Source organism: Beta vulgaris, chromosome 2 (assembly GCF_026745355.1).
Source record: "Beta vulgaris subsp. vulgaris cultivar EL10 chromosome 2, EL10.2, whole genome shotgun sequence".
Taxonomy (NCBI): domain Eukaryota; kingdom Viridiplantae; phylum Streptophyta; class Magnoliopsida; order Caryophyllales; family Amaranthaceae; genus Beta; species Beta vulgaris.
Genome location: NC_079203.1, coordinates 5,881,724 through 6,025,902, shown reverse-complemented (window position 1 = coordinate 6,025,902; position 144,179 = coordinate 5,881,724). Strand labels below are relative to the sequence as shown.

Here is a 144,179-nt window from a genome sequence, read left to right as displayed (position 1 = left end):
AGTGGTTTCGTGGAAAGTTATTTCAAACTTTAATTTTTGAAATGATGTTTTGCTCACCCAAATTATGGAATTCATGCGCTGATTATGGAATGATTTATGAAGAATCTTGTTAGGAATCTATGCAGGAGTTAACTACGATATATATATGGTTTAAATGTTTTTGTGTATGATCCACATAAGGGGGAGAGACTCATTGAGGTAATGTATGTTAGAGTTGACGTCAGAAGATCGTATTAGTTCTATAGAAGTAATATTACAAACTGCGTTCAAATATTTGTATATAATTCTTTATTTATGGCTTAGATGTATCTTGATTTCAAATGTCTCGTAAGATCTTGATTACAATTTCATAAGATAAAGTTGAATCTGAAAATATGTTTTAAGCCACTAAAAAGATGTTCTGGTTGGACAGTGTGTACTCAGTTTTCCTGATTTTGTTCTTGGAACCTGTCCTGGTGGGGGCAGGGTTCATTGTTAGTGATCCTGCAGGTTCGGATGTGGAAAGCTCGGAATGGAGTAAAAGGAAGAATCAGTTATCAAGGTTATAATTAGATATAATGGCTCATAATTTGTATTTAGGATTGTATATCCTTATTTGTGAGTAAATTATTATATTATTTTGGAAGTCGAGCAAGGTATTATGTAATATGTTATTTGGTTTTTGAGAGTGATTGTTGTGGGCCCTGACCCACAGGTCCAGGATCGCTTTAAGGTTTATGTTTCCGCTGCGAGTAATTATTAATCCGAGGTTTATTAAGCGTTGATTGTAATTAGTGAATCGTAAGGATGTTTAGCTAGCAGCTCGTAAGTGCAGGCTGTTACACATATTCTTAAATCTAAAATCATTATGAACCCATAGTTTCAAACCTAAAATTATTTCACTCATTTTTTCAAGTTCATACGTATTGGAGTTTTTTTTTTTTTTTTTAGATAAGACCAAATAAAAATAATATTTTATAGAAAAAGACCTAATAGAAAAAGTTGCACGAAAAGACCAAATAATTATAAACATTTATGACTTAAGAGTTAAGACAATATTAAACTTTCCTACAAAAATTTCAAATTTTTGGAGTTGAATTCTTATTTCCCTTCTTTTTTGTCATTTCTTCAGCAATGCCTACCATATCAAATTCACTCTTTTAGAATCTCTTCTTTCTATGGAATTCCAGAAGAAAATGATAGCAAATGAAGTGAAAAATAAAAAGCCAACCCGAAAAGTTGGATTATTTTGTTGGAAAGTTGTAATATATAGAGTTTTAACTAAAAGAGGTTCACAATTATTTGATCTTTTATGTAAAAAGAAAAATTTATTAGATCTTTTCCTACAAGAGACCATTTATTTGGTCTTATCTAACAAAAATCCTACTTCCTCCATCTTTGAAATGGTTGCAAGATTTTAACTTTTGCATTATTCATGTATCAACTTAGACTGAAACTTTGACAAGTATATACAACAAAATTAAGTATGTAAAATGTTGTTGGAATTTGTTAATATGTATATTTACAAAGAGTGCATCATGGGTGTAACATGTTACACCATAATTTATTGTGTAATAAAACCTAACACGTAGGTAATGGCATAGATTCTGTTAGAAAACAGGGTGTTGTAGTTTGATTAATGCGAAACAAAATCATTGAGATAATAAAGGTGAGAAAAACAATAAAGAGGAACAAACAAAGAAGATAAGGATACGAGGTTCAATCAAATTTGACCTATGTCCACAGATGGGGGATTAGAGCTTCTTCACTATAATGGAGAAAAACCAAAGAGAATAATATAAGGAGTCCTAAAAATACTAGAGGCTAAAAGTGTTTCTAAAGTTGTATGTTAAACAATAAGCACCAGGAAGCCCTTTTATAACATAAGGAACCCCGTACAAAATCCTAAAAGATAACTCGAAAAACGGAAAAATCGAAAACCGTGTAGCCGCTAAGCCGCCCAATCGGGTCAGGCGACATCCACCCGATTGGGCGGTCAATTTCTCCAATCCTGCTGACGTCTCGGGCTCGATCAGGCAACGTCCGCCCCGATTGTAATTCGCGATGGGCGCTCGATCAGGCGGGCCTGCAAAACTAGATTCCGACGAATTTCAAGGCACAAAACTTAACATTTATCAACAAAAATGACATGACAATACAAATCTACAAATGTGATTTTCTCCTAAAAGTACATTCATACAAATTTTTGTCCATCCAATCTAAGAAGCCTTCAAGACATATTAAGATGAAAAACGTGTTAATTGACACCCATCAGTCCATGGTCCACTGCAACATTATCTCACCTTCCTTGTTTTACCTAGGGCTGGCAATGAGTTGAGACAGCTCGCGAGCTACTCGAACTCGGCTCGGTCAAAGCTCGGTCAAAGCTCGACTCGAGTGAGCTCGACTCGAGCTCGAACTCGACTCGATAGGTTAACGAGTCGAGTCGAGCCACTCAATACTCGACTCGAAAAACTCGTGAGATACTCGATAATTTTTTTTTTATGTATATATATACTTTTAATTTTTTTTAAGAAAATTTAGCTTTTTTTTTCTATAAAAATACTTGTAATTTTCTTTTAAAAAAAATTTAAAAAAAGTATATAAAATGACTAAAAGTAAAGTAAAGAATTTCTTCTAAAAAAATAGAACTATATCAAAGGATAAGATTTAAAGAAACCCAAAAGATTTAATCTTAACCATTCATTGTGAAGACTAAAGATAGAGTGAGTGTGAGATAGTAAAAACTAAAAACTAAAAACCCTAGAAACTAGCAAGGAGGCACGCAGTCACGAACTCACGCACAGCAGCAGTTCATCTCTCAAGGTAAAGAATTTCGCCTCTTGCGCGACTTGCCCTCTTCAATCCTCCTTCTCTCTCCAATCTCCAATTCAACATCGAAATTCATCTCCTGAACACCAGTACACCACCATCTCCATCGACATCCGAGTCGCGAAGAGCATCTCCATCGACATCCGAGTCGCGAAGACCACGATAAGTCGACGACGGCGAACACGGCACATTCTAAGGTAACTCCAATCTAAAATCCCGATCTTTTTGTATTGTTTTGTTTTGGATATTACGAATTATGGAAATTTGAAACTAATTACACTAGAATGTTAGAACTTTAGAAGCTAATTACACTAGTTCAGTTCTTAAGTTCAGTTTCTAGGTTCATTTTGCGATTTCGAGTTCGAGCTTGAACCGAGTTCGAGCTTTAAACGAGTTCGAGTTCGAGTTCGAGTTTTGATTTCGAGTTCGAGTTCGAGCTTGAAATTTTAAAACTCGCGAGTTTTCGAGTCGAGTCGAGTTAGGATATGAGTTTTCGAGTTCGAGTCGAGTTTAGTCAAACTCGAGCTCGACTCGCATCATTGCCAGCCCTAGTTTTACCCGATGCAAAAGGAAAAGCAATATCATCACTCCTATTCTTTAACTATAAAGCACTAAGGCTTTGTTCTTTTGGAGCGAATTAATGAAAATTTAGTTCATTTCAAATTAGTTTAGTTTAGAATAATTCAGTTCAGTTAGTCTCCTCTCATATTTTCAATTCAATTCAGTTTAGTTTATATAAATTAAGTTTAGTTCAGACAAATTAAGTTCGATTAAGTCTAGAAGAACAACGTCTAATACTACTATATGAAAGTTTTATGTGGCTATAGTGCCTCCTTGTGGTACCATAAATTGTTGTAGTAATAGTCTAATAGAGCCAACAATCTAACAAGGTTCCTAGTCGTATTTGTAACAAATTCACTTGTAAGCGAAAATTATACAAATGATTTTGTATCCACTTGTAAGCAAAATGATATTCCCTTCGTTTTTTAGAGTATGTTTACTCCTTTCACTTTTGATCACTTTTCTAAGAGTTGTATTGTGGGGGTAGGAGTCTAGGAGATCACGACAAATTAAAAGGAAAAGTGAAGCACTGCAATCTTTTAAGGATTAAGAGAGTAATAACTAGTAAAATAATTGAAGTGCATTGATAAAAAATATTAATGTTTAAAGTAGTATTAGCCTATTAGCAAATGTTTGGGTAGTCCTATCTATACAAATATATTAAAAGGCGTGCGTGATAATATATACACGCTACGAGGCACCTATGTTACTCTACGTGGCGTACATAAGTGTAATACTCCGTATTTTTGGAGTTAATTTTTTATAAATAAATTAAATTATAAAAAAAATTCTTTATAAATAAGAAAATATAAAGAATATAATTAAAAGGTATTTTAGTAATATTTACAAGAAAATAATAATAGAATAATAATAATACAGTTTGAGTACACTTACAACTTTAACGTAATTCTATTATCGTTCGGTTTTTTTTTTTAATTTCGAAATAAATAAATTAAACTGAGTTCACTTGACTTAGGGTGGCCATACTATAAATAGGAGAGAATAAGAAAAAAAAAATAAAAATAAATTCTAAAACCCTTTTTCTTTCTCAGTCGTCCTCTCTCCTTCTCTCTCAGCCGTTTTTCCTCTCTCTCTCTCTCAAATTCTCTCTCCTCTCTCTCTCATTCTCCCTCGTCAACCTCCCCGGAATCTCGTCGCCTGCTCGAGTGTGCGCGAGAAGGCGGTACGACAAGCAACGAGGGTGTGCGTGGCGAGTTCGAGTGCGAGCGAGCGGTGTGTGGTCGTGGTTCGAGTGCGAGCAAGCGGTGTGTGGTTGTGGTTCGAGTGTTGTGCGAGCGACGAACTGTGGGACGAGGATTACGGTGTGTGTTGTGCGCGATGTGGAGTTGTGCAAGGACTTCGACGAGGAGGGGGTAGTGTGCGTGTCGTGTGTGTGTGGTGTCCAAACAATCGGTTTGTGCGACGAGAGGTGCGCGAGCAAGGGTGCGAAGACGAGGGTGTTTGTGCGAGCGAACAAAGTGGTGCACGCTGTGATTGTGCGAGCGGTTCGTGGCGCGAGTGTGGGGTGCGAGTGGCACGAGCACGTCGAGGCTCGTGGTGCGTGCGGGAGTGGTGCGCGAGTGTGGTGGTGTGTGGTAAATCGTTACCGGAAGTCGGTCGCCAGAGCTCGATTGCCGGCGAGATTAAGTGGTATAAAACCTAATATGTATAATACGATATTATATTCGTTTTAATATTATATATTCTGTTTTTATATTAATTTAAGTTGTAAGTTAATTAATTTGTAGTTTGAATAAATTAGTAATTAATTAAGTTGTATAATTAGTTGAAGTTATTAATCTGATTTAAGTTGTAAATCTGATTTAAGGTTTTGTAATTAAGTAAGGTGTGAAGTAAAGAAAGTAGTTTTTTGATTTTTAGATTGAAAGTTATAATGACCTTGCTATTCAAACCTGATTTTAGGAGTATTGGACATAAGACTTGAATGGAGTTGGAAAAAGTGTTATACTATCGATTTAACTAAAATCAGTTTGGCTCACTAACATTTACTCTTAAAAGACGCTAAGCTCAATAGAGTAGGAAAAAAAAGGAAGTTAATAAACAATGAGATTAGCTATCGTTTATACTTCGAATTACTAAGTCACTATAGTAGTCACGTATTATTTGATAATAGTATAGAGAACGTAGCACTGAAGTACTTCCTCACTCGTTTAGGTCCCAATTTCTTAAATGGAACGTTTGACTAAGACAGCGAAAATTCTCCTTATAAGGTACGTACGCGTACCAGTTTAGTTGCAAGTACTAGTATCATGTTAGGTTGTGATTTAATCTGATCTATCGGAACCTAGAATCATGATAGGGAACGATTTTGATTGCTGAGATTGTTTGGTAATATGTTTATGATTGGAAATCGATATGTGGCATTGTAATGCGTAATTTTATTGTATTATGAACATGAGCATCGGATTTATATTATTTGATTCATGGTGTAACAAGAGTGTTACAACAGAAAAGATTTGAGTACCGTATCTCATAAAACATGTTAAATGTATCTATGTTATTGTGGTATGAATAGACAATACTAAGAATGGACTATGGCAATAAATTTGTTGTTGGACTCGCTACAAATGATGAACAATGGAGGGAGTGTGAGACTTGTTCTACACTCCTACGCAGGCCTACTGTAACGACAGTAGTGTCCTTATAAATTTTGATAACTCAAGTAGGCGGAAGGTTCCGTACGATCTTGGGGGTATGCATACTAAGGTGATGGATGTGAGACGGTATGAAACCGTATTTGCATTTCATCTAATAGACCAAGTTGTCCATTAAGGATTAAGTAGCCCGTATGATTCTAGTAAGATGACGGTGCCCATTCGCTGCCAACTAAATAAAAAGTAAAGGATAAAATGCTATTGTAGTATCATGTCTAGGAATGTTCATTATTGCTTTGTTTATGTTTGTATGCATTCAATGGTTTACTATGTACTCAGCATAGCTGATTCTGTGTTATTGTGTGTTTGTTGACCTGCGATGAACCATTGATGCTACATGGGGAGCAGACTAGATGCACTGGTGCTGCTGCATGTTACTAAGCATCCGGGGGTAATCCTTAGTCTTTGGACTTTATAGCGTTTTTTAATTAAGTATTATAAGAATATTATGATTTACTTAATTAGTTGTGGTTTGAATAAAAGGGGTCGTTGATGATTCCCGAGTTGTAGTTAAATTTTTATTCCGCTGCATTTCAGTTTTCGAGACAACGTTTTGAGTTAATATTCCTTTTTAATAAGCCTTGCGTTTCATTGCGGCGGTAACACTCCCAAAGTCGATGCGACGTAGTCGTAGACGTGTATGGATTTTGGGGGTGTTACAATAAGCTATGTCAATTTACAAAAGTAAAATTACCTTGTAACAAGATTTGAACTCGTGACCTCTTGCTATTATACATGACACAATTACCATCTCAACCAATTTATAATCATGCTTTAAGTGTCCAAATTGTTATATTTGTACCTTTTAAAAGTTGAGTTTTCCTTAATACTCCATCCATCCCGAAATATAGTTCTCATTTCCATTTTGGGTGTCCCAAAATATAGTTTCCATTTCCATATTTAGTTCCACATTTTTTCGTAATTTGTCTAGAAAAATCATGTTCCATCATTTATTTGCTCCTTGAATTTTGTTTTTTCCTTTGTTTATTCAACCAAAATGTTACAATTAATGCTCTTTCACCAATTATTCTCCACTCTCTCTCCTAAAATCATCTTTTTCCATACAATATTTATTTAAAGGGAAATTCCCACTAGTAACCCTGTATTATGGAACATTTGCAATGGTAAACTGTTTTTCTTTTGAGTTTTAAAGATAATCCTAAACCTAGTAATATTATACAACTGTGACATTAATGATGGTTAAACCGATACTTGGACCGTTAAAGCTATTTACTATCCTAACCCAAGTTAACCCCAAACCACTACCTAACCCACTAAATCCCCATCCACCACCACTCATCCATCGAAAACACTATACTCTTGTCACTATCTCCCTTCCGATGACTTTCTCTTTCTCCTCGTGACTTCTCTTCTCATCTCTCTTTCTATTTCGCTGCTGCCTCCCCAAATCTTCACCGTCACTCTGTTCTCTCCCCCTTCACGTTGATGTTGCTGCTGCCTCCCCAGATCTTCACTGTCACTCTGTTCTCTCCCCCTTCACATTGGTGCTGCTACCGTTGTTGTGTTGCTCTTGTTGTGACCGTGGCTTGTCGGTGTTGGTGCTATCCCCCTCTATCTCTTGCTCGAGTTTTCCTTCCTCATCTGCCTGCTTTGCTCCGCCCCTAATTATTTCTTCCTTTATCTTTTTGATATGGTGGTTTTGAGTAGTTGAATGGTGTTTTTTGTGGGTGGAGTGGGCTTTGGATTGATGGATGGTGGTTTCAAGGCATCTAGGTTGGGATTTCAATGAGTCTTTGGTTTCAGGAGGTGGGACAATGGTGGTGGAGTGGGGTTCATGTGGAGGGGTGGGACAATGGTGGTTGGTGAGATGTCAGTGGACTTGATGGTGGTTGGGGGTTGGAATTAACCTGGGTTAGATAAACTGATAATGCTAACCGTTGAATTAACGGTCTAACCATCATTAATGTCACGGTTGTGTAGTATTATCAAGTATAAGGTTATTTTTGAAACTCAAAAGAAAAACGATTTACCTTTGCAAATGTTCCATAGTATAGGGTTACCAGTAGGAATTTCCATAAACAAAAAATCTTTACTTTTGCATAAATTACCGTGAAAAAGGGAAATGAGAACTATATTTTGGGACGGATGGAGAATATTTTAATGGAAATGGAAAAAAATTCATATCAAGTTCAGAAAACAATACCAACCCGGAGCAACGCCTAGCCTCAAATACTAGTTAAATGATATATATGGTGGTAAGAATTTTTTTTTGGTAGAACTATTGAAGAAAAAGGGTGGTCATGATTTATGTTGGGAGTGCTATAAGATGGTTTTGGTAGCTTCAAAACCTTCTGGTAGTGCACTGGTTAACACCAAGTGTTCTGGTAGAACTATAAAGGTTTTGAGTAGTATTAGATTGTGTTTTGGTGGTACTTCCTGTGGTACATGATTTAAGATAAAACCTTCTGGTGGTATTACCAAATGTTCTGGTGGTACTTCCTTTAGTGCATGAATCGAAATGAAGATGCCAACATGCGTTTGTTGAAAGAGTTTGTAGAATCTACTTGTAGGCTGGTGAAACACTGTAACTCAAGATTCAAAGAGATCTCCTTTTGTGACTAAGTCAATGGTGTCCTCAGTTATCTACCAACTGTGGGATGTTTGATAACCGTCAAAATTGTATAAGTTAAGACTGCATTTAAGGTTATAGGAGGTGCAGGAGACTTCAATTCTGCAACAGGAAAAGGTTTGAAATCTTAGAGGAGTTCGGTTCATTGACAAGCACAAAGGAGGTTTTATACTAAAACTAATTGGCAATAATAGGAGTAGTTACTCTAACTTATAATGTGTTACTTTCTCTCTTCTTTATCCAATGTGTGACAACTCATGTTGAAAATCATGATCTAACACTTTAGATCATTAGCATTGTAATATTCAATCCAGAAAATAAGAAACAAATAATGTGTTTTATTGATTTTGTTGTGGAGAGAATTATATCATCTCATAAGAGAGATAACAGAGAACGTATTGTGTCGGACTCGTCCGACACAACACTCTCATCGGACGAGCAACGCAACGCAACGCGCGCGACTTATTAAAGACAGAAAAAATAAAAAATAAAACAAAAAAAACACTTTCATCCCCTTCATCCGCTTCATCCGCCATTGTTCAAGAACAAAAACATATCCAACAGATCCATTTCTCACTACAAATCTAGTTCCACTACTGAAATCTAGTTTGTTACAAATTGAACAAGAATGTCAACCGAAGATTCGAATTCACAAATCGCAAGTTCGTTACAAATTGATCTGAGCAATGAGAATACTCACAGAGATCTCACATTACAAATTGAACTAAACAATGAAAACCGTAACACAGATATCACATCAGAAAAAAAAGAAAGAAATTACATGAAGAATCAGCTGAATACAAGACAAAGCAACAGGTGTATGTCTAAAATAATTTTCAATTGCATTTACTCATTTTCAGTTAGAATTTTGATTGTATCAGTTAGTATGTATAAAATTAGCATTTACATTACAACAAAAGTCTATTTTTCACTCATTAACTTCTTTTTCAGTTAGACTTATTTAGTTTTCAGTTAGACTTATTAAGTTTTCAGTTAGACTTATTAAGTGTTCAGTTAGAGTACTTTAGTTTTCAGTTAATATAGTTTTCAGTTAGACTTATTTAGTTTTCAGTTAGACTTATTAAGTGTTCAGTTAGAGTACTTTAATTTTCAGTTAATATATACTTTTCAGTTAGACTTATTTAGTTTCAGTTGACTTATTAAGTGTTCAGTTAGAGTATTTAATTTTCAGTTAAATACTTTCAGTTAGACTTATTTAGTTTTCGTTAGACTTATTTAGTTTTCAGTTAGACTTATTAAGTGTTCAGTTAGAGTAATTTAGTTTTCAGTTGACTTATTAACTCTTCAGTTAGACTATTTACACTTCAGTTAGACTTATTTACTCTTCGTTAGACTTATTTACTCTTCAGTTAGACTGATTCAGTTAGACTTATTAGTTTCAGTTAGATATTTAGTTTTCAGTTAGACTTATTAACTCTTCAGTTAGACTTATTTACACTTATTTACTCTTCAGTTAGACTTATTTTCTCTTCAGACTAATTTAGTTTTCAGTTAGACTTATTTAGTTTTCAGTTAGACTTATTAACTCTTCACTTAGACTTATTTGCTCTTCAGTTAGACTTATTTGCTCTTCAGTTGAAGATTCAGTTAGACTAATTTAGTTTTCAGTTAGACTGATTCAGTTTCAGTTGACTTATTTAGTTTTCAGTTAGACTTATTTTCTTTTCAGTTGGTCCTTAATTTATTTCATTTAGTATAATTATTCTTTCATTTGATACTATTAAACATTTCAGCTACACTTGTTTAGTTTTCAGTTAGTGCTTTTGTTCTTTAAGTTAGTGTCCTTTATTTTTGTCAATGAACTCAACAGCTGAACATGAATATCTCAAGTACATCAATGACGAAAATATCAGTAGCAGTTTAATAGGGAGACATGTTACAGATCACAAAGATGGTTACAACTTGTATCAAGCACACTCAAGAGCATTAGGATTTAGTATTAGGAAACAAACTCTAAGGAGGAGGAGAATTGATAATTCAATATACGAATTCTACTTGGTTTGCTCAAAGGAAGGAGGCTCAAAATCAACAAACAAAATAACAGAACCAAAAGAAAAAGACACACAACAAGAAAAAGCTGTTCAGATACCAGATGTTGAGCAGCCAACCAAGAAAGAAAGGAAAGAGTAGTCAATGAAACAAGAACAGCATGCAAAGCCATGGTCAGATTTAAGCAAGAAAAACCTGGTCAAGACTTTGTTGTAGTAGCTCATGAGTTGCAGCACAACCATGAGTTGGTAATACAACAAGAAATACATCATCTGAAATCAGAAAGGAAGATAACTGAACAAAAAGGACAACTAATACAAACAATGGTTGAATCTGGATAAAGCCAATGCATGCATACAACTTTTTGTGTCATGAGGCTGGATCAGAAGAAGTAGTGGGCCACACAAAAAGGGACCATCTAAACTATATCACACAGTACAGAACAAGATTGGTTGAAGGAAAGGATATGCAGAGTGTGTTGGACTTACTTCAGCAAAGAGCGGATGATGATCCTGCATTCTTCTACAGGCTGAAATTTGGGGAACATAACAACATTGTCAGCTACTTTTGGCGAGATTCAATGATGTTGGAGGACTTCAAAGCATATGGAGATGTTATGATATTTGACACAACATATAGGACAAACAAATATGGACTGATATGTGCACCATTTGTTGGCATAAATTGCCATTGGAAAACAACAATGTTTGCATGTGCTTTCATAACTAATGAAAAGGAAGAGAGCTTTGAATGGCTACTAGAAACATTCAAGAGAGCAATGTGCCAACAAGAGCCAAAGACAATTTTCACTGATCAAGATAAGGCAATGGGCAATGCAATTGAAAAGGTATTTTTCAGTTAGAATTATTTAGTTTTCAGTTAGAATTATTTAGTCTTCAGTTTGAGTTATTTATAATCAGTTAGACTTATTATAATTCAGTTAGACCTATTTAGTTTTCATTTAGACTCATTAATTTTTCAGTTAGCCTTATTTACTTTTTAGTTAGACTAATTTACTTCTCAGTTAGACTAATTTACTTTTCAGTTAGACTCATTGAGTTTTCAGTTAGACTTATTTAGTTTTCAGTTAGACTCTTTAGTTGTCAGTTAGACTCATTGATTTTCAGTTAGACTTATTTAGTTTTCAGTTAGACTCATTTAGTTGTCAGTTAGACTCATTAGTTTCAGTTAGACTTATTTAGTTTTCAGTTAGACTCATTTATTTCCACTATTTCAGTTAGACTTCTTTCTTTTTCAGTTAGACTTATTGATTATTCAGGTAGACTTATTAATTTTCAGTTAGACTTATTTAGTTGTCAGTTACACTTATTTACTTTTCAGTTAGACAAATTTACTTTTCAGTTAGACTTATTTAGTTTTCAGTTAGACTCATTTAGTTTTCATTTGGGCTTATATTACTTCTTTTTGTCTAATGAAATTTTCAGTTAGCATTTACACTGTTTTCAGTTAGACTTCTTAAATTTTCAGTTGGTCTTCATATTATTTTTTACCTTTTAATTAGATTCACAAGCATTCAAATGAAAGTGATTTCTAGCATAATATGTACTATCTTAAACAGGTTTTCCCAAATACAAGACATAGGCTTTGCCTTTGGCATATAGAGAAGAACTTTGTAAGCCACTTCGGATCCCTCAAGACCAATGAAGACTTCAAGAACATGTTCAAGAACTGTTTGATGGGGTGTCAAAATGAATCAGGCTTTGAAGAATTGTGGGCGAAAATGATGGAATTGTATGGACACGAGAAAAAGAATGGTTCGAGCAAGTATATGATCAGAGACACAAGTGGTGCACCGCATTAAATAGGGATATGTTTTCAGCTGGAATCTTATCATCACAAAGAAGTGAAGTCACAAATAAGGCAATATCATTCAATGCAAAAGCAACAACAAACCTGTTTGAATTCTATCATATATTTGAGCAAACAGTGAAAAGATGGAGAAGCAATGAAACTAGTGACAACTTCCGGAACAGAACTGAACGTCCCAAAGCCGTCAAATCCAAATCAAAGCTTCTGAAACATGCAGCTGATGTATACACACTAGCACGTATAATGACTTTGAAACAGAGTATGAGTGGGCAATGGCATCATTTTTACGAGCATTTGCAACAGAAAACTCACAGCTGAAGTTGTTTGAAGTCTCACCAGAAGAAGATTTCACAATTCACATACAGTAGCATACGATGAGGCACAACAGAATTAGTGTGCTCATGTCAATGCTTCACAGAGACGGGGATGCTTTGCTTTCACATAATAAGGGTCATGCACATGTTCAGCATATTTCAAATACCACAACAATATATCCTTAAGAGATGGACAAGACTTGCAAAGTCAGCAGTATGGGAGAATGTTCAAGGTTAGTGAAATAAATCAATATGATAACTGACAAATGAAAGCAACTAACTGAAAAACTGAAGACTCCAACTGAAACAATTAACTGATCACCTGAAAGATTTAATTAGTGAACTGAAAAAAAAAAGGCTCCAGCTGAAACATTAGTATAACTAACTGATCCATTAATGTTACTACCAGAACATTAATTGGGGGTTTTGTTTTGTGTGGGAGGGGGAATATTAGTGTGGGGGTTTTGGGGGGTGTGGGGTTTAACACTTAACTAACTGAAACAATTAACACACCACCTGAAAGAATTTATAAGCTATCTGAAAATTTAGTTAGTCAAATGAACTAATTGACTAAGAAACATTTATTAAAGCAGACAAGGACCAAAGCCAAAATGCACAGTTGTGGACACCATGGAGACATGCAATAACCAAGAATTTCTACAACCTAGTGTCAATATGTCAATCAAATGAGGATGCAAGAACATTATGTGACAAGTCGTTGAAGGAATTATACAAATCAGTGAAAGAAGTTTTCAAGACTGATCAACAAAAACAACAAGAAATCGAAGATGAAGAACTACGAAGACAAACAGTTGAAAATCCTGAGGTGATAAAGACAAAAGGAAGACCCCAAAGGGAAACAAGAGAGTAAAAGGACATTTTGAGAAGCGTAAAATGAAGACAAGGCATCCGAACGAATATGGAACAAAAACCCCAAATGTACCTCAAGTTGAATAGTGTTCAAATAATATTAGTTTTCAATTGTATTCCATCAGTAATTGTATTGAAATTTACACTTGTTTATTCTAAGCTACTCGAAATTCAGTAATATTAGTATTTATTGTCCTTCAGTTAGACGTGTTTATTTTTAGCTAGTGTTTCTAGTGCTTCATTAGACGTGTTTACTTTTCAGCTTATATTAATTGAGTTTCAGTTAGACTTGTGTATTTTTCAGCTAGTGTTAATTCTGCTTCAGTTAGACTTATTTATTTCTCAGCTATCTTTATACTGCTTCAGTTAGACTTGTGTTTTTTCAGCTAGTCTTAATTATGCTTCAGTTAGACTATTTATTTTTCAGCTTGTATTAATTGTGCTTCATTAGACTTGTGTATTTTCTGCTTCAGTTAGACTTATTTGATTTTCAGCTTCTATTAATTACGCTTCAGTTAGACTTGTGTATTTTCAGCTAGTGTTAATTTCCTTCAGTCAGATTATTTATTTTTCAGCTAGTATTAATTGTGCTTCAGCTAGACTTCTTTATTTTTCAGCTAGTGTTTATAGAGCTTCAGTTAGACTTGTTTATTTTTCAGTTAGACTTATAACTCTTCAGTTAGACTTGTTTGTTTTTCAGCTACTATTTACAGTGTTTCAGTTAGACTTAAAATTTATATTTACAAATATATGTCATACACTTATTATTATGAGTTAGATTTTTCATTTTTCAGTTGGTATTTGTATTTTTCCAATTAATTTTCAAACAACTTCATTTACACAAATGTATTCCATTCAAAGTAAGTGTAAATGTACAATTCATTAAAGAACACAGATATAAAATGTAAAATGAGTTCTGTGCTATTTCTACTGTACATTGCAAAATTTAATGGTGTGCTATTTCTACTGTACATTATAATAATAATAAAAAAAAGTTTGGCACCTAGAATAATGAAATTTCAACAGTTGCTCTATTTTCACTTTGTCTCCAAAATTATTATTCAACACATCTTCTACTTTCGCCTCATGATCCCTCCTTCGCCGTAAAATGTGTGCTTCTTTTCTATTCGTCTTCTTTGATCGATTAAATGCTAATTTATCTAGAACAGCCTCTTTATCCTTCCTTATCTTCTGTCTTGCCATCAGTTCAGGTTTCTTTGCAGACCAAACATAACAGTCATGCTTCACTTTCTCTCTCAGTTTGTTTAAAGGATGGTCCACAAGACGAAGAGCAAGCCTACACCGCTCAAGGTTTTTGGTGGCTGCCTAAAAAATAAAAAAATCAAAACTATTAAAAAAGTTTCAAAAATGTAACAATTACAAAATAAAACTAACTGAAAATAAACAACAACATCAACTAGTCTTTATAGTGCTTCATTGTTTTTCAGGTAGTCCTTATAATGCTTTCAGCTAGTAATGATTGTGTTTCAGTTAGACTTGATTGTTTTTCAGCTAGTATTTTTTGTGTTTCAGTTAGACTTGTTTATTTCTAAGCTAGTCTTTACAGTGCTTCAGTTAGACTTCATTATTTCTCAGCTAGTCTTTATAGTGCTTCAGTTAGACATCTTTGTTTTTCAGCTAGTCTTTCAAGTCCTTCACTAACTGGCTATCATACCTTTTTCTATTAAAAAACTTTCAAAAACAGAAATGTAACAAGCAAAATACTCCTAAAAAATAAGTAATCATACCCTTTTCAGGTCAACAAGTGCACATGGTTAGTATTTGACCGTCATACAGCTCCATGGTTTTGATTGCATAGACACCACAATCAAAATTGTTGTCCTTGCTTCTCCAAGGGAAGTAAAGAGTTGATGTTTGCCAATGGTGGAGACGATCAAAATCACGACATCTCATAGTCTCTTGCATAAAAGAATCAAAAGCACGACACTGCATTTGAAGATCAAAAAATAAACAACAATTAAAAAAAAGTAATAAAATGGAACAAAAAAAAAAAACAAATGCTCATAAAAAGGTACTACAAAGTATGTAAGACCGTTAAATTCCTCATGCTTATATCTATCAATGTCCTTCATGTCTGTACGATTGTCAATATTTTCAATCCTTTTTGCTTTCTTGTTCAGCACCAAGACAGTATAATGATCATCCTTGTGAACAGGAACAAAAATCTGGAAGATAAACATAAGATGCAAAAGCAATAAGTCTACCTGACAGAGAACAAAACAAATGAAATACTAAAAACACTAGCTGAACTAAAAACATACACTAACTGAAAACATAAACTAGGACTAACTGACAAGTAACATACACTAACTGAAAGAGAAAATTACACTAACTAAACAAACAAATACTAAAGAAAACATAAAATAATACTAAGTGAAATCAAAACAAATAAAAAATGGTTAACAATAATACAACTAACCAGTTCAGCTTCTCGAATATCATTCCTGGAAATGATTTCACCCATGAAGAAATAGCTTCCTTACATTTCTTGTTGAATAAATCATCATCTTTTGTAATAAGCTTTTTCTTGTTTTCTTCCCATTCCTTCAACTTCTGATCATACTGACTAGTGCCCTCCAGCTTCTTCAAAATAATCTCATTTTCAGCAATCTCACTCTCAAACTGAACCTTTTTTACCTTCTCAGCACACAACCAATTGATATAGTTCTACAACAAAAGAAAATAGATATTATGACAAACTGAAACACAGAAGATAACAACTGAAAAATAATTTAGTTTTCAGTTAGACTTTTTAAAATGTCAGTTAGATTTATTTACTTTTCAGTTAGACTTATTTAGTTTTCAGTTAGACTCATTAAGTTTTCAGTTAGACTCATTAAGTTTTCAGTTAGACTCATTAAGTTCTCAGTGAGACTCATTAAGTTTTCAGTTAGACTTATTTACTTCTCAGTTAGACATATTTACTTTTCAGTTAGACTCATTTAGTTTTCAGTTAGACTTATTAGTTTTCAGTTAGACTCATTAAGTTTTCAGTTAGACTCATTAAGTTTTCAGTTAGAGTAATTTACTTCTCAGTTAGAGTAATTTACTTTTCAGTTAGACTCATTTAGTTTTCAGTTAGACTTCTTTATTTTTCAGTTACACTTATTTATTATTCAGCTAGACTTATTAAGTTTTCAGTTAGACTTATTAGTTGTCAGTTACACTTATTTACTTTTTTTAGACTGAAAACATAATATGACCAACTGAAAAACATAACATGACAAACTGAAAAACAGAAGATGACCAATGACAAAATATATGACCAAATGAAAACAAACATATAAAACTAAGCAATAACAACACTTACAAAAGGCATAATATTAAACCAGAATCTCCTTGTTGCAGAAGGTGATTCCTCTTCTTGCCTATTGAACATGAAGGGCATCCGTCAATAACTCCACTTGTCAGCCAACCTTGACGAGGCATGCTAATTAAGTCGAATTTGTACAGCTGAACCGCATAGTTGCTATGAGGATTATCAAAATCCACAATGAGATCACTTGTTAGTTCACTTTGCATAATGTCATTTTTCATCTTCACTTCCTCAGAATCTGTATCCAATGACATATATGCAACATCTTCATACTCATTGTAAAATAGATAATCAACCAGCAACCTCTGGTCAGGAGACAGATCACTCAAATATCTATTATAATGCTGCAAACTTCGACATAATATTATGCCATGGTTGTTGACAGGAACAGCATGCAATCCAGGCGTAGAAGATGAAACAACACCAGCTTCCTTCTCATCCTCTTCTTTTTTAGCCTTGTCAGATGATGATTCAACTCCATGATCAGCAATCCTATCAATCAGGTCCTCCAAACCTTCATCGTCATAATCATCACCTGGTTCCTTAACTCTCACAACTTTCCCAACTTTCTCTGAAGAAGGGTCATAGTCCCACCCCTTCAATAATTCAGGTGTTGAAGGGATTTCTGACTTTGATTGTTTCTGAGGTTTGTAGGATTTGTATGATGATTGATCAGAATAAGAGCCATCACCCTGCATTCAATTAAAATATAAAAAAATGACAGATATACTAACTGAAAGATAAACATACACTAACTGAAAATAAAACAGATACTAACTGACAAGAAACATAAACCAAATGAAAAATAAACTATTACTAACTGACAAGAAAGATACACTAACTGAAACATAAAATAATACTAACTGACAAGAAACAAACACTAACTGACATGAAACTTACACTAACTCAAACATAAACTAATACTAACTGACAACAAACATACACTAACTGAAATAAAAGATATACTAAATGACAAGAAACATACACTAACTGAAACAGAAAAATAAACAAATTAAAAAGAAACTAAAACTATACTTACTCGAGGATATTTTACATTTACTGGAGTGATGATTGGAATTGAACTTCCAACACCCTCACCACTCTCTGCACTGTCTGCAAGATCCTCAACAACAGGACTAGGAGTTAATAGTTGGAATGAAGGGCCATCGAAATCAGCAATGTTTTTCCTTTTAGCAGAAGAATCAACTCTCCAAGACTTTCTGCTATATACATTCTCAACAGCTTCAACAACAGGAGGAGGAGGAGGAGGAGTTGGAGTACGAAGATCAACAATATCAATACCAGCAGCGGTGCGAGTAGGGACGTGTGTAGAAATTTTACACTTATCCTTATCAGCATTCCTCCTCTTCATATCATCTTCCTTTGGTTGTTCTTTCTCAACATCTTAATTCAAAAACAAAAAACAATAAAAAATAAATATAAAAAGTTACATTTGATATTTATATGATATTCAGTTGGTATTAATACTATTTCAGTTAGAGTATCAAAATTTTCAGTTGGTCTGAATATTCTTTCAGTTTGACTTGTTTATTGTTCAGGTAGTCTTTATAGTCCTTCAGTTAGACTTGTTTATTTTTTCAGCTAGTCTTTATAATACTTCAGTTAGACTTATTTACTCTTCCGTTAGACTTATTTACTCTTCAGTTACACTGATTAAGTTAGACTTATTAAGTGTTCAGTTAGAGTAATTTAGTTTTCAGTTAGACTTATTAACTCTTCAGTTAGACTTATTTACACTTCAGTTAGACTTATTTTCTCTTCAGTTAGACTTATTTACTCTTCAGTTAGACTAATTTAGTTTTCAGTTAGACTTATTTAGTTTTCAGTTAGACTTATTAACTCTTCAGTTAGACGTATTTGCTCTTCAGTTAGACTTATTTGCTCTTCAGTTAGACTGATTCAGTTAGACTAATTTAGTTTTCAGTTGATATACTTTTCAGTTAGACTTATTTAGTTTTCAGTTAGACTTATTTTCTTTTCAGTTGGTCCTTAATTTATTTCATTTAGTATAATTATTCTTTTATTTGATACTATTACAATCATTTTCAGCTACACTTTATAATACTTCATCAGTTATTGTTCAGGTAATCTTTATAGTGCTTACTTCCTATTTATTTTTCAGTTCGTTTTCATATTGTTACAAACTAAAACAGTATTTCAGTTGCTATTTATAAGATATTATTTCCTTTAGAGCATCACATTTTTCAGTTGGTCTTTGAATTCTTTCAATTAGGAATAATTAAGAAACTTACTTCCTCCTTTCTCTCCTTCTGCATGAACCCCAGCATCCAACTCCTTATTTCCTCCTTCCTCTTTATCTCCTTGAAGACCACAATCATCATCAGCATTGCCAGTCTTCTTATTATCATCTTCCTTCGGTTCTTTCTCATTATCTTCATTCAAAAACAAAAACAATAAAAAAATAAAAATAAATACACAATAACTGAAAAACACAAAATCAGAAATGAATAAATTCATTGACAAACTAAAACTATTTTTCCACCAGATTAAATAAAAACAAATACCAAAAGTTTCATTTGGTATTTATATGATATTCAGCTAGTATTAATATTATTTCAGTTAGAATATCAGACTTTTCAGTTGGTCTTTTTATTCTTTCAGTTAGCTATTTAACTTTTTATTTTAAGCAAACTAAAACAATACAATAAGAAGAACTTACTTCCACCTTCCTCTCCATCTCCATGAAGACCAGCATCCTTATCTCCTACTTTGTCTTCATCTCCTTGAAGACCAGGATCACCATTATCTCCTCCTTTGTCTTCATCTCCATGAAGACCAGCATCCTTATCTCCTCCTTTGTCTTCATCTCCTTGAAGACCAGGATCACCATTATCATCAGCATCATCATCCTTTGTCTCATTATAATTCTGGTGATCCTTATCATCACCATCATCATCATCATCATCATCATCTTCTTTATGCTGATCATCATCAGCATTCATCTTCTTCTCATCCTCCTCTCCTTCTTTTTCATCATCTTCATTCAAAACATAAAAAAACAACTAAATACACATAAACTGAAACAATGTTTCCAACAGATGAAAAAAAAAATAAACTGAAAAAATCCAGCAATCAAATGAAAACTTAAGTGAATTGAAAAAATTCATTTAGTATTCATCTCATTTTCAGCTGGTGTTCATATTATTTCAGTTAGACTGTCAAAGTTTTCAGTTGGTCTTTTTATTCTTTCAGTTAGAGTCTCAAAGTTAGCTATTTCACTTCTTCAGTTAAACATTTCTTTCACTTAGAGTCTAAAATTTTTATTCCAACCAGATTACAAAACTACAACATGAAAATAATATAATGAAAGGAACTTACTTCCTTCTTTCAAATCAACTCCATGAACACCAGAATCCAAATCAGGAACATTTTCAATTCTTCCAAACTCCAATTCAACAGGCCGCTTCACCAATAGTGAAATTGTAGGATCAACTTTGTTTGCACTGTCTTTCGCTTCCAAATGACGCTTGCATATGTCTCAATTTGACTCAGAAAATCTGGGTTAAATACTTCACTATCATCCAGAGAAATACTGTCTTGAGACAGCTTCTCGCCTTCCTCCCGAATATTCTGGGCAATCTCCAAATTCACTTGACAGAATGCAAGCGCATTCCTTTCAACTTGTGCATGTTCTTCACATATTCCTTCAATTAAAAGAGCAAAATAGAATAAACAAACAAATCAATATGATGATGACACAGAAACAACATAAACAAAATATAAGGACCATCTGAAAGAATCAAACTATCAAATGAAAACTTAAATGAAATATAAATAAACTTATTTAGTTTTCAGTTACACTAATTTAGTTTCCAGATAGACTTATTTAGTTTTCAGTTAGACTTATTTACTTTTCAGTTAGACTTATGTACTCTTCAGTTAGACTTATGTACTCTTCAGTTAGACTTTTTTAGTTTTCAGTTAGACTTATGTACTCTTCAGTTAGACTTCTTTAATTTTCAGTTAGACTTATTTACTTCTCAGCTAGACTTATTTACTTCTAAGTTAGACTTATTAAGTTTTCAGTTAGACTAATATAATTTTCAGTTAGACTTATTAACTCTTCAGTTACATAGTTTCAGTTAGACTTCTTTATTTCTAAGTTACACTTCTTTACTTTTAAGTTAGACTTATTTGCTCTTCAGCTAGAACTGACATTATTTCAGTTAGAGGTCAACAGTCTTCACTTAGAGTTCAAGAGTAAAAAAAATAAAAACATAAGATAAATGAAACTCACAGGAACATCAAGAGCATCTATTTCCTCATCAGTCATCAAACTATGAGGAAGATCCATGATAAGCTGCCTAGTTGAAGGTGATGGACCCTCAACCACCTTAATTATAGGAGAACCAGACTTCCTACTAGCAACACTAACACTGGGAGTTTTAAACTCAACCTTCTGTTTTTCACGCTTCACCGGCAGAATAAAATCCATGTTGATCTCAAACTGCTTCACAACATCATCAAATCCTTCTCTTCCTGCCAATAACTGATAAATGGCTTAATGACATTTGAATAATCCAGATTACGACACTTGAAGTTGTGAATAACAGCAAGAGTCAAAGCGCTAACGCATCCCCGAAGCTTGAATGATACTTTCTTCTGTCCAAGCTCAATCTTCTTAATCATAATAGACTGATGACAGTCCAAAACAGCAGCACAAAGACTTCTCAATATATATCCACACCAGTCATAACTTGAAATTGCAGATGCATCTTCTAAACTCTTGGCACATTTCAGCACAGGCCCAAATCAGCTATAGGACATAGAAGCTTGGACAACGAAAAGATAACAAATAACTTCTTGAAATCATCACCGAAATTCATATTTCTTAAACAAATCATCCCAATTTTTTCTACCAATATATACCTTCTTGGGATCAGAAATACCAAGAAACCTATGCCAATCCTTCCTGGCACTTCCAGCCTCTATCTGACTACCTTTCCTCCTAAAGGCGTCATCATCTATAACCTCTACTGCTCTATCTGACACAGGTAACCCCAAAACATCACTAATGGTAAACTTATTAAAAATCATTTACCATTCTTTGTTGAAAACATCATTCCAGATGCATTGTAATTTAACAACACCTCCAAATTCAGATTAGGACAAAACTTCTTTATCCTAATATCTAAGAGACTCCCAAACCCAATATCCCTAATGTCTCTTTTTTGCTCATCACTCAAATTACTAACCACTTCATTTAAATGGGAATAGTCTGACAATACTTGTAGATTAATTGACTTTATTTCTTGCTCAGTGAAATTCCTAACAAAAGTGAACAAAGAAAACTTTAAAACATAAAAAAAAAGCACAATCATATAATATAAAAGGAGAATAATGAAAAAAACATACGATCTATCAAATGTGTCTTTCTGTTGATCGGGATTAGATCTTGAAAATGAAAACTTGATTGGTGATAAATCAGATTTACCTTTCTTCTTAGACAAGGATTTATCACATCTGAAAGAAAGAAAGTTTAATCAAACAATAAAACTAACTGAAAAAAAAACAGCATCAACTGAAAAAATACAAAGATCAACTGAAAGAATACCAACATCAACTAAAAGCAGACCACCATCAACTGAAACAATAGCCTAGATTATTTTTAAGGTAGTCTATATAGTGCTTCAGTTAGACTTCTTTGTGTTTCAGATAGTCTATATAGTGCTTCAGTTAGACTTGTTTGCATTTCAGCTTATATAGATTGTGCTTCAGTTAGACTAGTTTATTTTTCAGTTAGTCTTTACAGTCCTTCAAAGTAACTTCTTTATTTTTCAGCTAGTATTTGTTGTGCTTCAAGTAGCCTTGTTTATTTTTCAGCTAGTTTTCATAGTGCTTCAGTTAGACTTGTTTGTTTTTCAGATAGTCTATATAGTGCTTCAGTTAGACTTGTTTATTTTTCAGCTAGTCTATATAGTGCTTCAGTTAGACTTGTTTGTTTTTCAGATAGTCTATATAGTGCTTCAGTTAGACTTGTTTGTTTCTCAGCTAGTCTCTACAGTCATTCAAAGTAACTTCATTATTGTGCTTCACTTAAACTTGTTGGTTTATCAGCTAGTCCTTATTATTTCATTTAGTATAATTATTCTTTCATTTCATTCTATTCCAATTACACTTAAAATTTTCATTGAAAATTTACATTGCTTCAGTTAGACTTGTTTCTTTTATCAGCTAGTCAATATAGTGCTTCAGATAGACTTGTTCGTTTTTCAGCTAGTATATAAAGTGCTTCAGATAGACTTGTTCGTTTTTCAGCTAGTATATAAAGTGCTTCAGATAGACTTGTTCGTTTTTCAGCTAGTCTATATAGTGCTTCAGATAGACTTGTTTGTTTTTCAGATAGACTTCTCCCTTTGTCAGCTAGTCTATATAGTGCTTCAGATAGACTTATTTAGTTTTCAGTTTGGCTTATTTAGTTTTCAGTTAGACTTATTTAGATTTCAGTTAGACTTATTTAGTTTTCAGTTAGACTTATTAAGTGTTCAGTTAGAGTAATTTAGTTTTCAGTTGGACTTATTAACTCTTCAGTTAGACTAATTTACGCTTCAGTTAGACTTATTTACTCTTCCGTTAGACTTATTTACTCTTCAGTTAGACTGATTCAGTTAGACTTATTAAGTGTTCAGTTAGAGTAATTTAGTTTTCAGTTAGACTTATTAACTCTTCAGTTAGACTTATTTACACTTCAGTTAGACTGATTTAGTTAGACTAATTTAGTTTTCAGTTAGACTTATTTAGTTTTCAGTTAGACTTATTTAGTTTTCAGTTAGACTTATTTGCTCTTCAGTTAGACTTATTTGCTCTTCAGTTAGACAGATTCAGTTAGACTTATTTAGTTTTCAGCTAGACTTATTTTCTTTTCAGTTGGTCTTCTTACTACTTCATTTAGTATAATGACTCTTTATTTCATTGTTTTCCAATTAGACTAAAAATATTCAGTTAAAATTTACATTGTTTCAGTTACACTACTTCATTTTTCAGTTACACTACTTCATTTTTCAGTTACACTACTTCATTTCTCAGTTACATCTTTATTTTTTTTTAAAAAGTAAACAAAAACAAATTAAAAAACAACAAAAGAAAGGTAGAAATGTCTAAATGAAACTAAACAAAATCAACTGAAAGAATATAAGAAGCAACTAAAACAATACTAGAATCAACTGAAACAATACAAGAATCAACTGAAGGAATATAAATATCAACTGAAAACAACATCAACTAAGAGAATACAAGTAGCAACTGAAAGAATATTATAATCAACTGAAAGAATATATAAATATCAACTGAAAAACAACAACAACTGAAAACATGTGTATAAAACAACAAAAACTGAAACACAAACCCTAAATAAATACTCTGATAAACTGAAAACATTCAAAAATAGAAAAAAAAAAAATCTAAACTACTCTAAGAACTTGAAATCTACCTTGGATCATAATCACCATCTTTCTCTTTCTTCTTCCCAGCAGTAGACAGTGCCAAAATTTTTCCTGAAGATGCGAGACTCTTCGGCTTCTTCGACTTCGGGCTACATTACAATTACAACAACAAAAACACTCAAATTTTGAAAAAACAAAAAAATTTGCAGCAAAAACAAACGAAATTATACCTAGAATCATCATCTCTAATCCTCTTCACCATATTTGCGATGCAAACGTAATGAATTACGAACAAAAAAACACGCTAAGTTTCAACAGCAGAGAAGCAGAGAAGCAGAAAAATTCTAGAAATAATCAGTAAATAATATATCGGTTTCTTTGAAATGAAGAAGAATCAGTTTTAAAACTAGCGAGAATCAAGTAGAAATCCAAAAAACAGTTTCAAAATCGAAAAAAGATAATGACCTAATTACCATTATATGTTTTTTCTAAAAATAAACAAAACTGCTGATCAACAAAACAAATATGAAAAAAAAAGAAAGCCCGCGCGTTTTTGATGGCTAAGCCCGTCCGACGGAAGCTATTGGGTCAGACGGTCTGACCCAATTATTATGAAATCTTGAACTTATTATTACAATCATCAACTATTTATACAGAAAATAAACACCAGAAGAAACAAAAAGCAATAACTAATTCAAGTTGAGCTATAACTAACTCCAGCTGAACTGAATTAGTTTGTTATAACATAAAGGAAAAAATGTTTTTAATAAGTCAACCTTTACATGGTCTTCCCATTTTAAGTCTACCTTTTGATTATCTCTGATTGAGTTAGGCTTGTATATCTGTTTTCATTTATTGAGTTTTTAACCTGTTTGTGCCTTATTTAGTAGGTTACTTATGATACATGCTACATTTCCACAAGTTGGGTGCAGTTCATACATTTCCACATGTTGGGTGCAGTTCAAACATTTCCGCAGGTTGGATGCAGGTCAGGTCAAGTCCATCTAGGTTTGGTCACATCCGAGTCATCGTACAATCGGTTTCCAATCAAGTAAAGGTCAGCACATTTTCAAGTTGTTCTATGTCGGATTAAGGTTCCCATGGACGGGCTTTAAACGGGTTTGTACAGGTCAATTTGGTTTCTATATACTTGGGAGGATCAAGTTCGGCCCAGGTTGAGTTTGGTTGGGAACTTGAGTTCTTATATATACAAAAAATACCATACTCAATTATATTCATCGTATTTCATCTTGTTATTCTTGTATTGTTGATTTTCTTTTGGTTCTTCTTGTGAACAGCAAAACGACAATATTGACATTAAAGTCGCACATCGATGTAAGTTTGAGAGGGTAGAAGTATATTGTCTTATAAAATAAAGTTTTGACGTGAGAACTTCTTATAGCTGCAATCATGAATGTTGGACATTGGACCTTTGGACTAAGAAATGTCTAGGCTGATGAAATCTGATTTTGATTTGCACCTTACATGTGTGCAAGCATTGATATCAAGCAAGGGTTAAGGATTTGAAGTTTTTAACATTATTATTTGGGCCTAATCTTGTTACCACCGTGCACGCATGCAGTGTAGTGTCTAGCCTAATCTAACTTTCTTTTTTGTTTTTAAAATTTTTTTAAAAAATTATCATCATTGAAGATTCAGGTTCAATTCGGATCAGTTCATAACACAAAGTGGACTAAATCGGGTATTTATCGGGTCTGCCCGGATTCTAGCCAAACTAGCTTCGGTTCGAGTCTGCGTCTTAGATTATTGTGTTCAACCGATCACGATTTTGAATTTGAGCATGTATAGTCGTGACATAATATGATCTTATCGGGTATCGATTAGGTCTAATTGATCTCAGGTATGGTGCTTACTCTCTTGCATCGAACCCGTCGATATCATGTTGACTCGTGGGTTGTGGGTCAGGTCTATTTTTGACACCTTTACCACAGATCAGGATATTCTGCTACCGTGATGTTCCGATGGGGATGTTGTTGGACTTTTTCGATTCTGTCGCATCTGGGGATATCATGATTCATGACCGTCTAACAATGTTAAAAGTATGCCCTCAAATAACGGATCCATATAATATAGTAATTGATTTCTTGTTAAGAAAAAATGTGTTTTTTTTATGATATCCAATCAATTTTGTAACACCCTCATGATTGCTTTAAAGGAATTTAGTAGTCCAAGAATGAGCGACCTCTTATAAAGTTTCTCAAGTGCACATGAATAAAGACAAAATATATCGGAAGAACTTGTATTGGTTATTAAAGACAGTGATAAGCTTGACTGTATTTTGTCAATGTATGCACGTAGCAAACGAATTGCCTAAATGACACGTGGCAAGAATTTTCTTGCTTTATAATACATTAGCTCAAAAGTTTAACATCAAAAGCTAAAAACTCAATTATATAGACCTTGTCCTAAATCTTCGAGTTAATTATTTTTCAACTAATATTAATCCTACTAACAAAAATATCATCCTCCTCATAAATAAATGTACTACCTCCGTTTAATATTATTTACAATGTTTAGACATTATTTTCTACTCACACTTATATCAAATCATTGCAAATAATATGAAACGGAGATAGTTGATGTATAAAGCATAGTACATACTCTATTATGTTATACTTACAATATATTCGTTATCACAAAGTCTTAAAAAAGACGGTATCACGTTAGTCTTAACATGAGACCTGACCAGCCCAAGAGATATATTTTTAGAAAACGGACCGCGTCTCACAAATTCTCACGATAATATTTTGGAGAATTAGTTAATATTTTTGGCGAATTAGTTAAGTATTTTAGCACAATAGTTTAGAGCTGGTAATTTTTATGTAGACTTTCATTGTTTTTTAGTTAACATATTCATTACATTAGTACTTAGTGTTGTTCTATAATTAGTTAAGAAATTGAACGTTATTTTGGTTTCTAATATAAACGAAGAAACAACTTTTTTACAAATCTAAAATATCATATACAAAAGACAACCTGAAAAAATAACTTAAAACAACCTAGCATTTGGAGTAATTATTGTGCCAATTTCAGTTTGGTTCTTGGAACTTACCTTTTTAATCTTCTCAAAATGACTTTTCTTTCTTGCACTTCCTCTCTTTGTTTTTGAACCATACGAGTATAAAATAACCAATGTAGTTGTAGTTGATGAGCATCGAACTTCTACGATTGGTTTTATAGTTAAGACTTTGTTTATAATTGCAGTAGTATTTCCGTAGACTTCTTGGAGTGTCTTTCTTGCATCTTTATTATCTTGACTTTTGAGAATGAGATTGTAGAACTAATTTTCTCGCGGTTTCATATCGCCATGGGGTTAAATTGATTTATCTGTTCATTTCTATTTTCTACACTTTTCTCTTTACATATCTAATCCACCTTTTGTACATATACTTATGTAGTATTTTTGTGATTGAACGCATGTGCACGATTCTCAAGGCATGAAAATACAACAATCCTAGCAACATAACTATTACTTCAACGAATAAATTAATAACTAATAACATTTAGGTATCAGTTATGTTTTTCAAATGCAAAAGTTAAGTTTTCGGTACCAAAAGTGATATGATATGTTTCTTTAAAGTTTTTGCAAGTGCAAGTTATCATCTAACAATGGATTGTATATATTAACCTTTGTGATGAATATGTGTCAAACTCTTCTTTCACTTCAAACATGATAAACATCCTATTAGGTGAAAAAACAAAGTAAGTGTTTGTTGATATTGTCATTGCAAATTCGTGCTCGATCAAATATTTTACTTACATCCAAATTAAACATCCAATGCAGGTTGTATGCAGAGAATGGAGGAGGAAAACAATACATGTTTTAGGGCATCTCGATGGATTAGAAAGAAAGAAAGAAAGAATGTTTATGTGTGATACTGAAGTTAGGGCCAATAAAATGCATTATAATCTGGAATATATGATATAAGTAATATACTCTAGCGCTTAACTAATATACTCCAACGCTTAACTAGTATACTTTAGCGCTTAACTAATTCATCCAGAAGCAATTTAAGGCTAGTATAACTAATAAGTGGAAGCGCTTAACTAATTCTACTGCTGGTTTGATGCACGTGTGTGATGTCAGCATGACATCAGCAGTCTCACGTTAACACTTACCTGAGACGGTCTCTCCAAAAACGGACTCATTCGTTATTAGGGTGTTTCACAATGATAATACTGGCATGTATCCACATTTTTCTGTTTAAATTGTGATTGTACAAAGAAAGCAAGCCTTATTTTATCATACAATTACATGGGCCATGTTTAATGCTCTCTCCCTTCTGTTCTTGTGCCATTTATAAATCTATTAGCTTGGAATAGGAGTATGTTATGTTACATAAAAACAAATAAGAGAAAGTCCTTAGAAAAAATGTGAAAGATGAGCTGCTGCTGCATCTTTTCTAGTAAATGTTATTCTTTCATAGGTGGTGAAAAATGTAATACTTCAGCGAGCCTACACAAACTTCTCTCATGACTATATCCTTAAAATGTACAACCTTGTACATACCATATTGGAAAAAATCGCAAAAATATTGGACAAAAAATATCAGAAAAAGAATGCAAAATGAAAAATGTGTAAAGAATGCAATGCAAATCTATTACTGCACGGAGGCAAACTCTTTTCAATCTGAGTATCTGGAAGAACTCAATTCTGCTTTTCTCTTCCCTTGGACCTTGCTATATGAGGGAACACTGTCTGAATATTGTGAGCCCTCAAATCTTGCCTTGTTAAAATTCCAATTACAGGATATATCTGGAAGAAGAAGAAAAGAAGTTGATTAGTTGTAGGATATTCTGGTGTTTTTCAGTTAGAAAGTTCATAGTTTCGAAACTCGTAGGAATAGATCACCCCTAAGAGGTATTATTCCCTAAAGAATATTGCATTTGCATCAGTCAGGTACTTTAAGAAAATTAACTTGTAACTTACCCCAGCTCCTTGATATTTGGGCACAATGAGCAGATGACGAAGTGCAACCTGCCTGAACAATACCATTGCCTTTGCTGCAGACATGTCCTCTACCACGGTATAAGGAGTTTTGTTTGTGAAAGGATGTAGATCAACATACATCTCCATTTCACGCTTTGATATGGCTACTTGTTCGAAGTCAAGGTCTCTTTCTGCCAATTCAACCCACGTAAACTTCTCTCGCACTTCCCATTCTTCTGTTTTTCTTGGTTGCTCCAGGAACCACTTCTTCTTCAGCACAGCAACGAGATGAGCTCTTAGAATTAACCCATGCAGCTCCCTTGCCTTTGTTCCATCACTTGTTGGGATTGTGACATCATCATCTATGACTGGGAAGCCATTGTGTGTAGTATTTTTCAGTACATCTACAATACGAGATACCTTCTCAAGTCCTCGAAGACTAACTAATGGAGGCTTTACATCAGCAAGCTCTCCAACACTGATATTCCTCATCCATGGTTCAGGGTTTGCATCTAAGAAAGGTAAGCCCTTCAACTCTAATATGATCTCATAAATGCTCGGGTTGAAGCAATCCCCTACTGATTTTGCAATGAGAAGCACGAGCATTGTTACAGGGAGTAACAATAGGTTGTTGGTGAGTTCAAGGAAAATTACACAAAGTGAGACAGTCATCCTCATCGAGCCAGCCATGAGAGATGCTGCGCCTAGGACTGCATAAAGCCCCCGATCAATACTTGTGTAACTTCCCATGGCAATGCCAAGCAAACGCCCATATGCTGAACCCATGAGAATGATAGGTAGGAAGAGTCCAGAAGGCACAGCAATGCCAAAGGTAAAGATTCCCAGGATACAGTAGAGTACAAAGTATATAACAAGAGAGACTGGGCGAAACTCTCCAGGAGTATTTGTAGAAAAGATGTTTCGTACAGCATCATCGTTGGTAGAAAAGAATAAGCTGGCGAGGTCATTGTAATAGCCTGTTGGGCAGTTGAATCTCTTGTAGTTCCCAGTTCTTCCAGTTGTGGAGCACTCAGAATTTGATAGGGATGGATCACATTCTGTGCAGCTCACAAAAAAGGGTAGGCCATACAGGCACACAGAAGTGAATACTGAGACTGTAAGACTTAGAAGGATCTTTGCTAACTTTCCCCTCCTGCAGCAGGACAAAGTAGCTTCAGAAACAATGATAATAAAACTTACGAATATCCTATTTTGTTAATGTACTTGGTCAATACTATTTAGAACATCATATTAGATAACTAATTGATGTTTTTAAGAACCAAATCATGGTTCAGCAGGGTTTACTCCAGACTAAGTGTAACAAACTCATTTAACATGAGTTCATGAATTAAGGATATAGCAATGTAATTTATGTGCAATTTTAAATGAGTTCCATGTGGACTATCATGTAATGCATCTATTATTAGGAACTTTATCATTTTGATCGAGACTTCTATTATCATAGATATGCAAGTATGGATATTTATGAACATAAGTGAAGATAACGACTTTTTGCTAGCTACATCATCTTGGGCATTCACAAGGGATAATTCCTACAAAATTACACAACTTACAATACCACCTCTTTAATCATTTGTAGGGTCTTTGGAAGGATAATATTTTAGAGATAGTAGAATGAGTACATATAGTGTTAGATGTATGATCAACAAGGGAACCGGATATACCACTCCAAGGCACGGAAACTACAATTTCCTATTAGTTTAATTTTGCCCCTCTAGGATCGATGGGTTAACACGTAATAACCATTGAGATACAATGGAGAGAACAATTCACATAGATGATCTTCTAAGTGAATCAACAAGAACTTTGTGTTTGATATTTGTGAAGAACACTTGAAAGAAAGAGTACAAGATTGTCTCTCAAGAGAAGCAAGTTTGTTCTGTGAAAAATGAAAATTGAATTTCTCCAATTAGACCATTTGGAAAGAAGTTAATCTTCATATATTAACTTAAAGAGGTTAATGATGATGTGTCATCATCCTAAGTGATTAAGAAGATCCTTATTCAATCACTTAAAACTGGACAAAAACGAACTATCGCAAAGCAACGGATTGAAACCATCAAAATCAAAACTCGCAGCGAAAAAGACAGAAGCAAATCGCACGATGCGATACAGATCGCACCTCGCGACCAGCAGGGTCACACCCCGCTTCTCAAACCCTTTTTCGCGTGCTCGTGTTTCCTTTCTTTTGTCCAACCTCCATAAGACCATTCCAAACAAACTAAAGCCCATTTAACTATAAATGTTCCAACATATAGAAGTGCTTATCTTGTTGGAGCCTTTTTTTGCAGACCTTTATGAATGAAAGTGGTATCATATTATTGTTTAATCAAACATCTAGAGAAAATAGAGAGGCAAGATTACTATGTGAGAGAAGCTTCCGCCTTCCGCCCACTGCGGAGTTCAACCCGAGGATTTATCTATAAATAGTGAAGGGTTTGAATTTCCTCAAAAGTGAATTATGTAAAGTAAATGCCAGCAATCTGAAGATGGTTTTCCTCTTTCACGCACAAAGTCACATGTGGGAGTTTTGCTCATGTTTCTTATTGGAAGTCTTTTCTAGTCGTTAGAGTGATTTGAGAAATTGTTATTTCAAAAGTGTATTAATTTGAGAAGAAACTGTGGATTAGCTAAAGAGACCAGAATAGGATTATACAGTGCTTACTCATTGATGAGACTGTAAAGTCTCAGAACTTTGTGCAGGACATAGTTGTAAAGGCTTCCGAGAACACCACCAATGAGTCCTATGAGAGCGATAGGGAGGATATCCATCAAGTGATAACGCACAGTAACATTGCTGACATCAAACATGATTAGTCCTCCATTGCCAAAAAGCCCACATTTTCCAGAACTGCAGAACTCAATGAAAGCCCTGAGCACTACTACCACAACTGCTGTACTAAAGAAAGTTCTCCAGAGGAGAGCACTCCTCCACCATGTTGCCACTTCTTCCAGAGCAAAAAGCACCCCTCCTACTGGGGACCTAAAAGCTGCACAAACTCCTGCAGAAGCACCACAGGTGATTAGGTCTCTCCGATCTCTGTCATTGTTCATGATACGATACCACCGCCATTTGACACGATTCTTTTCTGTTCCACCCTGGCCAAGTAAGGATGCAATACATGATCCGATGTGCACCAAGGGCCCTTCTTTACCAAGGTCTAAGCCAGCAGCGACTGCTCCAATGCTCCCAATAATCTGTCGCAGCAACAATTAGTAACCAATACAACCATTACCCAGGAATTGAACTAGTTCATTCCTTAGTGTTAAACATTTAATTATGCAAGTCTAGTACCATAGTATAGGTCATTGTTAATCATAAACCAAAAATGTGACCATAATATTAGTCATAAAATATATTCATTACTTAATATCATTTTATGCAAGTATTTGAAATATCATCCACTTTTAGTTGACACTACTTGTATGATCATAATGTACAAGAAGCCAATTAAACCATATTGCTACTTTCTTCACCTGATAAAGCTAAAATCCTTTACAATTTTGGTCTTGAGATACAAAAAGGCATAGAGAGTAGAGATGGATGGAATTCTATGAGTTTATCTTCTGAAATTTTGATCAGTGACATCTAGAAAACAATTCTATATTGGATCATGTGTCAAAATACCATTCATGATCAACTTCATTTTGAGATCTTTATGAATCAAACATGCAACTCTGCCAGTGAGTTGCCACTCGGTGCCAACCCAAGCGGCAAGCCTATATAAAGGAGTAGGGTGGGAATATGGGACAACCAGCGTATTTAGTCACATCCATGAGCATGCGAAGAAAAATCTAACCTTAACAAACAATGTTGGTGCCCCATACATGTTGGGAGTATCAATACCATTAAGGTAAGCTTTAATCTCAGGTATACCAGGTCCAGCAGCAGTAGGAGCAAAGAATACAACCAGCACTGTGGAACTTAGAGTCAATAGGAAGTTGGCCCCTGTTAACATAATCAACCCCATTACATACCTGCATCCAGAAAATGTACCCTCAAAACTCCGCGCAAAAGATTCCCAGCTTACTTATTGGCTTTGTGAAAGAGAAAGAAAACAACATTAAACTAGAAGTCATACCTCTTCTCCTCAATATAGCCAGAAACAAGCAGCAATTTATATCCTGCAATATTCTCAACTGCTAGATTGATGAGGGTAGCAACAAGGCCAGTCAAGAGTCCCACAAGAAATGCAAGTTTCCATTTCAAGAAGACGTATTGTAATACTTGGACTTTGGATCGACTTCTCCAATCCTGCTTGAACAGATCATTCTCATTGATTCTGCAACAGTATAGAAACAAACTCCTGAGTCCTGAAACCACTAAACTTGAAAACTACAGAAGACGGAGACAGAAGAGTGAGAATACATACTCATAATCAAGGCTCTCGATATATGAAACCTTTGCTCCCACCATAGCTAAGTGGCTAGCAGAGAGTGTTCTGTTTCTCTTTAAAAGAGGTTGGTGTAGGACATTGCTTTCAAGGTCCGCGTCTCCATTTGCAACTGCTTCTGCTTCCATACTTGGTGTGCTGGCTAACTCACTCATGCACGCTGACTCGTCTATTGCATTCGAGCTGGTGTTATTTGAGGGTGGTTCTCCAGCTGCTTCCATGATTTTTACAGGTTCTTCTATAGTTGGGTTACTTGAATCTCAGTCTTTGGCGCTCCCCTTAGTTCATATTCCCTATGATCCAATATATAGGTCGTCTTAGCAATATTCACGCTTATAATAAAAATTAGTTATATTTAGTTGAAGTTGAATTACTATCATATAATGATAAATTGTATTTGATATTGTAAAGTGCCACTTCATGTTGCATTCATACAGTCGAACTACCTATATTTTGGATCAAAAGCAATTAGCTAATTGACGTATATTTATAATGAAAGGGAGTTTTCTTGAAGTTAGGTGGCTTATATCCTATCCTTACTCAATGCTAATACAAAGTTCCACCAAAGATTACATGAGATCAGGTACAGGTTTACAAGCATGAAATGGACATGGAAAATTGTTATCTTAAAGAAACGACACGACACGACACGAGTACAAGAAATAAGTAGCATAATATGTATAGAAAGTCAAAATTTGTGCTTTTTTCCTTTACAAATCACTTAATATAACATCTAAAAAAGTTAGATTAAAAGCCAAACATATAAGATAAAAGACTTAGGTCCTACTTACAATCCAAAGATGAATGCAAAGTCAAAATATTTTTAAAAACCAAAAGCAAAAGTTGTTAGCAAGATAGATACAAAGTGCACTACCATGAATTAGGATACTCTCTATTTCTTTTCATTCTATTTTTGGTCTCTAGATTGTGACCCCTAAAATTAGAAAATATAAAATCCGGAAAGAAACTTCTTTATCTTTCCACTCAATGCAATCCTAGTGGTTAATTTCTATTATATATGAGAACTCTTGAGTACTTTAATGTCTGCCTTTTTGACCAATATACCCCTACTTAAAACAGAAAATACAAATTGCAGTCCTCTAATATGGAAAAAAAATCGATCCCTAAAAAGCGTGCATAACAGTTGCATCTCATGCATGCAGAGCGTGCATATAAGGCTAGTATAAGGAAAGGAATGGAGAGATCCCGGCTATTATTAAGTATATACACACACCAAATTGATAATTTATAACGTGATCTATTAAAAAAAAAACCTAATCAAATTGATTTTATTTAATTTACTAATATACATGTCGGCAATATAAAAACTTGCCAACATTTGACTAAATGAAAGTATCAACATCTTTGATCTCCACCTTCAAAAAAGAATTATCAAAGTTCTTTCATACTACCTCATTAAACAATAAATTAATCACACAAAGCAATTATCTTGTAACACAAATAAAAATAGAAAAAACAATGACAATTTTATTCAATTCTTTCCAAGTAGCATACACATATAGCAAAAACAGACACAGACAATAATTGAGCTTAACAGTAGTAGATCAAACACAAATTAACCATAATTGAACTGCCTCCATCCAAAAGTAATAGTCATAATCAGTGTTACCTAATTCATTAATCCCATGCAAATTGCAAATTTAGACAATCGAATTATGGTCGATTTTGGTTTATTTTTGGCCCATTTTGAATAAAATGCAAATTTAAAAGACGAATTAGGTAATACTGGTCACAATACCGCAATTTTATTCAACTACGTACAAGTGCTTGAGTAAGTTCTAAAGAGGTTGGAGAGGTCCCACGTTCGACTTTAATGTAGGAAGCACTTATTGAGAGCGCCTTACCTCCCATTTGGGTTTATCAGGGCCAATTCTAAATTAATCGGAATCTAGTAGGCTCTGAATTACCAACTCTCGAAAGAGAGGTAACAGTATTTTTGAATAGTAGTACATAAAATATGTAACCCAAGTGTTTTTTTTTTTTTTGTTACAAAGCGATTAAGCACAGTAATGTAGACAGGATTTTATCCCGAGTTAACTACTAACCGTACAAGACTCTACCAACTAAACTAAACGATATCCACATAAGTCACTCACCTGTGCTACCACCGGCCTGCCTGAGTCCACACTCGTGCTGAAACCGAACGAAGAGATAGTGAGTGAGTGTGAGAGAGCTAAACAGAGGAAGTGAAGATGGTAGATCTTGAAGAAGAGTGATGAGATAGAAAGAGAAGTGAAGACTCGAGAAAGAGAGAGAGAGAAAAGTGAAAGATGTTTTTTTCTGGTATATTAGTGTGGCGCGCAGGTAAAGTTTAACAAATTTTCAATCTTTCTGTTTCCTTTTTATTGCAAAAGTTTTATGATGAGTCTGGCTGTATCGTGAGTATGGTATATTCAAAATTATTTTTATTTTTTTACTTATTACTTATTTATAATCATCTAAATAAGTAAAATGTATCTAATAAAAGGAAGTTTCGAATGACTAAAAATTAGTATTGAATATATCATGTACATGGTATACCCAGATGTATAATAAAACTTTTTTTAAGGATTTTTTAACTACACTAATACAAATTTTTGTCCGTTCTCTTGCAATAATACTTAATTTTGATTATTTTTCAATAATACAAACTTTGCATCAAAATTCCTCAAGTAGGTTAAGTTGACTTGTAACCGATAAAAACAAGTAAAAAAAAATTACAAAATGATATTTTTTCTTTCTCCCTCCTCCCCCACCACCACTCCCACCTGAATCACCTCAGCTTGTTACCTCCTACAACAAGTTAACAACCGGTATTGTCGTACTTGAAGAATTTTAATCAAAAGTTTGTATTATTAAAAAATAATCAAAAGTTTGTATTATTACGAAAAAACCGAGAAAAGTTTGTATTATTCTTGTTAAAAATTCTTTTTTATTGTAATTGTTACCATAAATAATTGGAGGGGTGAACACGTGGCACTCCTAAATGAATCTGGATTCAAATCCAGCCACATGATTCATGCACATCCACATGCATAGCAATGGCAATGAGCACATGAAAGGAAGAGAGTAGATGGAGTGTGTGTATTGTCTTTCTCTTTTATATCTATGCCAGATCAGCAATTAATGTTTGGGAGATGGACACGTGTCAGATCTAAGTGGATGGAGAAGAACACATCAATGGTGGGAAATAGATATGGCTCTTGAGGTAACCAAAGGCCATCTTATCCAACTATGATTGATCACGGAAGTCATGGAGGTACAAATTTTTTTTTAGAAAAAAAAACAAGATTTAGGTTGATTGGATGTGAGAATTGTGACTTTTTTTAAAAAAAAATACATCTTATTACCTAATTTGGTGGGGGTTAAGATATAGTTTGCGTCTTATGTATGTTACACTATAACTTATTGTTTATTGTGTAACCTGCATAATTACATAGATAGACTTCAACAAGAATAATATAGTTTATACAAATAATGACATGAATTTCATGTAATAATTTTGTCATTTATTTTATGTCATTTTAGTTTTTTTTACAAAAAAATCGGTGATTTATAAGTCACTACAACATAAATTATGGTGTAACAGTTACATCCAAAAAATTGTGTAATTTATTTTGTTGGAAATTAGGTGGTGATTTAGTTAAGAGAAGTTTTTCCTCTACTCGAACTGTATCTTATAAAAATTGTTATGCTTACATAGAGTTTAGCATGAGAGGAAAAATAGGGTTTAACATCAATTTTGCTACATTTATTGAAATTTGATAATTTTCGTAACATTATAAATATACTTAACTATAAACTTTTTAAGTTCTAGATATATAATTAAAGATAATAGTTGATTTATGGAAAAAAAATTGTAGTAATATTGGTTTTGTATTTTTCATTTGACTATGTCAAGTTCTAGCTAGTCTTCATAGTTCATGGGGAGAAGTTAGCCGATCAAATCCAAGAAAACCTTTACTATGCCCCGATGTTTGAACTTGAAATTTTGTATATTTATATATGGAATTAGATTTTTCAAAGGTTCTATAATTTGTTTCATGAAAATTTGTAGGGGATCAAAATTGGCTTAGTATGTATAGCCAATGGATTATTCATACTTTTATTTGATTAAGTTAAAGATATTCAATGTGTCAAAATTAATAGTTTAACATTTGTCAAAATTAATAGCTTAACACAAAATGTTATAAACTACAACATGTGTGTTGAACAACCTTTAATTTCATTGATTTTGGGAGGATCGAGTGAACAAATATTTAAGGGCTATGAACTTTTTATATAAAATTTAGACGTATAATAAATACAAGCTTTTATATTGACATAATATTTATACAACATATTTATACAACATACCATATGTGATAAACAGTGTATTTCACGCGCTTGAAGTTAGAAATATAGATATGTTGGTATATATGTACTCCATAAATTTACAAAATCCCTTTGAAAAAACACTTCCTTTGTTTAATTATGAATGTAATATATTGACTTTTAAACAATTAATATCCTATTATTGATTGTGTTTATTTTCCAATAAATGAATATAAAATGAAGTTGTCATATAATACATGTTGTCATATTAGTGCTAATGTGTCACATATGTTCTTAAAACAACTTTTTTTTTAACTAGTAATTTTTATGTCGGGCCACGCCTTGGGTAAGGAAATTTTATTTAATAATATTTTACTTTGAAATAATAACTTCAAATATCACTTTAGTGGTTATAACTTTATTATATAAACGCATAGTCACGGTCACGATATCAAATCTTACCTAATGTAAAAAAAAAACAACTATTGTATGTGGATTACATGTAGTATAACATTTTAAGAAAGAGCGTCACGTGGCATCGTTTCTTATTTAGGAACATCTTTTAATATATTAGTATAGATAGATTAATCAAAATTTTAAATTATTAATAATTAAAATTATGCATTAACAAACATGTTTTTAAGACATTGCAATTTTAAAAAAATAGAAATATATTATATATTCAAAAAGTTATTTTTGACAAGGCACCTAATTCTTCGGAACTTCTTTATCATATGCGGAGAAACTGAGAAAATACAAGGGACTAGGACAGTTTATTAATCAATAGTACAATGGAAGACCGGCATTTTTTCTTTCTTTCATCTTTTTTTTGGATAAATTGGGATGAAGACAGTTGACACTTGGGACAGTTCAATCACAAATTCAAGATTTCATTATTTTATTTTTGTAACTGTATTTTTGAAAATTGGATTTTTGTTCCCATTCCCACTTATTGATTTTGGACGGTGGTTACTTGTGTTTGTGGTCTTGATGAGTTCTTTCTAGCTAGTTTAACACCAACACTACTATAATCTATAACTATTTTCTGGCCCTGGGTAATGTAACAGGTTTTTTTTTACTTGTTACATGTTGGATTATTGGCAGTGGCTTTAACCTTGGTTGTGAATTTGTGATAGTGACTCTTTCGTGCTTTTATGTAGGGAGTATTATAAGTTATAAATACATGTTTATTTATAATTGTAAAAAGAGACTAATAAACTAACAAGAAGTTACTTATAGCTGCTGTATTTATTTATTTTTTATAAGGAAAGGAAAACTTAGATAGGCTCCATTAATTCGGGGGCCAACCTAAAATATCCTTGCGGATGATAAGAGAGAAATCAACATCATACGGAGGGAAGGAGTAAACAAGCGAAGAGCACGAATGGCCTTTGTTAGCCATAAAGTCCGCCGCACGATTAACCTCCTTGAAGATGTGGACCACTTGAAAGGAATTGATCTGCTCTAGGTCCCTACCTGCATCAGAAATAATATTAGCAATCTCCCACGGAACACGTCAAGAACTTCGGAGCGAATTGATGACCGCAAGTATAAATATCTGTTGTATAATTAATATCAGGTAGTTAGCTCTTAGCTTCCTGATTCATTCATTCTCTTATTTTTTTGATTGAATGACAATACACACACATTCTCTCATCTTCTTTCTTCTATATGGTATCAAAGCCACAATCTCACGAAGAGATTGAGGTTTTTCCCTCTTGCGATTCAATTTGTTTCTTGATCTGTTTCATAAAATTGTTTAAATAGATTGAGATTGTTGTGAAATTTCTTGATCTAATTTGTTCTGATTAATCGAAATTGTTTCGTTTCTGCAATTTCTTGATTTGATTTGTTTGATTACTCGTAGTTCTGTGAGTTCATCAAATTTTTCTTCATTCTTCTTTGAATTCTAAAAGACGAATGGCTGAAAGTGCTTCACATGTGGTTCCAAATGTGGCGAACAATTCTTCACAGAATGACAACAATGGAGGTAATCTGGATCCTCTTTTTATTGCGAATTCTGATAATCCTACATCTTCTCTAGTGTCCACTCTATTCTCTGGTTCGAATTTTAGTCGTTGGAGTATGAATGTTAATGTAACACCCCCAAAATCCATACGCGTCTACAACTACGTCGCATCGACTTTGGGAGTGTTACCGCCGCGATGAAACGCAAGGCATAATAAGAAAGAACGTTAACTTAAAACATTGTCACGAAAACTGAAATGCAGCGGAAATAAAGATGTAACTACAACTCGAGAATCATCGACGACCCATTTTATTCAAACCACAAACCATTTATTTAAGTCCTAGAAAATCCAATAGTACTTAATTCAAAATGCTTTAAATTCAAATACTAAAGACTATCCCCCGTATGCTCGATATCATGCAGCAGCACCAGCACACTTAGTCTGCTCCCCATTGTAGCATCAATGGTTCATCACAGGTCAACAAACACATAATAACACACAATCAGCTATGCTGAGTACATAATGAACCATTGAATGCATATAAACATAAACAACGTAGTAATGAACCATCCTAAGCATGATACTACAATACGTTACATCCTTTAATCTTTATTTATTTGGCATCGAACGGACACTGTCATCTTACTAGAATCATACGGGCTACTGAATCCTTAATAGACAACTTGGTCTATTAGATGAAATGCAAATACGGTTTCGTTCCGTCTCATACCCATCACCTTAGTATGCATACCCCTAAGATCGTACGGAACCTTCCGCCTACTTGAGTTATCAAAATTATAAGGACACTACTGTCATCACAGTAGGCCTGCGTAGGAGTGTCGAACAAGTCTCACACTCCCCCCATTGTTCATCACTTGTAGGGAGTTCAACTACAAGTTATTACCATAATTCACTTTTTAATACTGTCCATTCATTTCATAACCACATAGAGTCATTTACATGTTCTCTTAGTTACAGTACTCAAATCGTATCTCTTGTAACACTCTTGTTACACTATGGATCAGATTAATATGAATACAATGCTCATGTTCATAATACGATAGAATTACGCATTCCAATGCAACATATCGACTTCAAATCACAAACATCTAACCAAACAATCTCAACAATCAAACGTTCCCTATCATGCTTCTAGGTTCCAATAGAATAAATTGCAACCTAATCATGATACTAGTACTTGGGATTAAACTGGTACGCTTAAGTACCTTGTAACGGAGAATTTTCGATGTATTAACCGAACGTGCCGCTTATGAAATTGGGACCTAAACGATTAAGTAAATACTTTAGTGCTACGTCCTTGACGACTTAGTAATTCGAAATATAAACGATAACTAGACTCATTGTTCATGAACTTCCGTTACTTTTCTATTCTAATGAGTTTAGCGTCTTTTAGGAGTCAAAGTTAGTGAGCAAACTAATCTTAGTTAGTGTAATTAGTCCACTACCTTTACCAAACCCAATCAAGTCATAAGTGCAACCTAGTCTTATGTCCAAAAGTCAGGTTCGCATAATAAGATTGTACCTCCAACTAATAACAGTAATATAATTTGTTCTACTTCCCATCTTACTTAATTACAATTCGAAACCAGATTCACAACTAAAATCAGAATAATGAATTAAACTAATTATACAGCCTAATTAGTTAATAATTAACTTGAATTACAAATTAATTAATTACAACTTAATATAATTATAAAACCAGAATATAATATTAAACTAATATAATATTATATACATATTAGGTTTTATACCGCTAAACTCACCGGCGACGAAGTCCGGCGACGACTACCTGCACACCACCACCCTCGCGCAACGCTTGCACCACTCGAGGTCTAGCCCTCGCCTTCTCGCACAGCCGCACACACCAACGTCGCACAAGCCGACTGATCGGACACCACACATACGCACAACCCTCGACGACTCGTCGCTCGATCGCACCGCACCCCAGCAGCGACGACTCGACGCTCGTCGCGCAGCACCCCAGCAACGACGACTCGATGCTCGTCGCACAACACGCCAGCACTCGACTCGCACACCCGTCGAATCTCGTCGCACAACAACACTCTCAACTACCCTCGTCGTACAACTGCTCGCACAAACTTCAAGCGTTCGTCCGACACTCGCGTCACACACGTGAGCCACGCACAAGCCTCGAACGCGAACGCTCGCACTCCCTCACTTCACACCTTCAAACACCACACACTCGCACACCAAATCTCGTCTCCATCGACGGGATTCCGAGGAGACGACGAGGGAGAAAGACAGAAAATTTGTGAGAGAGGGAAAGGACAACTGAGAGAGAAGAGGGAGGTTGAGAGAGAAGAAAGGAAAAGTGGCTAAGAAGGAGAGAGAGGAATTTAGGGTTTCTGAAGTTTTTTTTGTTTTTCTCTCCTATTTATAGTCTAGCATAACTAGGTCTAAATAAACTCGGTTTAGTCTTTTAAAATTACGAAATTAACTAAACCGACCCATATTATTATTCTTCTATAAATAATACTAAAATACCTTTTTATTAACTTCTTTATATTTTCTTAATTCTAAGGAATTAATTCCAAAAATACGGAGTATTACAGTTAAACGTGCTCTTATTGCAAAGAACAAGGAAGGATTTATTACTGGATTTTTACCTAAACCTGATGTTAGTGACAAAAATTTTCATAAATGGACTAGAGCTGATTACATGGTGATGAGTTGGATTCTCAGCTCTATAAGTCCAACTATTGCGGATGATTTTGCTTATGTGACAAATTCTAATGATCTGTGGCAAGAACTGAATGAGAGATTTGGACAGTCTAATGGTCCATTGATATATCAATTGAAGAAAGAAATTGATGGATTAAGGCAGGAAAATCTCACTATAATTGCTTATTATGGTAAGATTAAATAGCTTTGGGATGAGCTGAAGTCATTAAGGTTGTTTCCTACTTGTCATTGTGGAGCTCTTAGTCAATGTACTTGTTTCTTTCTCAAGAAACTGACTGATCTTGAAGCTGAAGATAAGCTTATGCAATTCTTGCTAGGCTTAAATAGTGGATTTGATAGCACTGTAACTAATATTATGGCAATGGAACCATTACCTACAATCAATGGAGCCTTCTCTATTACTCAGCAGATTGAAAAACATAAGGAAATCTCTGGTGTTATGGATGTAGGTGAGAGTAGTGCAATGGCTGCACAAAGATATAATCTAGGAGGAGGAGGAGGAATAGGTACTGGAAACTTAAGATTTCAAGGAAAAAGAGACTGGAAGAAAGAGAAATTTGACAAGAAGTGTGATCACTGTAAAGGTACAAGTCATACTATAGACCAATGCTTTAAGCTCATTGGGTATCCAGAATGGTATAATGCCCTAAAATCTACTAGAGGAGGCATTAGTTCAAGCAAAAACAAAGGAAGAAAGTTTGCTGCAAATGTTCATGTGAATTATGAAATTGCTCAAGCTGATTCTCCTTTGGCATCTGAAGAAATTTCATCTGGAAATGCTGGAGGACATGTAGATTCTGAGATGCTAAGCTCTATTTGTTAGGAGGTCATGAAGATGATGAAAGGAAAGATTTCTATTGTATGCAACAATTCATTTGCCAGCTTTGCAGGTAATGCTTATTGGAATGATGATTCAAAGCATGTTTTTCATTGTACATGGATAGTTGATTCCGGTGCATGTGATCACATGGTGTTTGATGAAAAAGTGTTGATTGATAAATACTGGTTGAAGAAATAGATCAAAGTAGGGTTGCCAGATGGATCTCATAGAACTGTGAACATGGCTGGCAGTGTTATCTTAAATGATCAAATGATCATACATGATGTCTTGTTGGTAAATGGATTCAAACATAACTTACTCTTTGTTAGTAAGTTGATAGAAAAGGCTGGTATATTGGTTCGATTTACCAAAGATGCTTGCTATTTTCAGGACCATTCTAAACAGAAGATTCTTGGAACTGGTACAAGGAAAGGAGTTCTTTACTTCTTCAATAGTATATGTGAGATAAATAAAGGTTTTTCCATCTCTTCAACATGTAACAATGTTGCTTCTGATATTGGTATGTTGCCAAATAAAACTGCAGTAGGGAGAAAGAATGCAAAGTCTGTTATTCATGATTTGCCTTTATTACATATTAGACTTGGACATTTATCTTTGTCCAAAATGCAACACATTCCTGGATATGATTGTAAACATATACATGAATATAACTGTTTTATATGTTTACACTTAAAACAACACAAACTGTCATTTCTTGTTAGTAATAGCAGAGCTGATTAATGCTTTGAGATGATCCACATTGATTTATGGGGCCCTTATAGAGTAAATACATTGAATGGTGCTAAGTATTTTCTCACTATAGTTAATGATCACAGTAGGGCAACTTGGACATTCTTACTGCATAACAAGCTTCAAGTTGTTGTAACTATTAGCAATTTCTTGAAAATGGTAGAGACGCAGTTTGCAAAGTGTGTTAAAATAGTTAGATTTGATAATGGAACAGAACTTGTGAAAGAATAATGCTTGACTTTGTTCATGACTAGAGGGATTTTGATCCAAAGAAGTGTGCCCTATGTCCCTCAACAGAATGGTAGAGTTGAGAGAAAACATAGACATCTTCTTGAAATGTCTAGGGCTTTGAGATTTCAGGCCAACTTGCCCAAGAAGTTCTAGGGAGAATGCATCTTAACAGCTACTTTTTTAATCAATAGGCTACCTGTCAAGCTTTTGTCTTGGAAAACACCTTATGAAGTTCTATATGGCAATGTCCCTGATTATACTAGCTTGAGAAGCTTTGGTTGTTTATGTTATGCTTATAAAATAAGTATTAATAGGGATAAATTTGATTCAAGAGCAAGAAAGTGCATTTTTGTTATTTATCCACCTGGGCAAAAGGCTTACAAGTTGTATGACTTGACAACATATGTTACTTTTGTTTCTAGGGATGTGATTTTCTTTTAAACATCCTTTCTTTATCATACAACAGACTCCTTTTTACACACATATCATCCTAATCTTGTTTCCTTTCATACAGAACAAGATGATTCCTTGGATACTTCTTCTACTCCTATGAGAACTCCCACTTATTCTTCTAATTCTTATCATCCACAAAATACTTCCAATTCATCCTTTTCTAATTCACCTTCTCCACCACCAAATACTACCCAACTTTCTGATTCTACATCTGATAGTAATTACTCTCTTACTTCTCCTACTTCCTTCTACTAAACTTGTTGATTGTGTTAACATATATGTGCCTCATCACAATAATTCCTCTATTCCTTCCCCTTCTTCTTCTGACTCATAGTCTTTTGTTGTTAACACTTGTCAAAACAGTGAACCCAAGTACTATAATCAAGCCAAAAATGACCCTAACTGGATTGATGCAATGAATAAAGAACTTGAAGCACTTGAGTTTAATGAAACATGGGAACTAACTTTTCTTACTAAAGGAAAGAAAGTAATAGGCTCAAAGTGGGTTTATAAGACTAAACTGAAACCTGATGGAAGTATTAACAGACACAAGGCAAGGTTGGTTGCTATTGGATACCAACAAGCAGAAGGACAGGATTTCACTCAAACTTACTCACCAGCCAGTTGCTAAATTAGCTACAATGAGGGTTGTTATTGCTCTAGCAACAGTCAAACAATGGCCATTATGTCAACTTGATGTGAATAATACATTTTCACATGGTTTCTTAGATGAAGAAGTATATATGCTTCCTCCTGCTGGGTATTCTAAGGCTGTTGATGGGAAAGTTTGCAGATTAAAAAAATCACTTTATGGATTAAAGCAGGCCAGTAGACAGTGGAACAAAGAACTCACAAAATTCTTAGTTTCACTTGGTTTTATTCAATCCAAATAGGATTATTCTCTATTTACTAGACAACATGATGATGAATTATTGGTGGTTTTAGTATATGTGGATGTTTTGGTCACATGTACATCTTTGTCTCAGATTCAAGATGTTAAAACGGCCCTTGATGTGGCTTTCACAATCAAGGATCTAGGTGACTTGAATTATTTCTTAGGAGTTGAAATCACTAAGACACCTACTAGTACTTTTATGTCTCAGAAGAAATACATAAGAGTTATCCTAGTTGACAATGGTATGGAAGACTGTTCTCCTGTTGTAGCTCCTCTATCTACTGGTTTCAAATTGTCACCAGAAGAAGGTGAACTTTTACCAGAACCAGATGTCTACAGAAGGTTAATAGGGAGACTGTTGTATCTTGGTATCACCAGACCTGATTTGTCTTATGCAGTTCAACACTTGAGTTAGTTTATGCATGCTCCTAGAGCACCACATCTGAAGGCTATTATACATATTGTCAAATATTTGCAAGGCACTATGGATCATGGTTTACACTATGATTAAGCCATTGATTTGAAGATTCATGCCTATAATAATTCTGATTGGAGTAGTTGTCCATTTAGTAGTTGATCACTTAGTGCTTATGCTGTCTTCATTGGGTCAAATTCGGTATCTTGGAAAACCAAGAAACAATCAACAGTGAGCAAATCTTCCACTGAAGCAGAATACAGGAGTATGTCAAATGCAGCTAGTGAATTGGTTTGGTTGCATGGTTTGCTTGAAGATTTACACACTCATGTTCAACTGCCTATCATTCTCTACTGTGATAATAGTTCTGTTGTATTCACTATTTTGATGATGACAAATAATGTGGTTTTTATTTTAGTTAAATGTGATTTAGGTTAGTTTTATTTTTTATTAGATTTAATTTTATGTCTTTAATTAGATTTTGTTCTAGAAGTATAGATTAGATTTATTATTGTTTTATACAATTAGCTTATTAATAAAATATAGAGAATTGATTATGAGTATAATCAAAATTAAGTTATTTAAATTAATTGTTTATAGGAAAAATTGACAATAGAGGTCTGAACTTTGGGTGATAATTTTTAAAAGGTCTGAACTATTGATTAACATGTGTAGGTCCCAATTTTAGGGGGTCTTAACTTTTAGCGGGCCTTAGTGACTTCAAACTGGCTTAATAGATCATCACTAGTAAAACTTAGGTCACATCAGAAGGGTTAATTGAGGGAGGGATGTAGGAACTAGGTGAGATTTAAAAAAAAAATCTTCAGTTTTAAGTCGTCGAGGCCCGCTAAAAGTTAAGGCCCCCTAAAGTTGGGACTTACACAGGTTAATCAATAGTTCAGACCTTTTAAAAACTATCACCCAAAGTTCAGACCTCTATTGTCAATTTTTCCTTGTTTATATTGTTGACTCATTACATGATTGTATGATTTTGATATTATGGAATTTTAACTTTAGCAAATTTGAATTCCATAATGTTTGTGGAGTTAGTGGTATATGCGCAGGTGGAATGTATAAGCAAAATGAACGTGCAACATTACCTAACTACCTTGCTAGGAATAAGGAACCAAGATGATGATCAGTTAGTTCCTAGATTCTAGGGATCATAACCAACTGCCTTATTTTTAGCACGCTCAAATCTGAACAAGTGGAGGCTGATTAAGTGGAATAACGGCTACAGAAGTGTTTGGTGGGATGCTACATTATAGCGCCCACAACGTACTAATGGAGCAAAACGTGGAGCAGTAGATATTCCTATTTATAGCATTAGAAAATTGAATTCAAACTTAAGACTTTCCAGATTTTCATGTATTACATCTAAGAAAGTTTATTAGGTTTTCTATTCTTCAATTTATTATAATCATTGTATTTGAGTTTGGGTTGAGAGAAAGAAAATTCTTGTATTCAAACGAGAGAAAAGAGAAAGAGAAAGAGAAGAGAATAAGAGAAGACTTCTAGTGAAGTCAAGTGAGAAAAGTCACGTGTTCAGGGGGAACAAGGTGACTGGGAACTGGTTCCTAGAGGAACTGAGTGAGGATTGATTTATAATAAGTTGTAATAACTTTTATAAATAAAAGATCAAGGTTATTTCCGAAAGAATTGAGGAAGAGAACCTTGTTAAAAGGATCTTCTTGTGTTCCGACTTGTCATTACTTCTCTTTATTAGCTTTCAAATTTAGATTATTCGCAAAAAGTGTGTAAATATCCCAAACTACAATTCACCCCCCCCCCTCTTGTAGTTGATCCAGTGTTTATACTCGACTAACAAGTTCTGCATAACATTTAGCTCATAATCCCATGTTCCATGAGAAGACAAAACATTTAAAAAGGGATATGCATTATGTCAGAGAGCAAGTCTCAGATGGATTCTTAACTACATCACATGTCTCTAGTGCAAATCAGTTAGCTGATGTTTTGACAAAAGCTCTTCCTTCTACACAGCATCGCTTGCTTTGTTCCAAGCTTGGCCTTGCTCCTCAAGCAATTCCAGCTTGGAAGGGGTGTATAAGTTATAAATACATATTTATTTATTATTGTAAAAAGTTAGTTAGACTAACAAACTAACAAGAAGTTAGTTATAGCTGTTGTATAAATATCAGGTAGTTAGCTCTTAGCTTCATGATTCATTCATTCTCTTCTTTTCTTGATTGAATGACAATACACACACATTCTCTCATCTTCTTTCTTCTATAAGTATTAATTGCATTATATTTTCTTGTTTTACATATGACTTTTTTTTTAACAGTTTGAAACATGATGTAAATTAAGGCTCTAATCCCTATTCCTTGGTGACTTCAATGAAGTATTATACCCAAATGAGAGAGGCAGCAATATTGTATCTCAAAGAGGGCTTGAAGATTTTTCAGTCTTTCATTGAAAACACACAATTAACGGAAATCCCACCCTCAAATGGGTGGTTCACTTGGTTTCGTGGTGCTTCGAAAAGTAAACTTGATCGCTTATAATTAATCCAGAATGGATTTCAGCCTTCCCTCACCTCCAAGTATCCATCTTAAAAAGAAGCCTCTCTGATCACTGCCTGTTATTGGAAAAATCAGTTGAAAAAAATTGGGGGGACAAGCCATTTAGATTCCAAAATTGCTGGCTTTCACATTCAGGATGCCTTAAGAGCATTAAATTAGTGTGGGAAGAAAATAAGAGTTCTCCTTTGGAAGGCAAACTGCAGCAATTAAAAGGAAAGATTAAAGAGTAGAATGTGCCAGTTTTCGGCCACATTGACAATAATATCTCATGCTTGGAAGATAAGATTCACAACCTAGATCATATTTCCAATGAGAGGTCGTTGACTCATGATGATATAAGTGAAAGAGTATCAGCCCAACAATCTCTATGGGCCTGGCTGAAAATAAGAGAATCATATTGGGCCCAGAATTAGCGATCAAGGTGGATATAGGAGGGAGACAAGAATACAAATTTTTTTCACACCTTAGCATCAATAAGGAAACGACAAAACTCCATCACATCACTGGTTATTAATGAAACTAACATTGTTGATCCTGCAGGTATTAAAAATAAAGCAATCAAACATTTCAAAAATCTTTTCAATAAAGAATTCTCATCAAGGCCCGCGTTTGAAGATCTTTCCTTTAAAAGGTTATCCGAACAACAAGCAGATTTGCTCACCACTCCATTTTCTCGAACAGAAATAGATGAAGTTGTAGCCTCTTATGACTCTCAGAGAGCTCCGGGGCCGGATGGTTATAATTTCAAGTTTATAAAGAAGGGATGGGAGGTAATTAAGGAGGGTGTATATGCAATGGTCGAGAAATTCTGGGATACGAATCTGCTGCCTAAGGGATCGAATGTTGCTTTTGTTGCATTGATTCCAAAAACTGGCAAACCTGAGGGATTGAATGATTTTAGGCCCATAAGCATGGTTGGTTGCCTATATAAAATCATTGCAAAGCTGTTGGCAAGAAGAATTCGAAGGGTTATGAACTCTTTAATTGGGCCTCATCAGTCATCTTTTGTCGAGGGGCGACAGATTTTAGATGGTGCTCTCATTGCAGGAGAACTTATCGAATCATGTAAACGAAAAAAAAATCAGCGCCACAGTTTTGAAACTGGACTTCCATAAGGCTTTCGACAGCATTTCTTGGGAATTTCTGGATTGGACCCTAGTGCAAATGGGCTTTCCCCCTAAGTGGTGCGGATGGATTAGGGCTTGTACAATGAATGTAGCAGCTTCAATCCTCATTAACGGATCCCCTACAAAACCGTTCAAATTGCACCCTAGTCTTTGTCAAGGGGACCCCCTCTCCCCTTTCTTATTTGACATTGTTGTGGAGACTCTTAGTCTTGTGATTCAAAAAGCAACAGATTTAAAGCTATAAGAAGAAATCGAAATTGGAGGAGGTGGATTAAAAACCACACATTTACAATATGCAGATGATACGATCCTATTTTGTCCACCTAACCTTGATTACTTGCTTAATATCTAAAGGATGCTTATACTTTTCCACCTTGCCTCAAGTTTACGAGTGAATTTCCACAAATACATCTTTGATGGGAATCCACACTAATGAATCTTGGCTTCACCATGCCGCGGAAATTCTGCTATGCAAGATTGCGAGTCTCCCCTTCACTTACTTGGGACTCCCAATAGGTGGAAACTCATCACAGATTAAAGCATGGGATCCGGTTATAAACCGGATGAACAAGAAACTCGCAACATGGCAAGGCAAGCTCTTATCTCTTGCGGGCCGAATCACACTAATTAAAGCGTCGATCTCTCTCATGCCTTCCCATTTACTTTATGTCTATTTTCCCGATACCTATGAGTGTCATTGAAAAAATCAATAAGATTCAAAGAAGATTTCTTTGGTGCGGCCTCTCTGAAAAAAGTTATCTCTTTCTTGCACCATGGAAACTCATCGAGCTTCCAAAAATCCTTGGTGGGCTGAATGTGGGGATTCTCCTTCATCGAAATCTGGCATTACTCCTCAAATGGATGTGGCGCCTCTTTAGAGATCCGAATGTGCTTTGGTGTAAAGTAGTGATGAATAAATAGAAATATCCACCTTCCTTCACAATTCATGATCTTGATGTAATTCAATAAGGGGGGCCGTGGAAAAAGATTTGTAATACCATCTCCAAACATCACGAGTAAGAAAGACTCTTGCTCTCAAAGATTCAAAAATATGTGAAGAATGGCACCCAAACGTTCTTTTGGTATGAGGTTTGTTGACCCTTGAGTTTTGAAGATGACCTAACCACAAAAGACATAGTATATTTTATTTATGTTGCTGCAAGGTAATTCATGCTCGAGCTAAGAGAATACTTGATTGAAGATTAAAGCGGAGAATTAATCAAGATCGAAGTAAAGATGTTCGAGAGATGAAGAATCAAGCATGGAATGAAGATTAGAATACATTAGGGTATTTATTAATCTTCTTGTTGGTTGAGTAAAGCTTATTAAGTTCGTGGTGAATTCTCAAAGGAACTTGGTTCTTGTTCCCATGAAAGGAACAACCTGGCACTATAGGAACAAGGTTAGGAACAAGACTTAAAATTAGGGAACAAGACTTAAAACTAATTTAGGAACTCTAAGGACTAATATTGTGCGCCTAAGTGAAATTGTGCCCAATATAGTTGTTAGAGTTTTTAGGGATATTTGACTAAGATCCATATTTTAGGAAGTTAGTTTAAGTTTGTTAGGAAAAGATTTTAAAAGATTTTCTGATTTTAAAATTAACTGATTTTCAAATATTATCTTTTTAAATATATTTTATCTTTTATATTTTATTTAAAAGATTTAGTTTTCGAAAATTAATATTTCCGGTTTTTAAATGTTTCGGATTTTTAAATATAAAACTTTTTTCCGGTTTTATAAAAGATTTTGAAAAAGATATTTTTCCTAAAAACTAGCTAAAGTATTTATTATTTATTTCCTAAAACTAGATTCACGCCTAAAATACTGCTAACGTTTTATGAGTTAGTGGATTTAGTGGCTTAAGTTAATTATCCTCCAAGTATTTATTAATTAAATAAGTTTAATTATTCTCCAAGTTTGTAAAACCACGTAATTGTTACTGCTTCTATGAAGTGAAGTAGTGGATTAGTGGATGCTTACATGACATGGAATAATTAATTTAATTTAATTAATTAATTAACATCATGAACATGTGATAATGGTCTAATTAGTGGATACATGTCTTGTCTTAATGTCTATAAATAGGCGCCTAATTCATTTGAGCAAATTGTGTCTGACTTAGTTAATTTGTCTTAAGTTATCTAAAGTGTCAGTGCCTTTTCCTTAAGAGAATTCATACTTACATTAATCGAGTTTATTACTCTTCCATTTTTTAAAAGTGTATTTTTGAGAAAAAGGGTTTGAGTGAACTCTTGTAAGTGTGAGAAAGCTTTGAGTGAAGCAAGAGAAAGAGAAAGAGAAAGGAACTTCGAGTGAAGTTTGAGAGAAACGTCAGTTGTGGGAACTGTCGTTGGGAACTTGAGTTGAGTGACTTAAGTTGAGAATCGAGAGAAAAGTAATAGGTTGTAATCAGAGTTGTTTTGGCCTATTATAGTGGAAAGTTGTTTAAAATCCCTTGTGGTCGAGGTTGTTTCTTCCTACTAGGCCTAGGAAGTTTTTCCTCGTAAAATCTCTCGTGTTCCCATTGTTTGTTCCCAAGTTTACTTTTAATTCCGCAAAAAGTATAGCTTATTCTCTCACTATAATTCACCCCCCCTCTTATAGTGCTCATATTATACAACAATTGGTATCAGAGCGGGAACTCTAATATTCAGGAAACCCTGTTGAGTTCAAGATCTTAAAAATATGAATACTAGAGAGAAACTGGAAGAAGGGTACTCTACGCAGAGGCCACCAATGTTCAATGGTAAGTTTTACACTTACTGGAAGAACAGAATGGAGATCTTTATCAAAGCCGACAATTACCAGGTATGGAGAGTCATAGAGGTAGGTGATTTTGAAGTCACTACCACTAATGACAAGAATGAGGTAATTCCTAAATCTATATCTGATTTTGATAAAGCTGATTTCGAAAAGATGGAAATTAATGCTCTTGCTATAAACTGCTTCATTGTGGTCTTGGACCTCATGAACACAATCGTGTCATGGGATGTAAAACCGCAAAACAAATTTGGGATCTTCTTGAAGTCACTCATGAAGGTACGAGTGAAGTTAAGAGATCAAAAATAGATCTTTTGATGAACCAATATGAACTTTTTCAAATGAAATCAAAAGAGTCTATCCAAGACATGTTTACACGCTTTACTAATATATTAATGAGCTAACATCTCTTGGTAAAGTGATTACATCTGAGGAACAGGTACGAAAGGTCCTAAGGAGCCTTCCTAGGGATCGTTGGATGGCTAAGGTAACTGCCTTACAGGAAACTAAGGACTTTACTAAGTTCAATTTGGAACAACTTGCTGGTTCCCTCATGACTCATGAGTTGCAATTGGACAATGAGAATGGAGACATGTCCAAGCAAAAATCGATTGCCTTAAAAGCTGATGAAGATGAAGACTCAGAAACGATGAAGAAGAATCCGCTCTCATGGTCCGAAAATTCAAAAGAATGTTTAGGAACATGAAGAATGGAGATTACAAAGGTAAGAATAAGAAATATTCTAACAAACTTGTTTGTCATAAGTGTGGCAGTTCTGAGCACTTCATCAAGGATTGTCCCCAATGGGAACAAGAAAAAGGCAAAGGAAGGGAACGAAGCAGAGATAGGAACAAGGAATACAAAAACTCCTATACTCGATCTGACATGAAGAAAGCTATGGTTGCTGCATGGGGAGACTCTGACTCGAAGAAGAAGATGATCCTCAACAAATGAGGAGACTGCAAACTTCTGTCTTATGGCTCTTGACAATTCCGAATCTGATGAAGAGATTGAATCTCTTGAGGCAAGTCTAGACACCATCAAAACTCGTCTTAATTCTTTAAGTAAAGAAAATTATTTGAGTTTATTGTTGACGCTGTAAATGATTGCAAAGATGAGACATTAAACTAAAACAATGTCAACATGCTTTAAGTGTAGCAAAGGAACATACCTCTTGGCTTAAAAGTGTTCGAATGATATTGAGAAAAGATTTTTCGATTGTTTGACAAAAATCTTAAATTAAAAGAGGATTTCGAAAATCTTAAAAATGAGAACTACTTGTTAAGTCTTGAGTTATCACAATAAAAGAGTTTGTTCCTGAAGTAAGTTCATTTGACATTAAGTCAGTTCCCTTGCAAAGTTTCAAATCTGAAATAAACGAATTGAAAAATCATGTTTCATTTTTGGAAATTGAAAATAATGAACTTGTAGGGGAACTGCACCAAATGAGAAATGAAAAGAAAATGCTACCTATTCCAAACTGGATTAAGAACCCTCAAACAAAACGAACTGAAGGTCTTGGTTTTAATCACAAAAAGAAATTTGAAAAACCTAAAAAGAGAGTTGATTTACCAAGTGATAAAGTTTGTATGTTTTGTGGGAACACTGGTCATTTTAGGAACTCTTGTCCTAAAAGACTTGGTCGCATTAATGAGAACTTGGAAACAAGTAGAGTAATTTGGAAAAAGAAATCTATTGTTCCTGAAGGAAAGGAACCCAAGAAAGATTGGGTTCCTAACTCTAACAATTAGTTTTCTTGCAGGTTGGAGTGAGGGGGAACAACACATGGTACCTAGACAGTGGTTGTTCTAAGCTTATGACTGGAGATAAATCAAGATTTCTCTCACTCTCAGCCTATAATGGTGGAAGTGTGACTTTTGGTGACAACAAGAAAGGTAACATAGTTGCCATGGGCAAAGTTGGTAAGTCATCGTCACATTCCATAGATAATGTGTTTTTGATGGATTAAAGCATAACTTGTTAAGTATTCCCAATTCTGTGATAGAGGGAACTGTGTGAAGTTTAATAGTGAAAAATGTTTAATTGTCAACAATAGCACAAAGGATATCATTTTGGAAGGAACAAGGAAAGGGAACACATATGTTGTGGATCTCAACCTTGTTCCCAAAAACAATTCACATGCCTTAGTGTTATTGATGATGATTCATTTTATGGCACAAGCGTCTAGGTCATGCTAGCTTTTCTTGCTTGACAAACTGCGTTCTAAAGAACTAGTTTTAGGTTTACCCTCTACTAAGTTTCATTTAGATCATGTTGTGATGCATGCGAAAAGGAAGCATGTTAGGTCCTCTTTCAAGTCCAAGAATGTGGTAGTACCACAAGACCTTTAGAGTTAATACATATGGATTTATGTGGACCTATGAGGATACAAAGTAGGAGTGGAAAGAAATATGTGTTAGTAATTGTAGATGACTTCTCTAGATTTACTTGGGTTATTTTTCTTTCTAGCAAGAGACGAGACTTATGATGAGTTCCTTGTCTTTGCAAAGAAAGTCAAAATTTGAGTGGTCATAAAGTTACTTCACCTTAGATCCGACCATGGAAGAATTTGAAAATTTAAGTTCGATGACTTTAGCAGAGACAAGGATTAGATCACAATTTCTCAGCCCCTAGAACACCTCAACAAAATGGTGTTGTTGAAAGGAAGAATAGAACACTAGAAGAGATGGCTAGGACTATGTTGATAGCTAGTGGTCTTCCTAAAAACTTTTGGGCAGAAGCTGTGAATACTGCTTGTCAATTATAAATCGAGCCATGGTAAGACCTTTATTAAATAAAACTCCTATGAGCTGTATTTTGGTAAAAAGCCCAATATTACATATTTCAGAACATTTGGATGTAAATGTTTTGTTCATAATAATGGGAAACAAAATATTGGAAAATTTGATGCTAGAAGTGAAGAAGCTGTATTCTTAGGATATTCTTCTAGTAGCAAGGCTTATAGAGTGTATAATAAAAGGTCTATGTGTGTAGAAGAAAGTGTGCATGTTATTTTTGATGAAACAGATAAATTTGATGCAAGCACACAGGTTGAAGATGACTTCGAAATAGGATTGACAAAAGATCTAAGTCTTATTGATGAGACTTTGGAAGACGAAGTCATGGGAACAAAGCCAAGGGAACAACATCCTGTTCCTGTTCCCAATGAGGAAGAAGAGAACAGTGATGATGCACAGTGAATGAATCCACTATTGTTGAACCTGGTTCCCAAGTACAGGGAAATGAAGATGATCAAGGAAACCAAGTTTCCATCCAGGATTTCCAACCAAAGCCTTGGAAAACTCATCGTTCCCATCCTGTGGAACTAATAATCAGTGAATAAAAAGGGAACTCAAACGAGATCTCAATTGAAAAATTTTGTGCTTTTTCTTTTCTTCTATGTTGGAACCTAGGAATCATGAAGAAGCTCTCACTGATGCTGATTGGATCGTAGCAATGCAGGATGAACTTCATCAATTTGAAAGAAACAAAGTTTGGCACCTTGAACCTAACCTAAACATAACAAGGTTATTGGTTTAAAGTGGGTGTTTCGAAACAAATTAGATGAGTTCGGAACATATAAAGAAACAAGGCCAGGTTAGTTGTGAAAGGATACAATCAACAGGAAGGCATTGATTATGAAGAAACTTTTGCTCCAGTTGCAAGATTGGAAGCAATTAGAATTTCATAGCTTTGCTGCCTTCATGGGTTTTAAATTGTATCAAATGGATGTAAAATGTGCTTTTCTAAATGGTTATCTTAATGAGGAGGTATTTGTAGAACAACCTCCAGGTTTTGAAATAAAGAATTTCCTAATCATGTCTTTAAGCTTGACAAAGCTCTTTATGGGTTAAAGCAAGCTCCAAGAGCATGGTATGAAAGACTTTCTAAGTTCCTTCTTGAAAATGAGTTTAAAAGAGGAAAATTGGATCGAACCTTGTTTTTAAAATCAAAAGGAAAACATTTATTAGTTGTTCAAATATATGTTGATGATATTATATTTGGTGCCACTAATGAATCTTTGTGCAAGGACTTTGCTAATCTCATGAGTAAAGAATTTGAAATGAGTATGATGGGTGAGCTCAACTTCTTCTTGGGGTTGCAAATCAAGCAACAGAAGAAGGAATCTACATCCATCAACAAAAGTACATAAAGGAACTATTGAAAAAGTATGGTTTGGAAGCATCCAAAGTAATCATACACCTATGGGAATTCAACCAGATTGGATGAAGATTCTATAGGAAAAGTGTGGATCAAACCAAGTATCGAGGTATGATTGGCTCATTACTATATCTAACTGCAAGTCGTCCTGATATTGCTTTCAGTGTAGGTTATGTGCAAGGTTTCAAGCCAATCCAAAGGAATCTCATCTCACAGCTGTGAAGAGAATCCTAAGATACCTCAAGGGAACAGATGATTTAAGCCTATTCTATTCGAGAAGTGATACCTTTGAATTAAAGGATTTGCGGATGCTGACTATGCAGGAGATCTGGTCAATAGAAGAGTACATCAGGTATGGTTCAGTTCCTTAGTCATAGTTTAGTTTCTTGGAGCACCAAGAAGCAAAACACGGTTGCTTTATCTACAGCGAGGCTGAATATGTTGCAGCAGCAGCATGTTGTTCCCAAATGCTATGGATAAAACAACAACTACGTGACTATGGAATTACTTTGAATGTGTTCCCATCTATTGTGATAATACTAGTGCTATTAGTATTTCTAAAGATCCCGTGCATCATTCAAGAGTCAAACACATCCATATTAGGCATCACTTTCTGAAAGATAATGTTGAAAAGGGTCTTATTAAAATGGAATTCTGTGAGACTGAACGTCAAATTGCAGACATTTTGACAAAGCCCTTAAATAGAGATAGGTTTGAGAAATTGAGACTTGAACTTGGCTTAATCAAGTTGAAATGATTGCTACAATATTCCCCTTTGTGTTAATTCTTTGGCATTATGTTTGGATGTGCATATTCGATGTTTTTATTTGCTTAAATACATCACAATCTTATATGATTATTTCATTGTATAAGTAAAAATGTCTGAAAACTGCTCACCAATGTCCAATAATATTCCCCTTATTGTTCATAAGACAATTCTATGCCTTAAGTGATGACAAAGGATTAAAAGAATTAATGGAGTTCCAAAGTAGCAAAATTTCTTGTTTCCATTCATTGTTCCCAAACGCTGTTCCCAGCGTTTCGATTTAATTTTTCTTTTCAAAATTCGAAAAACCACAAAATATTCTGTTCAGATTTTATTTCAAAAAAATCTGATTTTTTCCTTATATCTCTCAAGTTAGTTGAAGATATTTTTTAATTAGATAGAAGATTTTTTTCATAAAACGTGTACAATACACGGTTTATATTATTTATTTATTCTTCCTTAAACCAAAACAAAATTTTTTTCTTCTCTATAAAACCGAAAATACTCCACAAAAATGAATCCCAAAAACATTCTCATCTCTCTCCTCCCACAAAGCCGAAAAACCCTCTCCTTCTCCACTAAAATTGAATCACCACACCCATGGATATTTCTCCCAATTCTTCATCAGAATTCTAAGGAAAAGGAAGAAAATGAAGAAAACGGTTGAAATGGAGGTTAAGAAGCACATGCAACAAGTGAGGGGGAATCGAGTGTTCCCGAGAGAGGAACAACACGAGGTTGCTCGAAAAAATCCACACATCTAGGTATGTCATGGACTTTTTATTGATGTTCTTGGTGCAAAAGAGTAAATTTTCGTCAATTGCTCAATATGATTAAGTTTCAAGGTTGGGAGATCTTTTGTGAATGTTATGGAAATAGTTTGATTCCTAAATTATGGATGAATTTTGTGAAAACTTTTCCATGGATGAAGAAGGAAATTGTTCCACTTTGGTAAAGGAACTCAAATAGATTTTAATGCTAAAATTTGGGTAAATTGCTTGGTGTTCCCGTGAGAGGAACTGATGTTTATTTCAAAAACAACGTGGTCCTATCCATTTTCGGATATCTCTTTGATCAATTGATTGTTAATATGGTGGTCAAAAGGGAAAAACATTTCTTGATCATAATCTTCTTTCTCCCTACACAAAATTTTATTTCACATCCTAAGAAAGCTTTATTGCCTCGTCTTCTCAAACGTGCTCAAGTTAGCATGTTGGATTTATTTATATTCATTGTTTAGCCTCTCAAACACATAAACTTTCCCTCTTTAATGATTCAACACATTGAGTCATTGATTGAAAATGGATTTGTTGTTGGATATGGAGCTTAGTAACCGAAATTCTACTTAAGTTTAATGTGAAAATTTCGGGAACTCAGTCCATTGATGTATCACGGGAAATATGTTGAATGTGCGTGCCTTGAATAACTTAATGTTTGTGTTGTGAATGGAGAATTATCAAGGGAAGGCTAACTTGATGATGATGAGGATGATGATGTGGATGATGAAGTGGAAGAAGAAGAAGAAGAAAAAGAAGTTGAAGAGAAGAAAATGAAAATGGAAAAAGAAAAAGAAAAGAAAAATCGAAAAAGAAAAGAAAATCTCAAAAGAAAAGGAAGAAGCTAAGAAGAAAGGGAAGAAGGTGGTTGATGATGAGGTGGTGAAATCGGTTGCTAAAAGCACTAGAACTAGTCAACGATTGGATTCTTCTCATTCCAGAGGAACAACCTCCTGTTCACAAACCTAAGAAACAAACAGCTGCACCCAATCCTTCTCAAACTGCTCCCTCGTCTTCTCAAAATCCTACCATTGGCTCTACATATACTCTAGCTCATGCTAGAAGATTGGATTCTTTGTTCTCCTTGGTTATGGGTCATTCGGAAGCAATGATGGAGTTTGCTACGAAAGCTAAGGATTTAAATGGGTTGGTAAAAGGGGTAATGCACAAAGTTGACAAAGCCTTGGACGGACAACAAGAGATCATGGCTCGCTTGGTGAACTTTCTCCTCCATTCAAGCAATGAACTCTAGGTTGTTGAAGTTGGAAGACATTGTGCTCAAGGAAATGATACATTGGCCGAAAATCATCAAGAAGTGATGGCAAAGCTTCATGATGTGGTGGAAGAAGTAGAGCAACCTCCCTCTCCTAAATCATAAACTTTTCTAGTAGTTTAGTTTTTTTTTTTTTGTGTAGGTGGGAACATGAACTTTGTTTAATATTTGTCTTTTCTATCCTTCTCCTTTAATCATGCTACAATGGAACTTATTAATTTGCTAATTCTAAGTTTGATCTTTTTGCATGTGTGTGTCTAAATGAATGGCTAATATTCTTGGATTGCGGTTTTTGAGAGTTGAATGCTTTATTTGCTTATTACTAACCAACTTATTTCTCACAAGTTTGTGGTGTGATGTGTTTAGTGAATAATATTCATCTTTTTGAAATCGTCGACTATGTTTTTGAAGATGCCAAAGGGGGAAAGATAAAGGCAATCAGAGTAAATTTTTTTGTCATGGATTATGTTCTCATATTTCGACTTTACAAAATAAAATAACGAGTCTATAATACTTAATTTAACTTGGTTATTACATACTTTGTTAAAATTATTTTTTATATGACTTATGTGTATTATTTTTAGTATATGTCTTTTGTTGTCATCTTCAAAAAGGGAGAAATTGTTGACCCTTGAGTTTTGAAGATGACCTAACCACAAAAGACATAGTATATTTTATTTATGTTGTTGCAAGGTAATTCATGCTCGAGCTAAGAGAACTTGATTAAAATTAAAGCGGAGAATTAATCAAGATCGAAGTAAAGATGTTCGAGAGATGAAGAATCAAGCATGGAATGAAGATTAGAATACATTAGGGTATTTATTAATCTTCTTGTTAAGGTTGAGTAAAAGCTTAATTAAGTTCGTGTGAATTCTCAAAGGAACTTGGTTCTGTCCCATGAAAGGAACACACCTGCACTATAGGAACAAGGTTAAGGAACAAGACTTAAAGATTGGAACAAGACTTAAAACTAATTTAGGAACTCCTAAGGAACTCTAATATTGTGCGCCTAAGTGAAATATGTGCCCAATATAGTTGTTAGAGTTTTTAGGGATATTTTGACTAAGATCCACTATTTTAGGAAGTTAGTTTAAGTTTGTTAGGAAAAGATTTTAAAAAGCTTTTCTGATTTTAAATTAACTGATTTTCAAATATTATCTTTTTAAAGTTTATATTTTATCTTTTATATTTTATTTAAAAGATTTAGTTCGAAAATTTAATATTTCCGTTTTTAATGTTTCGGATTTTTTAAATATAAAACTATTATTTCCAGTTTTAAAAAGATTTTGAAAAAGTATTTTTCCTAAAAACTAGCTAAATATTTTATTTATTTATTTCCTAAAAACTAGATTGCACGCCTAAAACCTACAGCTACACGTTTTATGTAGTTAGTGGATTTAGTGGGTTAATTATCCTCCAAGTATTTATTTAATTAAATAAGTTTAATTAATCTCCAAGTTTGTAAAAACCACGTAATGTGTTACTGCTTCTATGAAGTGAAGTAGTGGATTAGTGGATGTTTTACATGACATGGAATAATTAATTTAATGTAATTAATTAATTAAACATCATGGAGATCATGGGATAATGGTCTAACTTAGTGGTGATAATGTCTTGTCTTAATTGTCTATAAATAGGCGCCTAATTCATTTGAGCAAATTGTGTCTGACTTAGTTAATTTGTCTTAAGTTATCTAAAGTGTCAGTGCCTTTTCCTTAAGAGAATTCATACTTACATTAATTGAGTTTATTACTCTTCCATTATTTTATAAAGTGTATTTTTGAGAAAAAGGATTTGAGTGTACTCTTTGTAAGTGTGAGAAAGCTTTGAGTGAAGCAAGAGAAAAAAAAAAGAGAAAGAGAAAGGAACTTCGAGTGAAGTTTGAGAGAAACGTCAGTTGTGGGAACTGTCGTTGGGAACTTGAGTTGAGTGACTTAAGTTGAGAATCGAGAGAAAAGTAATAGTTGTAATAAGATTGTTTTGGCCTATTATAGTGGAAAGTTGTTTAAAATCCCTTGTGGTCGAGGTTGTTTCTTCCTACTAGGCCTAGGAAGTTTTTCCTCGTAAAATCTCTCTCGTTTCCCATTGTTTGTTCCCAAGTTTACTTTTAATTTCGCAAAAAGTATAGCTTATTCTCTCACTATAATTCACCCCCCCCCCCTCTTATAGTGCTCATATTATACAACAAGGTTTGGATTGGAAATGAACCTTTGAAGCTGTCTTTCCTCGCCTATCTAAACTCACAACAAATGAAATGGCATTTGTGGCCTCCATGGGAGTGTGGGATGGAAATGAATGGAGATGGTGTTTTACATTGACTAGGGCCCTCATAACTCGAGATGTTGATGAAAGGAATCTCCTTCAAAAAATGCTCAAAGAGGTTAATTTCTTCTCTGATGGTGTAGACTCGCTGGTATGGACTCCACAAAAGGCAGCTTTGTTTTCGGTTAAGTCGGTGTGCTTGGAACTTGCAAAGTCCTCCCCTCACTTAATCCCATATCCCAGAAACGGTGTTTGGCATGGCCTAGTTCCCCCACGCATTATTGAAATATCCTCCCGGATTGCGTTGTTAGCTAGGCAAGATTAACACCAAAGAAAAATTGGCTCGGATTGGAATCATTAGTAGTGATGAAAACTCGATCATGTGTTCTTTGCAATGATTCAACAGAATACTACAATCATCTCCTCCTTCATTGCTCATTTTCGTGGAAAGTATCGAACTCATGGCTCTCTTTATGGAATTTAAATTGGATTTTTCCCTCAAATCTGTGAGAAGCATTTTACCAATGGAAATTTTTGAATAAAGGTCGCTTTTTTAAGAAAGTGTGGACTGCAATCTTCTTCATCATTACATGGACAGTTTGGAAACAGAGAAATGTCAAAATCTTCTATAATACCCCATGTTCAATCGTCCAGATCCTTGAACTTGTATTGCTCCATCTTCGATGGTGGATAAGTGGATGGGAGGAGTCTTTTCCATACTCCTTTGACGAAATCCTTAAGAATCCCTCTTATTTAATATGGACTGAATCCACTGGTGCTCTAAATATCTCGAAAATGCATGGGTGCGTTCAACCTTGGGGGCCACCGCCACTTAATCATCTCAAGTGGAATGTCGATGCGTCGGTGGTTACCTCTCAACCAAGGTTCGCTATTGGTGGAGTCGTACACAACAACGTGGGCAATTTTAAATGTATGTTCTCATCCCCTATTCCTCCTATTTGAGATCAATTATGCTGAAATCCTAGCCATACAAATCTCACTCAGAACCGAAAGCATAAAAGAACATCCGATTTTGATCGAATCAGACTCGCATTGCAGTTTAATGGTGCAATGAAGATTGGGGAGGTCCCTGTAACATAAACTTTCAACTTAATTTCATAAGGAGCGCAAGGAAAAAATGGTTGAAGTTATATATCATTCACAAGGGAAGAGGCACCAATGTCATAGCAGACTCGTTGGCAAGATAAAGGCTCGGGAGAGATGATGAATTCATAGCATGGATTTAGTTTCCTACCATTTCGGTCTTTTTGCATAATTCTCTTGGGTTGTAAAAGATATTAACTCATGCCTTATGCTATGGGTAATCTAGTCACACATGTTGTAATGGAGTCCCAAATGCCTTTTATGGCCTTCGAATGAAATAAAGAAAACAAAACTTATCAAAAAAATTAAGGCTCTGTTTATTTTGGATTGAATTAATAAAAATGCAGTTCATTTCAGAAAAATTCAATTCATCTCAGTTTAGTTTAGTTAGTTTTCTCTCACAATTTTAATTTATTTCAGTTTAGTTCAGTTAAGACAAATTCATTTCAATTCAATTCATTCCAAAAGAACAAAGCCTAACTCTGTAAAATAGCACGCTTTGAAAACCAATATGTAGTTCTTACAGTAGTTTCATTTTTTCTAAAAATTTAGTTATTTTTTCCAATAAATTCAACATGGAGTTTAATATCCCATATCAATACAATTTATTAAATGCTGTAGTGTTGTTTGGCCAATTTTCCAAACTTCAAAACTATTGACATTCACCTTTATGCCATTTTTGCATGCTAGCTCTTTAGTCCTTACATCGCTTTCCCTTCATTCATCACATCCCTAAATGCATTTTCTTACTATTTTTTTATGTATTAGTTATGAAAGAATAATGGTGTATCAAGTTATAAGCACTCTTTTTTTTTTCATCATGGATTGTATATTACTATATGCAACTAAATTTGTTGATTGGCTTAAATATTGTTTATTTACTTTTACCAAGGCCAAAGTTTGCAGTATTCAACATTTGCATTTTGTTACAACTAGACAGTGTAGCTTGCAGTTATATTATGACATTTAACTCGTGTAGTCAGGGATTGAAGACTTAGTTATAAACTTTTTGATCTTTATTAATCTCTCTATTTTTTTAATAATTACATTTTACATTTTCACGTTTGCGAATGTAATATTTAAACATTAATACCTTTAAATTTGTATTTGTAAAAATTATATTTAAAAAATTGATATTTCAAAAGTACATATTGAGACGAATCAAATAAAATCTCACATGAGTATAATCAAACATGAATTTAGGTTATTATTATTGAGACCACGTGGGACATCTACCATGTTGTTATGAGATCTGAGAGTGATTCTGAGTTAGAAGTGGATGGACCTCAATCCAAAAGGATTTGAAGATCTACTAGACATAGGAATTTAGGTTATTATATTATTTTAATGAAGACTCTGGAGACTTGGAAGATGGAATGTTTACTCCAAAAAAGTATAAAGAAAATAAGAATAGGAATGATAATATAACTTTTCATAGAGTATTTATTTATGTTCTAAGGTTAATAGTTGAATCAGTAGTTAAGCTACAATGGTTTAAATTTCTTTCTTTAGCATCTTTATATTGTTAAGGAACAAGTTGGTTATTTGGGATTGAAAAATTATTCTTATTATCGTTTAAGGAATAAAAGTTATCATTCAGTTATTTGAGTTGAGTGAGAATATATTTTAGTACACAAAAAGGGAATTATTTTCTTTAGTTATTGTGATTGGTTGCATTTGATCCTCATGTGAGTATTAATGTGAATATTTATTCATGTGAAAATCTATGATTGTTATGGTTCATAGTGTGTGAACTTAGTATTATATATGTTGATGCGATCTTGTATGATCAAATCAAATAATGCCTTCCTACAAAATGGCATGTAAGTTATGTATTGAAACCTAAATTAGAGTTACGTTAATTTCAGGTCGCGCGGTAGAATGGCTAACAATGTTTACGATTTAGCTGCTGCTATTCGCCTTTTGGTGGATAAATTGACTCAGGAAAGAGCTAAGCGTTCTGATTCTAATGGGGACATGTTTGAGAGACTAATCAAGGTTAAACTATCATACCTTAAGGGGCAAGTTGATCCTACCTTTTTAAAGAATTGGATTATGGAGTTTGAAAAGATCTTTGGGGTTGTGAACTTTCCTGAGGGTATGAGAGTAGGTTAAGTTGTATTGTACCTAAAAGATGAGGTTGATTTGTGTTGGAGAGAAAATAGGGCCAGATTGAGTGTTGTCGAGGGATTTAATTGGAATTCCTTTGTTACTGCCTTAAGAGGAAAGTTTTACCTGCTTTTATGAGGAAACAGAAGGCCCAAGAGTTTATCAACCTTAGGATGGGGAATATGACCATCTCTGAGTACTACAGTAAGCTCATAGCATTGTCGAGGTTCGCATCTGAGATAGTAGCTACTGAGAAGTTAAAGGCTCAAAGGTTTGAGCAAGGTTTAACTGAGAAAATCCAGTTGAGGTTAGGTGGTGAAACTTTTTCATCTCTAAACATTGTGTATGGAAGAGCCACCCACGCACAATCATGGTCTTCAGTCGAGGCGGGATAAAAAGTACGCTGTAGTGGCTGAGAAAAGAAAGGATTTTAATGCTGGGGGAAATCAAGGGAATTTCAATAGGAACGGGATCGAAAAAGAAAATTTCCAAGGGAGAAATGGTCAGTAGGGGTGTTCATAAGTATCTTATCCAGTCTATCTGATCTGTGATCAGGTCAATTCGATCTGATTTTCGGGTATCCGATCCACTTTTTTAGTTTTCGGGTATTTCGAATCGGATATACGAAAAAAATTAGTATCGGATACGGATCAACATTTTCATTTTCGGATATCCGGTCTGAAATATCCATTTTCAAGATCGGATATCCGAAGATCCAAAACTTGTTTTATGAACTTTTCCTTTGAAAATTTCATTTTTTTAAGTTTTCGGGTATCGGATGATTCGATCCGAAAATTTCGAATATCCATACTGATACGATGCAAAATTTTTTGAATCAGATTCGAATCGCTTTTTTCCAGATCCGAAATTTCAGATTGGATATCCGAACTACACACCCCTTATGGTCAAGGCTACAACAATAGAGGTTATTCTGAGAGGATTTACCATTGTAAGAAATGCAGTAATAACCACCTTGGTAGAGACTGTAAGGGAGACCTAGTAACCTATAACTATTGCCAGAAGTAGGGCCATAGGGAGTATAGTGCTTCACTAAGCAAAATAAAGAGCAAAATGGTAGTGGGAGTGGTAACCAGGTGAGGTATGGGTTCAATAAGTCAGGGAATCAAGGTTCTAAGTCTGTTGGATCACAGAACAACCAAGGGAGCTACAGTAAGCCTGCTAGTGAGATCAATAACCAAAATAAGGCTCTAGGTAAATTATTCGTGACGAGTTGCAATGAAGCTGAACGATCTGCCGACGTAGTTTATGGTACTTTTTCTATTAACTTCGTTCTCGTTAAAACGATGTTTGATTCGGGGGCGACTTATTCGTTTGTGTCGTCGTCTGTCATTAAGAGTCTGGGATTGGTAGATTTTGAGGTGGTTGATTTTCCCATTAGTATACCTACCGGAAAGATCATAAGGTGTACCAAGTTGTTTAAAGATTTGCCTTTGAAGATAGGAGATCGTGTGTTTCCTTTTGATTTGATAGAATTCAATTTAGGAGACTTAGATATTATTCTTGGGATGAATTGGTTAGGTTTCCATAATGCCAAAATAAACTAGGTTATCTTTGCAATGCAAGTGTGGAAGTTAATGAAGAAGGGGTGTGAGCTATTTTTCTGTAGTGTGCAAGATATGAGTAAAGAGGTTGGGGTGAATATTTGAGGATGTTCCAATCGTCAATGAGTTTTTATAGATGTGTTTCCAAGTGAGATTTCGGGAATGCTTCTTGCTACAGCTATTGAGTTCACCGTAAACTTAGTTCCTGGAACTGCACCTATATCTAAGGCACCTTATAGAATGAGACCTTCTGAGATGAGTGAGTTGAAGACGCAGTTGCAAGAGTTGTTGGATAAAGGTTAGATTAAGCCTAGTGCATCACCTTGGGGAGCCCCTGTGTTATTTGTTAAGAAGAAAGATAGGAGTATGAGGTTATGCATCGACTATAGGGAGTTGAACAATGTCATCATCAAGAATAAGTATCTTTTGCCTAGGATAAATGATCTATTTGACCAGTTGAATTGAGCAAGCGTGTTCTCAAAGATCGATTTTGCGTTCGGGGTTCACCAGTTGAGAGTAGCTGCTAATGATATACCTAAGACTGCGTTTAGAACGTGTTATGGTCATTATGAGTTCATTGTAATGTTGTTTGGGTTGACCAATGCACCTGTTATATTTGGGGATTTGATGAATAGGATTTTCCATGAGTTCTTAGATAAATTTGTCGTGGTATTCATTGATGATCAACTGATCTATTCGAAGAATGAAGTAGAGCATGATGAGCACTTGAGGATTATATTGAAGATGCTTAGGAAGAATCAATTATTTGCCAAGTTCTCTAAGTGTGAGTTTTGTTTGGAGAAAGTAGCATTTTTGGGTCACTATGTGTCAAAAGAAGGAGTCTTCATAGATCTTGCTAAGATTCAAGCTGTTAGTGAGTGGCCTACTCCAAAGAATGTGTCAGATATTAGGAGTTTTCTTGGTCTAGCTGGCTATTATAGGAGATTTTTGAGAGATTTCTCAAAGATAGCGAGGCCAATGACCAATTTGATGAAGAAATAGTCAAAGTTTGAGTGGAGTGAGAAATGTAAGGAAGCTTTCCAGATTTTGAAGGAATGTTCAACCTCTACACCTGTTGTGACTTTGCCTGATGAAAATGAGGGATTTGAGGTGCATAGTGATGCTTCAAATAAGGTTTGGAATGTGTTTTGCAGCAGAATGAGAAGGTGATCGTGTATGCGTCGCGTCAATTGAAACCGTATGAGGCTAACTACCCTACCATGACTTAGAGTTAGCTGCTATCGTGTTTGCCTTGAAAATTTGGAGACATTACCTTTATAGGGCAACCTGTAATATCAGACCATAAAAGTTTGAAGTACATTTTCACCCAGGTCGACCTCAATATGAGGCCGAAGAGATGGTTAGAGTTGATTAAGGATTATGACCTAGATATCCAGTATCATGAGGGAAAGGCGAATGTAGTTTCTGATGCTTTGAGTAAAAAGCCGAGGCATAGCGTAAATGTCTTGGTAGTTCCTGAGGAATTGTGTCGAGATATGCAATAAACAAGGTAAGGAAGTCGACTTTAAGATTCATGATGATGGAAGTTTAAAGTTCAAGGGAAGGTGGTGTGTACCACAAAAATATGATGAGCTTAAGAGTCGTCTTATGGATGAGGGGAATAACACTCCATATTATGTGCACCCTAGGGGTGACAAGTTGTATAAGGACCTTAAATAGATTTATTGGTGGCCAAACATAAAGCGTGAGGTAGTTGAGTTTGTGTTTAAGTGTCTAACCTGTCAGAAAGTGAAGATAGATCATAAGAGACCAATGGGAGAGGTTCAATCCTTAGAGGTTCCTAGAAGGAAGTGGTATTCTATTTCAATGAATTTTGTGACTGCTTTGCCAAAGACGAGAAATGGCAATGATAATATTTGGGTTATCATAGACCTTCTGATGAAGTATGCCGTGTTAATTCCAATCAAAGAGACATCGAAGAAGAAACAACTTGCGAAGACGTATATTAAGCATGTAGTGAGATTGCATGGAGTTCGAACAGATATCATTCCGGATCGTGATTCGATATTCCTCTTGAAATTTTGGTAAAAGGTCTAGTTGAATCTTGGGACAACATTGAAAATGAGTACTACGAACCTTTCACCCTGCAACCGATGGTCAGACTGAGAGGACTAACCAGACCATGGAAATTTTGTTGAGAGCATGCACTATGGACTTCCAAGTTAGTTGGGAAGACCAATTAGATTTGATTGAGTTTTCATACAACATTAGTTATCATGCGAGTATTAAGATGACACCTTTTGAGGCACTGTAATGGAAGGAAGTGTAGAAGTCTCATTTGTTGGAATGATTTTAGTGAGAATATAGTATTGGGGACAGAATTGTTAAGAATGTCCAGTTGATTCAGGCTAGAATTCAAGCTGCTCAAGATATGCAAAAAAGTTATGCCGATTTAAAGCGAAGAGAAGATGAGTTCGCAGTAGGTGATAAAGTGTTTTTGAAAGTATCACCAACAAAGGGAGTGATTAGATTTGGGAAAAAGGGCAAATTGAGTGCCAAATATGTAGGCTCATATGAGATTTTGCAAAGAATTGGGAAAGTAGCTTATAAGTTCGCTTTGCCAATGGAATTTGAGAAAATGCATGATGTATTTCATATTTCCCAAACTCAAGCGTTATATCCCTGATGAGCGTCATGTTTTGGAGCCTGAGAGAATCTAAATCGATAGTAGCCTCACATATGAGGAAAAGCATGTGAGAATTCTCGATAAGAAGGTGTGCAGTACACACAATAAGGATGTAAACACCGTGAAAGTGTTTTAGTCTAACCATGAGTCTGAAGAGGCAACGTGGGAAGTCGAAGACAAAATGAAAAAGAAGTATCCAGAATTGTTTCTTGAGGTGAGTTACGAGGGCGTAACTCGTTTTCTCTAAGGGGGGGTAGAATTCGACAAAATTTCGCGCTTTTTACCTATTTTTATGATATTTTATGCTTATTTTGGCGATTGGTACATATTGGTGCAAAATAAATAGATTCTTCGCATGGAACATGTATCTGTGAGTAACACAAGTGATTTTAAAGTTGGTAAAAGTGTACTCATGAGTGACACAAGTATTTTTGAAAAGGAAGTTGAGTTAAAAACTTTTAAATATTTGTGAGTTTTTGTGTCAAATTTCTGGACGAAACTTCTTCTAAGAGTTTTTTTTAAGAGGGGTACATTGTAATCCCCCGTAAATTTATGAATTTTATAAATATATTTTAATGTATAGTTATTTATATTTAAATATTCTTTAGTATTTAAATGCTTTATTTCTTCAAAGGTTGACTATTTGAAAGTCAAAGAAATTATTTTAATAATTTAAAGAAGTTAAATATTTTGTCTAGGCGTGCTTTGAAAAATATTTGAAAAGCTTAAAACACTATTTGGATTGATTTCTAAGTGAGTATGAGGAACCCAAACACTTTTTTGGATTAGGAAAAAGACTCCTAATTTGGTATTGGGAACCTAAACACTAATTTTATTAATCATTAAACTCTATTTGAGTCCAATCACCTTTTCCTAAGCCCACAAGGGGAAACTATAAAAATCCCATAAACTTCACTTTTTCCCCACACTTTTAAACACTTTTAAGAAGGTTTAAAGTATTTTATTATTGCTGTAAATTCATAAAGGATTGATTTTGGATTTATGTTGGTTGTTTTAGGTGTAGAATTCTCTTTAGGCGGCTTTTAAAATTGTGAAAGTGGCCTCTCAATTTGTCTACACAAGTTACATACATACCTATGTGTTGATTGGAGTAGTATCATGATTCTAAGGATGAGAATTATGTAGTATCATGTATAAGAACTACTTTGAGTTCATATATGATTTCTATTATGTTAGATTTGCATGTTTTATTCCGTTGTGTGAAACATGTTGATTATGCTATTTATATTATGTTTATGTGGAAGATTGATGCAAGCATATGGGATTTCGAAACTTTATTGTATTAATTAATATGAGGGATTAATACATACATATATAACTACTTTATAAGGACCAATGGCCTTATTTGATAAGTTGATATTTTATACCTATGAAAGTTTGGTTGGTTGTTGATTAGGTTCAACAAATAAAGGGCGATTGACTTAAGTTGGAATTAATCTTGGATTGTTAAGTTGTTTGATCACTTATCTAATCCTAAATTAAAAATGGAAGTTTATGATTGTTTGATGATTGTAATGTTTGTTCTACTTGTGAGTCATAACAAGTAATAAATTATTAATCATGTAAAGTGAAACATGAATAGTAATAACCTTAGACTTGTGCATGTTTGAAGTGTTGCACAAGTATGAGTTGGAGTACATGATGGTAGCCCATGGCTTTTCCTAGAACCGGATTGATCATCGTGTCCTAATTTTATTTAAAAGGTTCCTCGATATCGTAGGTCATGAAAATACGGAGTCGCGCCCGTATTTCGTCTTCTAAAGGGAAGACTGGTTTTGGTTAGACAAATCTTTCCATTGACTATTCCGTCTAAAATAATTAAATTATTAGTTGTGAAGTGTAGTTCAGTAAAACTTGTCTGCAAAGTTGTTATTTACCTTTTCTTATTATTTATTAGTATCATGTTAGGATTGCTTATTTACTATATAGTACTCAACTTTGCTGATTACGTACTTTGTGTGTGTGTGTTGATCATGACTATGCCTTATTGATCATGTAATGACCCATTTTGGTGAGCAGTCTCTAGATATCAATATTGTATTGTCCCTCTACAGGTTTGAAGATGATGCATCGATCATGGGTTTGGGATTGGAGAGCTTGTGTAGATTGTTTTATCATACTTTGACTTTTACTATTCGTAGTTGACTATTGGCGTTGACTTTGACTTTTGAGTTTGACTTTGTTGATTTGACTTTTTAGGGTTGACTTTTTGGTTAAGTAAGTTTATTTATTATGTTTTCCGTTGCAAAATTCTGAATAAGCCGATAAGTTATGACACAAGCGATAATGCTTTGATGATTCTCTAAGTTTTATATTGAAAAAAGTATAATCCTCAAATTTGTCGGTTTTTCACTCCTCAGATTTTTCAATCCCTAATTTTATAGGTTGTTATTTGTATTAATTTTGTAATTTTAGGGGTTTTTCTCTTCTCTAATATTTAATCCCCAATTCTGTGAGTCGTCTTTTGTAATTGATTTTGTAAGTTTAATGACCGTCTTTCCTCTAATTTTTCAATCTCCAAATTTAAAAGTTGGTTTTTTATAATTGATTTTTGTAAGTTTGGGGATTGATTGGCGGTGTTGAGATTTGTTTTAGAGTATTGATTTTCTATATTTTACTCAAGAGAGTAAGAATTCTAGAAATGCTGAGATGGATTCACCCACACAATGTCGAAAAACGCTAGTATTATGAGATTTATTTATTTTTTTTGCAAAAAGGTTGTAATTTTAGGGTATTTTCTCTTCTCTAATACTCAATCCCTAATTATGTAAGTTGTCTTTTGTAATCGATTTTGTAAGTTTAATGATTGTTTCTCCTCTAATTTTTCAATCTCCAACTTTAAAAGTTGGCTTTTATAATTGATTTTTGTAAGTTTGGGGATTAATTGGCAGTGTTGAGATTTGTTTTAGAGTATTGATTTTTTATATTTTACTCAAGAGAGTAAGAATTCTAGAAAATTTGAGATGGATTCACCAACACTGTGTCGAAAAACGTTGGTATTATGAGATTTTATTTTTTGAAAAAAGGTCGTGTAGAACATTAGCAGTTTACTTGAATAAACCGCTAGTTGAATTAGCCATTTACATGTTTTGACGGCTAATTCAATTAGCGGTTTTGTAGGAAGGGATCGCTAGTTTATTTAGCGGTTTTATATTGCATATTAGAAAAATAAAAATTCTCCATATTTTCCATCTTACGTGAACGGTATTGGGGAATTATTTTCTATCTTGGCGCAAAATGAGAATTTGGTAGGCGGAAGAAACGGATTGTTCAATGCTACAGTCAGGAATGTACCAAAGTACCGAGGGCTAGGTTCAAGGGCTGGTCGAGCCAGCAAAAAGTTTCCTCTACTTTTTTTTCTAGAATTATTTAGGTAAAAAAGTTCATCATTATTACTCACTTTTATGTCATTTCCTCCCTATATTATTATTATTATTTAATTATTTATATACCTTATCATTATTACACAAATTGTTATGATTTATCATTGTTACTCACGTCAATCTATGTTATTTTTGAGCAAAACTGTGTCATTTCCCCTTATTTCATCATCATTTGTCAATTCTTTACATACCTTATTATTGTTGCACAAACTAATATTATTTATAAGACAAACAATATCATTTTACTCACTTTTATGTCATTTTCCAGCAAACTTCAATTGAATTCATCTCAATTTCACTTAATTTTATATAGTTAAATTAGAAATAACGTCGTAGTTTCAATTAAAAATTGCAACAAAGTTCTTCGTTTTACTCTAGAGATAAAATCAAGAATCAAACCCTAAAATTCGAACAAAGAACTAGAAAAAGAAGAAGAAGAGGAGGAAGAGAGTGAAAATATTAACCAAAGTTGAACAAAAAATAATTCAAATTATTTGTTTTTCTCTTTCTTCAATCCACAATTGATTTGAGTTTCAACAACTAATAACCATACATGTTGGATCGAAGATGAAGTATCTCATTCTGAAGCTCCACTTTGGTAACAACAATCACAATCGCCGTGTTGTTGTTGCTACGTCGCCGTTGCACCGTGTCTACTTACTCATGGTGGTGGTGCTACTCCTCTGTTGTGGTGCTACCTCACTTTCTCCTTCTCTGTTTTTCATTGTTGTAGCCACCAGACCAAGATCGAAGAGGGAAATCAAGAAAACTTACTAAAATTAAAGTAGACTTTCATAACTTCTAAATAAGGTAGAATGGACTTTCATACGAGGTTGTATCAAAAGCTTGTCCACACCACAACTTTATTTTTCATTTATGTACATGCCATTTCTAGGTGCGCGCATGCATGCATGGGATCGAGCCTGCACTATGTGTGGGGGCCTGCATCAAACGCAAGTTCCTTGAGTATTGCACAAATTTTCACCGCGTTTGAGTATCCATCTTTACCTTATATTTTTAATTTTCCTAAAGATATTTATTGAACTCTTACTTTCTTTAATTGGAGCTTCTTACTTGCAATTATTGATACAATCTAACATTTTGACCCAACTTGTCGCCTACTTCTTCCAAACTGTTGTCCCGATTTTTGAACAACCCTAATTCTATTTAAAGCACCCCAATTCTGACATTGCTCTCTTTACTATACACATCCAAGATGTTAAACTCTCCCCCCATCCCTTAATAAACTTACCATTTCTGATTTTGGCATTGTTTCATAAGTGAGGAAATCTTCCAAAAAAATTTAAATAATAAGAAAAAAAAAACATAGTCATGTGTGGTCTTGTTTGATTTGTTTTATTGTGTACATTACGAAAATCAAACTTTTAAATTTTACTAATATGTAATTAAAGATATTATTGATACAAAATGTGCATTGACGAACGTGAAAATAAGAAATGAGAAGTCTATTGGAAAACGGAGGGAGTAAAAGGAAGAAACTTGGTAGGGGATTGGATGTCAAGCGCGCAAACACCCCTATTCCCACTTCTCGCAGATTATACGCATACATAATCACCGTTGGTTTTTATAATTATCTAAAATCTAGTCATTAATTTACTCCAATATGGCTATTAGGCTATCATTCGTAAGATCACTATAATTATAAAACAAACCTTTGATTATTTCATTAAATCTCAAGAGTATGTAAGAATTACTAAAATAAACTATTAAGGGGTTTTAGACTTTCCTTAACTTGATTAAGGGGTATTATTATAGAATACAATACCTCAAATTAGACCAAAAGAGACATTTAAAGAGTGTTAATTATGAATTATGAGCATGAGCCCTTGAAATGTGGATGATGGGCACTAGAAGACGTCTAGAGATTGGAAGCATCCAAACGTCTCACTCTTCTTCAGCCCCTCTTTCCACTTCATCCGACATATTCACACAATATAGTAAATTATCTAAATCCCAGGTGTGGGTTGCGTTAAGCTTAGCTGTAATGACAGAAATTTCTTGGAATTAACTTAATTTATTCAATTCAAGGAAATTTTATTTTTGGGTTTTTTTTTTTTCTTTTTTTACAATTCACAGAAAAGTCAAAGCAAGAGACTGTGAATTTCTCCAGTCTTTCTTCACTTTGAGCAGCTCCAAATTTTTCATCTTTTTTCTTTTTTTTTTCTGGGTTTTCTTTTTGGTAGAGTTCAATTTCTGGGTATTGCTTTTGTTTTTTGCTGCTTAATTTTATTTTTCTAAGTTGAATTTGAACTTCAAATACTGGGTTTTTTTTTGGGTGAAGAAAAGTAAAGTTTGTGTTTTTAGTAATTCTCTTCTTCTGGAGCTTCACACCTAACCTCTCAATTATTGTTGTTTCCTAATTTAGGTCCCAAGTTTTGTACTATCTTGCTCATTTGTAAGTATTTTTAGACCCAAACTTAGATTTTTGTGGCTTTTGATCTGATTGTATTGCTATATTAGGGTTTACCTAATTGTGGGTTTGGGGACTGTGTTTCAGTTTTCTTGGGTTTTGGTGGTGATCACTTCATCTTCTTTATTTGGGCACTTTTTTTGATTCATATCTGTTTTGCTGGGGGTGTTTATGATTGTATTTTCCAAAGGAGTTGAACTTCAAATAAAAGTTGTTTGAGCGGGGTATTCTTCTTGAGTTGGTAAAGGGTGTTAAGCTTGGTGATGATGGTGGTTCATGGGAGTGAGGGCTGGAGTGGAAGATAAAACGGCAGCTGCAATCGGGATGCCGAGTTTTGATCCTCCTATACCAATCTCTAATGCACTGTAAATTCATTTTCCCTTGTCTCCATGCTTACTAGTAGTATTGATTTGTTTACCTGCTTTTTGCTTTGATTATAATTTCTTTACTGTTGCTTTTGTGGGGATATAGGAAATCTCAACCAAATGGGAAACTTAAGATATACACATTATGATTGGCTTATTTATTATTTTATATTGGCAGTGTGCTATATCTTTCCACTTGTAATGATTGGCTGTGTTATATGGTTGCTTCCTCCATGACTTGGCTATGTTATCAGCATCATATATATGAGCAGCTTCGTTTACTTTACAGTTCTGTTTTTGTTGTTGTTTTCCGCCGATGAATTATATATTGTTGGGCTGTGAAATAATGTGAGTAGCTTCGGATACAAGTAGATTGAAGTTGTATTGTATCTGGAGTCCAGAGAGATTCTATATCTTAGTTTAATTAGCATATGCTTTTGCTTTCAAAATGTTTTCTGTCTCTCATCCTTCTGCTGTAAAGAATAGCTCAAATCTATATTCGTTGACATTCCAAATTGTATCTATTTGTTATTAGTTATTGTTCAAGAATCAGATCTTTGACAATGTTCCTGCTTCTGTCAACTTGTTTTTTCTACCATAGCCAAGATCAGTTTAGTGTCTATGAGCGAGATCTTTGACAACATTCCTGCCTCTGTCAACTTCATTTTTTTCCTACAAAAACTAAATGTGGTAGTTGCAATACCTCCGTACAAGTATACAACTGTTATAATGCCTCTCTGAGTTGGTCATAATGTGGGGAGAAAGGGGCCCTAGTGTCTAGGTGCAAGAACCACTCTGTTCACCAAGTAACAAGGGAGACGATTTCTTGCTTGTTCATGTTTCAGTTAATTGATTTCTCTATAAAAAGGGGATATATTACTCCAATTTGCATATCAAGTTGACGTGTCTATTTTGTGAATATAATTGGTAACATGTAGTCCTATACCTGAAAGTGATGAATATCAATATTGTGGCTACAGTGAAGCAACCTCCATCTCTTATCGTGTTTCTGATTTTGGAGTTTTGGAGCAAACAACTGGGTACCTGGTGGAGAATGCTGTAGGTCTTAAAAGTAAGCTATGACCTTCCTTACTTTATTGATAAATTAGCTTTCAAGTTTAAAACCACATGTCTAGTAAATTTTGTGGAGTTTATGGTGACGAGTGGCCTTTTAATATTACGAATTGTGGACCGTGATCATTGGTGGACTCTTTTCAAGTTGAAATGGGGGGCCGATCACATTTTCATTTAATTGCTAATCTATACCAAAAAGGGGCGTAGCAGCCTAGTATTCTCGTTGCAACTAAAAAAATTTACATTTAATCATGTCAACTGAATTGCTTCCAGGCAGTTGGCATTTCTAATATAGCATTCTTCTTAGAGCAAACGCAGTGTTTGGAAAAGCAATCCTGTGTTTGCTCTGTTATTCTGGGGACATTGATGATTGTCTCTTTTTGAAAGAAGAAAACAGAAGTGTTATACGTTGTTTTAAGAATTTGAGTACTTTGCTAGAATGAGTGTGCATGTTGAAAACTTATTGAGAATGGGAAATCTCGTCAGACTAGTTGAGGACAAACAAAAAATCTTCAAAAGCGGTCGCTTTGGGGGGGGGGGGGGGGGAACTCGTAACAGATGAATGGAACAAATTACAGCCAGTGGAGCGTCTATCTTTTCAAAGATACACATTAATGATTAACCTCATTTGCCGTTTTCAATTTAAGAAGCGTTATTTGAACGTAATTTTACTGAACCTATTATAATATGAGTTGTTTACTATATACTGTGAATGAATAGTTTTTAGAAATACTTGTTTCATTCCAACACAATTAAATAGTAAAAATATTTCTGGCCAAATTTGATGAAAGAGCGGATGTAACGAGAAAGAAGGTGTTCTAACATGACGAGTCATTGCTACATAAGGACAATGTGGTGAGAAAGATGTGGTTTTGTTGCGGTGATCTGTAGCGGTCTTTTGCAGAATGCTAGCTCTAAAATCCATTAGACACGGGTCTTTGGTAATATAATGGCCGAGTTTCATTTCCAGTTGATGATGTACTTTTTTCGTGCTGTCTACTCTCAAGTTCATTGGATGTCTATTCATTTATATGATCTTGAAATATCATCTAGGTTCTTTTTCTTGCATACTTTTTCTGAATTCTTTGCCAACTAATTCTGTTGAGTTACAAGATTTTGCTTAATAAGAGAAGATTTTCATGGGAATTTTAGAATTGGTGATGTAATAACCTTTTCATACTGTGAATATGTCATGTTGCAGACACTGTGATTGATTCGACAAAATATAGCCAAGAAATTGTTCCATCTGATCCCCGTCTCAGTATCTCTATTAATAAGGTGAAATTTGTGCTCCCACTTATTGCTCTCATTCATTTACCCCCTTTCCTCGTATTGAGTTTCCGCATATAGGTAAGGTTTCTGCAGTGTGGAGGTATCTAATTTGTGATGCACACTCATATCAGCAAAGATGAGGTGTTTAGTGTGTATGCAACTGTTGGCTTGTTTATTGGCTGCTTATATCGTTTTAGCATCTGTTTGATTGAATTGTTCGTGATCCTGCAGGCATCAGGTTTATCAAACATAAATCCATCTGCTACGCAATCTCAAGACAGTCAGCAACAAAATCTGGTATCTGTTTCTAGTGGTAGTTTGGAGAATTGGGGAGAATCTGATATGGCAGATGGTAGTCCAAGGACAGATATTTCAACAGATGCAGACACGGATGAAAGAAACAAGAGGGTAATCTCATTTCGTCCTTTATGATATATAGATTCTCTATTCCATGTCCATTAATGTACCTAATGAGTCCAAAAGCTTTCTCGTAGGAAGTGTTGGCCTGTTTCCCCTCTAGTTTCTTCTAATACTTTTAGTTTTGATTATGGGGAAGTTCTAACTTATTCTATGTAAAGATCAGATTCGTTATTGGATATTTATATTCATTGGTCACTGTCACTGATGTCATGTGGCATAACATTGTGAATGCTATTTGTGCAGTTTGATAGAATTCAGTCAATGACTCATGGGGCTTCTGATTCGAGTGACAGATCAAAGGAGACTAAAGATCAGAAGGTTAGAAGCTTTCCACTATATTCTTTTCATACAATCTGACTTCATGTTTGCATTTCAGTGATATCTTTGTGGTATATTTTCTAGACTCTTCGACGGCTTGCTCAGAACCGTGAGGCAGCAAGGAAAAGTCGGCTAAGGAAAAAGGTGAGCTATCTTGCTTGCATGGGCTTTGAGGCCTGTTAATTCTTGAAATCTTTTTTCTTAATGTGTCGCTGGAACCGGCTAGTAAAGTTCCATGTGAAGAGAACGGAGTCTTAGTTAAACAGGAGATTAGCTAAGAAGAATAGAAGTGAGTGGACAATATGAATGGGTTTGTATGTAACTTAAAAATCGAATACTTTCACTCAGTAGGAAATTTTTAATTCTCGAACACTGAAATCACATGGTGGTAGAGGGATTAAGGAAGTGGTGTTCTGATTAGTGATTACTTCTCTCCTCTACACACCACCACTTCCACTCACCTTCATTTTTCATGGTTAGTCTCGTATTACCCCCTTAATACTTTCCCTCCAGTCCAAGCATGTTTTAAAGCTACTATGTGTTGTCGGCTCAATTTATGCTTTCTTTTTGGGTTTGTATCTATTTGACCTTTTCACCTGTCTTTTTCTTTATTGGATGTAGGCGTATGTGCAACAGCTAGAGAGCAGTAGACTGAAGCTGACTCAACTTGAGCAGGAGCTTCAACGAGCACGACAACAGGTTAGATATACTTTGCTTTCTTCTTTCTCGTGGAAGGTCTGTCCATCGTACCAGTTCTTGATATCTTTGTCTGGTTGATACTGAGTAACTCTTTACCTCTTGCTCTGTTGTGCTTGCTGTGCCATATTTTAGGGAATCTTCATTTCAAGCTCAGGGGATCAAGCCAATTCAACCGGTGGAAATGGTAAGTTCACTTTCATCTTTTTTCTTCTTTCAGGAGGGAATTTTTCTGGATAAGTGTTATCAAAATGTTGCGCTTCAAAAAATTAACTGGTGCCGCAACTCTTTCAGTTTTATCAGTCTTCCTCACATGATATCCATTTTCGTAGATGTGCCAAAATACCAGGTGAACCCTCCAATTTCAAGTATGATGTCTCATGTTCTGAATAACTCGCCCCATTTATGTCAAGCCTTATATACCTCTGTCCTAGGTTAGGTAAAAAAAGAAGAGCTATATTGGCGCAGGTAGGTAAAACTTCAAATGATATAAAAGATCGCAACACGCTGAAGTAGTTGATGTGCAACAAATGGGGTGTACAGTTTGTGATGTTTAATTTGGCTGAGTTATGCCTCAATGTTGCACTTGGGCTATTGATGTGATGACATGAATCATGTGTGTCTTACCTCAATTTGGTTCTCAGCTACTCTGCAAGATTTTTTTTTTTCTTCGAATCATCTGAAGTAATTGAACCACATCGATTAATGCCAAACCTACCAACACATTCTTCCTATCTACGAATGTCTGAAATCATCAAGTAATGAGTGGATAAATCAAGAAATTATGCCTCACATGCGTAATCATAGAAGATCCTCTTCAACATCACAGAAAGACACTTGATATCTAACTAGATGTTAGGTTCACCTCAACCTTTTCCCTGCTTCGTACTAGAGAAAAAGGGGGCTTTGTTTGGGTGAGTTGCTAACTCTATTTGATGGTCGAAGCACGAGCACTCTTCATGGGTTGCTCTCTATTTTGCAGCTTACATCATGACATTCCTACACCTTGTGTGCAAGCATTATGTTTTAATTATGCATGAGCTTTTTCATCTATTTCTTGTGCATGTGACTATGTGAGATAGATCTTGAATATATCCTATGGATTTTTGTTTCCTTAGCATACTGACTTGGGAAAGGCAAACGAAGAAATTATTTATAGTTTTTTACTATTGTAGAAATGATTAATTATGTCAGGCGCTGTCTTTTGCAGGGGCAATGGCCTTTGATGTAGAATATTCACGCTGGTTGGAGGAGCAGAATCGTCAAATCAATGAGTTAAGAGCAGCAGTCAACGCTCATGCTGGTGATGCTGAACTTAGTGTCATTGTAACAAGTGTTGTGGGGCATTATGATGAAATCTTTAGACTCAAAGCCAATGCTGCTAAAAATGATGTTTTCCATCTTTTGTCGGGTATGTGGAAAACACCGGCTGAAAGGTGCTTTCTGTGGCTAGGGGGCTTCCGTTCATCTGAGCTTCTTAAGGTGAGGCATTGTTGGAAATTGTATCTATATACTTCTTGCAGCCAGAGGCATTGCTGGAAATTATATCTATATATTTCTTGCAGCCAGAGAGGGACATCCAAAGAATATTAGATTAGCTCTTGGCTTCATTTTATGAAACCCTTTTGTTTGCTGTTTCAAATTGTTTTGTACCCTTCATTCTGGTGTTATTTGTTCATGTGTGCTGTTATACTGTCACTTGGTGGTTGGTGCACAATAGGGTTATGGTTCATGGTGCTAAGTTGGTTATAATTTCTAAAAATTTGGTGCTAATCTTTGATGGACCCAAAATGTTGATGATTCTGAAGCTTCTTAAGCTGAAACTTTGGTCTGATTGTTCACGTTCTTATTGCACCGCTGGTCTCAGATGTTTGATGAAAATTATCTTAGTTTCAAATTCATTTTATTTGAGATATGTGAACCAGTTGCGCTTTTCATTAAGAAACTATGATTTGCATCTTACAAGCTTTTTCTAGTACATTTAAATTGAAGCTCTACTCTGCAGCTGCTTGTGAACCAACTGGAGCCTCTGACAGAACAGCAAGTGATTAACATTCAGAACTTGCAGCAGTCCTCACAACAGGCTGAAGATGCATTGTCTCAGGGAATGGAGGCATTGCAGCAATCATTGGCTGAGACTTTGTCAAGTGGCAATCTCGGCTCATCAGGCTCATCTGGAAATGTTGCAAATTATATGGGCCAAATGGCTATGGCTATGGGAAAACTCGGTACGCTTGAAGGCTTCATTCGCCAGGTAAAACTATCTTTGATTACAAGTTTTGCTTATAGTAATTACTGCAGATGGAACCAATTTAATTTAATCTTTACCCCCTTATTAGAGGTAGATTTAATTTAAGGGTCTTTCAGGAAATCATATATTTAACATAACAGCCGAGTTGTTTATCGGTGATTCACCACAATAGAATCTGGAGTTTCCTTCCCCATCATGTCAGTTTTTTTTCGAAATCGACCAATATTATTTTCATAATTAATCATGTTCATTTAAAATATTGTATTAAATATTTATTTACCAATTAGATAACCCACTCATATTTTGATAGGTTTGGCCATATAATGCGGAAAGAATACTTGTTAAACCAAAAGAAAGCTAATGAGGTTAAGGAAACCTATTAAATACTAATCCTCATTTCTGAAAAAAATTACTGCGCTTAGGCCACTATACGTTCCGTTTATCTGTTACAAGCACCTTCGGCTGCAAAGCAATTGTCAGAGGGACCGTGTCTTTTTTTCCCCCTTGCACTGTTGCAGACACAGTAGCAAAGGAGCTTCGTATTTATTTGTGAATTAGTTATGACTGGTTGTATTATGATCAAGGATCTACTGTAAAATTCCCCTTTTGCAGCGATAGGGGTTACGGCTAAAATAGTTCCTTTACTCTTTGGGCAGGTATTGTACAGGTGTACATCCAAATTCTCCTGCCTATTCCCTTTTATTTACCTTGCTTTATCAGGGAGTCTGGTCAGAACTTTAGAAGCATTAACATAATTATATATCGTTATGATGTGGTGTAATATTATCCTTAAGATTCATTCGTTAGGCGGTAATAAATGATGGTAATGAACTTAACGGCAAATTTGTAAAGAGGTTCTCATGCCAATGCCCATGGTATTGCTTGTCCATCCTCCTCATATAACTTTTTTTTTCTTCATAAATGTCCATTATCATCCATTACCATTTCAGAGGTGGTGATTTGTAATGGAAATTTGTGAAGAAAATCACATGTTAGGGTATGAACTTTCACTGTCATGGGCATTGACATGACATTTTCTTTACATAAATATTGATTTATCACTATTAGTCTATTATCACCATTTTCTATGGGCCACTAAACAGGTCTCGAGTAATATTGGTGGTGGACTTTTTGTATTATGATCTCCTATGTTTCTGCTTCATTCTGTTTTAGAGTCCCCCTGTCTAGTCTTCCAACAAAAGATTGACACTTACCCTGTTGTTGAAAGAGGTTTCGTGAAAGTTAAGACCTAGGTGTTTGGTCTTTTCAAAAGCAAGCACCTAATTTGTCTTGAAAATTTTCAGAAGTCATATTTATCACTTAAGCACCTTGCATTTTAGATTGAGCCCTACTAGGCATCCTCAATAACCAACTAGAATCTTCACTGATTTCCTTATCCATCAGTAAAATGAAGTAAGTGGCTAGATTAATGCATCTTAAGTTTGTTTTTCTTCACTCATTTTTACCGCCACATTTTTGTTTCAGAGTGTGCAATGCTTAAGTTTAGTTTTGTCTACATTCCTGATGCATGTTTATATAGGTTACAGTTTACCCTAAACATGTAAACTTACCTTGGTTATCTGGCAGGCTGATAACTTACGCCAACAAACGCTACAGCAAATGCACCGCATATTGACAACACGACAGTCAGCTCGAGCTCTTCTAGCAATTCATGATTATTTCTCAAGGCTGCGTGCTTTGAGTTCCCTTTGGCTTGCCCGCCCAAGGGAATGACAGCTTTTTAACTCATTTTTAACTGGGAGTAGCTTTGAATTATATGGCTGGCTGGTGCGAAGTTATTTGAGAACAGCACGCCATTCCCATTCGTTCATAGGTCTGCAAGTCATATTGCCTGTGTATTATCGATGTGATGACATACAAAAATCCTGTACCATATTACTGACTAGAAGAGTTCTATCATTGTCGAGTAGATCAATGGTGGAATTATTATTTTGGCTTGTAATTCTGTTATGTATTAATTATTATGGCTAAAATATTTGGAAGTTGAGAAAAACTGTGTTGTTCGAGTCTAATCTGATTTACTGTTGTGTGATACATTATAGGATTTTGCTCAGGTTTATGCGCGACACTCCTGAAATTCCTTGGTTTAAACATTCTATGATGCTGTATCAGAGGCTATATTCAATTCAATTGATTGTATACTTGAGTGTTTCTTCTTGAATGTAATAGACGACGAATTAGATCATTTTGTCTTAGAATGCTCATCTCTCAATATTATTGTTATTGACCTGTACTCATTTCAATTGTGGTTTGTATTATGGAGAAGTAGAACATAATGGGAAAGGAACAACGCTTATTACACTCAGAAGTGAGGTGTGTAACATATTGCAGCTAATGTTCTTTTTTTATCATATTTGCAAGTTCATTTATCAGTACTAATTTCTTTTTATTTCATGTTCTTTTAGTAAATCACTATGTTAATGCTGCATGTTCTTTGTTATTCCCTCTATCTCATATTACTCGCAATATCAACACATGTAATATAGATGATAAGTTAGTATATGATTGTCAATGTTATTTTATTGAAAATGTGAATATTATCGGGAGTTGGTATTTTTTTGGAGGACAAGGTCATACAGGACATGCTTGAAATGTAGAAGGATTAAAATAATTTAAGGACGAATGACGTAAGTTACACGTTCCTTGTTTAATGAATATAAAATGTGTATTTTTTTATATATAAGTTGTAGGAAAATTTGTTAATAAACTACTCTATTTGAGCAACTTATTGAAGTAACAACCTTTTATTCCACCAAATTTCCGAATGTTTCCTCTTGATTCATTGCATACTAAGGCTCTTATTAGCAACAAGTTTGTCCCTCCTTGCATTCTCTTTGCTAGATTAATTGAGGCTAGAGTCATCAATTTAGAAGGAGGGGGGAGGGGGGGGGGGGTGTTATGGTGCAACAATCAGTTGGCGGAAGGATTTCGCTTGCATCGATGACGATTGTTGCCACAAACAGAGGTAAAGCATTTGATGGAGGGTAAGAAGAAGGAATATGGTGCCAACTTTGTGTGCATTACTGTTAGTTACGATCCTCCCCCTATCTTTCGTTGCGTAATCCACTGAAAAATTGACAGATAAAATAACAAGAGACAGTTAATGAGAGAATATTGAAAATGAGATGGAGGTGGGTCGGAGGATCAAATGATAGTAAAGAAGATGATGAAAGGTGAAAATGAACAAAGTCAAGATTTGCAAAAGTGTTCACAATCAATATATAAAGGGTATGACGTTCAAGATAGAATATATGACGACAGACTTCATAAGTTTTGGGATATAAAAAGTAGTTAAATTAGGAAGAAAAAAAAAAGGTAGTTATCTCAACAATTTGGTAGAATAAAGGTAATTATTACCAAATTTTCCTAAATTGCATATTATACAAGTATCATACTATTACTATACATCATAGTTTTCAGTGTATGAACCATATGCAAGGAATAGAGGAGAATATGGCATGTGAATAACACCAGTAATGACGTACACAAGATCCTAAAATACCACCCTATGTAAACATCTTTATCATGGAAAAATATATTTCTTAAAAAGAGCCCCACAGAAAAAAGCCACAAATGTATTTAACTTTTTAGCTTTATGTTGACACTGCATATGAAAATGCTCTGACAATCATGGTCTATGATTATTTTCCACAATGGGGATCCAGCACCAAGTCGGAAAACACTCAAAACTTAATGTCAACCGCACTAATTTCTGTCTTAAACGACAGTAATTTTGGCAGCTACTTGAAATATTTCCAGAATCCAAGGTTTCTAATAACAAGGGGGGGAAAAGAAGCACCTGATAACAATCATTTTCTTGCTGGTAGCCATGATCATATAAAAAAAGCAGCTAAGATCATGCTGCATCTAGTTCATTATACAAAGAAACCAAAAGGAGGATTCATTTTCCCACCAGAAAGACATTGAACATCGACATCGTTCTTATTTGACTGTCCACAACTGGAAGCAATTTCCCATGAGCAACAATGGATGTGCATAAATGGTTCAGACATAGTTACTTTTGTAGAAATTCTTAAGAAAAGGGGAGAGACCCTGTTCTTTGGAACCCGTATCCTGAACAAGCCCTTGGGGTCCCACAACATACTGCCCAATGATGTGATGACGCTGTTTTGAATGTTCCACGATGTTTTCCAATTCCTCTGTTCCTTTAAAGATTAACATGTCAATCACCTGCAAATTTTCGAACAAGTAAGGAAATAGGGCAGAATCATTCTGATGTGAAATAAATTGAGCAATGATCAGTCATTTCCATATGATGCAAGTCATGCATGCATTATTATCAATAATTCAGCAAACTAAGACAAAGCAGATCAGTTGGCAAATGGCTTTTTGGCCAGCTTTTTGGTTGGTTTTTGGCATTTAGCTTGTTGATTCATGTGGTTAAATTCACAGCCAACAGAACATGTTTGGTATGTGGCCTTTCAAGTGGCTGAATCAGCTAAAAATGAAAAGGCTCGAGGAAATTCATTCTCTTTGGAGGAGGGTTTTACAGTAAGTGTTTGGTTAGGTAGAAAAACATTTCGCAGGAATGGTCTTCTCATTTTTTATTTATTTAATCTTTTAAGGGCGGAAAAAGGTTTTCAAAGGGTAGAAAACATTCCTAATCTTCATCTTCCTCCCATGTATCCCCCCCCCCCCCCTTCACTTCCACTCTTTCTTTTCTCGAACTTAACATGCATGGAACCAAACAAACATAACATAATTGCAACTGCTGCAGGAAAAACGGAAGTTTAAACCAGCTCTAAATGGAGGCTATTACTGTATGCAAGTCATATTGCCAGAGTCTTCACAATGAAAGATAGGCTTCCAAGTCGATTTTACAAGAGCCGATTGTATCAGATATGCTTATAGAAAGTTGCTGCTACTAGCTAACGCCAAACAAAATCAACTAATAACACTAGCTAGTAAAAAAAATGCCAAGTGAAGGAACTAGCAGCCAGCTGATTTCTAAACAGGACCAAAATCATACATAATGTCCCTGATTATCTTGTTAACATCCAAGGCTGAAACTAGAATCTAGGTCAATTTATCGCATTCTTCAGGGACACAACTGATTCACTTTTTCTTTTTGTGGGGGAAAAGAGGTGTTTGGGGGGGGGGGGGGGGGGGGGGGGGGGGGGGGGGGGTTGATGCAATCTGCTAGAAAGCAGTACTATCCTGTGGTCTCTCTGTTGTCCATAATAAGAGCCAGAAATGTGATTGCAGCTTATAACTCTCTTCCTCTCCCACAAACTCGAAATTCCATTACTCTCTATGTGACCGCATCCAAATTGGTAAAATTTCACCTACATGCTAAATTAATGTCCTGATACTTGAGCTTATGTTCCATACCATTGAATCCAAATGCCCTCTGGGCCAACTACTACATTCGCAAGAGAAGGATTGTGATAGCATAGATATGGAGAAACAATGTGATAACAGGGAAAATACTAATGAGCATATCACTGTCAATACTAACTGCTAACCACCTAAAACCTAGACACAGGAGAAGTAACAAAAGCGGTCGGGAAATTATCACTAGAATCAGTTGGAGGTTATGGCTGTGAAAGTTCTTCAAAGGGCTACACGAAAGCCTGTAGAGGAAATTTACTACTCACGATAGTTGTATTTACTAGGCTCATAAAACAGTCATCCTTCATTTTCCTATGAGGGTGCTTAACTTCCTAACACTTCACCTCAAAATTCTTCTAGGGTGACTAATACTACCAAATCTTCAATAGAACCCTCCTTCACTTGCTTGGAACTTGAATGATGAGCTCTCTTCTACTCTCATACTATGCTAAATTCTTCAGCAAACTTAGCTGTCAAAAAGATTTCTTCAATAAATATACATGCCTGTGAAGGAGAAAAGTTGGACTTTATATACAAGGCCAAGTGGGGGGCCAGTTAAAACCAATCTTGAAATAGTTGAATTAGCTTAGTAGGCATATAATGCAGTCATCCTCCCCTCTCTTTTTCAAGATTCACTCTTTAAAAGGAAGCTAAACATGCTGATACCTAACTTTCAATCAATTCTGAAATGCGGATTGGTGGATAAAATGAAGAGCACTGACCAAATGCTAGGCAGTGCAAGGACTGTCGGCTGACCTTTTCCAGCTAAGGAGCTGTAATTTACTCAGAAGATATGGTCAAAGAAAGACGTTTTTTTCTCCTATAAAGTTCTTTTTTTGTTAAAACAGTCTATGTCAATGTGTAATGAATCAACCTAGGGAGAGGGGTATTTTTGGTATTGCAATAATTAGTTAGTTTTAGTAACAGCTTGAAGAATAAGTTAGGGAGAAAATATCTCTATAAATAGAATGGAATAGGGAGAGAGAAATGATGTTGAATATTGAGTAGTATTTTGGGTGAACTTTTAAGAGTTCTTTTGGGAGAGAGCAAGCCTCTCGAAAGCTTGTAAACACTATCCCTATTTTACTGTTTTTCAGAAAATTATCAATCAAGTTCCATTTAAGTCTATAATCTTCTTTTTTTTGTGATGAACTGACATCTTCAGGACAGATTTAAGAGAAGATTATGGACTTAAATGGAACTTGATTGATAATTTTCTAAATAAGTAAAATAGAGAATAGAGATAGTGTTTACAAGCTCTCAAGAGGCTTGCTCTCTCCCAAAAGAACTCTTAAAAGTTCACCCAAAATACTACTCAATATTCAACATCATTTCTCTCTCCCTATTCCATTCTATTTATAGAGATATTTTCTCCCTAACTCCCTAACTTATTCTTCAAGCTATTACTAAAACTAACTAATTATTGCAATACCAAAAATACCCCTCTCCCTAGGTTGATTCATTACACAATGCAATTCAAGCTGAGAACAAGCGCAAATCAGTATTTCTCTTAAGGAGCTATCAAGAGCTGCTTCATACTTCTGCCTTGAATTCAACTGAGGATAATATGCTTTGATAATAGAACAATTAAAAAGTCATTTCAGGTCAAGTATAATAAAAAGATGGAACTCCAGGCATCTACAACTCAAATCTTGACAATTCCACACTTGACTACCGCGGGAAAATCCAATTTGAGAGTAACTAACTCTTGGTACTGAGTACTGACTACACTCTTTACAAGAACCGAGGAATGGCAATAAACCAATCCTTGCCCTCTTGTTGTATATGGTTAACAACCTTGCTATCCTTTATACTCTTTACTGCCAGCAACAAACAGCTCAGTAAGACAGCACTTTACCTCTGGACTAATAAAGTAGCCAAATAGTTAGAAACTAAAAACGAGTAGTACTAGTAATGCTACAAAAAGAGGGGAAGAGGATAACCAACAAGAACAATAATCTGTTTTAACCACAAAACCTACTACAGTGCAGCCCATGGTGTCAAAACAAGGCCACATCGTACCGTATTGCCCATGTCTTAAAGGTTTTCAAATCTACCAAACAGATATTACCCGCATTGTGAAGGTGTAAAAATCCGTGTTTTAGGCAGGTTCTAGAGATATCCCATGGTCGAAGCCTACATTTGGCAATATACAACCACATCATCCCCGTTCCCGCATCACTATGACCATTACAACTTACAACGATCGTGACTGAAACCGCATTTTCGAACTATGGTGCAGCCTTACATATCAAAAGCACCCTTAACTAAAAACTGCTTGACCTCTAACTGCAATTCTGTTTACCAAGAGCTACACTTCGACATTCCCATCCAAAACCCTTTTTTTTGGTTGAATAACTGCAATTCTATACTAAATGGTTCTAGTTTGTTATAACCAATATTTCACTAAATTCATTAATTAATCAACCTAATAGATGAAATATTTCAAATTATCAAAAAAAAAAAAATAGATGAAATATTTCAACTCCCCTTTCATTCTCTCTTTTCCCCAGCCCAACCCTCCCTTGGCCCCACCATCACAATATCCCCCTTTCCCAATCACCATCCTTATCTTTGCTGCCTTCCCGAGCCACAACTACTGTAAAAGCTATTGATTTCAAGATCTCGAGTCTATCTAGTAGCACTAGTTCCATCTCAAGTCTATAAAACCTTTCCAGCTCGTGATGTTTATATCGATACAAGTATAACCCAGAATATGATACAAGTATAACCCAGTACCTCATAAAGGTACATCGTAAAATGTAGGAGTAAATCAAAGAAACAACTTAAGGAAATATCAGTAACCAATGCAAATCAGCTTACAAATATTGCCACTCTATCAATCTAATACAAGAAAATCCTCAAATGCAACTGTGCTAGTTGAATGTGGTCTGAGGGGTACGTCTTTTCCCACAAATACCACTCACATTATTTCCAGCAAAACCATCAAATCACCCTCATCCACCTTTCATTACATGTCATCATGTATTAAACTCAGCCACGTCTTCAATCAACCACTTCCACAACTTCTCCCCCACCAAAAGTACAAGTAATCTGCAGAAACCGGCATTTTCATCCTATATTATGATTGCTCACTTCCCAAAGCAACACAATCAGACACAAATAGAGGAGCAATTACACGTGGTTCTTTATAATTAGTTAGGAATAGTTTTTGAAATGAAGGTCCAAAAAATGGTTATTTTTGGTTAGGTCTCCATCATACTAATCAAATACCAATAAAGAATAATGAGAGGCATAATACAAGAATAGAAGTTGTCGTCTAAAAGAGAGAGACCCAATCTAAAGGACCTCAAAAAACATGATAGCTCGATGACTACCTTTGACTCCACATTCCTCATATTTAAAGTCCTTCAAGTTTTCTAGATCTCAATTCCAACAAAAGACCAAGTAAATTTGGACTCAAAGAAGCAACAAAATCCATTGAAAAGTCTAAATTCGAATCCAATCCAATAAAGCTTGAAAACCCATGCTTCTTCTCACCTAAAGTAACCAAAAAAAAAAAACCTTGTTTTCTTCTAGGTTTAGGACATAGTATCCCCTTCCACACCCTTTTCTTTGAGCTTCAAAATCTTGATATAGTTCTTGTATCAACTCCTTGGAAAAGTTCAATACCTACCACAATAGAAGTCACATGTCCATATTTATCTCTAGGATTAATCAAAGAAAACCAATCCCTTTCAGAGTATATATGCTGCTCGTTGAGTCAAGCTATTTAAATCCTCAATGCTTACAGCATCCATCATAGCTTTTAGTCCTATTTATTTCACTCCTTCCATCTAAGAAAGCCACAACATAACTCTAATCTCCACCTCCGGATGAAGCCCACTCTATCTCTTCAAAAAAAAGTCAATGACATATGTGACTTACTTAATGAGCTCAACAATCATCAAACTAGGTTCAGCTTTCCCTTGATCAATTATAATTGCAGGTCCATGGCTCCATGGTCCTTGAGAAGCTTACCTATTTAAACGTAAGACCCTTCTATATCCCCTAGAACATTGTAGATGCAAGTCCGCTAACCACTTCGAGAGTAAGCACTGTCAAATGCCATAAGGCTTAAGCATGGACACATGCCTTCATGCACTTGAAATACCTAAAATCAATCATAAGCACAAGGAATGGCACTTAAGTTGAATCTCAAAGCCTTTCAAATCAACTCTTATTTTAGAGTATCACATTGTACATCTATCGAGGACACCCCTAAAATTCCTCAAGCCCGTTCTATCACTCACTCCTCCCCTTCACAGGCTATTGACATTTCCCTTCAATTAGTATAAGTGTTGTATCCCAAAATGGGAGAAGTGAATCCAAAATCGGAACAATTTGTTTTAGTAAGAGGCGACGAAAAACTAATCATTCCAATTCTCTTACCTCCCTTCCATTCCCTCATGTTTTAGTTTAACAATCAAAAATTGAATCCCTCCCTTTCCCTCCGAATTCCCCTATCCAATTCCAATAAAACTGTAAAATTGATTTTCTTTACTCTCTGCTGAGATAAAAGGCAGTGACCATTCAATTCTTTACTATTTCGTTAAAGAAAAAAATCTAATTTGCTTTCCTCTCTTTCAATTGCAAACAACAACTTCATTTCTCTCTCTACGAAACGTAAACCAGCAAAAGAAATCCGAAAAAAAAACGAAAATCGTCAACATTCAAATCATTCGATGCAAAAAAAATCACAAATTTACCCTAATTACACAATACAGAAGGAACAAACAGAGAGAATATTTCGAAAATCAAAAAATCGATTAACAATGGAAATTAGGGCAGACAGACCTTAGGATCACGCACATCAGCATTCTTTCGGATCTGAGCGGCGATTGAGGAGCGAAGTTGAGAAATGGTGGCGATATCGTGAAGATTGTAGATATCCATTACAGCAGGAAGTGATCTGCAAGCTGTTTTGAAGAAATCGAACATTCTCTTACGTGCTTCTTCCAGAGTCGCTGAATTTGGGGGTACTTTTGCTCGCCATACCGCCGCCATTTTTAATGTTCTTCCGAGCTTGCAACGAACACCAGGAAAGAGAGAGAAAGTATAAAGAGGGAGAAAAGAGATGGGAAAAATGAAGATTGGTGAAGTTTAAAGTTGTTGGTCTCACTCTCACGAGCCGGTGAGGTGGCCACGGGACGGGCTGGCCCGCGGGCTGCCCGAGCCCGGCCTGTTCTAGGCCCGGCCCGAGCCCGCTACCATAACATGGGTTGTGGACCGTTAACATTTCGGGAATTTAGAATTCAGCCCGGGCCCGGCACAAGCCCGTTAAGTAGGCCCGTGACCTGGCCCGTGGGCTGGGCCCACGAAAAAAGAGGTTTGCACGAAGACTTGAGTAGTTGAGTGTCAACTTATTTTTCATTTGATGCAAATTGTGCATGTAAAGTGACATGTCATTGTGTCATTGTGACAATGACAACACATAATAACTACACAAAGTTACAAATACACAATGTACTGCAAGAGTGAAATTTTGCAGATTTTGCAACGTCCATAATCCATATGCACCAAGCCACCAACAGCTAATTTTGCAACGGCTAATTTTTTCCCTTCTCTATAAATACACCAAAACTTCAGTATTTTTTCCAAACAACTCATCACTCTCATCTCATCACTCTCATCTCATCATTCATTCTTCTGTATTATTTCAATCTCCTCAATTTAGAATTATCATAATTCTCAATTCCTAAATAACAAAATCTCTCAATTATACTAACACTTTCTCTTAAAATAATTAATAGTACTATTACAAAATTACTTGTTCTTTGGGTGAAAATTTTTTAGAGATCATTCAATGAACCTTTGAAGTTGCGATTCTCACATTTCCTAATTCTATTTCTACTATATTGGTTGTAAGATCTAACTCAACTTTGTTTCAATTATTTTTAGTTTATTATTACTAATCATTTTCTATTTACAATTATATTATTAGTACGTTATTAGTTATTAATTATTATTGTTAATTGATTCCTTTTATATTAATTAGTGTTATTTTTGTTAATTTTAATTGAGTAATTTGTTTTTGTGAATTTGTTTATGCAATGGCATCAAAACCAAATACCTCCTCCAAAAAACCAAACACATAGCTACTTCTAGTGACCAAAAAACCCAAACATGTCTATGCCGCCACCTCAAAACATGGGATTCAATCAGTTATAGCCAAATGAACCAACCGTTTTCTGCATTCGATATGAATCCCCTCCGGGATTTCAACCAAACGCATACCAACCCTATTACGGATTTGGCACACCACAAGATCCTAGTTCTTACCATTCCACCAAACTATACCTCAATTTTCATCAACAATGCCTAGCATGGGATCCGGATCTAGTGGCAATCAGTGGATAGGCCCTTCTCGAAATCCCAAATCCATTAGATGAGTGGTGTACGGAAGAGGAAATGGCAACTAAGAAACATCGAAAAAGTAAGGTTTGGAGCTATTTTTATTAAATAAGGATGAAAGCAAAGCTAAGTGCAAAACATGTAACATTATTTTATCAGCTATATCTAAACAAGGGACGGGTCACTTAGCTAGACACTCCAAAAAATGTGGTCAACTCTCTAGCGATCCAGCACAACCCAAAATCTCTCAGTATCATCCACAAGGTTTCACTTACAATTATGAGAGGGATAGGGACGAACTCGCGCAAATGCTTGTGCATGCTGAACAACCTTTTTCTTTTTGCTGAGAATGAACCTTTTAATAATTACATCAACAAAGCACTACAACCTCAACACAAGCCAATTTCTAGAAAAATTGCTCGTTCATCCGCGATGAGAAACTATTTAGAGCATAAAGAAAGGTTAATTCAACTATTAAGTAATCTTCCTTGTAGAGTTTCTTTAACTGCAGATGCATGGGATGGTGGTTATGTACTACATTACTTGTGTGTGACTTGTCATTGGGTAGATGATGAATGGTTGTTGCAAAAGCGTATTATTCATTTTAGAATGTTAGAATATCCCCACACTGGTCTTAACATTGCTCATCATCTAATGCAAGCTATTGATGAGTATGGTCTTAGGACTAGAATTATGTCCATAACTTTTGATAATGCAACATCTATGACATATAGTGCAAACATGGTCAAACAACAATTACCTGATTTAATTTTAGATGGAGAAGCACTTCACATTAGATGCATTTGTCATGTTTTAAATTTATGTGTGAGAGATGGAACTACTGCTATTGGTCCTTTTTATGAGAAAATTAGAACTGCAATTCTTTCTATTAACAGTTCTTCTTTGAGACTTCAGGAGTGAAAAGCATTTCTTCGTCAGCAAAAGATAAAGGTGGTAAAACTCAAAGCCAATTGTCTGACTAGGTGGAACTCCACTTATGACATGTTGAGTAAGGCAATCGAGTATAAAATTCCAATAACGATTTTCTTCAATCAAAAATTTCCACAAATGGCTTTATTAGAAAGTGATTGAAACAAGTGTGAAAAGTATATGAACTTCTTACAATTGTTATATAGCATGACCCATTGCTTTTCTTCTGTTTATAAACCATGTTCTCAATCTTTTCTTAGTAATGCATGTTTACTTGCTCAACTTTTTTATAAGCATCGTGGCGAAGAAACTTATGATGACTATCTTCCAGCAATGGAGGTGAAATGGCGCAAATATTATATGGAGCTTCCTATTATTTATGTTTTTGCTTCTATCTTAGATCCAAGGCAAAAATATGATGGTACTTTCTTGTTACTTGATATTTATTTTCAATGCATGCTACTTGAAAGTGATGTAGGAGCTTTTAAAACTAATGTGACCACTCGATTTTTCGAACTATTTAGAATTATGAAAATAAATATGGAACAATTACTCGATTTGCTCCTTCTCAATCATCCAAGAGCGTAAGTAAACGTCAAAAGGTTTATTTGCACAAGCTGCTAATATGATGTCTAAATTTTTCTGGTAGTGAATCATCCCGGAGAACTCAAATAAAGTGATGTTTCCGAATTACAAATGTATCTAAGCTATGATTTTATGAAAGGTATGGATGATGAAGAAAAGTTTGGACTTGACCTACTTGAGTGGTGGAAAGGACAAAGCACAAAGCCCAACACTCTCACCTCTATTCTCTATGGAAGAATTTACAATGGAGATGTTCTCTCCAAATTATTTTCAACTAGTTTTTATATGCACGCGATGCGTGCGAAAATACATAGAAAAATAATTTTTTTAGGGGATGTAGAAAATTAAATTAATTATTAATTATATCGAATAAATTATGGTTATTTGAATTGTTGATGGTTTTTTTTTTGTAATGTCTTTTTTTATTTTTTAAATTGAGTTTTTTTTTAAAAATTTTTTTTTTTTTATTTAAAGTAAGTAGTTAGAATAGAGATGTAATGAGAGTAAAATGGGATTTCTAATATTTGAGTGTCCTACCTAGAGCTGGCCACGGGCCGTGCTGGGCCTGACCACGGGCCAGGCCCGCGGGCCGAAGTGGAATACGGGTCGGGCCAGGCCCGTGGCCCATCAAACTTGTGCCGGGCCGGGCCGGGCTGAAATTATGGGAAACTTGTCCATGGCCCAGTCCGGCCCACGGGCCTGGCGGGCCGGGCTCGTGCTCACCGCGGGACTGGTCTGAAAATCACAGTTTTTGGAAAAAATAATTGCAAGGCCCACGGGCTCGTGCCGGGCCCGGGCCGAAATCTAAAATCTCCAAACGTGCAACGCCCATGGCCCATGTTATGGCCAGCGGGCCGGGCCAGACCCATAGCGGGCTCGGGCCGGGCCGAAAACGGGCCGGGCTCGGGCAGCCCGCGGGCCAGCCCGGCCCATGGCCACCTTTAGTCCTACCCCTCTTCCTATATAGAATAGAGATTCAAAAACATCATTTCGTTTATTAATGTTTGATTAAAGGTGTATCTCCACAATAGGATCGAGCTAAACTAATTTGAATCATTTTGAATTTTGCGTTTGTTCATCTTCTATTAATCATACCATTTGAATATATAAACTAGTTGTTAAGCTTGAACGATACCCGAGTTATTTGATAAGATTTTATGATATAATTGTTTAAGTTGACGATTGTCATTTTGTTACAAGTAGAGTTTGTAGTTTGATAGTTGAATAGTAACCTAAGGAATCAAGGATTTGAAACCTCTCGCACACATTTTGGGGAGGAATGGGAGAGCCACATGGCAATACATCAGTTCGGTAAGGTAATAGGTTTTGCATGAGATAAAAAATGTCAGGTAGTAGATATACCGATATTTTGAATTTAGCTCTTTTAGAAACCTTATATCAAATCTTTTGAAGTTTGGTGGGCTTTTTTGATAAAATGAGAAGTTTATATTTCTAAATTTAATTTTAGTTGGTATAAGAGCACACAACAATAGTTTCATATAATCATTCCATAGGACTCTCTCCACTATGGGGAGATTTTGAAGATATTGAATGCAAGGTTGACTGTTAATGAAACGGGAACTAAAAATTGCTCAGAATTGAAAAATTATACAATTGTTTAATTGACAAAAACATAATCAATTAAGTCAGTATAATTCTTAAAAAGTTTTATTTCCGAAAAAAAAGTCTTTTTAACCTAGACTAGGGGAACTTCATATAATCAACCAACAAATTTTACAATTTTAAGGAAGTGTAACTTAATTAAGAATTTAAGATAATTTCCTATGTTTTAAAAATTGACCACTATAACTAAAGATCTATCACCAAAATCACGGCCATTAAGATCAAATCTTCTCAATCCTCTTTCAAAAGGATGAATGCTTCTCCAATCCCAACTATGAGGATGTTAACAGTTTTATGGAAGATAAAAGATGCCAACAATTGCTTGTTGGTTGACATATAGGCTCCGTTTGGTAGAGCGTAAAACGTAGAGGTGATCATTTTGGCCCGGCCCGGCCCGTTTTTGTGCCGGGTTTTGGGCAGTTTTTTTCGGCCCGCCCGTATTTTTTTTTGCTTTGGCGGGCTTTGGACAAGCCAAAAACAACTTTTTAGTCTATTTTTTTGGCCCGCAAAAGCCCGCTAAATTAGGCCCGAAATAGCGGGCTTTGGACACAAAAATTCGGCCCGCAATTTAGGCCCGGCCCGACCAATGGGCAAATTTTTTTGGTCTCAGCCCGGCCCGGCCCATGATCACCTCTAGTAAAACGTTTTCCCGGAAAACTGTTTTCCTCTATTTTCAGTTTTACATTGTTTGGTTGGCAAAAGAGTGTAAAACCATTTTCCATTGGGGTAAAATTACTCTCCCAAGGATGGAAAACCATTTTCCTTTCGAAATAAAGGGAAAACTATTTTCCTTTTCTCTCTTGTACACTCCTCTCACTACCTCCTTACTTTCCCTTTCATTTTTCTTTCATTCCATCATTTTTCTTACATCAAACCAAACAACGGAAAACTAATTTTAGAATTGTGTTTTCCATTGTAAATTGTTTTCCATGAAAATCATTTTACACTGAAAATATTTTACGCCCTACCAAACGGAGCCTAAAAAGAAGGGGAAAAAAGTGTCATAAGACGTGCAATGTCATAGAAAGTTCTACTTCCTATGTAGCTTACATAGTTCTTCTAATAATGAGAGTGCTACTTCTTGCAATCAACCAAACAAATTTATATGTCTCTAGAAGTTCATCTTCATTAGAGTTGCTATTTCAAGGGAAATGCAACTGTCCTACATCCAACCAAGCGACCACTTAAAAGCTCGAGAGTTCTATTCTCGTTAGTTATCATTGTTGCCCCTGTGCAATTATTCTGTATATTGAACACAGCTTAAACCTAGAGTGTTTATTGCTTCTACTGGAAATAAAGGGAACTCAGCAACATTTTTTTGGTACAACTGCATGACATAAGTTAAGACTTTCATTTATGCAATATCCTTCTTGAGAAACGTTACATGTTCTACAGTAACTCACTGCGGGGAACTTTTAGTATTCATGGACACTCTTTTTTAAACATCATCAATTTCCTTTCTTATATGAACACAAGCATCCAAGTGGGCATATGACCATAGGCAACAAAACCAGTGTTACTCCGACACCTTCATTTACCTTAAAAATGGGGTGTCGTGTCATGTCATGTCCGGCACGATACTTTACTTGGATACTTCATTTTAAACTAAAATCCTTGACTTTTTTCTACAAAATAGCCGAGTTGGACATTTGGACACCCGTATCTGAGTAGACACTCAATACGTGTCTGAGTAACATAGAACAAAACAATTATATTCTACATTTCCCCACATTCAGCGATAGCACACGGAAGTTTCGGGTGATTGTTTGGTCCAACTGCAACGTTCTCAATTTTCCTGACAACCAAAAGACCATCTCCTAGCACTCTCTGCAAGGAAGCCATTCATTGTATCAACCCAACAATTCAGAAATAGATCTCAAGGTAAAAAGCAACATGTCTCAACATAAGCCATTGCCATTTCCCCTAGCAGAAAAGAAATTAAAAAAAAAAGGGGAAAAGTAAAGGTAAAGGTAAAAGTAAAGAGGTGCATGAAACTCGGAAGAGATCAAAAGTAAGACTTGGGAGTTGGGATCATAGATAGGAGGACAAGCTGTTGGATGAACTAATATAAGTACCCAAGTATATCATATTTTGATTTTAAATCACTAAGAAACCAAATTATCAATGAAAATCGTTGCCAACATGTGAATACAACTATTGAGCTCCAAGTTTTTGCACTGATTGTCATGATTAAATCAGCCCACAGTGGCTAACATTTCTTGCAGACACCATATGTTACGTTCAACCATGTTGGAAAAGCTTCATGTGCATGCAAGATACTGGAGCATAAAATGTTTCATCTTAAGTCACCAGCCGCAGCATGCAAGGCTGACCGGCGCAAGTTGAAATCTGAACACTTAGTGTCTAGCTTAAGGCAGCATACAGGGTGACCAGAGAATTAACGAATTAAATAGTGAGGTGTAAGATATAGCATTTAGACTCTATTAACTGAGGTCTCACACTGACATGATTGTGAACACTGATTAACCAACGTTAGCATAAAAAGATGTTGTAAAAGCCCATACATACAAAGAAAGGTTAGGGGTCCGAGTGGCAGGAAGCTTACCCCAAAAACAACATGCTTATTGTCAAGCCAATCACATTTTGCACAGGTAATAAAGAACTGCAACAAGGAAACAGTTACATATCAGTTAAGTTGCTCAGCAGAAGAAGAAAATATGGTTACTCAAGATGACATAACTTACATGTAAGCCTCCATATCAAACAATATATAATCTCAAAAATCAAAGGAACTTGACTAACCACAGTAAAACTGATAAGATGAGCACTAAAAAGGAGGATGCTTAAATCAACTGTAAAGAGAACAAAGTGCGTAATAGAAAGCCTTCATCGCAAAACTGAGATATTACAGTGCTACTTGAACTTGGATACAACTGTCCTCATCAAATGCCAGATTATCAAAGGTCAGATTCAACTAATCCCAGTTTTTCCTCTTTCAAAAATTTTGGATAATGGTCAGTCTTAGATATACATGTTATGTCCAGTTATATCAGAGCGTTCAAGGAATTTCAGAAGTATTGTTATGTGGAACAGGAAAAAAATGCAACGATTTAAACATTACAATTCCTTAGCAGGGTTCCACGGTAACCAGCCCAAGTTTAAGTTTTGACACTTCCATGAACTGAAAATAAAAACACATCATTGATAATCATGTCAAAAGAACCCAAAAGAAGGCCACGTTTCAGTTCAATCACCAATATACCTGCAGTATGCCAATATCTAGTAATGGCAAACAAGATCAGTTTTTCATCATAAGAAAACATAGAACTGAATTTCTGACTCAAGGATCCTTTATTTTTCTGTCTCAGATTTCTCATTCAACTCCACGAGAAGCATTCAAGGTCTCTTATTACAAGGAGTGCGACAAAAGAAAGGATATCAGAAAATATACCTGGCACCCATTAGTATTTGGTCCACTATTTGCCTGCAGCCAAGGTAAAGTGAACAATCAATAAAACTACAGATACTGAGTATATCAGTAATTTAGGATAGTAGGACAAGGTAAGAGTCAAATTAAAACCATCAACAAGGATAGTTTCAGCCTAAAAAACAATACAGAAGTACTCCAATTCTAGCAAAACTCAAAAATGTGAAAAGAAGCAACATGGCACTGAAGTTATACAGAGATCGGATGCTCTGCGACCATAGTCTTCCCCATTTCGGTTCGTCACCACATGAAGCAATGGAAAAGCTTCATGATATTGCATAACCAAGTCCAAACTCCAAATGGTACTAGGGCACAACACTAGGCAAAACTTGCAATTCCAATCAATAAAGAATACAAGTAAACCAAGAATATTTTATGGCTTTAAAAAGTTTATAAATCTAGTGTGAATCTGGTGTATTGACTATTGCAACTTCAACCAATATTATCCAACATTACAAACCTAAATTCTACCCACTTGACTACTGAGGCCATATGTTTAAACAACCGGAATTCAACATTCTAAGGACTTTCATGCCCCCAAAAATTATATTGGAGCAGATAAATCAATTGATAGACAATTTTTGGAGTTCTAGTATAAATGAAGAGAAGAGATGGTAGATTAGTCCTCTATATTGTAGATTTCGCAGATGCCAACTTCGGTGACAGTCACACAGCACGCAGAAGAGGAGGCTTCATCTCCAGAATAAAAGTGTACTGAGGTCTGAGGGGAATCAGATGAGGATGTTTTAAGCCCTAGATAAGCACCAATCAGTATCACAACAGCACCACCCCCCTCCCCCAACGTGCACACAGAAGCATTAGTATCTTTTAAAAACTCTCAAGGAAAATGCAAAACTGGTTACAAATCAGTTTCTCTCATCCCCTCTTCTGACTTCGAAGAAATCAAAGTAGACAAAATTTAGTCGTACAAGTCTTTGAACATATATCCAGCTACTGTACACAGGGTCTCGCAAAGATTGGTAAGTGGATTCATTTCCAAATTCCAACGCATCATCTAGTCATACCAGGGAAAAAAAATGCGCTCGCGGTCGCGTTCGCGGGAACGGTCGCGTTGTCGCGGGAACGGCTTGTAACGGCGAAATAGAACGTTTCGCGGCCGACGCGGCGTGAATTTTTAAAAAAAATTCACATTAATATGTTTTAACCTTATTTGCATTTTTATAGTTTATGAAGCATTATTACAACATAATATAATCAAATCTAATAGAATATCATGTTTCCTCAACTATATAATTAAATCATAAAAAAAATTGGCCAATGTTTGAAAAGAACGGATATAACGGGGATAAAATCGTTCTAACGCGGCGAGTTCGCGTTACGGAACGGACAACGCGGCGAGAAGTACGTGAATTTTATTATGGCGTTCCGTAACGGGATTTCGCGGAACGGCAAATCCAAAATCCGTTACAGAACGGCCGTTCTGTAACGGAACGGGAGAGTTTTGATTCCCTGAGTCATACCCTCCTAAATTAGATACAACTCCATAACATAATAATGCATGAGAATGGAAAAATAAGATCAGCCGAAATCTGAATTGAGATTTGAGACACATTGTGAGCTTGACAATGAAGAAGCTATGAACTATCCATAGAAACATGCATATCATTATACAATTATATCACAAAGACTATTTAAAAACATACAGCATTTCACTAACACGGAAAAAAAGTATTGAGAAGCAATGAAAGCTTATAACAGTAAAAGGAGATAAATACCATTGATAACAAACCAGGACCAGTGTGTTTTGCAATAAAATTTTCATCCTCAAACTTTGTCCCATAAACCGAAACACATCCACTGCCGTCACCCTAGTCAAAATTAATAATATTAGATCCTAACTGCAAAAAAATAAAAAATAGACTTACATAACAAACTAGTTCATAAGATTAAAAGAGACATGTGGTCATGTATGACACATTCATTATCTAGTATCCTCATTTTTGCCCCTCACACCCACTATCACAGCCCACAGGGTTACAAGCCATAGAAGTTGTTAGCTACATTCTTTTCCTTAGACCCCACACTCTTTTGTGTGTGTGTGTGTGTTGAAAGGGGGGGGGGGAGATGGTAACAAAATTTCATCTAAAACAATGTCTTAATGATCCAAGAAGCTGACGGACCTTCAGAAAATCACCAGCTTGAATCATAAAATCTTTGATCACTCTGTGAAACTGACATCCCTTGTAACCAACGGGCAATCCATTTTTCCTGCAAACTCAGATAGACAATGCAGCCAGAATTTGAATCATAGCAGAAACAGTAAAAGAAGATGGAGCAATTTAATAAATTATACAAGGGCCCCAGCAATTATTAGCACCCCCAGTCCCAGAAAAGAGGCCAAAACAGTGATACACATTCCTTAAATCATTAGAAAAATACCTGAATTCCCCTGTACAGAACTGCCTGCAAATCAAGAAATAAATTTGATCAGAGAAGTCACACTGCCAACAAGTACTAACAAAATTATGCCTTAACAACATAACCGGTATGCATGCTTTTAGAGTCTATATGATAAGCAGTAATAGATGACTGTCGTACCAATGTCCATAGCAATGATATGTCATCCCAAACATGTGTTTTTTTGTTCATAGATTTCCATTTTTACCCTCTAGAACAGTAATGGATGGTAATGAAGAGAAGAGATGTACATGGGCAGGCAAGCATTATCATGAACATTGAGATGAGACTTTAAATCACACTAAAATTCATTACTATTACTGCCATTGATTACCGCCTACAAAACATGCTAGAACGATATAGTATGTAAATGCAGTTCTTGTACCTAAACATCATACAGAGGGCAGAAATAGTCAAAGAAAGCAGTGCTCTTGATGTCAAAGATATCATTTGATTATTTCCAGCTCGTCTATCGATATTTTACCAAAAAGTCCAAAACTTCTTAAACAAAAATATTACAGGATTCTACTTTGAGAGGCAAATTAATGCTGACGAAGGCCTACGCAAAGATTCATCAATTAACTAGTCCCCTACATTGCTACACTGTTAAGGAACTTAGGGACTCGTTCGGTATAATATCGAGTTCTAGATTCTTGGTTACAAATGATAAATAAGTTCTTTCATATACTCAATCACAAAAGAAACTGCAAACTAGCACAGCAGCAAAACCAAAGAACCTAATTGTTTAATTTCACTTTTAGAACTTCAACAGAATGAATTTGTTGCAAAAATCATAGGTTTAATAATTACTCACATAGCCTAAGGTATTTTCACATTGATAAGAGCATAAAACAATTGCCCAGCACAAAATAACACAATCAATAAAATAACTAAGCACAAACACCACAGAATACCGAGCTTTGCCCAATTTCAAACTGATATGCATTTGCATTTTGGTAAATTACATATAAACATTCATTTATAATTTAATACGTGACTTAATAAACATGTGAGATAGGTACTTATATATACATGTCAAAGCCTTGGGTGGAGTGGGTTCACAATAATTTGTTGTGCACCAAACTGACGTTATCACACAAAAACTAGTTGTATTAGAAAAAAACTGAATATATTATTTGAAAACTGACTATATCATATAAAAACTGACAATATAAAAGGTTTATCATATCATATAAAAACTAACTATATCAAACACTAACTGACTATATCAAATGAAAACTGATTCTAACTGACTATATCAAATGAAAACTGATTATATCATATGGTTTCCAGTGCATAATAACTTAATAAGTTACTATGAACCCGGTCTTTTTAAGTTTTCCTCCTACAACATTTCCTCTACAAAGCACGACATTAAGGTTTAAATACACAACATTTATAAACTAAAATACAACATTTATAAATTCATGAAATATAATTCAATTTATTTACGATACGGCCACTGATAATGATATATGCGTTTTTCATGCATTCATTCAAGATTTGGCATTTCTCATAAAATACTACCATAAAGAAAGACAAAACATCCCAGGTTCACAATAATTTACACTACACTCATACTGACTTTAACACACAAAAATTGACTATACTAGATTAAAAAAAAAACCGGCTAAATTATCAGAAAAGTGACTATATCAGAAAAGTGTCCACATTAGTACCTAAACATTTCCGTAGAAAGAGAACCATACTCACGATGAACATAAAGGACTATAACTAATACATAGAGACCAATATTAATGAACATGTACCAACTAAAGATGTACTACTACATATGTTTATCTCACTTATTAACTAGGTACATATTTCATTTAATCATTTAGCTTGTTATCCATGTATTTCTGGCTTGTTATTTATGTACATCTCTATGTAGTAGCGTGTGCACATCTAACCTTTGAGAAAAGTGATATATCATATAAAAATGGTCTACATAAGAGAGGTGATTATATCCTACAAAAAAATGACTGCATCAAAATGAAAACTAACTATATACTTCCTCCGTTTCAAAATAAGTGCAACACTTCTTGTTTTCACGTTTGCCAATGCATTATTTTAACCATTAATATCTTCAATTATCAATAATTAAAAATTATAAAAAGTTGATATTAAAAAAATTCACTTTCATACGAATCTAACAAGATCCCACATGACTATGTTTTTTCTAAAATGTAAATCACCAAAGATAATTAAAGTTTAAATTATGAATAGTAAATACTATGCAAATGTTGCACTTATTTAGAAACGGAGGAAGTATATGGTTTCTGGTATCGTGAAGCCGGTCTATTGAAGTTAGTTATTTTTGAAAGAAAGAAAAAGAAGGAACAATTTAAAGATGGAAGAGCGGAAGAAGAAAGAAAAGGTGAGACCTGAAATTATCGGCAGTTTTGGGGGCAATATCAGCAAAGAGCTCCATCTTAATGCGGCCAGCAGGAATGGAACCGATAGTGATATCAAAGAAAACAATTGGGTTTTTCGGGTTGGGAGGTCTTTGATGCCATTCTACAACTGTTGTTGAATTCATCACTGCTGCTGCTCCTGTCGTCGCTGCCATTTTCTTCTAAGTTCTTACTCCTTGATTTCTTTTTTTCTACTACTACTTTCCTCGCTTGCGTTGGGGAATAAGAAATAATGAGAATCTCTTCTTTTCTTTTCAAACCCTTGGACCTAATTCATATAGGACATGTTCGACAATAACTTTTGAAATAGTTTTTGTAGTGAGTGAGTCAAAATTTTAATAATGTAGCTTTTGGTGTTTGAAATAGTGTTTTAGAAAAGTTATAAATATTAACTCTTCGGGTAGAGGTAGCTTTTGTACTAACTTTTGAAGATTGAATATATTTTATTTTGGGTTTTTCTACATTATGCCCTTGTGTTTTTTCATTTTCTACGTTGTACCCCATGTTTCTGGGATTTCTACACTGTACCCTTCAACTCTCATTTTTTAATTCAAAATGTCATTAATGAGTTGTTGTTAATTACGGACGTTACCTTTCGCATTAATCGTTTGATTTTAACCGTTTTTCCTTCTTCCTCCTTTTCTCTCTCCTCCCTCCCCTACTAGCTGTTGCACCTCTCCCTCCCTTACCTTCCCCTCCCCTGCCACCGTTTTACTTCGCTCTCACTCTCCCTCCCCTACCTTCCCCTCCCCTGCTACCATTCTACTTCGCTCTCCCTCTGCCTCCTTCATCCAATCCTAATAAATTCGACAAGAAGAAAACTTTATAGCATATTTGAGATTGAGAAAAGAAAAAAAAATCCAAAATTTCTTTGAATTAAATCCTACCTAGTAATTAAGATGCAAATTTTAGCAAAAGACCTCAACTAATTTCATGAAATTACGAGGAGCTTCTTCAATGGTGGAAAATTGAAACAAAAAAAAGAAACTAAAATACCCCTCATCTCTCCTCTACTGATCATTCAACTTCCTCTATTCCTCCTTTGCCCTCAGTCCCTAAATCAAAAACTCAGACCTCAAAATTTTAACCCTAAATTGCGCAATTTAAATCCTAAATCGCACTTGAAATACGCCGGCATCTCTCTCTCTCTGATCACCAAAAACTAAAACCTTTCCAGAAGTGGTATATGGGCAAAAGGTCTCATCTTTGCAGAAGTGGTATCTGTGCAAACACATTACAACTAGGGGAATTCTACAATCAAATTTGGGGCGTGAAGTTAATTCTACAGCCAAAATAATACAAATTACAATATGAAATACAACTCCATTAAAACTTACTGTATGCTTTAAATTTCAGCCAAAGTTAGAACATTCAATCTGCTTCGAAAGATGAACACAACATTTACGATTCACCATTTCAGAGCTTGAAAATGAAGGAGAAAGCCTAGATCCTTCTGGTTTCAGTTTCTCCCCAACCATAGCTACCAAAATGCATAATTTCACAGAGAAGAGGAAGTTTTACAGAAGAGGGGAATTTTGGAAGAGAAGAATTTCTAGAGATGAGAAAAATATTAATATAATTAATCAATATTAATCTCATTAACGGAACAATTAACGTTCACTTAACGGCAATGGCATTTTGAATTAAAAAATGAGAGTTGAAGGGCACAGTGTAGAAATCCCATAACACATGGGGTATAATGTACAAAAAGAAAAAACACAAGGGTATAATATATTTTATTTTTGTTATTTATTTAAACTAACAACTAGTTTTACCAAACACTGATGATCATAAAAGTTATTTTCTTAGTGGAACTCTAACTTCTAATATTTGATAGTTGACAGCTAGTACAAGTGTAAAACAACTAACAATTACTTCTACAACTAACAACTACTTTTGTTGAACATGCACATAGTCAATTCCATACCATGAAGAATTTGTCCCCCATAACGTTCCTTCATATCATTAATCTAGCCTTAATATATTATGTATCAATATAGGTTGTGTTCTTTTACATGTTTATGAGTCATATATTAAATTACAAAAGAAAAATATTGTATTATAGTTATTATATTGGAGTATGTTTAGATAATTATAATTTTTCTCAAATGTCCATAATATTACAACATATCTCTATTATATAAGCCAAGGGGAGCTATGGCGTCCCCAATGAAATGTCTTTTTTATCCTTAGCTAAATATATATACTTAATTGGATATTCAGATTTTGTACAATTATATTCTTTCCTAATTTAAAGATGGATAAAAAATTTCAATAATAAACTAAATAAGCATCAACAAAGTACCTTGACATAATGAGAAAAATAATTACTCAATAAAAAAAATTACAAATTTAATTTAAACACAAAACTTTACCGTCTAAATATTTATTTCAACTTTTGAAAATTTTATAAATTACAATAATTTGTATAACAATAATTATAAATTACATATTTATTATTATATTTTAATAAAATGTATTAAGAATAAACCCAAACAATCGATGCATACTTTCGCATGCATAAAAGACTAGTCCGTCTGACCGTCTGTATCAGTTTGAGACATCAAAGTTTGGTCTATTCTCCCATCGGCCTCTCTCACCTCATTCATCATTCACGGAGAAGTCTCTGGAAGAACGAAGAAGACCTTCAAAACTCAACTCATATCTGCTTTACACTGTACAGGTAATACGCTTATTCATTTTTCATAGTCCAGCAATTTCCAGATTTTAAGTATTATGATATAAAACCCTAATCCCTAATTCAATTTCGTTTTCATGCTAATCGAACGCACTGATTGTTGGAACTTGGAACTTGGAACAGATTGTTCATTATATTTATTCTGTGAAATTTGTAGATTGATTGATTTATATGATAAAATGGCGTTATTGTGATTTGTTGCAGAAATGGGGTTCATCATGGAGTTCGCAGAGAATTTGGTTTTGAGATTGATGGAAGATCCGAAAGAAAGGGATAGGAAATTTAGGGAGCACTTGTATGCATTGCAAGACAGTTGCAAGAAAACCAAGGAAATGTGGAGCTTACCCTTGAGGCCATATGGGTTTTGGACCTTTGAGCGTCACAACTCTCAGCTTGCTTGGGATGCTCAAATCACCAATGTCACTGGTCGTCGCGACCCGTATGATGAGGTCCTTGAGGAGGTTTCTAAATAACCTTCAGGTTTTGGATTCTTCCATTGCTTTCTTATTGATTGTTCAGTTTTTGATATTGCATTACACATTTTATATTTGTGTGGATAATCTTTTGTTCCGTTCTATGAACGTGTCTTGATGTATGATAGTAGAATCTTATTCATTAAGGTCTTGAATTTTGATATATACAATCTTGATAAGAGGTTATGATTGGACAACAGTAGTAAGAAATGTATAGGAGAAATGGAGGTTTTATAGATCTGGGGGGAGAGAGAGAGCCTCCGAGGTGAGAGAAAATTGACTTGAGCTCTATGCCAAATAGATAGAGAGGAAATAATTGAACACATATAAAAGTTAATATTATTTTAGATGTAATCTTTGTACACATTTACATATTTGTCATTGTTGAGGTGCATCTCATGTCATGAGATTGTCTAATATAGAAATTTTCATACAAAAAATAGCACGAGTTGAAGATATTCGGGAATGTTTAAGAACTATTTGGTTAACAAATAGAAGACGTTTCTCAAGTGAAATCAGCTGAACGTGTATGCGTTTGAGTAATAAAGTAAATGTTTTCAAGGAAAATGCTTTGTTAAACTGGGAGTTCGTTGAAGATTGTCTTTATCCAAGGTGAAGTATTTCATTTTAGCTAAATAATTACTTGGGTGAGCACTAAAGACATGTTCTATGAGCTATAAACGACTATATTTTGGATGATTAGTAGATGTACTAGGATTTGTAATCCACTGAGAATTTTGTCAAAGATGAAGTTGAAATGTTTTCTATTTTTTTTGTCTGCATTTCTTTTGAAAACCCAAAGATGGACTGCCAAGCTTACTAGTTTGAAAATAGTACTCGATGCTCATCTTGGTAACCTTTTATTTCGCACAATATTTTAGCATACATTATGAAAAAGCTTGAGTACATAATCAAGGGCACACTGTATTGTATTCGATAAATACTTTACGTGAGTAGTCTCAAATTGGAAAAAGAATTTTTGATGGGATTCCCCAGTGAACTTTAAATCGTTATGGTGCTCCCTCCATTGTAGAGAAATCTAATTGGTGTCTCTTTGATTTTATAGTTTTTTGTTTTTGGTGTATCAAATTTAAAGTTTGATTCAAGGTGTAAGTATCTCCAGCCTGCTCTATACTTAATGGTGGGCTTTTAGGAAGATCATAAAAGAGATGGGGGAAGCAGAGATGTGCGTGTTGAGATGGTTGTGTGGGAACACATTAATGGATTGGAGTCATATACATTGGGAGTTAGACAGGAGAGAACTGATTATGGTGGTTTGTACATGTGAGACGGTGGCTAGATGTTTCATTGCTGGGATATTTGAGATTTGAAAAGAAGTTAGGGGAGGGTAAAATTGAGGGTGTTAAAAACGATATGAAGAAATTAGGTTTCCACTTTCCATGCACTTGATAGAAGAAAATGGAGGTAGATGATCCATGTAATAGACCATTGGAGATTAAATCTCTATTATATAAGGGAAGGGGGAGCAATGGTGTCCTTTTTTGAAATGCCTATTTTGCCCCTCTTCCCATTCTAAATTACAAATTCACTTTCAAATCAAAGGGGGCTACAAACAAAAATACCAAAAATATAATTATAACAATCACTCATAAGTCAACTTAAATCATAAAATCGCATAATTTACGTTATGCAAATCACTAAAATGAGTAAACTTTACAAAAACTTAAAAATTCACTTACAAACTACAACCTATGGAAAAAATGACTTGAAGTCAAAGTGTCCACTTTCTTTACAATTTATGAAGTATTGTACTTAATTCAAAAATCAACTAAAAAATTATAATATCAGAAATCATAAATAAATTCAATGAAATTTCTATTTTGTTCATAGAATTTAACTTTAAAAAGTTTTTAAAAAAAAAGAATGGTGAGAGACTTAAGTGACAGAAACTAAACCAATCAATTTTTGCAACTAAAAACAATTATACTTCGAATATCTAATGTTCAAATTTTGACTCTTATGCCGAAGAAAATCGAGAATCTGTTTCGAAAAAAATTCAAGCACGCATCGCGTGCAAAAAATTCTAGTATTGTCTTATGCAATCCAATTTGATGGAGTTAAGGCTCTACCATTCTTTTGTTGTTGTCGTCTCATATAAATGTCAATTAGACGATGGAAACATTTCATGTAATGGTGGGCGTACTAAATATTTACTCTCGAAACCAAAGGGGTACATGTAGAAAAATCCAAGAATATATATGCAGGTTCAAAATCTTTTGGGTGTTTGAAACAAAGGTGAGGACATTTGTTTTCAGGCTGACCAGAGAATTTACCAACCATGAAGCAAAGGACAGTCCTTCTGTCCTGTAAAGCATTGCCCATCTCTTTTGGGCACATTTATATCATATTGAGGATAAAAAGTTTATGTGATTGAAGATATAGTTGGTATTATTATACTGAGAAAATAGAGAAAAGGTAGATATTGTTAGAGATATTAGTAATATATCTTTGGAAAGAGAAGGAAAAGGAAGATGTACTAGGAGATTGTGGGTGATATTATATTGAGAAGAGATTAAGTTGAAATAGTGTGAACCAATCCTAGAAAGGGAGGTGGAATGTAATTAGGACATACTTAAATGGATCAATGGGCAATCCTTTAAAGGACGAAGGGAGTACTATTTTATCAAAAGAAGTCATCATTGCGAGATGATTCTTTATTTCGTTTAAGCTTTTCAATTGGAGTTTGATAAATCAGGCCTGTCCATGAAATCGGAAGGATCTAGATACGAACACTTTAAGACAGGTTCTAGTGTCTTGTCTGTAGACAACCAGACATGGAGACTCCATTGGAAAGGAGTAACTGCTATGAATATCATAAAGTGACGTGCATTCTTTTGATTGTTCTTTTGTTCTGTGCTAAGCATTGTTCTTTTGTCGTGCTCCTTGGTGCTGACTTCATATCTGGTGTGACAAATGGCTGCACATAAAGAGAGGATTTTTAATTTTATGCTTATCCATCTACAGATGTTTACTACTGAGTTAATTGGGAAAGGAAGTGTGCAAGAACATTTACATGAGTTGCTCAAGCATGCCATTCATCACCATGACCTAAACATGTTGGGCACCGTTTCTTGTGTAAAATAGCTGTTGGTTGTTTGGCCTAGGCGCCTAGCTCTTGGGCCTAGCTGCACCTGGTTTCCCTTCATCTTTGGCTTATAATTTTTTTAGCTACTTGTTGCCATTCTTACCTATCTTAAAATGGGTAAAAGAACTGGATACAAATGCCTCTTGTAGCTTAGTGATAATGCGCCAATGTGGACAACAATGTTTTCTTTCTGTGCTTGTGCTTATTCATTTTTTTTTGTCGTCTCTAAAAACGAGAGAGAAATAAAGGCAGGGACATTTGCGGAGGAAGGACTTAAAAGAGATTAAGGGGGCGTTTGGTATAATCAATGTAAACAGAATAGAAAGGATTTGGATAAGGAGGGGAAATGGATATAATAATTGTTACCTTTAATAGTTGTTTGGTATCCTAGTAGAATGGAAACCATTGAGAGGTTTATGCTTGAGAAAGGAAACGTAATTTGTTCCACTAGTTTGATAAGGGTAACAAATTGGGGGATTATGTTTTTGATAAGGGTAACAAATTGGGGGATTATGTTTCCTTCCGGAAACGGTATTTGTTACTTAAGACTCATACCAAACAAATAGAAACGGAAACGCTTATTGAATCCGTTATCTTACATCAAATTTTCCTATACCAAACACGAAACACCCTCTAAGACTCCGCTTGGTTGGATAGAAATCATTCTTAATGGAACATGATTTTCCTTGAATAAATATCTCAGGGGAAAACAACATTGTAGATTAGTTTCCTTAATTTGGTCCTTGCATGAGAAGTTTTAGGGAGAAGGAAGAATGAAAATGGAAGGGAGAGGATGTATGAGAAAAAGGTAAAGAACTTGGAGGAAACTGGGGCATAGGAAAATGTTCTTCACCTTTGGGAGTACTATTTTTACCATGTGGAACTACTTTCCACCATTGACAAGCATATCAAAAGAAATTGGGAAAACCACTCTCGTGGCAAATGTTGTCCATGCAACCATACATTCTCTAAGCGAAAATCTCCATTGCTCATCTTTAACTGTTCCTTTTGAATTGGTTTATGTTTTCACTGTGATTTGATGTCAGTGCTCTATCATTGTTTCGTATTCATTCCCTTCCCCTACACATCAAATGAACTTCAATTTTTGTTCCTACTGCCTAACTATGTTGCGTGTTATTGGTTGCAGCGAACTGAATTCTTTGCCGAGTATCATAATACGAAGTCTCAATCTCAATTGCTGGGAGCATGTAGTTGCAAGACAAACATGTATCATGTTTTTTCTATTCTAATTCCTCTGATGAATCGAGTGGAATTACTGGACAAAGTTGTTATCAATGTCAACTCTATACTGCCTTTTCTTTTTGCTTACTTTATAATAAGGTAGCCTGTTTTCAAATCTTTGATAACTGGAGCATCTCCTTGTATTGTATGATTGTATCACATTGTTTTCCATCCGATGTCTCTCTCAAATGGCAGGCCCCCCTTAATCTTCGTACTCGAGTATCTAACCTTGAAATTAAATCTAGGTTGCCTCTATATATGGTGGCTAAATGTGTGATACGGTTGGATTTGGGTTGGTAATTTTTTTGGCATTTATATCTAGTAGACTTTTGATATTTCCTTTTTTCTGACTTTTGTCTAGTTAAATGGTGTTAGTTCAGCCAAAATTGTTAACTTTCACATATGAAGCGGATCTTTAGGAAAAATATACATTGAGATGAATTTAAGCAATCATCTTATATGAATAGTGTAAAAAGTCAAAATGATGCAATAGGAAAAAGAAAAAAAAAAGAGGATGAAGTATGAAATTAATATTTGTTTTTTGTAATATGTTGGATTTTTCAATACATCTCAAAATGTCACTTAATATGAACTTTTGCTAATTAAATTCTTTAATACTTTTTCTATCTCTAAATAATTGTACCATTTGATTTCTGCTCACTATTCATAAAGTAATTTTGACAACTGCCATTCCCCATGGAGAAGAAGTTGCTTGTCCGATTCTATACCATTCAATAGCACTGGAGTCAAGGGATTCGAGCGCATCTAGCTAGGACCCGCGCATACGCGCTCCTTTACTGCCTACCCTCACAAAGCTACTCACGAATCCATCTTCTTGCTCCTGCTCTGGACTTATTGCTGGCTTTGAGCTTTCTTGCTTTGGTTTCGGGAACAGGCCTGGCTTGGCTAGCTACAGGCCTTTTGATTTAAGGCTTTCCTAGGAGCGAATTCTTTCTGTTCTATTGACAGGATGATCCCTGGCCGTTGCCGGTGGGGTTAGATCTCGCCAAAGCAAGCAGCATGGCAAAACAGGTCTATTTCTCATCATTATATAAGGAAAAAAAAAGTCAAATGTGATCTTGTTAAATTCGTCTCAATACGAGGATTTCAGATATCATTTTTTTATAACTTTTAGTTATACGCAATTAGAGATATTAACGTTCAAAAGAGCGTGTTGGCAAACGTGAAAAAGCAAACAATGCAACTATTTTGAAACGAAGGAAATATGTGCTAGCAAGCATTAAGGCTCCATTTAGAGGAAAACGTTTCCCATGTTAATATTTGTTCAAAACCCAATTTTGTTAGGCCTATTTTACAGTAAGTTTCAATTCATGCCTAACTTTTGCTAGGTCTAATTGCAAGTGATCAGTATCTACATTCTAATTCTTGATCACAAAATATTATAACAGACGGTCTAATTTTAATATAAAATTAGACAACCCAAGCCTATATTCTCCTAACAAGCCCGTTTCATTTTTCTCTAACCTAAAACTATTTCTAGGTATACCATCCTAGTCGTCCATTCTCTTCTCCTTCCTTTGTTTCCTTTTGAATCTCGAATTACAACAAACAATTTTCAAAATAGTCTAACAATCTTACGAAATGGATTAAACTAATCACTATATGGACTAAATCATAATTGAATTTAAAAAAGTTATTACTGAATGAATTAAGCTAGTCACTAATTAAATTAAAATAGTCGCTATATTAAGAAAGATGCTCCATGCTCTTTTTAATATTGGACTTGGACCGCGCCTACTTTTAAATTAAAAGTAGATGGACTCTTACAAGACCGACTGATTCTTAATTCTGTTTTAGATGAAAATTGTTAATGTATTTTATTTACTCTTTTGTGGTTATATTTTGTTTTTGGCAATTAAGCAATTATCTTACGCCATTATTTAGGTGACAATCCAGTTGCTTTAGGTTTCGTAAAAGAGATTTAAGTGGCAAAAATTCCAATGAGACAAACTGTCACTAGTTTCCAACCGAAAAGATAAAGCAGCCACTAGGATTAACAAGCTGAAAATAAATGTCTGGAGAAAGAAGATAAACAACCATTTGCTTCATTTCTTTTTATTCTTCTAACAATTCTTGTCTATATATAAGAAAAATATAGTCATGTACTGATATTGGGTCTTGTTAAAGTTATAAAAGTGTATTAACAAACGTGAAGAATCAAACCACGAAGAACAAAAAGAATCAGAGAGAGCAATAGAGCATGATCAATAATTACACAATACTGACTATAGAAAAAATTAAATAAATAAAATAAATAAATACAACATGGAGAGAGGACTTCCAAAAGGCATATAATGTGCTACAGCAAAGATCAAGTCAGATTACAGCTCTCTACAACCACATACACAAAAAGCTCTTTGTTATTGAACTATTTTGATGACTACATTTATACACTTTTAAGTAGCAGACTTGGGTATCTTGAATTGTTTCTTCACAAATTGAGATGCTTCCCACTCACCTCTGTGGCACAGTATTCTCAGTAAGGTCTTGGTATCAGATCCCAGTTTACTTCTCCCTCCTTGTAAGTCTGACCCACTTGCGGATTTCAAGTCTTCAGTCAATTCTCGAGTCTGCAAGCAGAAAAGACGCAACACACGATAATAAGTAGCTGCGTTTCTTCCAAAAAGTTCCAAACCCGTGTTCTCATATTTTTTCTTGATAAAAAAGCTGCATATATCAACTCCTATGGTGTGCCAAACTAAGGCACAAGTTCATAAAAACTTTTTGAGCGAGGGTATTAGTAGTGTCTGACGGGACTTCGAATTGATGCTTAAGGTTTCAGTTTCTCTTTCCATAGCAAAAAGTGGAATAGAGTCGACAACTTAACAAGTTAACCAGCTAATTCTCACTTTGCCTTGTCCCCCAACATCTCTCAAAGCCCCACGAGGCCATGACCACCACCGTGGTAACAGCTCAGTACGAATAGAGCCATTAGAGTAGCCTAGAGAGGTTTAAATGTGGATTTTCACCCCTCTCACAGCATAAAATACTGAAAGTCATCTCAAGCAATGCCGGTTAAACTGTTACATGTTTCACCATGACAGTGTCCTGCTACATAAGATCAATGTTGCATGGAAAATCGAGAATGCATGCTCTGATCAATCACCATAACCGAGCTCCCAGCATATATTGATCCATTGTTGGGATAGGGAAGGTTAAGATGAAAACATTCTTACCTCTAAATAATCAAGACTACCAATAGAAGATATGGTACAGAACTTTTTCAAGCCAAAAGTACTCATATCCTAACTGAGACACTTCTGGAGTGATTCATGGCTACAGTTTCTGATTGTCACTAACATAAAACTACTCCAAACACACTGTGGCAACTAACCTCATATCCATGCAACTGTACTATTTGCCGAGCAAGTGCCACTCGATTTTCCACAACTCCTCTAGGGAGACCATCTCCTCCAGAAATGAAAAACTCCTGCAAAGTTACATCACTGTTATTATGCTGGAAATTTTATCAACATGAGAGGCATCTTGGTCCAAGTATTAGAAACCAGTGCCCAGATCAAAGCGTAAAAAGCTTTAAATACCAATTTACCATATTAGCGATTATCCGAGCAATCTTCTAATTTCTATCTATATTTAAAGAACAGGAATTCCATATTTTAAAAAGAGAGACAAACTACACAGTCAGTATTAGGTAGGATAAATTCGCGTGTAAGGAATTACCTGAATTGGAGATTTATTATCTATAGATAAAAGGAGTTTAAATCAAGGAACCTTTATTAACCAAAAAAATTCCTTTCAGATATTATCACTTTTATGATACAAATATATACTCATATGGTTGTACCAATTAATTATTTTTTTAAGGTAAAAGATTTGGTGAATATCAGAAGTAGGGGCTTCCATTTTGGTATATAGTATAGATTAGAGCCTGCTTGGTTCACCTTGTTTCAAATCATTTCTGAATCGTATCACTATAGAAGAAAAACATGGGCAACAAAAGCCCGTAAGATAAATGGTAGAAGTATTGATACAAGTAAGAGAGAGAAGGTGGGGAATAAACTTACTGAAAAGAGAGAGAGCAGAAGGACTTCTAAGCAGCCCAAAAAGGAATATGGTAGAAGTATCAAAGAACAAAGGGAGTATTTACTAATACTCATACTCTAATATCTCCTCCTCCTCCTCCTCCTAACTACTACTACTACTATTATTATTGATGCTATCTTACATGAGGTCTTTTTGTTTTTGTTTTTTCACGATATGTGAGAAGGATATTCAGTTTTACTTTTCTAGTTTCAATCAATTCCATTTTAAAAGCGTAAAAATCACATATAGTACAAGTATTAAATCACTATTATACCCCTCAAACCTATGCCATTCAAATGTTCACATTTCAAACAAGTTTACATCAAATCCCATCATAAAATTCTAGATTAGATCACTTTATATCAAGCGAAACAAACCATTTCTTACTTTCCAGAATATAACTATTGATGCTACTGGGACACAGTTTTACCTTTAAAATCTCTAAATCTTCTTCAAACAATTTGGCATCACTTTGGAAGAAAACACGAGATGGGCCCCCATCTAACAGAACACGTAGCAGACCATCCTGAAAGATAAGAAACTTGTTTCAGAAAAAACTACAAAGAGAGAGAAGAATGGACCGAAGACTTCGGAAATAAGAAAGTTAGCATTAAATAGTGTATTTCTCAGAATGATGAAGTACAAGAACTGACAAGAGATGCTTGCAGAAGACTAGTCACAAGCCGATCTCGTAAAGGCTCCATAATTATAGCACACAGCTGATTTAGAGCCTGCAAAAGAGGACAAAGTCTTAGTACCCAATATGCAATCAATTTAGAGAATCTCCAGAAAAATATGTTGATGAATGAAGTGGACAGCATATACCTCCATTCCAGGTCAAACAAATGAATAGTGTGCAAAAAGGAAAATTATGCTCTTACCAGGTCAAGCGGTTCAATTAATGCCTCCAACCTAGATTGAGAAACACTGGGCTTGTATAAATTGTCAATGAATGGCTCCCTGAGTTCCCAAAAGATGATCTTGGTCCCTACATGATGGCAGAAGAACAAATTCTCAGAAGGCCAAAATAGAGATATGCATAAGGAAGAAGAAGAGTGAAAATAGGACTACTTGGATGTTTTTTGTAAGTAAATCTTACCAGTATATTCACAAATTCTGTCAATAGCAGCATTGAGATCTTTTCTACTGCCCTCAAAAGTGTTTCTTTGGTTGAAGCTTTTTGATTTCTCATCCAAATTCCCCTCTGTAGATCCAAAAGTGACCAAATGAAAAGATTTTTAGAGTAAGCTCATGATGGGAAACCTTAATCTATAGCACAGCACAATGCTCATTTTCCTCTAGTTGTCCTACTTTTTGTCCTGAGATGCTAGAAACAGACCGGCCTACATTTTCCATTTATGCCCTATCTTATACTAGTTTTCTTGGGAACTGTTTCCTGGATGCACTTCTCATGTTATGGTTTCAGAATTCAAGATAATTCGGACAATTTACATTTGCTTCTATATATAAGCTATTTGCATTTTACTACGTTCCCTCAGTCCCGAAAAGATGCAAAAAAACTGCTGAAATAGCCATGCGAAATGTGGGTAAAGTTGCAGAGAAAATATACATAAGCAAGATATAAGCGACTGTGACTGATAGTGCACATAGTTAATGAAACGCAAATACACAATGCAATGGATAATAAGTCCTTGTTTCTTCCAAAGTTTTTATATCGACATCTTTCTGAATATAGAGCCCTTAGGCCCCTTAGTGTTCGTGAAAGGTCAACCACACCAAGCAACATAAATCGTGGGAACTCGTAATGTATAAATTACGAAGTAAATTATTGTCACAGGGATCATTAACCAACAATGTTAAGGGATAATTACAACTACTCAAAACATTTACAACAAATAGACACATAAAATAAGGCATCAGTAATTTACGAATTGGTTATTAAGAAGCTCAGGCTACCAACAGCAACATAATACCAGCAACTGAAAACAGAAAATGTGATGAAACATACTAGCAAACTTTTCACTAGGCTTCTTCTTCAACCATTGCTCAGAAATGCTATCTTCCAGCTTACCAAGATGACTAACAGCATACTGTATGAAGAAAAAGGATTCACATCAGCCACTGCATCCGGGAAGATATGAAGCAGACAATGACAAGACATATCCAGATATGAAATAAAAAATATTAAAAGTATTCCTCTCACCCAAAACAAAAGCCTCATTTCTCTTAGGCATATCATGAGTTTCAGACACTCAGGATAGGTCGAAGGGAGTATTCAAGTTCCAGAGAAAAATTACAAATTCCGTTGTCCACTACTACTGTTATGTTTTCGGGGGGAAAAAGAATATGCAAACATCTTCATGACCATGCGTCCCACTTCTTTTACTTTCAGTCAATTATCTTATGGAGATTTAGGTAATCTATATAAGCATTAGAAACTATATTTAGGGACATCCAGAAACAGAAAATTTGAGAGATGATGGCAATCAGAGGAAGTATAAAGTAAGGGTACACATCATCGCATATCAGTAGTAACTAGTAACTAATACAATGATTAGATTGTACTCTGCTAATTATTTATCTTCAGGATGTCATGGGATGCATTGCTGGTGAGTAGGATTTATCAACTCGAAGGCTCCTACTTGCCTTTCTTTTACCCCTTATTTCCTCCTTTTAAACTTTTTAGTTCCTTCTAGCTGGTTTTTTCATTCGTATCTCCTAGAACTTGGACTGTTTTTGGTGCATTTCTTGTTATGAATTTAGACGGTTGTGTATGCCACGCGGTCTTGCCTACTTAACTTACAGCAAAAAATTATGCAATAAACTTCAGCCGTACAGTATGATTCAATACTTTTTGCTTAGCTAATTACAGAGCTTTTTAGAGAGAGAGAGAGAGAAACCCTAGAGAGAACATGTGAGAGGAAACAATTGTGACCTAGGATTCAAAGTGTCTAATAGAAGTTGGATGATTTGGTTCTAATGTATTTGAATAGACCATTCTAGCTTATTTTACAGATTTTATTTCATGTTCACTTGCTCATTTCTAGGCCTTTCGATTCCCATAATAGTCTTGCTAGAATTTGATGTTTATGATGTTCGAACTAGATTTCACTTGTCTCATACTAGGGTTTGGATGAAAACCCACCACTAATATTATGGCTATATATAATTGCAGAATTAGTGTATTCGTACTCTTTATACTTGTTAGCTTTTATAAATGATTCCCCTCAAAAAGTGATTGACTTGGCTTATCACGAAATTATTTGTTACATTTTGTGGATTAACCCTAACTTAGCCTACTACATTAGTCAGGAAGGCCAAGTTATATTGAAGTCATTGCAACACGCCCATTTTTCAAAACAGATCCTGCAAGTATTTCCTTAACAGAAAAGGTGATTCCTCTCTGTTCCTTCAGCCTAATCTAGTAACAGCCTAACAGCCACTTGAGCTGTGGTACAACATTTTAGACTATGTTCTATTTTAAATGTTAAATTTTAAATTATTGTCATTATAATTATTCAATATATATCTAAATTTTTTTATAAAATAGCATAAAATGCCATGCCAAAGTTACTTTTTCTGAATAATTAAGGGATCAAAGAGCACAACTGCCTCCATAGGACGAAGGGTACTTTTTAGGGGTAATTGCTTCGCACCTGACTGTAACGGCCCTCTGCCTACCTTATTTGAGTGAGCCAAAGGAGCTTTCCAAAATGGCATTTGAGTGCGTGCTACCAAACAAGTGTTTGCAAGTATTTCCTAAGTACTACAGTATTCGACATGGTTTTCTTTAAATATCAAAACTTTGAGCTATAGTGATTGTTTTGTAACTATTCAATAATTAAACATCATGAATATTCTATAGAGTATCATACAGCATCATGTTGTCCAAAGTACATTCCTTTGTTTTTGGGGAATTGAAGAACACCATAGAGACAATGTCATGTTTGTTACACAAAATAATAAATCAATGATAACGTACAAAATCACGGCATAGTTTTTTGCAAAAGATATATGTCAATGATATCCTAGAGGAAGTTAACACAGATGCAGTCACCTATTTGAACTCCTGACAGCAGAATCGATAGACATGTTACATCAAGTATATGAATGGCAGGCAATGTTATTTGACATCCACTAGACTTGATAAAGTTTATGGAGTTGGGTTGATATACTATTTCGTGGAGAAACCATGGTAAGGGATAATCTGTTATCATTTTCATGCTTAAAATTTGGTTAAGCTGACAGTGATTTGGCAGGTGATATTGAGAGGCACAGACACTACATCTGGTTATCTGAACCTATGAAGTGGAGTTGCTTCATAGTCAGCGAGAAAGCAGCAAGTGGCAGTCCTGTAAGCACCTCAAGCAAAATATTTTGCAGCGAAATCAGAGCTATGAGAAGCTTTCCCTGCATCCCAAGTTGGTTGCAACAAATTCCTTTCTGAGACGTCCCTATTTAGTTGCAACATACCTTACTTGATAAGCTTTTTCTCTCTACTTTTTCCCTAGAATTGGGGCCCATGCACCCAACCACTTTTCTCTCTTTACCTTTTAACATTTCTAAGATACTGCGTATAAAGTGTTTGCTTGCAACTAATTTCAAGATGGATCGAGAATTTGGCTAAGAACTATTTCCTCCGTCCCTGAATAGAGTTCCCATTTCTTTTGGGCACAAGTATTAAGGAGAAATAATAAGTGGGACCTTAGTTGATCAATTCACAACTAAAAATTAAAGTTGGTACACTATTCACGAATTGTTTATTGAGGAGAGAGAATATGGGGAACTGGGTAATATAATAAAGTGAAAGCTAAATATAATCTTTTAATTGACAGACCCATACAAAATAAGGAAATGGGAATTCTATTTGGGACATACATAAATGGAAAATTGGGAACTCTATTTAGGGACGGAGAGAACTCTATTTAGGGACGGAGAGAGTATATTTAAAGCATGGTTGATTGTAAAACAAATTATAAAAAGAGGATCAACTCACATGAAGAGTATTTAGTTGAACACACAAAACTGGGGTCGGCAAAACACTGATGTCACTTGATTTTCTCTCTTCAGGGACTTTCTGGTGGTCCAGAAGTTCTTTTTTAACAAAAGCTTTAATACCAGCTTCCTTCCGATATCGTGTGAGGATGGGTACAGGTGGCAAAAGATCTTCTTTGCTGGCTAGACATCAAACCAAACAATAAAGTTCAAGTCTTAAATATTGAAACCAATGAATCCATGCAAAACAGATACTACAAAAGAGCCAAACAACAGAAAAAGGGAAAGTTGCATAACATAATGTATTTGCACCTTCGTATATGTCGACATTTTGTTATGAATTACTAAACATTAATAGACCAAGATGATACGACTATAACCCACCAAAAATAAAAGGCAAAAACTACAAAAAAAATTCCACAATTAAAATTAGTTCACTGCCTCTGGTGGTTCTTTAACTAAGCCAAAATATATGCCATTTACAAAATGTTGGATGTTGGACAGTTGGACCCATTTCCATAATGGAACTCATAAGTTAAGCTCTTCTGCGAATTGGGAGGGTTGAGTTCATTACATGAGAGTACGACTTAGCATTATGTCATTCTTACAAGTGTTCACATTGATAAATCACAGATCAAAGTTATATGTTGATGGACAAGAGAATCTACAGAATTGCCCTGATGCTCTTCCCAAATCCAGCTTTTTTCAGGTTGTATAAAAACTCATCACCTGTGAGTGCAGCACATATATGTTCCTTATTTAAAAACTGATAATTTACAATCAGACAAAACAGAGACTTCTTAGCCCGTCCAGAAAAGTAATAAAGATGCCAGCTAGCAATATTGATGGTCAGTTTGTTATTAACCTAATCCGAAACATTTGAAACAATTAGAAGGTCCTAAGCCTTTCTTTTGTTGACGACAACAAAATGGATGAAAAAGGACGTGGAGGAATAGTAATGTAAATTAGTAATATTAAAAAGGAAAGAAATAGTAATAAATAATAAGAGTAATGATAAAGTAAGAGCGATAAAGGGTGAAAGGAGAAATTGGGACGGATAGTAGGAAAAGCCACTTTATGATTCAGAAAGTTAATTGTGCTTTAATTCTCATAACATCCACATAAAAGAAAAGTAATGATTTTAAGTGCTGCCGTTTTTGGTTATACATACATTTTCACAAACAAATTGTCCAAGATAAATTTTTGTGGAAAGGATTGAAAGAAAACTCCACTGTAAGAACTCTCAGAAACACACCACCTGATTCCTCTCGACGGCACCTCACCTCATGAAAAATTTCCGCCCTACCAACCCCCGTTAACATCATCCCACTCCCAAACTCTATTGTGCGTCTGTGTCCCTTGATAGTGTCTTATGCCTCATGATTGAAATATAGAAACATCCCCTGTCCTGATTGATAGATGGATCATTGAATCAGTAATGTTTGAGAAAGTGTTTCCCATTCACTAGTTTTTGTGGAGTTGGCCTAGAACTAACATGACTACTAATTACCAACTTATCATTTCATAAAGAAGAAAATGGGGGATTCACCAGATGTATGCAGCCTTGCTCCAATGAACAAGTCTAGAGTATTAGGGGAAATTAAAAACGAGTTGCATATAAAAGTGTACAACGTGTATACTAACCCAAATTGGCAACGATGAGATCAGCGTACACTTGAAATGCATTATCAATACCACGACATAAGCAACTGAGCTCCCCAGAACCCATTGGAACTTTAAGGGCAAAAAACTGGTCCACTGTCTGCATGATAGAAAGATACCTCGTCAACAAGGAGGTAACTATGTAAGTGACCAGTACACATGGTAAATGTTGATATAAAATATAGGGAGTGACGAATATTGAGAATCCTCACAAGGGTAACAATATCACAGCTTAACTCAGACCGGACAAGTCAATCTAATATGTGAAACAATGCCTGGATTTGAGCCACTCAATCTTCCGATAGACCAGTGGACAATGGACATGGTATTAATGTATCAACAGGAAATTGAGCCAGTCTTATTGGATAAGATTTCAACAAGTAACCAAACATTGCAATAGCAGAAGTCAAAAGAACGGCAAACTACTGGAACAGTATTGTCAGTGTGCCACCATGTTACACCCTATTCTAGCTTTTTAGATAGAGATAAAATGACAAATTATAATCTATTGAATACAAGTAAATTACCAAATTTAAAATTGTGGTAGAACTTTTAAGAGGTACTCTTTCGTGCACATTAGATGAAAATGTTTCCAATTTCAATTAAAAAGGTATGTTGGATTTGATATATGCAGTACGAACAGAAAATAGATAGTTCATTCTTTCTCACAAGTATGAATATCCTATTTTAATTTTTGTATCTTTAAAAATTACATAGTAATGCGCGGCAGAAACTTTTACAGCTTCAAATTAATATATTCAGGCGATTTTCACTTCTTTGAGTTACTTTTCAGATATATTAGCATAATAGGAAAAAAATGGTGTAAACTACACCGCCTTACTTGCACCAGCAGTGTAAGCACTCAGCAATTAGTAGGCCCTTTTATTAGCTCAATCATCACTGGAAGTTTCAAACTAATACACACTTGAAGTTTCAAACTAATACGCACTATGGTATAAATAAGTTGAAATATGAGATCCACAAGTACATAGCATAGGGTAGTTCCAATGCTTGAATTAACTTTAACGCCCCATTTGGTTAGCGGTCATAAATGGTGGTAGCGTTATGCATTTTAGTGTAGAATTATAAAGAAATTTTCATGAATATTAATGGTAATGCCGCTTCACCCCAAGACATCTATTTTCTGAAGAAATTCCACTACATGTTGAGTGGAAATGAAATATTAATGAAGAAAAACACATATTTAGGGATGTAATTCACTACAAATTTACACTAAAGCTCAATACCATTACCACCATTATAACTGGCTATCAAATAAGCTGTAAGAGTTTCTGGTGCCACTACAATTGATTTATCCAGACATGGAAGAGCAACAACCCTGCCTGTGAATCTATAAAGGAGTAAGGCAACAGCAGAAGATAACATGAATGTCATTATGGCAAACACTCTGTGCCCCATCTTCATAGGTTATTAATTTTTGCAATTAAAAGCACTTATGAATGCTCAAAGTAATGCAACCAAGACAACAATAAATAAGAAATAAACCAAGTATTATGATAGATTCAACTCCTTTGAAATAATATGACAAGCTGCAAAAGAGAAATATGACAAGCCGCAAAGGAGAAATAGGTAGTAAATAAATATCATTAAAATAAAAAGTAAATCTCCATATATTAATGTCAAGTAAACAATGGTGAAATACCTCTTCCACTATCCTGTAGACTTCAACAATTGAAGTTCCATGGCGCTGCTGAGGTGATATTGGATCCCATCGCTGCGAAAGTACAAGAATTAAGGATCATGATCAATGGAAGAGGCAAGCAAAACAAGTGGTACATAAGCTACGTCTATGAAATTTTAAAGGCACTGCTTACTGAAAGTGGTCCCGAATTAACAATTGATGAGTCACAAGTTTGCCAAAAGAAACTGAAATTAGTACAGCAATTCAAAATCTTACTTTAACAGAAATGTGGGGCCATAAGCGTGACACCAATTATCTGGTGAACAAACCCAACCAAAACCCAGAGTGTATAAAGCTCCGAACTTCATAGGTATGAATTAGAAACAAAGGATCCAAGCTGACAAGAATTAAGATAGGATAATAAAAAGTAAGTGCAACTTTATTGGCAGTAGAAATTCCTTATTTTGAGATTGGATTGGGATAGATGTTATCCTTCAGGAAGATAGTTTCAAAAGTGAAAATTAATTAAAATATATGACAGCATTGTTTCATAAGAAAACATCACAAGATCTCAAGAAAAATGATATCCACAGGCTGGCCATCTTTATGAGGCAGGAAACTAGCCAACTACCAATGAGTGGTGCAAGTGATTTTGATAAGTTGAGATTGACCTCCATAAGCCAGGTTAATGGGGAAGGGTAGCCCAATGCTGGAAACAGTGCTTATTTCTCTGTCTCTCCGTGCTCCTCTATTCGCCCATAACCCACATGGGTCGGCCCAATCTATCCCGTTAACAAGGTGACTTGTTATTGACCCGCACTCCCTCACCTCATTACCAGGTCTAGACCTCAATTAGGTAAGACGAAAAGAGGCCAGTTAATATTATTCAGGCACGTTAAAGAGGAGCAGTGAGAAGAATACCATTTGAAAGTATGACAAGAGAAGGGATATAGACCTAGGAAAGTTGGGTTCAAACATACCATTCTAAAACATATTTTTTTCTTCTAAGCTGATAGCAAAAGCCCAAGAGAAAAAGAGGGAGAGAGAAACCTATATTTTCTAAAAGCCAAAACCACTCACATGGGCTACAAGAAAGTATAATGGTTAAAGGACATAAGTGGTTTCACCCATCTTCCCATCAAGTCGTCTCACAAAACTAAAAGTACTTGGCGTAAAACCAAATCATTCAGTAAATTGAGAGTCCGTGCACCATGAAGAAATGAAGAGAAACTACTTCATTACAATCAAAAGAAGGAATTCATTTTGGAGGAGAAGATTCCTATTAAAATTTTTTAGAGGTATTGAAAAGATTAAAAAAATTCTAATGTTTCCAACACCTATGTTTCTTTTCATAGTTCTTGTTCCGTAATGCTTGATAGCTTTTGCTTACAGCAATTCCATCTGCCCACAAAGAACTAGCCCTTTTTCCTTCAAGATAGAGAGATAAATTTACTTTCAGGATGATAAATGTCGTGAAGGATCCCCTTTTAGCTTTCACAAACTTGTGCTTGTCGATGTTCAATACTTCAATAAGATTTACGTCCACGTGTCACCTTTTATCAAACTAGATCAGACTCTAGCTATGCTTACAATACTGAACAGAAGAATCAAAAGCCAAAGTGACTTTAGATTTATAAAAACTAATTATAAGTAAGCATAATGAGCTAAGTACTACCTCTTGTTGAATAGCACGTTCAACCCAGCCTTGTACTCTTTGCAGCTGTGCATTGACCCAGCGCATTACTAATGTTCCAGATAAAGATTCAATCTAGCACAAAGTAAAGACGAATCAAGAAAAGTGAAGTGAAAACCCAAGTAAATAAGATAATGAAGTACTAAAGAGATCCATGACAGTTATAATAATGCGACTAAAAGACATCTTTCACCTGGTAGCATACTAGCAATTTAGATGAAACGATTAGAAAATGTTATAAATTTGGTATTCAAAAAATTCCCTCCATCTAACAAAAGGTGCCAACGTAAAGTAAATTTTTAAAGGACAAGATTTTACACTCAGCAACTTTCAAATTTAAAAACCTTTAGTCCAGAGATCCAGCAAAACCTTCACTTAAAACATACTTCCTCCGTTCTTTTTCTATTGCAACAATTGAGTTTTCACGCTTGCCAATGCACAACTTCAACTATTAATATCTTTAATTACTTTTTAGTAAAAATTATAAAAACTTGATATTTTGCAAGTATATATCGAGACGAATCTAACAAGACCCCACATGACTATACTTTTCCGTACGTAAAAATCACAATAGATAGGTAAAGGGTGGTGAGTGAATAGTGTAAAAATCTCATTGTTGCAATAGAAAAAGAACGGAGGAAGTATTATAGAAGCCAACGCCACTCATTCTGCAACTTGTGTCTCTAGTAACATATTAATTCTTGAAAACTTCGGTCAATAATATGAATCCTTCAAATTACAAAAACTACGATATCAGATTCCCAATATGGTTGATTCATGCATTAACTCATTGTTTCATAATCGATCAGAGCTATAGACAATGTTGGGATTCAAGACGGCAAAAGCTTCTCCATTACTGGATTCGTAATGCCCTGACGCAAATGCAACACTGCTATTCAGCTCTAAGTCTGTAACACAACTCCTTGTCAGACCTCAACTCAATTTTGCACACAAGTTCAAAAGTCCAGACCTATATAACCTATGATGATGTTTATTGGTGATTCTTGCCACCATAGTGATTATCTTGTTATCCCTCGCTCTCCCACTTTATCTCTTCCAAATTCTCTCCCTTTACTCAAGGCTATCAAAACAAAGTGTTAGTCCATGAACACAAACAACACAAATGAACAGACTACCTCCATACAAAAATTATCTTATCCTTGTTTTCCCTGAACCATTAATATCCAAATTCAGCATGAGCTCAATTGAAACCAGGATGCCTAACCTTCCCCTCTAGCAGCTAGCGAGCTTCTGTTCAGGAAATCAGTAAGCTCACATTGACGGTCAAGAAGACGATTATGTCGCTTTTATTGCTGCACTTCATATACAGATTATTGGCCAATTACCAAGTTGGGTCTCAGAGTCTGGATTTCCATATTAGCCACACCATGAAACATGGATACTATCTACGAACACAATTCAACAAGGAGTACTACACCCTAGATCGTAATTTGTTGAGTGCTTATCTAACAGTGTGAGTAACTTCAAATATGGGGGTCAAAGAGTTTTTGAAGACATTCTTGGTGAAAGATAATGTGAATGAAAGAACCCCACATAATTAAATTTAGTCCATGAATCTAAAGAAAGGGGGAATTCTCAATACCTCTCTCAGTTCAAAAATGCAGGATCCAAACTGATGTCCTTTCACTGACGCCTCCTAAAATGCATTACTTAATCCTAAATGTCAGTTTGAGAAGAATTTGATTATCCACCGTGTATGAGGATCCCCACTAAGCATCAATTACTGAATGGTTAGAATGCAAACTCATTATTGGCAATAGGTTTAATTCCTAGTGGATGCAAGCCATGGGACCCTCCAGCAACTCTTTTGTGATTGGCTTTGTATCAAAGGAATCTCATCATCCATGCTTAAGAAAATGGTGTATTACATTGTATCATAACATATGAACACAAGGAAATAGCATTTTTATTGAAACCGAACTCATAGGGAAGTAGAAAACATTTATGAAAGGAAGTTCTCTCAATAAGTAATAAAGAGATATATAAGAAAGACATCCAAGGAGGTGTCACCCGTATGCAAAATGACGGCAAATGGCAGAATATTTCATGCCATTGAGCTATCATAAATTAATTATACACAAGAAGTATTTGATTGTTGAGGAAAAAGAAATCAATGTCGAAACAAGATCAACTAGGGGGAAACTTTCAATACAAACTTCTTCGTCATGATAAAAATTAATGAATCAAGGCAGAGTCAATTGCTAACTACAAAAACATGCAACAGAGGCGTTCTTTGACTAGTTCTGAGAATGCAGATGCTAAAGACTGTTAGCCGAATTTACCTGATATTTCCCAAGTTTTTTGCAATAGTTCTCGCCAACTTCTTCACCAAAAGCAGAAGTCAGAAGCCCCATCATATACTTCTCAAGACTATTAGATGCTGGAAATACAGATACTACATCCTCGGTCAAATGCTCAGCACCATCAAGGAATGGTTTCTAGGGAAATGATAAAAGCAATTACTCTTTTGCCATACAAATTCCTAGGATAGAATAGGATAAGCAAAGCAGCTGAGAAACATCTACAGGAGAGAGACATAAGCTTACTAATTTTATTCCATAAAACTTATGAAGAAGAGACGTTGAAACAAAAAGTACTTGTGGATGCCACCCAGACAAAATAGGGACAAACGTTGCAGTCTCTTTCTTTAGTAGTTTCCTAATTTCTTCAGCAAGCAATGTCAATGGATGTTCGTGTACTGTTTCTGAGTGGGTGTCAACAGCTTGTAAAGTCTGCAGGGTCACATAATATATCATGTACCTTTTTAAAAATAACAATATCCTTTATCAATATCAAACAAAGAGATTAATTGAGAAGAGGATAAAATATCTTCTAAAGTGAAACAATGGAAGAAAAAGTATATAATAAGTCACACTTTCAATCCTTGAAAAAAACCCGCATTGCCCATATACTTTTATATTGCAAGAAATTCTGCCATTACTCTCCAGAAATGAAACCTAAATGTAGGCCAAGCATGCCAATCTCCATCAGGTTTTAAGATTTAGTCAACATTAAACTTGGTAAGAGTAACAATTTTATAAATTTTGACAAGTGTGATGCGTAATAAGCAATCATATGAAACCATAAATCAGCAATAAATTATATGGTTTTAGGCAGCATAAAAAAAATAAGATCCTCGCCCTTTAATATTTTTTTATACTCCTATATAATACAAATTATAATTATTAATTAAGACTTAACATATCCACTAGTATTATAATTGTAATGTCCAATAAGCAGACAAATAGAATGCTCAGAAATGCTACCAATTCATAATACTAGAAATCTCTGCCCTCAAATCAATACCAAATTACCAATCAAGCTTTTCAGCATATAGTTTAGCAAACTAAATTCTCAAGCCTGCATCTTTAACAGGCATCTTGTAACAATTAAGTACCTTGCCTATTGAGGTGAGGAGAGTAGCCGAGTGGTGGCACTCCCCATCTCCAAGGGTCAAATTCTCATGCTAGCAGAGGTTGGGGGTCGGGGATTAGTATGGGCAGCTATTGGGCCTTGGCTGAAGCCCTGAGAGAGGGTAGGCCCAGGATATCATTTACCCAGGAAAAAAATTGAGTAACTTACCCTTGCAAATGCACTTTTGATAGAGGAATTCACAAACAATTCAATCTGATCCTGATCGCTGATAGTAGACTGCATACAAATAAGTAGAACATCCATTGGGGAAAAGGAACAGAAATATGTTAGCCTATTCAACAAAAAAAAGGAGTTAAACACATTTTTACGAGTTGTCTAGACAAAGAATGGGTTTGTCTAGAAAGAAAGTTAGACGTACATGTTCTGATTCCTCCACAAGTAGTCTTCGAGAAACCATTGCCACAGTTGCAATATTCTCCATCTTTTGTGAATCCTATTAGATATAGCAAACTTATAACTTTAAGTTCTCGTTTCTGAGTAAAAGAAGAACAAGAAGAAAGTGGAACCTCTTATGACACAATGATCTCACAAAAGCAGTATCAAATACTTTAGGAATTTAACTAAATTAATGTGAAGATGCATTAAAAGAACTTAATAAAGGTTGTTCTATTACATATAAGTCATTCTCAGTGACAAATCAATTCCATAGTACAATCAGGAATCAAGACGAAGAGATAATATATATACTCCCTTCGTCCCTAAATAGAATGCCCATTTTTCCATTTATGTATGTCCCAAATAGATTTCCCATTTCCTTATTTGGTATGGGTCCACCAATAAAAATATTATTTTGCTTTCAATTTTTATAATATCACACACTTCCCCATCTGGCCCACATTCTCTCTCCTTAATAAACAATTCATACAAAGTGTACCAACTTCTATATTTAATTATGATTTAATACAACTAAAGTCTTACACATGATTTCTTCTTAATACTTGTGCCCAAAAGAAATGGGCACTCTATTTAGGGGCGAATGGAGTATATATCAAGGTAGCATGTAAAAATATTAATTGAAACCGGGTCAAACTTACCCATAACGAAAGAGTGAAAATGTGCACAAGCATAGAATCTTATAACAATTTGCAAGAGTAAATCGATAGGAGTGCACCAAAATATAACAGCAAAACAAACTTTAACTGAAATGAACAATACTAAACTCAACACACCAAAGTCCATGAGCTCAGCACTTGCCCCTTCTATTTGAATACTATAGATCTCAATTCATGAATGTAACTGACCCACGGAAAAAAAACGCGCTCGCGGTCGCGTTCGCGGGAACGGTCGCGTTGTCACGGGAACGGCTTGTAACGGCGAAATAGAACGTTTCGCGGCCGACGCGGCGTGAATTTTTTTAAAAAATTCACATTAATATGTTTTAACCTTATTTGCATTTTTTTAGTTTATGGAGCATTATTAGAACATAATATAATCAAATCTAATAGAATATCATGTTTCCTCAACTATATAATTAAATCATAAAAAAAAATGGCCAATATTTGAAAAGAACGGATGTAACGGGGATAAAATCGTTCTAACGCGGCGAGTTCGCGTTACGGAACGGACAACGCGGTGAGAAGTACGTGAATTTCATTATGGCGTTCCGTAACGGGATTTCGCGGAACGGCAAATCCAAAATCCGTTACAGAACGGCCGTTCTGTAACGGAACGGGAGAGTTTTAATTCCATGAACTGACCTCAGAAAAGTGCAGGTGATAATCTGCCAGCTGTCTATCAGCCCACTTCTGGATTGGCCCAAGAAATGATTGGAGAAAAGAGGTAGTTTGTGATCCTGTTTCACTTTCTATCTTTAATTGCAAGCTTTTCAGGTGCAATCTCTCCTGTGGGCCACGCTGTTCTTTCAAAGAAATTTTCTTCAGCTGCTCGATGGCATGAAGAAGCATTCCTTTTTCATTCGTAATCACTGACTGATGCAATAATCCAAATGACTATTAGCTGCAATATCCAAATGACGATTCTAAAACATGTAAACATTAGTATAAGCAATTGTGTCACATATTGCTAGATATACCTAAAGACAATAGCACAACTGCAGATGTATACATTAAAAAAGAAAAGGGCAACCATAAGCAAAATTCTCTACACCCTAAAATTTAGCATCGCAACAAGTTCAGCAGCCGCGGCCAAAAGGGGGAAAGAAAGGACACAAAAACACACCCATAATTGAAGTAACTAAATAATACTCTCATGGACATTGATTGGGAAAGATTGTCACAAGTTTTGTGAAGGGCCATTTGGTACTTCACGATAACCAAGCAAAGGCAAGGAAATTATCAAATTTATTGTATATGACATTCTTGTATTAAAGTAGAAGGCATATAACTTCCACTTAATATAAGGTAAATGAGTATCATAATTCATATACCTGACGAAATAATACCCAAGCATAAGTAGTATAATGTATGGTCTCTGTTATTCCCAGTACACGCCATGTCGACTTCAAAAGCTCAAGTATCTCCTCCACTTCCTGTATTGCAGATGACTTATAAAAACAGAAATATTTACAAAAAAATTGCTATAAGAAGGATCAAATAATTGAACCACACAGGAATAAGGAGAACCTACTCAATGCACCCTAAAGGCCTAAACATATCATTTCCATGAATTACCTCCATTTTCTTTTAGTTATACTCAAAGGACTCGGCATGTTTCCTGATGCACAACTTGGAACACTAATATTCCTAATTGCATTTAAGTAAAATTATAAAATTTTGAGATTATGAAAACTATATAGCAAGACGAATCTAACAAGATCCAACATGACCTTGATTTTCCTTTTGTACATATCATATATTTAAGTGAAAGTAGAATATCGGAATAGTGTCAAAAGTCATATGTTACAACTTAAAAAAACGAAGGAAGTTATAAAGCGACAAGCTCTAAAGTTTAGGAAGGCTTACATTTCTCATAATAGAATTTAACAAAGGAATGAACTATATTAATTGTCTCACTCAAGAATACTTTACTTATCTTGAAATAGAGGATCAATTTACGCCATTCAACTCAAAGTCCTACATGGATACGGTTGCAAGTTGCATATAACAGAACCTACGTATCTAACAACAACGTTACCCCACTGCCCCTAAAGAAGCTCCAACCCCAATCGGGGTAAACCAGGGTCAAATGTACATAGCTTTACCTGCGACAATAGAGTCTTCTACCAACTAACCATTAGTCCGATATACAACAGCTTAGTGCTATTTGTGTTGGTTTCCACTTCAAACCCTCCCTCCAGAGGTTGAGCATAGTATAATTTACAAAAGACATTCATTCACAAAGTCAATATTTAATAAGGTGAAAAGGATGGCACAAGTTTGATACTCTCTTCATCCCATGATACTCCGCACACTTTTCTTCTTCATCCATCACAAATTAGGTTACACACTTCTAGATTTGGTACAGGCCCGCTACATTATAAGACCTCTCCTTTTCCCAGTCTGAGAAATTAGGACACTTCCATTCAACTGAATAAATACTTCACTACCTCCCATCACTTCTACATATCTATAAATAACATTTTATGATCAAACACAACTTACATCTTCCAACTATGTGCCATAATAAATGGGCGAACTACTACGGGATAGAGAGAGTACTTGTCACTACATTATTATGTAATGCTACAACATGGACACCAAATGTTCCTTCTCATTTCCTAGCTTCCTTGCATCAAAAATAAAGGGCCAGAGCTGAGAATACTGACCTCTGTAAGCCTTCCCTCATCCAGAATGTCAAAGACACTAAGCAGCAACTTCTCATACAGCCGAACGTTAAGATGATAGCCATCAGCCCAGTGGCAAACTTCACCAGTTAAGTCACCACGAGCTGGCCTCTCAGCAAGAGAATTAGCAACATCCATAAGAGATTTTAAGCATTCCGACCTTTGAAGTTCTCCTGTATTTCCTGGAAGGAACTGCAGAAAGAAGTAAGAGTAAGATGGTTTAGGGATTTAAGGAAAAGAGTAAAGAGAACATATTATCAGATAGATGCATCTTAAATTTCCACTTCTAGGGTTTTCAAAATATAGAAGTATGTGAAGCCAGGAATATATGCAGTAGCAAAGTCTACCAAAATGTAAAATTTGAGGGTTCTGGTACACATGTCATATGGACAAGACCCAGTAAAGGCCACTATAACTAGCAATAATTTTGCATTTTTTATACAAAAAAAAAAGAGCAAACAAACTCTGAGTTACTAGCATTAGCTGCCTATGACAGTAGAAGACTTATCTGTCTCCTTTGTTTTCTGTGTTTGAACCACAAGGAACAAGTATTAAAGTAAAAAGAAAATAAAATAAAAAACAGTAATGCCTAAGATGTCCCTAGAACTTAACACAATTTCACATTTACTTCATAACAAAAAAGTTCCAGTCCATGGGAAATTAGAACTTTTCAAAAACAATGTAAGGACTGATGCAATTGATAAAAGACAGTAGTAGGAGAAAATGAAAAGCCTATTGTTCAGCAGTGACAAGGAGAAACCTGTTTCCAAAGACACGTGTTCCCATTTTTTAGTTGGAAAACAGGCAGATAAATGCATAGTCATATAGACTGACTCATTATCCTCCTCCTCGGAAAACATATCATCAAGGGAATGCACAACTCGGAGCGATCTATGAGCTCAGCAAATGATTTACACAAAGAAACAATACAAAAAGGAAGAAAATTGTTATCTTTCCAAATGTGGAATTACATTTGATGACCAGAACAAGTTCCTTCCTACCAAACTCTTGGAAATAAATTCACTTTGTATACCTCATGTTTTTTATTAAACATTGTCAACATTTAGCTAAATTTTTCTAAACTGCAATAATCCTAGTTCTAAACTCTATCACTATCATTTTTTTAAAAGATAAGATGAAGGGGCTCACTTGAGGGGGAATAAGGGAAATTTCTCAAAATCATGTCTATACTTGGTTGAGCCATTCTTCTGTAAAATACATGGTCAACTTGCAGTTTTCCACATCAAAATCCTAAATGCTATTGCTAGCTACACATAACTATATAGAATCGAGACTGAAATTCTTACACCAAAGTAAAGTATTCTTTAAGCAAAAAACCAAAAGTTGACAATGACTTAATTTGTGAGTGCTAAGGGGTCACTCGTGATCTTATCCAAAAAGCCAAGAAATAATACAGCAATACTTCTGGTGAAGTGCTTCACTCAACCATTAAAAAAGTGATACTAAAGCAAATATCTTGCAAGCTTCACATGAGCATGCTATGTCTTTGAGAAAGCTGGTGGTTCCTTATTTTCCATATGCACCACCATAAAATATGGGAACAAAATTCCACACGTCACAATCAACTAATGCTTTAGCCTTCTTATTCCATGCTACCAAAATATCTTTGATCCGGGCAAGGTTGAAGTCAAAAACCATAAAAAAGAAAAGCTCAAATGTCCGAATTTCAGCTGTTGAGCCGCTTTCTCTCCGTTATGCTTCTCTACTAAATATTCGTATGATCTTCCTTCAGCCCTACTTCCCCAGAAGAAAATCCTATAACATGCGAAGGTAAACCATGCTTTCCAGAATATCATAAGTCAGGACATACATTGAATAGAATATAAAAGTGTAGTTTCCACCACTGACACCAATAAGCACTCATAGAGATACAGACATGTACAGAGTACAGTTACATGGAAGAAAGCACATTAAATGTATGAGTTTCATCATTTCTTAAACATTGTCAACACTAAAGGATTCATATGGCAGATTGTAACAATTACTCGCACCATAATTGATAATGGGATTCCCAATATTATCATGAAAACCATGGGAAAACAGGGTTAATATTCAAAATTAACAAATAACGAAGCCAGCAAAGAGCACGCACCTCAGATTCCTCAATTTTAGCTAGAAGAATCCTCATTTCATTGGCCTTCCGTCCGGATTCTCCAAAACCAACAACAGGATGATTAATCAGCCCCTCCTCCAACATGTTTAACTACACTGACACAAAATCATGTATAGCACGGATATTAATTTAGAACATCATATAGAATCAACAGCAAGAAGTCAGCAAGAAACACAGAGGGGGCCTCTATCTATGTAAGAGAATGCATCCGTTAATGTGTCCAGGTTAATTATTTGAAGAAGTGTGGAGGCAGGGGTTAACTAGAGAGACAGCACACAGAAGGTTAGTGAGAGAACCAGAAAATGTCACCTGTCTTTTCTGCCACCGTATGTATGCCTTTTTGTCAGAGAATTCTGTGCGTGAAATACAGCGTAACAGCTCCAAGGGCACCAAAAGGGTATCCATTCTTTTCCCGGCCTTTCCAGCAAGAGCATTAAGCAACCCTTGTCTTGTTCTGATATCCATACCCTCTGAGATCTGAATTAACGAGCCAAAAAAAGTGGAAAATAACGGCAACATTTTAGGATTTTAATCTAACTTTAAAATCCGGTAGTATGTAGAATACAAGTATATATTTGAATTTTTTTTCTTTTTGGTAAGTAATATTATATTATATAAGAAAGGCGCCAAGAGGGTGTTGCTAATGAAAAAAGCCCTCGAGTATCGTGGAGCTATTTTTCTACTGACTCAAGGGAGCTCAGGTATATATATCACATATATTTGATATGCCACATGAATCTACTTTTAAGACAACTTGAAGCCTCCTAAGTCCTAACAAGCTTACTCTATAGTAATTTGGATCTTAAGTGAGCAGTAAATTTATTTAGCATTTTGGACCCTAGATCCTAATTGCAAGATGCTACTCCTACCAGCAGTTTCAGTGAGCATTTCGCACCTGAATATAAAAAAGCATTATTTGTCCCTTACGCATAAGTGCTATAAGCTACACTAATGCTGATACTAGTACATGAGCTAAGCCAATAGTAAAAAGCTAATATATCCATTATTAATTCTAAATGTTACTGAATGTAATTAGAACTAATATCAATAAAAATGATAAACAAAACAACAATAATTTCCTTCGTTATTTTAGATTACCATCATTGTTATTCTTATTATAAAGAAAAATTGTCAGAAACTAACATATATTGACTTTTACAAACTTATGCAAATTTCTAAGGGGAGGAGGGGGGAATTGAATATGAAAAAATTGTTTCATAAACGCTACCAATTCATAATATCTGTTAACTCCCACCATTAAATGGCTCATCAACCCAAACCCTCTACCTCCACCACCTCCTCCTCACCAAAACCACCACGGCACCACCTCCTCCTTCAATAACACCAGCGCCTCTTCCAACCGCACCACAAATTCCTCCTTCAGTGCCACATCTAATCCTCCACCCACATTAAATCTTTCACCAGAGGCCTTTACCTCCAGCACCTCACCTTCACCATCACCACCTTCACAAACACCATAATCTCCTTCAACTTCTATCTCTCACCTAGCTTTGTTATAGCGGTGGTATTAATTTTTAGCATTCCTAGTTTTAATTTCTTGTACATAGTCATTAGGGTTACTCAATCTTTTTTAGATAGCATTTAAGAGCTTTTAGGTCAGTTTAGTTCCTTTGATTGGTTAGTTGCTTGAAATGTCCACCTCCTTGTATGTTCTTTCTTTGGGTGCTTTTGTCATCTTTCAATACTTGGTTGATGCTCAGAGGGTGTTTGCACGAACCTCGACTAAAGATCAAAGAGGAGCGCCAAAGAAGCATCAAGGAGCACCAAAAGGGCCAAAAAGGCGTCAAGGAGTGCAAAACAAGGTGACCCGAGCGCCTAGGTCACCTTAAAGCAAACTTCACCACGGCTCCTAACCCGCCAAGGTCAATGAGTTGACCACCCAGGTCAAGTCCAACCCGAGAGCTCAGGTCGGGTCATCCCATCCGGGTCAACTAATTTTCCGGAAATTTTCTCTTTCACTCTCCTTTTTGTACTGGGGTTTATTTGTAATTACACTTAGTTATTTTAGTATTATATAAGTCAATTTTTTGTCATTTTAGGTTAAGATTTCATTACTTTAATTTTAAGTGAGATTTTATTTTGGTTAGCATTCAAATTTTTAGAACCCTTAAGTTGAGCTTGAAGCTTTTGAATTTCATTTTCAGATATTATTCAAGATAAAAGTTGGTAATTTCTTGTTTATTTCACTTCCTACTATCTCTAATCTTGGTTATTTTATGCTTTACTTTGATTAGATCTTATTTTCTTAGATTATTAAATCCCATTTCTCTTTCCCCTCCATTGTTCTGATGATGAGATTTCTTGTTAGTTTCCCAATATGATGTGTGAGTAGTTATCTACTAGGGGAAGGGATGTAGCTTTCAATTAGTCCTTAGATCCTTAATCTAGGTTAAGGGGTTTGACATTGGGGTTTAACTTGCTAAACAAACTTGTTTTATTTTTTGGTTTTTTGGGTGATTGATCACCACCTAGCTTGGAACCCCTAGTGAAGCATTGAGAAATGAAGCTAGGGGTGGACTAGGTTTGGTTGTTAAATAGAGATCTCTATGAAAATAGGCATTTTTTGATTTAGGGTTTCTTGATTAATCACCCCATTATGAATTTGCTAGATTATTTACTCGTGCCATGAGAATAAGTCATGAATGATTAATCGGGCTTCCTTAATTAGCTCGAGAGAGTAAATAAGGTTCTTATTGAATGAGTCTTCCCCTTGCCAAACCCCCACCCCCCCACATTGTGTTTCCCTTTGATCTTGATTTTGGATGTGTGGATTCAATTATTGCGAATTCCCTCAATCCCCTAGTTTCTTTACCCTTGATTTACATACAATACAGACTGAGTCATATTCTAGTACAAGGAAACCCAAAAAACATACAGTCCCAAAGTAATGTTAGCTCCATTTTAGTTATATTAGCCTACTTTTTCTCCTAACCAACTCCTCAAAAGTTTTTGAACTTTATATAAAGGTGACTACCAAGAACTCTGGTAGCTACTTTACATTGAAGGCGAATTAGTGAATTTAGAACCAAGATTTACTTAAAGGACTAAGTAGATATCAGTAACTAGTAACAACATACCCCTTCTAGTGGAAAATTAGGACTTCTACTATAGCACTAGCATAATTAAATTTCAGCTGCATACAGCAGTTACAACTTACATGTGTAGACAAGCAATGTGATTTGAACTACCCACTTGATTAGGATCAGGGTTAGCAAAATGAAAGCAAATATTGATGGTAAAACATAAATTACTTCAAAAGGATCCAACAAAGGACATAATGAAGACTCAAAGCTCTACTTTGGATTACCTCCATTTGAACCCGCATAGTCTCTAACAGACCAACCAAGCCAGGTGCACGTTGTGGCTCAGCTGCAACATGCTCAGTTTTATTACGTCCAAGCTTTTTCAGTAGTTTGGATGACTTCTTCTCTTTCTTCTTTTCTTTTGATGGTACAATAAGACCACTACACATCAGACACAGCGAAATGCAGAATGAGAATGATATGTGTTTGATTAGAAGAGGAAAAAGAAGGAATTCAGTGACAATAATGTGCTATAGCTGATAGTGAGCATGATGAACAATTGGTAATAAAGCCCAATCCATGACAGACAGCATACCCTGAAGCTCCAGCACATGCTAAAAGGACCTCATAAGCAGTTTCTCGAAGATCATCATCAGTGATGCCTGTAAACATAAAAATCATAATACCAGCAACCCCATCATGACAGAAATCTTCCTTCAGAAAATAATTGCAGATGTAAATAATTGCAACTCTAGCAGCAAATATGGTCGGATACAAGAAAAAAACTTGTGTAGAATAGAGCATGTAGCACAAAGTATTCTTTGTGGAGTGAAACTTCACTTGTAGTTTGAACATCTGCTAGTATAATAGAATTTATCACTTTATCTAATGAAGAACTATAGTGGGAGGATTGTCAATTATCTTATATGTTATTCTTCAGTAGACATGCAATTCTACCCCCCCCCCCCCAAGAAAGTCCTTTACATAATAAATAAATGTATTGATTCCTTTTACAAAGGCATGTAAATGTTATACAATATTAATCTGAAGACAATTCCCTTTCCCCTTTCTACTAGACCTCAAACCAAGAACCCCATAAATGAAGAACCTCACTTTGCTATACCAAATTTCCAATCTCTAAGACACCTTATATCATGCTACCAATACTTATAGCAATCAGAAGCTTTCTAAGGCTAAAGTTTAACCATTCAAAGAATGCAGCTTAATCTCACTTCATCAATCAGGACAAAATGTTTTAGCTAGCACTTTGGCAGTTTTTTTACATAATTTCAGCACATAATTGCCTCATATAATGCATTTTAGTAAATCAATGTTACTTCTAAATTCAACATTTAATTTTCTTTTTTTCACATAACTACAATTACATCAATGAAAATTTGCAAATAATGCCCAAAGATGAATTATTTTCCTAGTAAAGCTTAGTTCCAAAAAGATTTGAAGTACTCAATTCCATCCCCACACTTTCTATTACTCCTTCCGTTCATGTTTAATTGGGAGTTGGCACATTTGCTTTTGCACATGGACAAAGGAAAAGGTGCAAAAGGTAGAGAGAAGAGTAAAAGTAAGGAAAAGGTGAAAAGGTAGAAACAAGGAGAGTAAATAAGAGAAAGATGGTGAGCTAACCTACCATATAAAGAAAAAGGGTTCAAATGTCCTATTTAAAAAAAAATCCCTAAATGGCAAATGTCCCAATTAAAAAGAAATGGAGGGAGTATAAGGTCTTGCAAAAAAAATGCATATTCCAAGCAACATTGGATTTTCAAGTGCTTAAAATATGATCTAAGAAAAAAAAAAAAAAAAAACTCTAGGAATTATAGCCAACACTATCTTGTGGTGCAGCTAATTCAAGAGGTCATTTAATTTGATTATTTACCTTCTTTTCTCTGGTTGAGAACTAGTGATCCTAGTTTATTTACCTTTGTCTCACAAGGTTCATATTGATGAAGAAACTTCTTTACTCATCATTGTCTCTGTTTTTCTACTATATGGAGGGGGGGGGGGGAGTGAGTGAGAAGGGGAGGGAAAATGTAATGACCATTTTGAAGGAAAAGGACTTCTACGTAAAGTTTCAAGTTGTGCAAGTAGAAGTCTACATGCAAAGGTCTTTATCACCTAGCACATGGACCATCCAACACTAACCCAAGTCCAATCTCAAAATAAAGACCAGACGAGAAGGAAAAAAAACTATCTTAACTGAAAAATCCAAGCTCCAAAACGAACCCAAACACCACATATGTTGCTTTTTGTCTATATTAAAGAACATGCATGTAGATTCCAGATTAAGGTTTTATGAACAATCAACATTAAGAGGGAAACAATCGCCCAGCAATATAACTCACGGTAACCACAAGCAGACATTGAAAGGTTTTGTAACACATGATTGCCTAACCGTACTTGCCTGTAGCAAAAGTTGGTAATACTGCCACAAGATCAGAAGCATCATTTGGCATTCGCCTTGAAGCTCTTCGACTATCAACTACTTCCAAGTCATCTTCATCGTCAAAATCCTCAATGTCATCCACTGTCAATTCTTTAGCTTGGTTTGAACTGAAAGATTCAGCCACTGACATGCTCTTCCTAGAGAGCAAACCTACATTTGAAGAGGTATCTTGCATAGAAGACTCTGAATTCGATAACACGTCTTCATCAAAAGTCTCCGATTTCGACAAACTGGGAAGAATGGTGGACGAGGCAACTAGTGGTACTGATGGTGGTACTCGTCTCGGAGGCGAACCCGAAAGTTCATGGTTGGTAACAAGAAAAAACTCATCATTAGTGCCCCCATTATTCTGCAAAGATAGCCATTACTAGTCTATTATTCCGCAAAAATAAACCATGCAAATACTCCCAGAAAAACATCATTAAATTGTTTAAGCATTGACTGACCATATAAGGGAACTCTGAACCATCATGATAATCTCTGATAGCTTCAGACAGTTCAAGCATCTCACCTACATTACTAACACTAATTAATGAAATAACCAAACATTTAATCAAAACAATTAATTACTTCCTCCGTTCCAAATCAGTCACAACACTTCTCATTCTCGAAATTTTCAAATTCGTGACAAACATTACTTTATAAATTAACATATTCTCTCTTTCCTGATCACATGAGTCCCTCTTTTTATTTCTCTCTATCTTTCTCCTGGTCACATGGGTCCGTCTTTTTATTTCTCTCTATCTTTTGTCCTATTCGCATTCAATATACTCATTAAATCTCGTGTCTCCCCCGTGTTGCAACTAAATTGGAACGGACGAAGTACAACAACAAAAAAAACAATCCAATTACACAAAAATTACCACCTTTTTTAACACAACTAAGAACATAATCAACACTGACTTGATCTAGATCCACATCATCTAATGAAACAGCACCAGGTGGGAGTATAACTTTCTTAATCAAGCTACCAGAAAGCATGTAATCGAGAAGCACACGCCTGTCACGCCGATATCGTTGCAGAAGCTCTAGTTCACTCTCCCTAATAACAATTTCGCAATAAATAACAGAAAATTTTAAGTAAACAAGAAATTAAGATATACCCACATTGCAGAAAATGAATACAAATAATGGGTGATAAAGAAATGGAGTGTTGTGTTGTACATACCCTTCCATTGATTGATTTCAACTGCAAATGAATGCGTCAACAACTTTTTTTTACCTAAAAATGAAAATTTTATACAATAATGGTGTATCTAATGAATGGGGTTTAGGGAGAGATTTGAAAATGAAGTGATTGAGTGTTCATAAGTGACTGTTTAGATGGAAGCTGGAATTTGATGAATCTAGAGAGAGAAAGACAGAGAGTTGTAAATTGTAATTTGTAGTACTAAAGTCTAAAATGAAGGTATAAATTCACATCTTTTAATACTTTGTGACTTTCTAATGGTACGCGTACGCTATTTGAACGAGTTGGTATCTGTATCACTGTATGACTGTATTATACTACTCGCTCCGTCTCATTTTATACTTTTCGCATTCTATTTTGGGTGTTTTAAAATAAAAAAAAGCTATATACAGCTCTAAAAAGCCCATAGGTTTCTTGCCTTATTCATCATATCGTGGAAGAGCACAGTTATGGTTCGCTGGTACGTCGCCTCGGCGTTCTTTAGACCAAACGCCATTACCTTTATAATGTTTTTTAAATTGGGAGAGCAAGAATCAGTCTTTCTTCATTTCTCGAGAGAGCAGAGCAGTCAAAGAATGAACCAAATGATTGTTTGAGAATGGCTATTCTTCAAAAAAAAATGGAAATAAGTTGCATTGATCTTTTATTACATCGTTTGTCGTAAAATTTTTCCATAAATCCACAACTTATTTCTATTTTAAGTAGTGTATTTATGTCTTATATGCAACCCTAAAGGCTGCATATAGCATAATCCTTTAAAATATTATTCACATTTCTCTTATTTTCATTTTTTTAACATCACTTTTTACTCTCCCTTCATCTTTTTTACATAGTTTTTGACACTCTCAATTAATGTTCCTTAACTCTCATGGTTTAAGTATAACAAAAAAACATTTTTTTACTCTATCTCTCTCCTCTTTTCACGTGTCCATCCATTTAATATTCTCATTATTTTTCATTTTTTTATGACAATAATTCCAAAAAAGATAACAAATTCCGATACAAGTACATAATAATTATTTTTCCTTGATTCTCGTGCCTAAAATGAAACGGGAACTATAAAATGGGACGGAGGGAGTATAAGGGAAGGGAGAGCTTATGGTGCCCGTAATAAATTACTCAAAAGCCCTTATGGTTTTTCAAAATATACCCCTTATATTCACAACACATATCAAGTAACTTAACAAAAATAAAAGTTTTCTTAAATTTTTTCTATAAACCAATTCAAAAGTTAGCCCAGAAATATTGAAGATATCTTACAAAAATAAATTGATTAGAAAATTTTGTAATAAACATCAATTAGCAATAAAAATGAATAAATAAAAAGCTAATCAAATCCTAAAAGAAATAAATAAAATTGAAGCTGGTCAAATTAAAATATGTGGTATTCTTATGTCCATTTTGAGAATGATATGTTAATTGTAAGTACATACTTTGTTTATCATATTGAAAAATAATTTTCAACTTATACAGTTTTAAAAAGTTTCGTCGCATATATCGCACGCATATAAAGTTAGTTGTTTGATAAGACTGACAAGAAAAAATATTGTCACACGCATCGCGTACATAGAAAGCTAGTTGTAAATTTGACAAAGGCGGTCCTAACTATGTATGTCCTTCCATAAAAGGTCACAACTTTTTATTATTCTACAACATTCCCAACTTTCAGGAGTGGTTTATAATAACGGTCCAAGAAATTTATTAGTAAAAGCTCACAGCCAAAGTAGCTAAGTTATAAAAATACTAAGGAAATATAAATTATTTAAAATTTGAAACTAATCAAGAAT

At 35.0% G+C, this 144,179-nt stretch overlaps 9 protein-coding genes across 12 annotated transcripts; 4 read left to right on the top strand and 5 right to left on the bottom strand.

Moving 5' to 3' along the window:
- The first annotated feature begins 10,990 nt into the window (after positions 1-10,990).
- Positions 10,991-12,709, top strand: LOC130590556 (protein FAR1-RELATED SEQUENCE 5-like). Its single transcript, XM_057393069.1, has 2 exons — positions 10,991-11,494; positions 12,227-12,709. Exons 1-2 carry the CDS (start codon positions 10,994-10,996, stop codon positions 12,467-12,469), a joined length of 744 nt encoding a protein of 247 aa, XP_057249052.1. The 5' UTR covers positions 10,991-10,993; the 3' UTR covers positions 12,470-12,709.
- Positions 12,710-15,419: 2,710 nt separating this feature from the next.
- LOC125491609 (uncharacterized) lies at positions 15,420-17,065 on the bottom strand. The gene is made up of 4 exons (XM_048638311.2): positions 16,993-17,065; positions 16,102-16,349; positions 15,701-15,847; positions 15,420-15,608 (listed from the first exon to the last, which is right to left on the bottom strand). Exons 2-4 carry the CDS (start codon positions 16,144-16,146, stop codon positions 15,420-15,422), a joined length of 381 nt encoding a protein of 126 aa, XP_048494268.2. The 5' UTR covers positions 16,147-16,349; positions 16,993-17,065.
- An 11,593-nt stretch (positions 17,066-28,658) lies between these two features.
- Positions 28,659-36,082, bottom strand: LOC104887561 (chloride channel protein CLC-b). Its single transcript, XM_019248027.3, has 7 exons — positions 35,906-36,082; positions 33,768-34,081; positions 33,477-33,677; positions 33,195-33,372; positions 32,060-32,592; positions 29,374-30,526; positions 28,659-29,199 (listed from the first exon to the last, which is right to left on the bottom strand). The coding sequence occupies exons 2-7, from the start codon at positions 34,007-34,009 to the stop codon at positions 29,092-29,094; spliced, it is 2,415 nt and encodes an 804-aa protein (XP_019103572.2). The 5' UTR covers positions 34,010-34,081; positions 35,906-36,082; the 3' UTR covers positions 28,659-29,091.
- A 3,940-nt stretch (positions 36,083-40,022) lies between these two features.
- Positions 40,023-43,619, top strand: LOC109134455 (uncharacterized). The gene is made up of 3 exons (XM_048638310.1): positions 40,023-40,092; positions 42,667-42,966; positions 43,114-43,619. The coding sequence occupies exons 1-3, from the start codon at positions 40,023-40,025 to the stop codon at positions 43,617-43,619; spliced, it is 876 nt and encodes a 291-aa protein (XP_048494267.1).
- A 31,114-nt stretch (positions 43,620-74,733) lies between these two features.
- On the top strand, positions 74,734-83,726 carry LOC104887563 (transcription factor TGA6). Of its 3 annotated transcripts, XM_010672216.4 has the most exons (11): positions 74,734-75,653; positions 76,634-76,725; positions 77,929-78,005; positions 78,231-78,407; positions 78,663-78,737; positions 78,822-78,881; positions 79,359-79,436; positions 79,569-79,620; positions 80,644-80,915; positions 81,439-81,687; positions 83,272-83,726. In XM_010672216.4, the coding sequence occupies exons 1-11, from the start codon at positions 75,565-75,567 to the stop codon at positions 83,416-83,418; spliced, it is 1,368 nt and encodes a 455-aa protein (XP_010670518.1). In that variant the 5' UTR covers positions 74,734-75,564; the 3' UTR covers positions 83,419-83,726. The 3 variants fall into 3 exon arrangements, with proteins under 3 accessions (XP_010670518.1, XP_010670519.1, XP_048495666.1); XM_010672217.4 differs by lacking the exon at positions 76,634-76,725; XM_048639709.2 differs by lacking the exons at positions 74,734-75,653; positions 77,929-78,005 and having other exon boundaries at positions 76,638-76,725.
- A 1,779-nt stretch (positions 83,727-85,505) lies between these two features.
- Positions 85,506-92,169, bottom strand: LOC104887564 (NADH dehydrogenase [ubiquinone] 1 alpha subcomplex subunit 6). The gene is made up of 2 exons (XM_010672219.4): positions 91,855-92,169; positions 85,506-85,896 (listed from the first exon to the last, which is right to left on the bottom strand). The coding sequence occupies exons 1-2, from the start codon at positions 92,062-92,064 to the stop codon at positions 85,711-85,713; spliced, it is 396 nt and encodes a 131-aa protein (XP_010670521.1). The 5' UTR covers positions 92,065-92,169; the 3' UTR covers positions 85,506-85,710.
- Positions 92,170-98,049: 5,880 nt separating this feature from the next.
- LOC104887565 (peptidyl-prolyl cis-trans isomerase CYP22) lies at positions 98,050-105,071 on the bottom strand. The gene is made up of 7 exons (XM_010672220.4): positions 104,800-105,071; positions 102,398-102,421; positions 102,139-102,226; positions 101,734-101,826; positions 99,962-99,994; positions 99,116-99,172; positions 98,050-98,376 (listed from the first exon to the last, which is right to left on the bottom strand). The coding sequence occupies exons 1-7, from the start codon at positions 104,982-104,984 to the stop codon at positions 98,266-98,268; spliced, it is 591 nt and encodes a 196-aa protein (XP_010670522.1). The 5' UTR covers positions 104,985-105,071; the 3' UTR covers positions 98,050-98,265.
- A 2,290-nt stretch (positions 105,072-107,361) lies between these two features.
- LOC104887566 (hypothetical protein) lies at positions 107,362-112,465 on the top strand. The gene is made up of 3 exons (XM_010672222.4): positions 107,362-107,512; positions 107,732-108,007; positions 112,254-112,465. The coding sequence occupies exon 2, from the start codon at positions 107,734-107,736 to the stop codon at positions 107,998-108,000; it is 267 nt and encodes an 88-aa protein (XP_010670524.1). The 5' UTR covers positions 107,362-107,512; positions 107,732-107,733; the 3' UTR covers positions 108,001-108,007; positions 112,254-112,465.
- Positions 112,466-114,591: 2,126 nt separating this feature from the next.
- LOC104887567 (hypothetical protein) lies at positions 114,592-142,611 on the bottom strand. Of its 2 annotated transcripts, XM_048639684.2 has the most exons (26): positions 142,372-142,611; positions 142,070-142,245; positions 141,650-141,714; positions 141,162-141,552; positions 139,338-139,404; positions 139,027-139,183; positions 136,008-136,175; positions 135,678-135,788; positions 133,547-133,756; positions 132,209-132,310; positions 131,520-131,750; positions 130,181-130,255; positions 129,970-130,038; positions 128,934-129,119; positions 128,670-128,825; positions 126,349-126,441; positions 124,695-124,766; positions 123,014-123,131; positions 121,371-121,552; positions 118,383-118,464; positions 117,513-117,617; positions 117,295-117,401; positions 117,067-117,144; positions 116,844-116,939; positions 115,704-115,799; positions 114,592-114,939 (listed from the first exon to the last, which is right to left on the bottom strand). In XM_048639684.2, the coding sequence occupies exons 1-26, from the start codon at positions 142,377-142,379 to the stop codon at positions 114,766-114,768; spliced, it is 3,375 nt and encodes a 1,124-aa protein (XP_048495641.1). In that variant the 5' UTR covers positions 142,380-142,611; the 3' UTR covers positions 114,592-114,765. The 2 variants fall into 2 exon arrangements, with proteins under 2 accessions (XP_048495641.1, XP_048495642.1); XM_048639685.2 differs by lacking the exon at positions 142,070-142,245.
- Between the last annotated feature and the right edge of the window lie 1,568 nt (positions 142,612-144,179).

What these genes read in the sequence shown, in the direction of transcription:
- LOC130590556 (XM_057393069.1), top strand. Translation starts at nt 10,994, where the DNA reads ATGCATGCATACAACTTTTTGTGTCATGAGGCTGGATCAGAAGAAGTA. An exon ending in TGGGCAATGCAATTGAAAAG is followed by an intron (nt 11,495 to 12,226) that starts GTATTTTTCAGT and finishes TATCTTAAACAG; the next exon opens with GTTTTCCCAAATACAAGACA.
- LOC125491609 (XM_048638311.2), bottom strand. Translation starts at nt 16,146, where the DNA reads ATGGGTGAAATCATTTCCAGGAATGATATTCGAGAAGCTGAACTG. An exon ending in ATATTCGAGAAGCTGAACTG is followed by an intron (nt 15,848 to 16,101) that starts GTTAGTTGTATT and finishes TTTATCTTCCAG; the next exon opens with ATTTTTGTTCCTGTTCACAA. An exon ending in TTAACGGTCTTACATACTTT is followed by an intron (nt 15,609 to 15,700) that starts GTAGTACCTTTT and finishes CTTCAAATGCAG; the next exon opens with TGTCGTGCTTTTGATTCTTT.
- LOC104887561 (XM_019248027.3), bottom strand. Translation starts at nt 34,009, where the DNA reads ATGGAAGCAGCTGGAGAACCACCCTCAAATAACACCAGCTCGAATGCA. An exon ending in GGCTATATTGAGGAGAAGAG is followed by an intron (nt 33,373 to 33,476) that starts GTATGACTTCTA and finishes TTCTGGATGCAG; the next exon opens with GTATGTAATGGGGTTGATTA. An exon ending in CCAAATATCAAGGAGCTGGG is followed by an intron (nt 29,200 to 29,373) that starts GTAAGTTACAAG and finishes TTCTTCTTCCAG; the next exon opens with ATATATCCTGTAATTGGAAT.
- LOC109134455 (XM_048638310.1), top strand. Translation starts at nt 40,023, where the DNA reads ATGGCTGAAAGTGCTTCACATGTGGTTCCAAATGTGGCGAACAATTCT. An exon ending in ACAGAATGACAACAATGGAG is followed by an intron (nt 40,093 to 42,666) that starts GTAATCTGGATC and finishes GGAGTATTACAG; the next exon opens with TTAAACGTGCTCTTATTGCA. An exon ending in CACTATAATTGCTTATTATG is followed by an intron (nt 42,967 to 43,113) that starts GTAAGATTAAAT and finishes AATTCTTGCTAG; the next exon opens with GCTTAAATAGTGGATTTGAT.
- LOC104887563 (XM_010672216.4), top strand. Translation starts at nt 75,565, where the DNA reads ATGGGAGTGAGGGCTGGAGTGGAAGATAAAACGGCAGCTGCAATCGGG. An exon ending in ATACCAATCTCTAATGCACT is followed by an intron (nt 75,654 to 76,633) that starts GTAAATTCATTT and finishes TTGTGGCTACAG; the next exon opens with TGAAGCAACCTCCATCTCTT. An exon ending in TTGAAGGCTTCATTCGCCAG is followed by an intron (nt 81,688 to 83,271) that starts GTAAAACTATCT and finishes GTTATCTGGCAG; the next exon opens with GCTGATAACTTACGCCAACA.
- LOC104887564 (XM_010672219.4), bottom strand. Translation starts at nt 92,064, where the DNA reads ATGGCGGCGGTATGGCGAGCAAAAGTACCCCCAAATTCAGCGACTCTG. An exon ending in CTGATGTGCGTGATCCTAAG is followed by an intron (nt 85,897 to 91,854) that starts GTCTGTCTGCCC and finishes GAAAATTTGCAG; the next exon opens with GTGATTGACATGTTAATCTT.
- LOC104887565 (XM_010672220.4), bottom strand. Translation starts at nt 104,984, where the DNA reads ATGGCAGCGACGACAGGAGCAGCAGCAGTGATGAATTCAACAACAGTT. An exon ending in AAAACTGCCGATAATTTCAG is followed by an intron (nt 102,422 to 104,799) that starts GTCTCACCTTTT and finishes CTTGATTTGCAG; the next exon opens with GCAGTTCTGTACAGGGGAAT. An exon ending in AAGCTGGTGATTTTCTGAAG is followed by an intron (nt 101,827 to 102,138) that starts GTCCGTCAGCTT and finishes AATTTTGACTAG; the next exon opens with GGTGACGGCAGTGGATGTGT.
- LOC104887566 (XM_010672222.4), top strand. Translation starts at nt 107,734, where the DNA reads ATGGGGTTCATCATGGAGTTCGCAGAGAATTTGGTTTTGAGATTGATG.
- LOC104887567 (XM_048639684.2), bottom strand. An exon ending in TCTCATCGTTGCCAATTTGG is followed by an intron (nt 121,553 to 123,013) that starts GTTAGTATACAC and finishes TTTGATGTCTAG; the next exon opens with CCAGCAAAGAAGATCTTTTG. An exon ending in GTCTTCTGCAAGCATCTCTT is followed by an intron (nt 116,940 to 117,066) that starts GTCAGTTCTTGT and finishes CTTATCTTTCAG; the next exon opens with GATGGTCTGCTACGTGTTCT.